The sequence below is a fragment of the Panthera leo genome, chromosome D3 (genome assembly GCF_018350215.1).
Source record: "Panthera leo isolate Ple1 chromosome D3, P.leo_Ple1_pat1.1, whole genome shotgun sequence".
In the NCBI taxonomy this organism is placed as follows: domain Eukaryota; kingdom Metazoa; phylum Chordata; class Mammalia; order Carnivora; family Felidae; genus Panthera; species Panthera leo.
Genome location: NC_056690.1, coordinates 418462 through 556845, shown reverse-complemented (window position 1 = coordinate 556845; position 138384 = coordinate 418462). Strand labels below are relative to the sequence as shown.

The 138384-nt window shown below is 53.9% G+C and overlaps 6 protein-coding genes and 2 long non-coding RNA genes across 15 annotated transcripts; 3 read left to right on the top strand and 5 right to left on the bottom strand.

Annotated features, from left to right (window-relative positions):
• Nucleotides 1-26051: 26051 nt before the first annotated feature.
• LRCOL1 (leucine rich colipase like 1) lies at nt 26052-33082 on the bottom strand. The gene is made up of 8 exons (XM_042911155.1): nt 32923-33082; nt 32703-32837; nt 32437-32618; nt 29083-29184; nt 27874-28185; nt 27669-27791; nt 27461-27557; nt 26052-26866 (listed from the first exon to the last, which is right to left on the bottom strand). The coding sequence occupies exons 1-8, from the start codon at nt 33080-33082 to the stop codon at nt 26478-26480; spliced, it is 1500 nt and encodes a 499-aa protein (XP_042767089.1). The 3' UTR covers nt 26052-26477.
• Nucleotides 33083-38351: 5269 nt separating this feature from the next.
• On the top strand, nt 38352-41529 carry P2RX2 (purinergic receptor P2X 2). Of its 5 annotated transcripts, XM_042910228.1 has the most exons (12): nt 38352-38536; nt 38664-38799; nt 38900-38971; nt 39079-39154; nt 39225-39321; nt 39480-39560; nt 39685-39823; nt 40196-40326; nt 40479-40569; nt 40686-40751; nt 40832-40909; nt 41069-41529. In XM_042910228.1, exons 1-12 carry the CDS (start codon nt 38361-38363, stop codon nt 41171-41173), a joined length of 1248 nt encoding a protein of 415 aa, XP_042766162.1. In that variant the 5' UTR covers nt 38352-38360; the 3' UTR covers nt 41174-41529. The 5 variants fall into 5 exon arrangements, with proteins under 5 accessions (XP_042766162.1, XP_042766164.1, XP_042766161.1 ...); XM_042910230.1 differs by lacking the exon at nt 40832-40909; XM_042910227.1 differs by having other exon boundaries at nt 40832-41529.
• On the bottom strand, nt 39817-41903 carry LOC122203424. The gene is made up of 3 exons (XR_006195177.1): nt 41509-41903; nt 40739-40858; nt 39817-39941 (listed from the first exon to the last, which is right to left on the bottom strand). It is a non-coding gene; the product is annotated as an uncharacterized LOC122203424 (long non-coding RNA).
• Nucleotides 41904-43602: 1699 nt separating this feature from the next.
• On the bottom strand, nt 43603-89109 carry POLE (DNA polymerase epsilon, catalytic subunit). 3 transcript variants are annotated; one of them, XM_042910288.1, is made up of 49 exons: nt 89048-89109; nt 87042-87183; nt 86540-86620; nt 85888-85932; nt 85649-85741; nt 85179-85333; nt 82840-82981; nt 82645-82725; nt 81795-81902; nt 81393-81503; nt 81023-81108; nt 80670-80789; nt 79294-79426; nt 79087-79200; nt 78746-78958; nt 78386-78493; nt 73355-73483; nt 73167-73269; nt 72929-73075; nt 72386-72531; nt 70204-70352; nt 69187-69279; nt 68849-68993; nt 65763-65920; nt 65202-65397; nt 63905-64119; nt 61014-61116; nt 60515-60595; nt 60272-60394; nt 59321-59533; nt 58860-59069; nt 58512-58655; nt 57155-57295; nt 56837-56990; nt 56654-56760; nt 56318-56494; nt 56012-56235; nt 55697-55917; nt 55200-55404; nt 54601-54774; nt 53527-53652; nt 52327-52459; nt 50761-50956; nt 49760-49891; nt 49426-49619; nt 45975-46175; nt 45634-45759; nt 44634-44723; nt 43603-44500 (listed from the first exon to the last, which is right to left on the bottom strand). In XM_042910288.1, exons 1-49 carry the CDS (start codon nt 89107-89109, stop codon nt 44387-44389), a joined length of 6864 nt encoding a protein of 2287 aa, XP_042766222.1. In that variant the 3' UTR covers nt 43603-44386. The 3 variants fall into 3 exon arrangements, with proteins under 3 accessions (XP_042766222.1, XP_042766223.1, XP_042766224.1); XM_042910289.1 differs by having other exon boundaries at nt 72434-72531; XM_042910290.1 differs by lacking the exon at nt 89048-89109 and adding an exon at nt 88866-88945.
• Nucleotides 89110-89248: 139 nt separating this feature from the next.
• PXMP2 (peroxisomal membrane protein 2) lies at nt 89249-99355 on the top strand. Its single transcript, XM_042911056.1, has 5 exons — nt 89249-89561; nt 91351-91464; nt 92976-93138; nt 96353-96472; nt 99014-99355. Exons 1-5 carry the CDS (start codon nt 89440-89442, stop codon nt 99080-99082), a joined length of 588 nt encoding a protein of 195 aa, XP_042766990.1. The 5' UTR covers nt 89249-89439; the 3' UTR covers nt 99083-99355.
• Nucleotides 91838-93062, bottom strand: LOC122203886. The gene is made up of 4 exons (XR_006195384.1): nt 92957-93062; nt 92660-92776; nt 92477-92570; nt 91838-92041 (listed from the first exon to the last, which is right to left on the bottom strand). It is a non-coding gene; the product is annotated as an uncharacterized LOC122203886 (long non-coding RNA).
• Nucleotides 99356-102452: 3097 nt separating the features above from the next.
• Nucleotides 102453-110047, top strand: PGAM5 (PGAM family member 5, mitochondrial serine/threonine protein phosphatase). Of its 2 annotated transcripts, none has more exons than XM_042909899.1 (6): nt 102453-102663; nt 105619-105797; nt 106738-106863; nt 106968-107056; nt 107178-107308; nt 109006-110047. In XM_042909899.1, the coding sequence occupies exons 1-6, from the start codon at nt 102473-102475 to the stop codon at nt 109154-109156; spliced, it is 867 nt and encodes a 288-aa protein (XP_042765833.1). In that variant the 5' UTR covers nt 102453-102472; the 3' UTR covers nt 109157-110047. The 2 variants fall into 2 exon arrangements, with proteins under 2 accessions (XP_042765833.1, XP_042765832.1); XM_042909898.1 differs by having other exon boundaries at nt 107175-107308.
• A 3164-nt stretch (nt 110048-113211) lies between these two features.
• ANKLE2 (ankyrin repeat and LEM domain containing 2) lies at nt 113212-137420 on the bottom strand. The gene is made up of 13 exons (XM_042909897.1): nt 137211-137420; nt 130031-130504; nt 127399-127605; nt 126080-126273; nt 125811-125999; nt 123191-123313; nt 120291-120357; nt 119476-119648; nt 117673-117779; nt 116638-116822; nt 115596-116241; nt 113988-114119; nt 113212-113625 (listed from the first exon to the last, which is right to left on the bottom strand). The coding sequence occupies exons 1-13, from the start codon at nt 137395-137397 to the stop codon at nt 113421-113423; spliced, it is 2889 nt and encodes a 962-aa protein (XP_042765831.1). The 5' UTR covers nt 137398-137420; the 3' UTR covers nt 113212-113420.
• Between the last annotated feature and the right edge of the window lie 964 nt (nt 137421-138384).

The following is a 138384-nucleotide window of genomic DNA, read 5'->3' as shown; positions in this document are numbered from 1 at the left end:
CGCTGTGTTGGCTGCCGTGGAAACACTCATCTCGTTGTTCGTCGTCAGAGCTCATGGGTGACCCGGTGAGGGGTCAATGAGCAGTAACAGTTTGAATCTTTTTTTTCTGAGCGGTAGTCCCAACCGTGGGCTTAAAACATTCAGTCACGTTGTAAAGACACGGGCTGCCATCCAGGCTTTGTCGTTCCACTGACAGAGCACAGGCAGAGGGCAGGGGGCATAATTCTCCAGGGCCCCAAGTTTTTCAGGATGGCCATTGAGCACTGGCTGCCCCGTGAAGTCACTAGCTGCATCAGCCCCTAACAAGAGAGTCAGCCCGTGCCTAGAAGCTTTGAGGCCGGGCACTGACTTCTCTCTGGCCACGAAAGTCCTAAATGGCCTCTTCTTCCAACAGAAGGCTGTGCATTTACACTGAAAATCTGTTCAGTGGGGCCACCTCCAGTCACCTCAGCTACATCTTCTGACACCTGCTGCGTCACCTGCACTTGATGTTATGGAGATGCCTTCTTTCCTCAGACCTCATGACCCAACCTCGGCTGGCTTCAGACTTGTCAGCTTCCTCGCCTCCCTCGGCCTTTGCGGAACTGAAGAGAGCCAAGGCCTCGCTCTGGGTGAGGCTTGGGCTTAAGGGAAGGTTTGTGGCTGGTCTGACCTTTCCATCCCGACCGCTCAAACTTTCTCCACATCGGATGTAAATCTGCTTCGCCTTCATCTGCTCACTGGAGTAGCCCTTTTCAGTTCCTTCTAGAACATTACTCTCTATTCACAGCTGGTCTGCTTGGCACAAGAGACCTAGCTTTTGCCCTCTCTCGGTGTTCAACACGCCTTCCTCACGGAGCTTAACCATTTCTACCTTTTGATTTGCAGTGAGAGACGTGTGACTCTCTCACTTGTACCCTAGAGACCATCGTAGGGTTATTAGTTGCCCTGGTTTTAATACTGTTTTGTCTCCAGGACAAGGGACACGGCACAGTGGGTCCACGAAGCAGGCACAGCTTCGTATGCACGTGCGTATTGATGAAGTTCGCCATCGTACGTCCTGGTTTCCCAGTTACAACGGTAACATCAAGGGTCCCCACGACAACGAGAGAAACAATGGAAACATCTGGAGTATTTCGAGCGGGACACACAAACGTGAAGTGAGCAGATGCTGTAGGAAAATGGCGCCTGTAGCCTTGGCACCACAAACCTTCACTGTGTAGAAAACACAGTATCTGCAAAGCACAACGCAGTGAGGTATGCCTGCCATTTTGTGTTTTGTATTGAGGTCTATGTTGCAGTTTGAATTAATTCTGTAACGGGTGTAAGGTCTCTGTCTCCATGGGTCGTTTCCTGCACATGGATGTCCTGTTGTCCCGGCACGATTTACAGGAGACCCTCTCTGTTCTATTGTCTTTACTCCTTTGTCAGCATCAGTGGATTGTGTTGATGTGGGCCACCTTCCAGACTCTCTATTCTGTCCTGTTGATCTGCTCTTTCAGCAGGACCACCCTGTCCCCATCACCGTGGCTCCCCAGTGAGTCGTGACATTGGGTAGCATCATAGGGTCAGCTCTCCAACCTCATTCTTCAGAATTGAGCTGGCTAGTCTGGATCTCTTGCCTCTTCATATACACTTTAGAATACATTTGTTGATATCTGCACAATAACTGGCTGAGAATGTGGAATTTTTTTCATCTGGTTGGATTAGCTAGGGCTTTCTCTCTAGTTGTCATCACCTACCCCCTTTCCCTCTCCTGAAATGTCATTGTCTCTCATTATGATGTTGAAAAGCAGTGGTGAGGGGACCTCTTTGCCTTGTTCCTGATCGTAGGGAGAAAATGTTGAGCTTCTCACCATTAAGTATGTTAGCTGCATGTTTCTGGTAGATGTTCTTTATTAAGTTGAGGGAACTCCCCTCATTCCTAGATTGCTGAGGAATCTACAAGTTAGTTAACATAGAGTATAATACAACTTAATACAAGTTAGTTAACATAGAGTGTAATAGTGATTTCAGGAATAGAATTTAGTGATTCATCACTTACATAGAACACCCAGTGCTCATCCCATGTGTCTTCCTTGATGCCCTTCGCCCATCTAGCCCATCCCCCCACCCAACACCCCTACAGCAACCCTCAGTTTGTTCTGTACTTAAGAGTCTCTTATGGTTGGTCTCCCTCTATGTTTTGTATTATTTTTGCTTCCCTTCCCTTATGTTCATCTGTTTTGTACCTTAAATTCCACACGAGTGAAGTCATGTGATACATGTCTTTCTCGGACTAATTTCGCTTAGCATAATACCCTCTAGTTCCATCCACGTAGTTGCGAGTGTCAAGATTTCATCCTTTTTGATCACTGAGTAATATTCCATTGGTTATATATATCACACCTTTATCCATTCATCCACCGATGGACATTTGGGCTCTTTCCATAACTTGGCTATTGCCAATAGCTATACACGTTTAGCTATAAACGTTGAGGTGCGTGTCCCTGTGCATCACCACACCTGTATCCTCTGGATGAATACCTAGTAGTGCAATTGTCGGGTCGTGGGGTAGTTCTATTTGTAACTTTTTGAGGAACCTCCACAGTTTTCCAGAGCGGCTGCACCAGTTTGCATTCCCACCAGCAGTGCATCCTTGCCAACATCTGTTGTTGCCTGAGTTGTTAACGTTAGCCATTCTGACAGGTATAAGGTGGTATTTCATGGTGGTTTTGATTTGTGTTTCCCTGAGGATGAGTGAAGTAGAGCATTTTTTCATGTGTCGGTTGGCCATCTGGAGGTCTTCTCTGGAGAAGTGTCTATTCGTGTCTTTTGCCCATTTCTTCACTAGATTATTTGGTTTTTGGGTGTTGAGTTTGATAAGTTCTTTGTAGAGATTTTGGATACTAACCCTTTAATATGTCACTTGCAAATATCTTCTCCCATTCTGTCGGTTGCCCTTTAGTTTTGCTGATTGTTTCCTTTGCTGTGCAGAAGCTTTTTATCTTGATGAGGTCCCAGTAGTTCATTTGAGCTTTTATTTCCCTTGCCTCTGGAGACGTGTTGAGTAAGAAGTTGCTGCAGCCGAGGTGAAAGAGGTTTTTGCCTGCTTTCTTCTCTAGGATTTTGATGGTTTCCTGTCTTACATTGAGGTCTTTCAACCATTTTGAGTTTATTTTTGTGTCTGGTGTAAGAAAGTGGTCCAGGTTCATTCTTGTGCATGTCGCTGTCCAGTTTTCCCAGCACCACTTGCTGAAGAGACTGTCTTTATTCCATCGGACGTTCTTTCCTGTTTTGTCAGAGATTAGTTGGCCATACGTTTGTGGGTCCATTTCTGGGTTCTCTACTCTGTTCCATTGATCTGAGCATCTCTTCTTGTGCCCGTACCTTACCGTCTTGATGATGACAGCTCTGTAATACAGCTTGAAGTCTGGGATTGTGATGCCTCCTGCTGTGGTTTTCTTTCTCAAGATTGCTTTGGCTATTCGGAGTCTTTTCTGGTTCCATACAAATTTTGGGATTGTCTGTTCTAGCTCTGTGAAGAATGCTGGTGTTCTTTTGATAGGGATTGCTATATTGCTTAGTTTTTATCATGAATTGGTGTTGAATTTTGTTGCACGTTTTATCTGTCTCTACTACCCTGGAACAGGGCCAGGGTCTGGCTGCTGGGGTTCCCCTCATGAAGAGACACCTGCAGCCTTAATGTGAAGCCCAAGACCTCATCGAACAGCGTCTCGAAAGGGTGACTGACCTTTCCTAGTTGAAAGCGAACAACCCAGAAAGATCTGAGGGGCCGTGTTCCCTCCGCCCTGGAGCCATGCAGGTAGGTGAGGACTAGTCTGAGCGGTGCATGTCGGCCTTGTCCCGGTCGCCTGAGACTGGCTGACTGGGTACGTTTTTCACTCACTTGCATCGATACTCCGGGTGGCCAGGGACCCTGCTGCAGAAGCCACCTGGCCTCGGGAGCAGACAGCTCACGGCACATGCCTACTCCTGGCCCTCAGCTACACAAATGTGCTTACTCCCTGTGAAGGCCAAGCTGAAGGCCCGGTTCTGCCAGGCTGGCCTCCAAAAACACACCTGGGGACCTTGTTCGCTGGAGAAGCTGGGACCCCATCAGGCAGCAGGTCCAAATGGGGAAGGCGCGTTGCCAGTTTAAAGCTGACATTTCAGAAAGATTTTCCAGGTGTTTCCCTCCACCTTTGGAGGCTGTGCAGTTGATGGGAATGGGCCTGAGCTCCACGGGCCTGGGGTGTACAGGCCCCCGGGGTTGAAGCTGGAGTGTGCCCGGCCCCAGTGCAGGCCTCTCCCGATTCACTTATCCCGGGCCCGAGAGAGGGCCCCTGCCAGGAGGGACTGGGAACGGAAGGGGAAATTGTGGGTCCGAGGAATCTGGAAAATTCCAAGCCCTAGCCTACACAAGTGCCTGTGAGGGGACAGGACACCCTAAAATGCGCCACGCTGGCAGGCTGATGACTTTGAAGTAAGCGGCCAGCACACGAGCCCTTCCCACGTCAGCGTCCGGGTCAAGTAGAGACAAGAGTGGGAGAACCCCTTCCCACAGCTGGAGAAAATACTTGCAGAACTCGTTCCTGGTAAGTGGTGCTAACCCTTCTGAGATTGTGTCTGTAGAAATCTATGTGAAATTTAGCATTGTGGAAGCCGTGCAAAACTCCTAAAGATCTGATCGGTCCTGGTGTGTTATCACCTGTAATTCTGTCATTTGAAGTGCCCTGAACCACAGAAGTCCCCAAATCTCCTTGTCAGCTGCGTGACAGGAACTAAGCAGGTATTTAAACAGGGCCCTTTTAAGTCCTTCCTCGTTTACAGCGGTTGTGGTCTGACTCCGATGCTTCTGCAAGGGTGCTTCCTTCTCACACAGACCCAGGTGCTAGAGTGAGCTGTTAATTTCAGACGGTACCACTGACCCAGGGTCAGAGTTACAGAACTCTGCAGGGGGACCCGACAGCCCCACGAAACCATAACAAAGATCGATGATTCGTTACGTGGAAGTGAATACTGGGAGGATATTTGTAACCGTCAGGACCTCGTTCACGATCATCTGTCGTGTTCCCGATAGAAGAACATCTACTTACAGCAGGTCCGTAAATGAGACCTTTGTAAACAGGATGGAGGCTTGTGCCCAACATGATGCCCCGAGATCAGCAACCTCTGTCACGTTCCCGTTTTCACATCCATCCTGGCGTACGCTCAGTGGGAAGCTGATCTCGGAACGGGGCGCGGTTGGGAACACTGCCGAGATTACCAAGGTTTGACCAGAACCGTATTTGAGAAAGACCTTGTTCACTCCAAACCGGCCAGCTCTTAGGAACGGAGGTTGACTTTATGGAGCCACTAACGCCCCTTGGAAATGTCCCCTTGATGCCTTGCTTACAGGGCCCCTGCAGCCTTCCCAGGGGATCAAAGGTCACTTCCTCACAGGAGCAAGAACTTCCGGAGATTTGGGGGCCTCGAGGAGAGAGGAAGTAACCCCAGCTACAGGCATTACAAAGACGGTGAGGTAGCAGGACCCTGATTCACCTCCTCCCTGGTCGGTAGCTCCTCCTGCAGCACTGAGGGAATGACTGGACGGACCACGCAGGGAAGGGCAGGAGAGTAACACTGTGACCTGCGGGGGGTGGAGGGACCAGGAACCGATTCATCCGGCCAGGATACACAGAGCCACGGTGTAAAAGGGGCAACTAGAATACAAAGGAAATAATGCTAGAGCACCTGCCAGAAGGTGGGGGTTCGGAGGTGCTGGCCAGACCGCGGCTTCCCTCCCCCCTTCACCTGGCCAGTGCAGATGAAGCCAGCGCGCCAAGGTGACCCCGGCGCAGGACCTAGTGCAGCTCCAGCCCTCCCCGCAGGGTGACACAGGCACAAAGCACCCTGGGACATGCCAGGCCTGCTCCTGTGTCAGCTCCACGTGACTGGCCAGGGAACCCCCAGTGTGGAGTACCCCAGAACCACCTGGTCCACATGCCCTTGGCTCGTGCCACCCAGCCCATCCTGGGGCCTCTGTCGAGTACCCTGGGTCCCCTGCTTCAGCGATCCCACCAGGTGTCCCCTGCATTGAATGCCCCGGGACCTCCTGGCCTGTACCAACCTTACCTCTGCCTGTTCCCGCAGGGCACCCTCTGCACGGAGTACCCTGGGGTCCCCGTGCCCACACCTGCTTCAGCTCTAGCTGTCCGATCAGGATGGCCCTGGGACCCCCACCTGCACCCACCATAGTGCCAGCCAAAGCCCCAGGCATATGCAGTCTGCACAGGGCATGTTCCTGAATAAGGCCTTTCCTCCAAGATTGGAGACCACTGTTCCACCTAACTCACAGAAACACACACAGAAAGTCAAAATGAGGAGACAGGAACATGCTCCAAATGAAAGAAGAAGACAAAGCTTCAGAAAAACAACCACGTGAAACAGAGATCAGCAATCTACCTGAGAAAGACTTCAAAGCAGAGGTCATAGCAGTGCTCGTGGACTCGAGGGAAGAGTGGACGGGCTCAGTGAGAACTTCCCCAGAGAGACAGCAAATATAAGAAAGAATCAGAGAATATGGTAACTGAAATGAACACACAGGAGGGAAGCAGCAGATTACAGGACGCAGAGGGACGGATCCGCAACCTGAAAGACAGGGTCATGGTCCACGCTGAGCCGCAGGGAAGGAAGACACGAATAAATAAAAAGGAGGCCAAGTTCAGAAAGCTCCGGAAAACACAAAGCCTGTGAGCGCTCACATTAGAGGGGTCCCAGAAGGAGGAGAGAGAGAAAGGGAAAGTCACTTAAATAATAACCGAAAACCTCCCTAACCTGAGGAACAGGAAGGAAGGAAACAGACATTCGGGACCAAGAAGCACAGACAACCCCACAGAAGATGAGGCCCGGGAGGTCCTCCCACAACAGATGATAATCCAGTGGTCAACGATTAGAGAGAGAATCTTAAAAACAACAGTAGAAAAGCAACCAGTTGCCCACAAGGGAAACCCCAAAGGGCAATCAGCCGACTTTTCAACAGAAACTTTGCAGGCCAGAGGGAGGGGCATGAGGCATGCAAAGTGCTGGACGGGAAGACACCTCCAAGTTCACTGCCCTGTTCAGAACTAAAGAAAAGGGAGAGTGTGTCCCACACAAGCAGAAGTTGAAGGCATTCGTCACCACTGAACTAGCCTTACAAGAAGGGTCTACAGAACTTCTTGAAGTAGCAAAGAAAAGACTCTAGTTGGAAGAAAACCGAAAGGAAAATTGTGAGCACAAACATACACTACTGGTAGTAGATCGACCGCTTTTAAAGGCAGTAAGAAGGTGAAGCGACAAACGTAGGCAAATCAGTCACAGTTAAGGGACGCCTAAAAGATGTGAGATGACGTCACAGGCGTGACACACAGAAGGGGGAGTGAGAACGTAGGGCTCCCAGAATGTGTTTGAACTTAAGTGACCATGAACTTCATACGGGCTGTGGTACAGTGAGGATGGAAGCCACAAACCCAAAACCCGTAATCAATACACCAAAAGAGAGAGAGGACCCAAGCGTAACACTAAAGAAAGTCATCAGTTATAAAGGAAGAGAAGGGACACAAGAAGAAAGGGACACAGAAGAACCACAAACCCGAGAGGAAATGTGACAAAATGGCAGTAAGCACATACATGTCGATAATTACCTTAAATGCAAATGGCCCAAACAGTCCAATCAAAAGACAGAGGGTGAATGAATGGATAAAACAAGCAAGGCCCACCTCATGTGCTGTTTGCAAGAGACTCACTTCAGACCTAAAGACACCTGCAGACCGATAGTAAAGGTATGGAAAAGAGATCTGTGCAAACAGAAGGAAAAAATTTCAGGGTAACAATCCTTCTATCAGAAAAAATAGAGTTAAAGTTTGTAACCAGAGACACAGAGAGGCATTACCTAGTAATAAAGGAACCAGGCCAACAAGAGGATAGGGCAGTTGTAAGTATCTGTGCACCCAGCATAGGAAGACCCAAATAGGTATGTCATTCACAGGTATTACCACACATAAAGGGAGAGGTCGACAGTGATACAATAGGAGAGGGACTGTGACATGTCACCTACCTCCGAGGATAGATCATCCTGACAGAAGATCAAGGCAGAAACATTGGCCTTGAACAACACAAGTCCAGATGGACTTAGCAGATACATACGGACCAATCTGTCCCAAACAGCGGACCACACGTGCATCTCAAGTACACGTGGAACATTCTCTGGAACGGATCCCATGTTGGGCCACAAACCAGGTCTCAGAAAACTGAAGAAGATCTAAACTTCATCATCTTTCTAAATCACAAGAAAAACATGGAAAAACCATTAACACATGGAGGCCAAACAACACACTACTCAACAAATGTGCCATCGAAGAAATCAAAGAGAAAAAATTTTTAAATACCCAGAGACAAATGAAAATGGAAACACAGCAGTGCAAAATCTTGGGGAAACAGCAAAGCTCTAAGAGGGAAGTTTACAGTGATACAAACCTACCTCTAGACACAAGAAAAGTCTCAATCTAACTTCACACCTCAAGGAACTACAAGAAGAAGAACAAATAAAGCCCAAAATTGGTGGAAGGAAGTAAATGGTAAAGATCAGAGTGGAAAGAAATCAGAAAAGCCCAATAAAACTAAGAGCTGGTTCTTTGAAAAAAAAAAAACAAAAACTAATAAACATTTAGCTAGACTCATTATGAAAACAAGATAATTCAAATAAATAGAAATGAGAAAACACTGACAAAGAAATACAAAGGATTATGAGAACATTATGAAAAATTATATGCCAACAAATTGGACAACCATAAGTAGATAAATTCCTAGAAACAATCTTCCAAAACTGAATCAGGAACAAATAGAAAATTAGTTTCATTGGGGCACCTGGGTGGCTCAGTCGGTTAAGCGTCCGACTTCGGCTCAGGTAATGGTCTCACGGTCCGTGAGTTTGAGCCCCGCGTCGGGCTCTGGGCTGACAGCTCAGAGCCTGGAGCCTGCTTCAGATTCTGTGTCTCCCTCTCTCTCTGACCCTCCCCCATTCATGCTCTGTCTCTCTCTGTCTCAAAAATAAATAAACATTAAAAAAAATTTTTTTTAATAAAAAAAAAAAATTAGTTTCATTATTGGTAATTGGTCTGTTCAGAATCAGCAATCTATAAGCTCCCAACAAAGTCAAGAACCAGATGGTTTCACAGGTAATTTCTATCAAACATTTAAATAGCAGTTAATAACTATTCTTCTCAAGCCAATTCAAAAATAAAAAGGAAGGAAAACTTCCAGATTCATTCTATGTGGCCGGCATTACCCTGACACCGCAACCAGAAAAAGACACCACAAAAAAGGAGAACTACAGGCCAATATCCCTGATGAACATGGATGCAAAAATACCCCTCAACGAACTATTCACAAACCAAGTTCAACAATACATTAAAAGGACCATATGCCAGAGTGAAGTGGGGTTTATTCCGGACATGAAAGCGTGGTTCAATACCGAAATCAATCACAGTGACACGTCACATTAATGACACGAAGGATAAAAACCATATGGCCGTCTCAACAGATGCAGAAAAAGCATTTGACAACATCCATTCATGATAAAACTCCCAACGGAGTGGCATTAGAGGAAATCTATCGCAAATGATAAAGGCCACGTGTGGCAAAGGCCGAGCATACATCAAAGTCGACGGTGATAAACCGAGAGCTTTTCCTCCAAGACAAGGATGCCCCCTGTTGCCACCTTTGTTCAACATGGTACTGGAAGACCAAACCCCAGCAACCGGACAGGAAAGAGAGAGAAAAGGCATCCCAATTGCTAAGGAAGAAGTTAAACTGTCACTATTTGCAGATGGCGGGATACTACATCTAGAACAGCCCCAAGACTCCACCAAGATTCTATTGCAACTAATAGACGCATTCAGTAGAGTTGTAGGATACCACGTCAATACACAGAAACGTGTTGCATTTCTACACACTGATATCAGAGCAGCATAAAGAGAAGTTAAGGAAACAGTTCGGTTTACAACTGCACCAGAAGGAGTAAAATACCTGGGAAGAAATTTAACCAGGGAAGTGAAACACCTGGACTCTGAAAACTATAAAATATGATGAAGCAACTGAAGATGCCACCAACGAGCGGAAACGTACGCTAAGCTCATGGAGCGGAAGAAGGGATGTTGCGAAAATAGCCTGCCTGCCCAGAGGAATCTCCACGTCAACGGGATCCCTATCAAAATACCAGTAGTGTTTTAACGGAGCAAGAACAAGAATCTTAAACTGTGTATTGAACCGCAGAGACCCCAAATAACCAAAGCAATCTTGAGAAGGGAGAATAGAGCTGGGGGTATCGCAGTCCCAGATATCGAGGCACACCACAGAGTTGCCGTAATCAGAGCGGTACGGGAATGGCCCAAGACAGAGGTCAACGGAGCAGGACAGACAGCCCGAAACAAATCTCCACTTTTCTGGTCAATTCATCTGAACAGAGGGGGCAAGAATATGAAACGAGGGAAGAGTCTCTTCAGTACACGGCGCTGGGAAAATGGGACAGCGTGTGGAAAAGACTGAAGTGGGATCCCATGCTTAGGCCACCCACGGAAATGAACTCACAAGGGATCAAAGACCTAAGTGCGAGACCCGAAACCGTAAGACTCCCAAGAGGAGACGGAAGCAAACCTTTGCACATCAGCCGTAGCAACTTTCTGCTCGTGTCTCACTTCAGGTAAAACAAACAAAATCAATAGTAGGCTGTTGGGACCACACCAAACTGGAAAGCTTTGCTCAGTGAAGGAAACCATCAACAAAACAAAAATTCAGTGAAAATGAATAGAAGACATTTGCTAATGATATATCCAGTAAGGTGTTAATATCCAAATATATAAGAACTCCAACAACACACACGCACACACACACACAGCAATCCCACCAAACAGTCTAATTTTTAAAAGGGCAGAGGCCCTGAGTAGACGTTTTTCCAAAGACGACACGGAGACGGCCAACGGCTACATGCGACGACACCCAACATCGCTAATCGTCAGGGAAACTCGAATCAAAACCACAATGAGGTATCACCTCACACCTGTCAGAATGGCTGATGCCAGACAAGAAATGACAAGTATTGGGGAGGATGTGGAGAAATAGGAACCCTCGTGCACTGTTGTCTGGGATGCAGACTGGTGCAGCCCCTGAGGAAGACAGTATGGCGGGGCCTCAGAAACTTAAAAACACCATACAATCCAGTAATCCTACCATGGGGTATTTGCCCAAAGAAAATTAAAGCACTGACTCAAAATGATATGTGCACCCCCCTATGTTGACTGCAGCACTATTTACAACAGGCAAGATATAGAAGTGACCTGCATGTCCCATGACAGATGGATAAAGACATAACAGACACACAATGAAATACTACTCAGTCATGAAGAAAGAAACCTTGCCGTTTGTAAGAATACAGACAGACCTACAGGGTCTTGTGCTGAAAGAAGTCGGAGACAGGTGGAAAAACCCAGATTTCCTTATATGTGGTGTCTAAAACAAACGAACAAAAACCCAAACCAGAAACAGACTCAGAGAACAAACTCGCTTGCAGAAGGAAGGGGGTGGGGGATGGGCCAAGCAGGCGAAGGGGCTGAAGAGTTAGAGTCCCCGTTTTGAAAGAAGTTGCAGGGAGGAAGACCGCGGGACGGAGAATACAGTCAGCAACGGCAAATGACAGAGGACACTTTGCACGGTATTGCATACTGTGTAGACTTGTCGCATCACTATATTGCACAAAAAGTATAAATTAATATTGTAATATTGTGTGTCAACCATGTTTCAAACGTAAAATTTTCAAAAACGTCAATCTGAGATTCCTTATGAAAAGCTGTAGCAAAGCATATTTAAAATAGCCCATATTGACCCATCGCTAATTCTAGTGTACTGAAACCATCTAATTGGCAAATTAGTCTTACGATGGTTACTGTTGATAGAAATGGGGGTAATTGTTGAGAGGAAAATTTCACTTCCATTGGAACTATAATGTATGCTTTTGGATATCAGATGCTAGTTCTGTTGTTTTGAGGTTCTGATCTCTATCTGTAAAAACTCTGGATCCCGAATTCTTCCAGATTCCCGTAATGTCAGACTACAACTCTCCAAACTGACATTCCAATTTCCTTCCATCTGTTTGACTCGAAACCTTGAACGCTGAAACTGCCCTTTTTCCCGAAGCCTTGCAAACTGAACTGAACGGCTCGAGGCGTACTTCAGAGAGACGGCCGCAGCAGCTCACACGCGGGCGCTAGGCCTGTGGCTGCGTGGGCCACTCCCAGAGGTCACCGGAGGCATTCCAACAGCAGACCAGGAATGCCTTTCTGATTGCTGCCATCTGCTTTCACTCCATCTAAAGTGCTTCGACCCTGACGTCTAGAAATCTTGACTGGCCACACTCAGAACTCAAAAATTGGTGTATAATTTGCTCCACTCCACTGTTTTTCTTTTGTTTCCATAGAAATGCCTCTTATTTAATACCAGATTACTCGATTGATTGTCCTGCAAATTCCTCACAGATGTATGCCTCTTTGTCTAAAATACACAAACGCTGCCTGCCTTGGTCATTCTGTCTGTCTCATCATTGGGCCTCCATGTGCACGTGATAAAACCTTGTTTCTTTCTCCTGTTAACCATGTCAGTTTTTTTAAATAATTTTTTAAATGTTTGTTTTTGAGAGAGCGTGCGTGTGTGTGCACGAGTTGGGGAGAGGCGGAGAGAGGTGAGATCATGACCTGAGCCGAGGTCAGACGCTTAACTGACAGAGCCACCCCTGTGCCCCATTCATGTCAACTTAATTCTTGAACCAGCTAGAAGAACCTCGAAAGACAGAGGAAAAGTTTTCCTTCCCAAAACCAGTAGTCAAGGATCCTAGGTTTCCCTGAATCAAGGTAACCCAGGAAGACACTGTAGGTGCCTCCAGCTTTGTGCTCAGGAGGAATAAGTGTACCTGTGCAGGAGAGGATGAGTCGGGGCAGATACCGTGGACCCCGAGACGTCACCCTGGGCACCTGGCCTCTCAGACACATGCCCAGGCGAGGGCGTTGGCTTCCTGACCTGCACGGCAAACACACGCACAGGACACAGCCCGTCAACTGCCCGTGAGCATCGGGGGCCTCCAGGACAGGAGGGCTCCAGTCAGTCCCCGTCAACCTGCAAAGCCTCCGCATGCAGGAAGCCCGCCCCGAATATCTTTCTGGGTGGCAGCTAACTAAACAACTACGAGGAAAACTGAGCCCAGGGACATGGGTCCTAGATCCATAACAATTGGTGACAGACCAGCCGTTAACACTAAGTACCTTAAATGTCCCCATTTGGAAAACATCCTTGGAATGGACATAATAGCACATACTCAGGGGAAAAAAATCCATAAACTCCTAAAAGAGCAAATTATCGTGTGGACTGTATCATATGACAGACCGATGCGGTAGGTTAAAAACAACACGAGTCCTGTAGATTTATAATAGGTAACGGGAATTTAAACTAATACTGCAAAAATGGAGGGAATACTCTCAGATACAAGTGTTACTATAAACCATATCACCACTGGATCTGAAACTTAATACACGCTGGTTGACGCAGCCTTGACTGGAGAAGCACAGTCAGGACCCGGAAGACCCTGGCGCCGGCTGAGGAGGACTCTGAGCGCACACCCGAGCCACGTCACTCCCAAGGGTTTGCGGCACGGTCGCCGGGGACCGAAACGCCGCAGGCCCCGGTTCCACCCGAGTGGGTTTTGGGCGAACGAGTCCCCGCGATCTGAGGACAGGGACCAGCGGCTGAAAGGCTCCCCTGGGCGCTCTCTGGGGCCCTACGGACGGCAGAGCCACTGACACAGACTAAAGCGACGGCGGGTCAACCGCAGCGTCCGTTCCGGAGCCGGCAAAGTGGACCCCGGCGAACAGAGGGCAGCGACCCCCACCACGGGTCCCGACCGGGAAGCGGACCGTCTCCCAGCAGGGCGCGCACGCGGGAGGCCGGGCCCCCGCACCAGCCGGGGCAGCCCCACCGTGGCCACGGCAGACCGGCCGCAACCTCCCCGCAGCGAGCGCTTCCGCCCCCGGGCCCCGAGCACAGCGCGCGCTCTCCAGACAGATCGGCCTCCGCGACGCCGGCCGCACCGGTGACCGGGCCGCTGCCCCGGGAAGAACCCGTCCGGGGGGACGACGAGGCCGTGGGTGCGCTCTCAGACTCGCGGGCGGGAGCCGATGGCGGAGCTCCCCGCACGGAACACGGCGCGGGCACCGGCGCGGGCTGCCGCCGTCTCCAGCTTCGTCGCACGCGTCCCCGCGCACGCGGACGACAACCCGGAACACGGCGCGGGCACGTCCGCCACAGCTCACGCAGACACGCAGGGCAGCAGAATGCGGCGAGGACGGGAACAGGTGCGGCCAGACCGAACGCCGCCACTCTCCACCCTCGGATAAAGACAGGGGAGAAGCAAAGGCAGGGGACTGAGCAAAAGGCACAGCCCATGCAATTAAAGCCATCGTGTGACGGGTCTATAAACACGTCAGGTAGGAGGGCCACCTCCGATGCCGAATATTCAGGCTCAGGTGATGCGGGGCGGTTGTGCCTGGGGCGGGACCCGCACCGACGGCCCCGAGGAGTCCGGCGTCCCTCGAGGGGCGAGAACGAGAAGGGCGGAACATTCACAGGACGCGGTCCTCACGACCACGGGCAGGACGGCTTCGCATCTCCAGCCTCCACCGAGACCCCGAAGCGGGCGGGTGCAGACGCGGCCGCGGCCCGCACGTCCGTCCCTGCTCACTGTGGGACGCTGTCTGCGACAGCCTCTGCCCGCTCCGCGGTCGGTTGCCATCCCGGACCCCTTGTCGCCCCGAGGACGCACCAGCGGCCCCACCGTCCCCGGCGTGGTGAGCCCACCCCCTCCGCCCTCCGCTGTCGGCCCCGCCTGCTCGCCGGGAGGTGCAGGGAGGCTGATCCCGAGTGGAAACCCCAGGTCTCTCGGCACGAGGGTCGGGGGGCTGCTGAGGGACACCACGTACGTCCTGCTCACGGACTCGGGTGATGGATTCTGGTCTGAGCTCCTCACTGGATCTTGGCAGGATAACCCAGCAAATACACCGGGACAGCCGCGTCCTCACCTCTGTGCTGCTCCCGTAGCTTCCGACAAGGGCAGTCTGGACACAGCAGAAATTTGTAAAAATAACCAGTTTAATCTCAGACTTACATTGATGATTTTCTAGATTCCCCATCACACTGTTTAACGCAAAGTCACCATGGAGGACGCTGTCCACGCGGCGTGACGACTGCTTCACCGTGAGCTGGACCCGGTGATCACGGGCCCCTCCCGCCCACTCCCTTCCCCCACTGCGGGGTCTGCTCGCCTCCCTGCTCCCAGATGCTGTGCCCAGGCCACGGCCGACAGACACTGACGTGCTGAACCCACCTGAGGCGTCTGTCCAACCTTCCAGATGTGGCAGCCAGACACGCGCTCATCTTCCTGCTGCCCCAGACCTGGTAGGTGGGGTCCCTTGCTGACGACCCCCCCCCCCCCGCCATTCTGGGCTGGCCTGCACCTGTCTTCAGTCCCTGCCCGTTCTTGGCACAGGGACGGGCCTCACATGAGCCCTAGAAGCTCTCGGGCCGCTGGACACTTGACACCCGGGAAGCCACGGATGGGACGGGAGGGACAGGCCTGGGGAGGAGCCCCGTGGCGGACAGTTGGCCCACACGTCAGGTAGGCGGCGTCCACCGCGTGAGCACGGGGACAGCGGAGGTCGGCAGGCAGCCCCGGCGCTCGCTGGAGGCAAGCGGTTCAGATTCGCCCCATCAGCCCTGCCATCCCGGGTGCCTCACCTCCTCCAGAAATGGCCTCAGGGACACCGTCCTCCACAGGCTGGGGGCCTCCCTTTCCGGGTGCGGGACGCCGGCCCAGGTTGCCGCCAGGTGAGGGCCACGGGGGGCCGGCAGAGGCCTCACAGTGGGCTCGCTGCTCGTCAGTCCTCCGGAGATGCTCACGGGGGCCGTCGGTGGGTCCGGCAGCCGGATGGACCGGAACACAGGGTCGCCCCCACAGAGCTCCGAGGGTCACGGGGCACAAGCAGTTATGGTCGGAGGGGGGGGGGGGGGGCCCTGACACGGACGCCGTGGGCTCCCCCGACCCTGAGGACCCACCGTGTTTCTGTCCGGATTCCACCTCCGGGTGGCGTCCTCGAAGCCGTGCAGGGGGGACGTGGGAACCGGGAACTGGGAGGCCTGCGTTCCCTGAAGGCCCGTCACCCTCAAACGGCAGAAGCTGCTCGGGGCCACGAGGGGACCGGGGAAGCCGCCCTGAAACTGACCGCGGGGCCGCCGCACACGTCCCCGCGGTGGTTTCAACAGCCCGGCGTGGCCGCTAGAGCCTGACCGCTGGTGGGGGTGACGGTGGGCGGGGAGCGAGCGCCCCATCCACGAGGCCACGCCCAACAGTGACACCGTGGTAGCCGCTCTGCCGCGGCCCCAGGACCGTGCTCGGCCGGATCTGCAGTGCCGTTCCCAGGACACCTCCGGCCCCGGGTCACGCGGTCAAGGTGACGACTCGGGCGCATCCCCCAGTTGTGGCCAGCTGCGCCGCATGTCAGGGCTGGGGTGAGCGTACGTCCCCTCGACTCGCCTCTGCTGGGGCTGAAACCCCCGTGGGATGAAGGGTCACGCCCAGCGCTGGGGAGGGGCACTCTGCCCCCCAGCCCGCGGCCTCTAGAACGGTGGGCACGAGGAGACCCTCCGGATATCCCGGCCCCTCTGCCTGGGGCATCCCTGGGTCCGCGGACCGGGAGTGGGGAGCTGCCAGCTGACTCCTGGCGCACAGTGGGTCTCGTCGGTGCAGTGTACGACCCGGACAGCGGTCCCCACGCGGCCAACGGGGACTCCGTCTGGTTAGAAGCAGGAACACCCGCGGCAGCCGGGCAGCCGGCGCCGGACTCGGAGCTGGGCCGTGGTCACCGCACCAGCCGTGGGCTGTTCCGGAGGGGGGAGCCCTCGTGGGTCGGGAACGGGGGAGGACCGGCCCGTCCGCGAGAGCCTGGCGTGGCCGTCCCTGGTTGCTGCCCCGGCTCGCAAAGGCCTGGCAGTCGGGCCGCAGACGCCCCGGCGAGCGACCCCCCAGGAGATCCGGCCGCTCGGCGCCCGGGGGTGGGGGGGCCGTTGCCACACATGCCGACCGCGCTGGGCGCCAGTGGTTGCATCAATGCCACGCCACCACGTCCTGTGTGTTCTCAGCGGGACCCAAGGCAGCTGCCACATGGTTCCAGGACCATCCGTGGAGTCCCCACCCGGGGCGGGACTGGTCACACCGGCCCCTCCAGGTGAGGGTCCTAAATATGCCTGGTTTGCGTGGACACCGCGCCCGGCCTAACCCAAGCCTTCCCTGCCACCCTGCAAAGCAGGCTGCCACCGCTAGGGTCAGAGAGAGGCTGAGTGGCACGTGCGGGGGCCTCACGGAACAGTGATCGGCGGGGGTGGGGGGGGCCACACTTCGAAGATCACAATGTGCAGGACTGGGGGGCGCGCGGCAGTGAGCGGGGGTCCACCTTGCCCAGAGCCACAGAGCGGGGCTGGTAGAAAGGAGCAACGAACAGGAAAGCAGCAGGTTGAGTTACAGGGAACGGGACCTTGGCCGGGTACTAACACCGTCCAGGCTCTAACGCTTCCGCAGGGTCAGCCTGTATGGCCGGTCGTCCATACCGAGACAGAACCCCACCGGGGCCCCAGCGTCATAACCACGGAAGCCGTAGGACATAGCCGACGCCTGGCCTCCACCGAGGATCGGCGAGCTCGGCTGCCCCGTCACACCTGGGAGGGGAGGGACGGGCTGGAATTCACACCGAGAAGTTCCCAGACAGAGGAGTCACTTCACACCCCGGGTGGCGGGAAACGACTCCGTCTCTGCTGGGGCCCCGCTGTCCCACCGCAGTCAGACCTACTGAAACGCACCACACCTGGCATGACACACAGCATCGGGGGGGGGGGGGGGGGGCGGGGGTCCCGGTCTGCCACGTCCCGCCCACGCCCCACCTCCCTGGGCCAAAGTGGTGGGTATCGCCCCTCCGGGGGAGAAGTCGGGAGGCCTCGAGGGCGAGCGAGGACCAGCACTCTCATCCGGCACCACCCGGAGCACATCCGGAGCACTGGGCACGGGTATTGCTTTTCCGTCCAACAAACTATAAATGCAGCCCATCACACTGCTCCCTGGAAGGCTCTAGAACCACCATCACGGTCACGGGTGGCTATGCTCAGAATTGGAGTGCGTTGATGTGGCCGACTCCGGATTAAGGACATTTTGGTGTCCTGTCACCCCTGTTGGAAACAGAACAATCACCCTCAACAAAATCAACCCAACCGTATTAGGAACACGGAATGGATACCACTGGGGCCACGGCCGTCCTGTCACATGAAGGGCAGAGACCGGTCCCCCCACTGGGTGTTTACTGGGTGCCTCTAATGGGCCTCCGTCGTTCCCTGGCACACGTTTGGCCGTGGCCTTCCCCTGGGTCTGCCCCGGGAGAACCGCCCCGGGGAACTACGGGGCACAGGCTCCGTCTCCGGAGGCCGGATGGGCGCCCTCTGTCTTGGATGGGCTGCCCTTCGCTCCCTGGGCTTCCTGTAGCCCGGGCTGCAGTCCCTCAGCGAGCCCTGAGGGACGGCCGGGAAGTCTGTCGTCACTGAACACCCAAGCGTCTCCGATGAGAACAGCCGTCCTGCAAACCACGATGGCCGCAGACATCTGCGCTTCCTCCAAGGAGGCACCCGTGCCCCGCTCCGAACAGAGCGCTGCGTGTTCGGACCTGACGAGGCTCACGAGGACACCGTGAGCGCCCTGGGCGATCTGAGCCCAGCCTTGGGGATCTCACAAGCCAGCGGCTCGGATCGCGGGCCTCTTGGGAGAACTTGTGGCTCATTTTGGGAATCACCGTCCCCGTCACACGTGGCCGCGTCACTGCTGTGGCTTCTGCGTCCGCCGCAGCCACACAGCTGCCCCAGGAGGCGCGTCCGTGCCGGTGCCGCCCCCTCCCGGCCGCTCGGGCCACCGCAGAACAGAGGCCCACGAGCACCGGGCACGCGGCCGGGGTGTCGGAGAAGGTCGGCGAGAGGCCGTGACCACCACTGGCTGAGACCCGGCCCCGGGCGGTGGGGGGCCCTCACCCTCCCCGCCCTCGGAACGTGGGCCTCCCCTGCCTTCCCCACTCCCAGGGGCTGCTCCAGGCATGTGGCCTGGAGACAGCCATGTGGCGTTCAGACCACCCGGATGGTATCTGTGACTCAACTCAGTCACGGCCTCTGTACGAACCTCTGAGAGGAGGCAGGCGGGTGTGGAGATCCACTCCTTTTGCTGCCGCCCCAGACAAGCCACGCTCCTTAAACCTGCCACCTCCCCACCCAGAGTGGGCCGCCCCCACCCTTGGTCTCTCCCTGCCCTCAGAACAGCGGCCGGGTTCAGATGAGATGCGGGAAGCCCCCAAGGAGCTTAGAAAACAATAGTCCCCGATTAGGTCGTTAGCCACCCATCCATGGACACTACGTCCAGACTTTGACAGAAAGCAGACACCCTAGACTCCACCGAAAATCTCCAGAACTGATACAAATGAATTCAGTCGCAGGATGGGGGGGGCGCCTGGGTGGCTCAGTCGGTTCAGCGGCCGACTTCGGCTCAGGTCACGATCTCGCGGTCTGTGAGTTCGAGCCCCGCGTCGGGCTCTGTGCTGACCGCTCAGAGCCTGGAGCCTGCTTCAGATTCTGTGTCTCCCTCTTTCTCTGTCCCTCCCCCCACCCAAATAAACATTGCAAAATTTAAAAAAGTCACAGGATAAAAATCAATATGCAGACACGCGTTCGTTTCCTATATGAAGCAGAAATAATGAAAGCTAATAATGAAGCAGAAAATGAAATTAATTAAACGATATCATTTGCAATTGCACCAAAAACAATAAATGATCTAGGAATAAATTTAACCAAAGTAGTGAAGGATCTGTACTCTGAAAACTGTGAAACACCGATGAAAGAATTCAATATGATGGAAACACAAGGAAAGACATTCCATGCTTGTGAGTTGCAGGAAAAAAATATTGTTAAAATGTCACTACTCCCCAAGGCCATCTACACATTTAATGCAATCCCCATCAAAATACCACCAGCATTCTTCACAGAGCTAGAACAAACAATCTTAAAATTTGCATGGAACCAGAAAAGAGCCTGAATAGCCAAAGCAATCCTGAAAAAGAAAACCGAAGGAGGAGGCATCACAATCCCGGACTTCAAGCTATACTACAAAGCTGTCATCATCAAGACAGTATGGGACTGGCACAAGAAGAGACACTCCAATCAATGGGACAGAATAGAGAACCCAGAAATGGACCCACAAACGTATGACCAACTCATCTTTGACAAAGCAGGAAAGAATATCCAATGGAATAAAGACGGTCTCTTCAGCAAGTGGTGCCTTGAAAACTGGACAGCGACAGGCAGAAAAATGAGCCTGGACCACTTTCTTACACCAGACACAAAAATAAACTCTGAAAGACTTAAACGTAAGACCTGAAACCATAAAAATCCTACAGGAGAACAGAGGCAGGAACTTCTGTAACATGGGCTGCAGCAACTTCTTACTCAACACGTCTCCAGAGGCAAGGGAAACAAAAAAAGCAAAAATAGACTAGGACTATATCAAAATAAAAACTTTCTGCACAGCAAAGAAACAATCAACAAATGTAAAAGGCAGCATAGGAATTGGAGAAGATATTTGCAAATGACATTGGATAAAGGGTTAGTATCCAAAATCTATAAAGAACTTCTCAAGCCCAACACCCCAAAAATGAATGACATTTTAAAAAACGGGCAGAAGACATGAATAGACACGTCTCCAAAGAAGACACACAGATGGCCAACAGACACGTGAGATGCTCGATATCACTCATCGGGGACACACAGATGAAAACCACGACGAGATACCGCCTCACACCTGCCAGAACGGCTAACGGTAACAACACGAGAAACACAGGTGCTGGCGAGGATGCGGAGAAAGGGGACCCTCGTGCACTGTTGCTGGGAATGCAAACAGGTGCGGCCACTCTGGAAAAGAGAGTGGAGCTTCCTGCAAAAGTTAAAAATAGAAGTCCCCTATAATTCAGTAACCGCACTACTGGGTATTTACCCCCAAAATACAAAAACACTAATTCAAGGGGATACGTGCGCCCTTTATAGGCGCATTACCTACAACAGCCGAAATACGGCAACAGCCCAAGTGTCCATCAGCTGATGAACGGAGAGGAAGACGGATATAGGCAACGGAATATTACTCGGCAATCAAAAACGAAGTCTGGCCACTTGCAAGGACATGGGTGGAGCTAGAGTGTATTATGCTAAGCAAGACAAGTCAGAGACAGACAGATACCATACGATTTCACTCCCATGTGGAATTTAAGAAACAACCTAAAGGAAAAAAAAGAGAAACCAAGAAACAGACTCAACCGTGGAGAACACTCCTGGTTGCGGGCGGGAGGTGGGTGGGGGATGAGTGAACTGGGTGAATGGAACTGACAGTACTTACGATGAGCAGCGGGTGATGGATGAACAGGTGAATCTCCGCATTGCACACCGGAAACTAATACAACACTACGTTAACTACGCTGGATTAAAAAAAATTTAAAAAAAAATTTTTGATGTTTATTTTTGAAGGCGAGAGGGAGACAGAGCATGAGGGGAGAGGGCCAGAGAGAGAGGGAGACTCCGAAGCAGGCTCCAGGCTTGAGCTGTCAGCACAGAGCCCCACGCGGGGCTCGAACTCACAGACGGTGAGATCATGACCTGAGCCGAAGTGGGAGGCTTAACCGACTGAGACACCCAGGCGCCCTTGGAATTTAAAAATATTTTAAATGTATCAAACAACAGCAACAACAAAAAGACACTGGTGGCGAAGACAATCAGTCTCAGCAGTGTTTGTCCCCAAACCCACCAGACTTCAGGGGGCACGTGACACTGGTGCAGGTCAGGGCTTGGCTTTAGGTAGATTCGGGTCCACACAAGCCCGCTACCGTGTCCCGACCTCGCCCCACGCGGCCCTGCTCCAGGCCCTGCCCTCTCCCCCCCCACCGCCACCCGTGAGGCTCACACACGCACGGTACTCACCCCGTCCGTCCGCCGCCTTGGGAGCCAGGGCCCACCTCCCCCCACCTCTGCATTGCGTCAATTGCGTCAAACACGGAGGGAGCCCGCCCACCTCTGAAATCGCTTTGCAGGCGGCCCGGAAGTGGTGAGAGGCAGTTCCCAGGTGAGCTCGCTGTTCGGAAGTCCCGGGTCTCCGCGGCAAACAAGGCTCCCAGGTGCCTGTCGTGGAGGGGTACCACGGTGCGCGTGCTGGGCTCGGTGCTTGCGAGGCTTCCAGATCCCTCCGCTCTGCCCTCCGGCAGAAGGGATCCACGCCTTCGTGCGGACTGGCGCTTGCAAATAGGCAGGTGCCACGTCCCCCACCGGGCCACGCCTGCGAACCGGCCTCTCCAGACCCTCTCCAGACCCTCGCCTGTGCGGCTGGAGCCTGCTCAGTAGGCGCCCCGTCGGCCCGCGGAGGGCAGCTGGGGGTATCAGCCTGTGGAGCGTCGGGGGGGGGGGGGGGGGGTCTGGGGCCACATGCACCGCCTGCAGGCTGGAGGGGCCACCACCCACACCTCTCTCTTGGATGCCCCTCTCGAGCGGCCAAGCGCAGTCCCAGCTTGGAACGGCCGCCTGAGGCTCCGGGCTTACCCTCCTCAAGGCTCCCAGGTGTCTCTTATCACGGGACAGCACCGTCCGGGGGCTCAGGGCCACCCGGGCCAGACAGTCCCAGTTCCTCCAGCTCCGGCTGAAAGGGTAGCACCCCCAGCTAGGCAGGTTGCACCCACCTGGGGCGCAAGTACGTAGGGCACGTGCACCCCCTACAGCCGAGCCTCGCCGCGCCCGCTGTCCTGGGCTCCCCTGACCCGGCAGCTCGTACAAGCGGGATACACACCCCGGCAGCCAGCGGAGCCCTGGACCCCGGTGGAAATCCGGAAGAGCCGGAATCACCCAGCAGCCTCCACGATGAAAACAGGCACCCCCTCCACCCAAACACTTTCTCAGGTGACGAAACGCTGCAGTCCGTGCCCCCTGCGCCTGGCTGCCTGCCTGAGGGGTCCCGGGGTTACCAGGAATCGAGGCTTCCGGGCGTCTCTGGCTGGAAACCAGCCACCCCGGCCCCTCCGACCGAGGCAGCGCGCTCCCCCCCCCCCCCGCCTTTACCTTTGGGGTGAAATAGGCACAACTGTGGAGCGGAGGGCGGGGAATCAGGCAGAGGCCTGGGACAGCCGGGCGCCCGCTCCCCTCCCCAGACCTCTCCGCACATTCGCTCCATTCTAGGCACCCGCGGGCGCGCACGTGCGCACCAGGCCCCCCTCCCCCCCGTGTGTGGAGCCGGGGCCCTCTGCCTGTGGAGCTCCGTCCACACCAGAACAGCCTTCCTGGAGGAGAGATCCCAGCCCGAGAATCTCTCTGAGCCAGCAGCTTGAATGCAGCAGCAGTCAGTCCTCTGCGGCCTGTCTGTGCGATGGGGTCCCCCGCCTCTCCAGCCATCAAGGCTCCCCTCCCCGGGTCTTTGGGGGAAGATTCACTAGGATTCACCAGCCCGCCGGCCCCGCCCAGAGCTAGAAAGGTAGTACATTTGCCTCTAGATCGGCCTTCGGGGGGGCACATGTGCCCGAGGGTGAACTAAGACTCTGAACGAGGCCGACCCAGGCGCCAAGCAGCCTCCTCCTGTGACCTGGCCCCTTCCTACAGCCGCCCCGTTCCGGGCCCCAGGCTGTGCCACCTGCGTGGCCTGCACATGTGCCGTCCGCCCCTTGGGCCTCGGGGACACCCCAGCCCCTTGGAGATCCCGACCCACCCCAGGATGCCCACACCATGACCGTCTTTCTGATGCAGCACATTGTACCTGGCACCAGTCAGTCCCCAGGTGGTCCACTTGCCCGGTGGGTGCCCCGGCCGGTCCAGCAAGGGAGGCTTCTGACCCTCCCTCTGGAGGGCAACCCGACCGTCCCCCTCGACCCCCGCCCAGGCACGCAACCTGCTCTGGATTCGGGGCGAAATGTGCCGTTGTGGGGGATCCTGCTTGGATCGAACAGATGCCGAGTGGCTCTGGGAGCAGCTCCCGGGCCCAGGTTCTGCAGTCGGCCGCACTTTTGAGGTCAAGACCTCCCCCGGCCTGCACCGCCTGCACACGCGCCCTTGGCCTGCACCGCCTGCACATGCGCCCTTGGCCGGCACCGCCTGCACATGCGCCCTTGGCCTGCGGCGCCTGCACTGCGCTCGGGCCTCCACCGTCTGCACGTGCGCCGTTGGCTCACTGTCTGTGGGCCTCCAGCCGTACGCGCACCCAAGTGGCCGCCAGATCCCCTTGCCTGTGGTCCCTGGGGGGATGCTGTTCAGAGGCCCGGCTCTACCTACGCTTTCCTGTTTCAGGTCCAGGCTTCCCTCGGCCGAGCGGCTTACTCGTTCTCAGCCAGGCGCTGGGGACACCTGTGCCGTCAAATGGAACTTGGATGTTACCTATCTTTTCACACACGGGCCTCCAAATGCAAGCCTTCCTCTGGTGCTCAGTTAGAGACATCTCTTCCAAACCTTCAAGAAAAGGGAACTTGGCTTTTGGATGATACAATTTAGGAGCTGTGTTCAGCTGCTAGAAATACAGGCGTGGAAAACAGTGACTTTGGTCACGAACTTTGGTCACAGGGGTCTCCTTGTGAATCTGGCACAAGCAGTGGGGACAGTCAGGACTGTCACTCCGGCGTCTGTCCTGACGTGCGTTTCCCTGACGCCCAACACGTTGTATGCCCTTTTCTGCCCCCTGTGGATCTCTTTGGCGAAATGTCTGCGCAAGTCTTTGGTCTACTTTTTAATTGGGTTGTTTAGTAAGTGTTAAGTCCCAAGAGTTTTTTTTTTTAATATACCCTGGATATAAGCCCTTTGTTAGGTTAACAGTTTCCCTTAACGGTTTCTGTCCTAGGGGCACCTGCCGGCTCAGGTGGAGGGGCACGAAACTCTTGATCTCAGGGTCTTGAGTTCCAGCCCCATGTTGGGTATAGAGATTACAATAAAATGAAATAATGAAATGCAATTAAATATAAAGTAAAATATAAAATAATAAGATAAAAAAAATAGCGGTGCCTGGGTGACTGTTGGTTAAGCGTCCGACTCTTGATTTCGGCTCAGGTCATGATTTTGTGGCATGTGAGTCTGAGCCGCACATCGGGCTCTGCACTGACAGTGCTGACCCTGCTTGGGATTCTCTCTCCCTCTCTGCCTCTTTCTCTCTCTCAAAAATAAATAAACATTTTTTAAAAGCATGTGGTTTCTGCAAGTTTTAATAAAACCTATAAAATGGTATGTATCATAGAATGAAAGTTCTTAATTTTAGGGGTTTATCTACCTTTTCTCTTATGAGTGACATTTGGTCATATCTAAGAACTCTTTGTTGAATCCGAAATCAAGAAAGTATCCTATTTTTCTTCTAAATGCTTTGTACGTTATGTTTTACACTTACATCTGTTCTTTCCTTTTTTTTTTTTTTTTTTTTTTTTAGCTATACTTTATGGCTTACCTCACCTGCTCTCATTATTAGGATAGAAGCAATGGCTTCTCCTAACTTTCTCTGCAACAATCATCTTAGCTCAGGCTAAGGAGGAGGGAGGAGAGGAGAGGAAGGAAGGATGGAGAGGAAAGGGAAAAGAAGAGAAGAAGGGGGAGAAGGAGGAGGAGGTGGGAAAGAAGAGATAGAAAGGGGAAGAAGGGAAGAGGGAGAGGAAGGGGGAGGGGAGGAAGGGAAGAGGGAGAGGAAGGGGAGGAGGAGGGGGAAAAGGAGGGGAGGAGGAAGGGAGGAGGGAGAGGAAGGGGGAGGGGAGGAGTGGAAGAAGGAGGAGGAGAGGCAGAAGGGAGGAGGGAGAGGAAGGGGGAGGGGAGGAAAGGAAGAGGGAGAGGAAGGGGAGGAGGAGGGGGAGAACGAGGGGAGGAAGGGAAGAGGGAGAGGAAGGGGGAGGGGAGGAGGAGTGGAAGAAGGAGGGGGGGAAGAGGGGGAGGAGGAGGAGGGGCAGAAGGGACGAGGTGGGGAGGGAGGAGGCGAAATATTTTTAAGGCGCTCAGAGAAGCAGCCCGGTGTCAGCATGGGCGACGGGAGCCCCAGAAGGCAGTTGTCCGGGTGCTTCGCCCGAGGCCCTGCGCTCTGGGAACGCCAAGAAGGCCCTGGTGGGAACGGGCTCGGAGTTAGCCAGCACGTCTGCTCCCAGGGAAGCGGCAGGACCTGGGGCCCCTCCAGGGAGTCCTGGCTCCGCTCTGCTCCCGTGCTTGTGTTTGCTTGTGTTTCCTGTCGGGCAGCAACGCTCAGGGGAGGCTTTTCAGTTTGGGACAGTGGGCGGATGATTTCTACCTGCCAGGACAAGACGCCCCGTGGGGAGGGCACGCCCCTGCTCTGCCCCTCTCCCTCCAGGTCAGGCTCGTCTCTGCTGGACGCACATTCCTAGGCAGGCAACCCGAGCAGGCTCCACCTCTCCACGGTCTCCACGTCTTCTACAGATCTGTATTATCTTTATTGTCTGAAAACAATACAAGTGACGCAGTGCCTTGACTCGGTCAGCGGGGCTCACTGATGTGAGGCCGTCAAGCTGCAGGTTCCCCGGAGCTACGGTTCGTCCTCCGGAGCTCGCTGGTACGACAGGACAGGACAGGACGGGCGCGTCTGACACCTGCAGGTTTTCACAGCCCAGAACGAGCGGCGGGAACCGCAAGCTGAGCTCCCAGCTAAACGCAGGCACGAGATCCAGGCTGAGCTTCTCCCGGGTCGGGACTGGTTCTTCCACGAGGATGAGTTTCCCCGTCACTAACGGGGCAAAGTTAGAAAAGGCACAGGGAGATACGGGGCCCGTCAGGCACCCAACACCGCCCCCACCCTCACCCTCACTGGCGGAACCAGCTCGTCTGGGGCAAGGACCACACAGGGAATCCAGCATTTACACACTGCGGTGAACACCTGCTGTGCCCAGTGCTCCCCTGGGACCTCCAAAGAGGTCGTATGTGCTCAAAAATGTGCTCCTTAACCCGGGGAGCAGAGACCCCTTCATAATCGGAAAGAAGTTATGGATTCCGGCATCAGACCACGTACTTAAACACCCACACATCACTGCACCCGTGCGTTCTCTCAGCAACCCCCCAAGGCCCATCTCCAGCTGCTGTGGCCCCCTCCCCGTCTCCGACCCTCCCCACCTCTGTCCACCCCCTCCCCATCTCTCACCCCCTCATCTCCAAAGTCCCTTCTTCCACCCCCTCCCTCTGTCCCCAACCCCCACCCCCCGCCTTCAGCCCCACGTTGGGAATCCTGGCACCTGGTGAGGTGGGTTCACCACCCAGCCACGCATCAGATGGCCCTTTCCCAGGCGGGGGCACCTGTTCCCTGCCGAGACCCCGAGGGACCTGCCTGTGACCTGTTTCCTTTTCGGAGGCCTCGCCCGGGCCTTCCTGCTCAAGGAAGCGGACGCAGAGGCCAGTGTCCAGACGGCAGAGGACAGCCTCTCCTGGAAGGGGACGCTCCGTGGGTTCGGAGAATCCCGTTCGCTCGGCGCAGGCCCTAGGGCCAGTCCAGGGCTCCGGGCAGCCCCTCCCCCCGGGCATCGGGGGCCACTCACCAAGAGCAGGCACTGAACCAGGATCCCTCTCTGGGGGACGCAGCGGCGGTGGCTGACCTCGGTCGGAGCGAGGCAACACCTGCTCTGGCACTCGTCGTCCTTGGTGCAGTGGCTCCCGTTGGGCTGGGGACACAGAGCCGGAGCCTGGCGCCCGCCTCCCGCCCTGGCCCCGGCCCTCCCTGCCGCGGCCCGGCCGCCGGCTCGCCTTGCGCCAAGGCTGACACTGCAGGAAGATGGTCATGGATCTGCAGGTCAGCTCGGAGCTGGAGACGCTGAGCACACAGCAGCGGCTCCGGCATTCGGAGTGCTTGGAGCAGGCGTGGCCGTTCGGCCGCCGGCCGCCGGAGGGGAGACCCCGTTCTCTCCGCCGGCCCCCTGCCCCCTGGGCGGCCGGCTCTGGGCGGCGGGACCCTCCTCCTCCTCCTGGTGCCGGCCAGCCCGCTCGGACGCCTTCTGCCGGGCCCGGCCCTGGAGGGAGCCGGTCTGGGTGGTGCAGAGCGTCTGTGACTCCAGGCTGCTGGGGACACAGCAGTGGCTCGGGCCCTCCAGGCGCTCCTCAGGGGCCTGGCATCCCCTGCGGACCCAGCGCCCAGTAGGGCTTCTTGATTTAGGAGCACCCTCCCCTCCTTTCTGCTTCCTTCCAAGTTCCCGAATGTCCCAGACCTGGTGGGGCTCTTGGCGGGGGGAGCCAGCGGAAAGGGAGGGGAAGAGGACTAACGTGGTCTGTGTGGTGAGCCGCGCGGACGGGAGGTAAACCGAGGCACAGAGGACGAGAGGAGGAGCGGCGGAGCGGGGAGGGGAAGAGCTGCCACGGACTCTCACAGCTTCTACGGGCCCAGGAGGGCAGCGCGGGGTCACGGGCGGGCAGGAGCCGCGGCTGGCCGTCACCCCGGTCCTGGCCCGGCCGCTGCAGGCCCCCTGCTCCCGAGGCCTTTGATGGAAGTCCTCAAGCTTCGGGTCGCAACAGCCCTTTGCAAACTCAGCAAACTGCTGAGGCCCCAGAGCTGTTGTTGGCGTGGGTCCCTCGTAACGACTTTTCCCGCGGCGGGTACTCAGAGTTTTACGTACTTGTGTGTAAACTTAGTTAAAAACAGGAACTCCAGCCCGTGTTCACCTACAGAACAGCTTCTTATGAAACACAAGTCTACGTGCTGAGCACGGAGTGGCCCCACCGGGCACCCGGCACAGCGCTACCTGCCTGGCTCCCCGGCCTGTGACCGTCATCGTCGGGGACCCTGCGGCCTGGGGGAGCCAGCGTCAGCTGTCCTGGGGGCCCAAACGCCCGGGGGCCTTCTTTTCCAGAGAGCCCAGACAGGATTCGTGGGGGCAGGCACCTGCGGAGAGGAGCCGGGAACGCCCGGGAGCCCGAGTGGGGGCCACCTCCGCTGCGGGGGTGGGGGGGGGGTGTGCTTACCTTATGCAAATGGAACACGGTCTTGGGCCTCCAGGCCAAGGACACAGGCAGCAGGCAGAGCAGCAGCAGCGGACGCCTGGCGCACGCCATGGGGCTCCCGGCCTGTCAATGCCCCAGATGGCTCTCCCTGTCCCCCACGGCACCTGCGTGGGCACCCGCTTCCTTCCCCCCTTCCCCGTCTTTCTCTCGCAAAACAGGTTTTTTACAGTAACAGACATTTTCTGGAGCAGTTTTAGGGCTACAGAAATTGCGCAGAAAGTACAAGGAGTTCCCATACAGCCCCCTCCCCCGTTTCCCTAGTATTGCGTCAGCGGATGCCGGGACATCGGCTACAGTTGGTCAGGTGACACAGATACATTATTACGAGCTCCCGGGTTCACTGCCGGTGCGGGACGTTCTGCCGGTTGGACGAAGGCCACCACGTTAACACACAGTATTTTCACTGCCCTAAACCCTCTGTGCTCTGCCTGCTCAGCCTTGCCCATGAAACCCCGGCAACCGTGGATCTTTTGGGGGTTCTTTTTTGGTCTCGTAGTTGTGCCTCGTGCCTTTTCCCCACTATCCTAGAGCTGGAACCGTACAAGATGCAGCCTTTCCAGACTGGCTTCCTTCACCCACTTGATAGCAAATCCCTTTTTATCGCTGACTGGAAAATGAATTTTCAACACCCCTTTCTCCTGGGAAGGATCGTGCCCTGAGTTGAACAGGAGCCTCTCTGCTTGATGTCACAGAGCACCCACGGGCTGTGCGACCCTCCTGTGAGTCCGGCTCCTGTGCCCTCCCCCCCCCCCCCCCACCACCCCGCTGAGGCGGGCAGGCTGAGCCGTGAGCCCACGCCCTGCAGTTGGGGGAGCAGGCGTGGCAGCCCCCAGGCACGGGTGAGTCTCCCGCCCCGCATGGGGGAGGATGGCCAGGAGCCCCGAGTCAGCCTCAGATCCAAGCCTCAGCCGCCCCTGCCCACGCGCAGGGTATTTGGCCGATTGTCTGGCTATTCATAAAGCTGATGGTTTGGCCTCCAACTTTGCCCCCGGTTCTCTTTTTTTTTTTTCTCAATATTTATTTATTTTGAGAGGTGGGGGAAGCGGCAAAGAGGGAGAGAGAGAGAGAATCCCAAACAGCTTCCGCATCATCAGCACAGAGCCTGATGCAGGGCCTGAATCCACGAACTGCAAGATCATAACCTGAGCCGAAATCAAGGGGCTCAACTGACAGACCCCCCCGCCCCCCGCAAGATGCCTCCCTTTTATCTTTTAAATTAAGTGATGGAGTACCTGGGAGGTTCAGTCCTTTGAGCATCCAACTCTTTTCTCTTTTTTTTTTTTTCTTTTTTTTTTTTGAGAGAGAGAGCGGGTAGAGAGAGAGGGAGAGAGAGAATCCCAAGGAGGCTCCACGCCACCAGTGCAGAGCCTGATGTGAGCCTTGGACTCACAAACTGCGAGGTCATGACCTGAGCCGAAATCAAGAGTTGGATGCCTGAAAGATGAGCCACCCAGGCGCCCCCAAGCATCCAACTCTTGATTTCGGCTCAGGTCATGACCCCGGGGGTTATGGGATTGAGCCCCGAGTCGGGCTCTGTGCTGGGCATGGAACCTGCTTCCGATCGCCTCTCTCCCTCTGCCCCTCTCTTCTGCCTGTGCTCTCTCTCTCCCTCAAAGTAAATAAATAAATAAACAGACAAATAAAACAAAACTGAAGTGATATTCACAGAACATAAAGTTAACCATTTTTAAATTTTTATAAATTAAAAAAGAATTTTCAAATGTTTATTTTTGGGAGAGAGATAGAGACAGAGAGACAGAGCACGAGCGGGGGAGGGGTAGAGAGAGAGGGAGACACAGAATGCGAAGCAGGCTCCAGGCTCTGAGCCGTCCGCACAGAGCCTGACGCGGGGCTCGAACCCATGAACAGTGAGATCATGACCTCAGCTGAGGTCCGAGGCTTAACCGATTGAGTCACCCAGGAGCCTCCATAACTTTTTGTAAAGTAAACAATTCAGGGGCCTTTAGTGCATTCCTAGCAGTGTGCAAGCACCACCTCTATCTGGTTCTAGAACATTCCATCATCCCACAGTACAAGCTAGACTCCTGTTCTAGAACCCTCCTCAAGTCTGTCTTCCCGCCCCATGGCCGTGCTCCCCTCCAGGACCACCAGCTCCCAGCCCAGGGCCCACGAGCCCCAGACTCAGTCCTGCCTTTGGTTTCCGTCCCAGATGCTGCAGGCCCTTTGGGGGTGGGGTGGGGGGGGGACGGCTGAGCCTTTCCGGGACCTTGCTGCCCATCTATGAGGTCAGTGGTGGCCTCTTGCTGTCCCATGTCGTGTCCCCTGAACCTCTGGTTTCCAGATGATTCCAGTGAAGATGTGCTCATCTTGCCCCTTTGTTCTTTACTGGGGTCACTTGCCCCGCAAAGCACAGTGGAAACCTGTTTGTTGTCTCCTGGTCTGTTCAGGCCCCCAGGCCAGGAGCACCTCTGACCACAAGACAAGTCCTCCCGGGGCTGGAACTGAGAAACGCAGAAGGTCCCCAGGGAGAAAGGCAGACACACCGTGTCCTCGCGCTTGGGGTGACGCAGACGGACGAGGAGAGCCCAGGAGCTGGACAAAACAGTGGAGCCGCAGGGGACGGCCCAGGGACAGCCATTTCTGGGTAGGCTCCCGTGGGGAAGCTTGTGAGGAGGCGGGAGCCAGAGCCCATGGCAGGGTTGGGGTCAGGGAGCCAGCACGGGGGGCCCCCGAGGACTCTGTGTACCTCCCGCTCAAGTCACATCAACAGGAGCGCTAGCAGAACCGGTGAGGCTGGTATTTTCCAGAGCGCCTCCACACTTACAGTCATTTGGCCTCCACAAAAATCTCCGGAAACGACCCGCTGCCCATGCGACATGTGAATCCCCGTGAAGACACGTTCAGCAACACAGGACATCTCAGGCCAAAGGAGGCTATCATCGTCTATCGGGTTTTTTGTTTTGTTTTTGGAAAAAATAGCAAATCACAGCACACATCAGCTGAGTTTCGGGCTTTCTGTAATCTTATACTTAAATTTATCTGCAATCCGTTTAAGATAGTTCAGAAGTCACAAAAGCACTGCTAGACCAGTCTGTTCCCAAGTTTTGCTAATTGGTTTCAAAAGAGGTACAACACCATGAACGCAGAGCCCTATTCTGATCGGCAGCCACCAAAGAATGACAAAGACACGGGAGAGGAGAGCAGAGGGAGGCTGCTGGGCGCAGCACGAGCAGCGCCAAAGCTCTTTCACTTCTTACCTTCGGAAAAGCACTTCGAAGTCTATTTCAGCGTTCACGTGCTACCGGTGTTTAAACGTTTTCCCCTCAAGAGCAGCAGCTGGCAGTCAGGACATACCTGTGCCGCGTGTGGCCCCAGATGCCGGCAGGCGTGATGCGTGAGCTTGTGGGTTCCCTGCACGGCCCGCACGGCGGATGGGGAGTGCGAGCGAAGCCTTCCGGGGTGGCCTCCGTGCGTTCCAGGGGCCGCTGAGGCCGCCCACCAGGCAGCTCCTGCCAGCAGCTCCCAGACCGCAGGCCCTGGAGGCCACTGAACTTACGGAACATTCAGAAACAGCTCTTATGAGGTCGCCAAGTATCTCCCTGATGCAACCCAAGACCCACCTTTTAGTCCCGGAAGACCAAACACACAGACGGACAATGGCCGGACCGTCTCTGAAAGTGGGACTCGGCCCCCGGGCCGCAGCAGCCAACCCGGAAGCCAACTTCCATCTCTCAGCTGGCCCTCGGGGACCAGCACTGGGCCAGCGGCTGCAGCGTCCTCAAGTCAGGACCGGCCCGCGAGGCCAACGATGCCCCCTGAGCAGCCATGGGACACCCGTACCGGTCCGCGGCGGCTGCATAACAAACACCGTGAGCGGGGTGGGTTCAACCACCGTCTGTTCCTCACAGCCCTGGAGGCTGGAGGTCCAGATCCGGGTGTGGGTGGGGCCGTCCCTTCCGGGGCCCTTCTCCTGGGGCGTGGACACATCTCCCTGCGTCATGCTTACGCACCGGGCCGCGTTCCATTCTGCTGACCCCTGGGCCTCCGTTCTCCTGATCCGTAAGCTCCATGAGCCAGCGCTCGAGGGACAGTGGAAGGGCTGTGGGAACTCTTTTATTTTTTTATATATAAAGATTTTTGAGAGAGAGAGAGAGACAGTGCAAGCAGGGGAGGGGCAAGAGAGAGGGGGACAGAGGATCTGAAGTGGGCTCTGTGCTGACAGCAGTCTGACACGGGGCTCGAACTCGCGAGCCACAAGATCACGACCTGAGCTAAAGTCAACTGACTGACCCACCCAGGCGCCCCTGTGGGGACTCTTTCTGTCCCCTCACTGCAGGTCAAGGCTCCCAGATGCCCCTAAGCACATGTTCCAGAGAAATGACACTAGACAACGGAGTCGGATAAACATTCCCGAAAATAAATGGGCAAACCTGTAGCCACTGTATCAGTCTTGAAAGTCTTGCCTCCATATTACATCAAATATAAAGAATATGAGGAATACAACTGTATGAAGGCTGGATTTAAATCACAACTTGAATATTTAAGAATTTAAAACTTGCCATTTTTTTTGTACTTTGAACAGGGCAAAAAAACCCTTTATGGTCTCTGATTTCTCATGGGCCCTTGAAAAGTTCACAGGCCGTTTATAAAACTGGGCCTGATGTGCCTGGTCAAACAGCCATGCCGCACAGACACCCACTGTCCCCACGGAGCGGCTCCAGCCCATGCCGTCCACGGCAGCGACAAGGCCAGCGGCCAAGACGTGGGCGCAGCCCAGGTGTCCAGGATGAAGGATAAACAGAACGTAGTCCATCCATACAATGACATGTAAGTCACCTGAAAAAGGAGGGAAATCCTGACACGTGTCACAACCTGGCTGGGCGCTGAGGACATGATGCTGAGTGAAATAAGCCGGTCCCAGAAGGACAGACGCTGCAGGCTTCCACTCGTAGGAAGGCCTTAGAGCAGCCAGATTCGTAGAAGCAGCGGGTAGAAGGTGGGTACCGGGCGCTGGGCCGCCGTCAGCGTGGAGCGGGACAGAGCGTCAGCCTCGGAGGGCGAGACAGTGCTGGACGTGGACGGTGGCCCCGGCAGGGCGGTGCGGGGGTACCTGGTGCCCCTGAACTGTGCCCGTTACGGTGTTTACAATGGGAAAATTTTTGTGTGTATCTCACTGCCGTAAATCAAAGGCTACCGGCACTGCTCAGAGGCCCGGGAGGCCCTGAGGCGTAGCTGTTCCTGAACTTGGAAGAACAGGGCATTCGCAGCCCCTGCTTATTCTTAACTATTCTTTTATTAATGCAGTCTCTTTCCGTGGATATTTGTGTATAAATCTCTCAGAGCAGACATCTTTCCACAGTCTTTCCTTCCAAACCTCAACACCAAAATATGATTCCATAGTATCTCAATCTGGCAAATAAAAGCTTGGTGCCAGGGGTGCCCGGGGGGCTCCGTCAGTTGTGTCCGACTTCAGCTCAGGTCAAGATCTCACGGTTCGTGAGTTCGAGCCCCGCGTCAGGCTCTGTGCTGACAGCTCAGAGCCTGGAGCCTGCTTCGGATTCTGTGTCTCCCTTTCTCTCTCTGCCCCTCCCCCTCCCCCGCTGTGATCTCTCTCTCTCTCTCTCTCTCTCTCTCTGTCAAAAATAAACTTATTTTAAAAAAGCTTGATGCCAAATCTTGCCAGAAATCACAGACGCCAATAAATTATTCCCTGAACTGTGACTCCCATATTTCGAGCACGAACCCCTCACACTGGGGCCTTACCCGCCCTGCCTCCTTTGCCACCTCCAAGGAAAGGCAGTGTGGCCCGGACCGGGGCAGTCGGCCCAGGGCAGCAGCCTCTGCACGCTTGCACACAGGGAAGCAGACCACACGGGCAAATGCGTGAAGCTGGACAGTGCTCGCAGAAAATCTCTCCCTGGCCGCTGATAACTGCTCAAGCGTTCAGTGCTCCTACCTTTCTATCGTGGGCTCCACCTGCCCCTCTGTAAGGGAGACCGGCCAAGCCGTAACTCCAGAACAGACTCCAGCCCCCAAGGGAGAATCCACAGGACCAAGGCCAAGGGAGTCCTGGGCAAAGCGCCGCAGACTCACCAGGGCAAGGCCCACCTTCCTCTCCTACCTCCTTCCTGGCCCCACCTTCCAGCTGACCAGAGTCTCCCCCCTCTGCAGGAAGGACCGGATGGAAGCAGAGGAGGCCGGGCCACACAGGAGCCCGGGAAGCTTGACCACAGCTGCTGCAGGCCAACCGGCCAGACAGCCAGCACTGGGTCAGTGGCTGTGGCTTCCCCAGTCTTTCCCCTCTTCCGACTCAGGACCAAATATGCCCTTAACCGATCTAGTGGGATGCTCGCCCCCCCCCCCCAAGTCCCCTGGGGGCACCTGCACCAGCCTCGCACCACCAGCATCCCCACACACCTGCCTGTGGGTGGCTGGATGCCAAGCAGGGGTTTGTTCTCATCGGGGGTGCTCTTCGTTTCTCTCTGCGGAGGTCGTTCATTCAGTAAACATGTATTTACTCACTGTTGACTACATGCGAGGCTCTGCCCAGGGAAAGATTGCGTGTGCCCGCCCCTCCTTGCCCCCAAGAGTGCTTGGTCTAGTTTGGGAAGTGGTCGTGTCAACAAAGAGATGAGGCAGAAGGAGGTGGGTGGATTTAGAGCCAGGAGGGGGTGCCGGGAGCTGGGACGGTTAGCGGTTAGCGAGCGGCCCCTGGCGGCGGGTGGGCGGCCGCGTCTGGACCTGCAGCCGGCGGGAAGCGCTTCAGGACGCGGGGCGGGGGCGGGGCTGGCGCAGGAAGGAGGGGCAGGCGGGAGCGGGGGGCTGGGCGAGAACCCAGAGCGACCCCGGCCCGTCGCGACCGGGGTGTCGGGGATCCGCGTTCGCGCAGCGTTAACAACGCGCGCCAGAGTTCGGTGGCCTGAAAGGGCAGTTGGTCACATCATCTCTCGGCGCGTGTGGGTTGGCCGGGCGCACGGCAGGGGCCCTGCGGAGTCCGAGCGGCTCTGCGACCCGGGCCGGGAATCGGGCCACGAGCAGGAGGGAGCCCCGGAGGCAGCGGGCGGAGACGCAGGCGTGGCCGGGGGTCCTCCGGGGGCAGCTGCGGGGTCGAGGGGAGCAGAGTGGGGGCTGGTAATGGGTCTGGGGTTTCCTTTAGAAGCGGTGTTCTAAAATTAGATTGTGATGTTTGTACCACCGTGTGAATATACTAGAAACAATGAATTCCGTACTCCAAATGGGTAAATTGTATGGCGTGTGAATTTTATCTCAATGAAGCTGTTTAGAAAAGGAAATCTAGGGGCGCCTGGGTGGCTCAGTCGGTTAAGCGGCCGACTTCGGCTCAGGTCATGATCTCGCGGTCCGTGGGTTCGAGTCCCGCATCGGCCTCTGTGCTGACAGCTCAGAGCCTGGAGCCTGTTTCAGATTCTGTGTCTCCCTCTCTCTGACCCTCCCCCGTTCATGCTCTGTCTCTCCCTGTCTCAAAAATAAATAAAAAACGTTAAAAAAAAATTAAAAAAAAGGAAATCTAATTTTATTTTTATTTGGGACTTTTACTTATAACTAGGCTGTTTTTACATTGTTATTTACAGATATGTTTATTCTATTCTTGCCGTAGAGTAATATTTCCGGTTAACCAAACGTTTTAAAATTCAGTTGAATAACTTTATTTTTTCACTTGTAAAAGGCATTTTTAAGTAAAAACAACAACAACAAAAACTATTATGAGACTCACTCCTCCTAAGACTAATTTCTTTAACGTCTTTGAAAGTTTCGTGCAAATTATAAATTTAAAAAATATTTTTTAATTTTTAATGTTTATTTTTGAGAGAGAGAGACAGAGACAGAACAGGAGTGGGGGAGGAGCAGAGAGGGAGACAGAATCTGAAGCAGGCTCCAGACTCTGAGCTGTCAGCACAGACCCCGATGCGGGGCTCGAAGTCGTGAACCACAAGATCGTGACCTGAGCCGAAGTCCGAGGCTTAATCAAGTGAGCCACCCAGATGCCCCTCAATTTTAAATTTTAATTTATACAAATTCCGTGGTTAGGGTCTACACTGGTTTTCTCCCAGCCTGGAGAGTTTGCCTGGTGTTTTCATTTGACTTTTTTTAATGTTTATTTTTGAGAGGGAGAGAGAGAGGGCAAGCTTGTGAGGGGCAGAGAGAATCCCAAGTAGGCTCCACACTGTCGGTGCAGAGCCTGATGTGGGGGCTCGAACCCACAAGCCGCGAGATCATGACCTGAACTGAAATCAAGAGTCCCACGCTTGGGGCACCTGGGTGGCTCAGTCCGCTATGGGTGCAAGTTCACCTCTGGCCATGATCTTGGGGTTTGCGGGTTTGAGCCCCGCATCCGGCTCTCAGCTGTCAGCGCAGAGCCTGCTTCCGATCCTCTGTCTGCGCCCCCGCCCACTCTTCCTCTCCCCCGCTTGTTCTCTCTCAAAATAAATAAATAAACTGAAAAAAAAAAAAAAGGTTAATTAGATGCTAAATGAATTGCACCTAAATAAAGCTGCAAGAAACGTGTCATTTTGTGAAATACCAAAATAACGAAGTGGGGTGAGGCTATGAAAGGGCTCAAAAACACCCACAACCGCTTCGGTTTGCAAAGAAAGCGGAAACGGACCGAAGCGGATAAAAGCAGTTAGGGGCCTCAGCCCAAGTCCAGGACAGACGCCGGGGCTGGGCGGCTGCGTGGAGGAGGGGCGAGAACTGACGGCTCAGAGCGCGCCCGTGGCTCGAGCAAAGGGGCCGTCTGGGCAAAGGAAAGGGCCCAGGTGTGTGCGAGCCTGGCGGGGGCGGGCGGCCGGGGGTCTCTGCCGAGCTGCGGGGAATCCAGGACTGCCCTTCGGAAATGCCCTCCTGAGACACCTAACCCCCCACGGTGTTCCAAGTCCGGGCACGGGACACAGGGACAGCCCCTCGGGGTCAGGGCGCGCCGCCGTCAGACGCCGCCGGAGACGCCAGGAGGCCTGCGGAGCCTCGCCGGGTCTTCCTCCCGCGTCTCAACAATGTCCCCGCGGCTCCGCGTCCCACCGCAGGGACGTGCGGGCCCCCGGGGCGGGCGGGGCGAAGGCCGCCGCCCGCGCCGTGCCCGCGCCGGGCCCACCTGGAGACACCTGCCAGGTGCGCCCCCGCGCGCCCCAGGGCCGCGCGGCCCGGCGGGGGTGAGGGGCGGGGCGCGCGAGGCCACGCCCCGGGGCGGCGCCGCGGGGCTCCCCTGCCCGCGCCCCGAGCCCGCAGGGTGCGCCCGCGTCGCGCCCCGGGCGGAGCTCCGGGCCATGGCGGCCGCCGAGCCCAAGCCCCCCGCGGGGGCGGCCGCGGCCGGGCGCCTGGCCCGAGGCTGCTGGTCCGCGTTCTGGGACTACGAGACGCCCAAGGTGATCGTGGTGAAGAACCGGCGCCTGGGCGTCGTGTACCGCGCGGTGCAGCTCCTCATCCTGCTCTACTTCGTGTGGTGGGTGCGGCGCGGCCGGGGGGGCGGGGGGGGGGGGGCGGGCGCGGGGCCTCGGGGCCCCGGGAGGCGGCGGCCGGCGGGGGGAGGGTCCCGGGTCGCCTCCAGCGCGGCCCTGCCCGTCCCGCAGGTACGTGTTCATCGTGCAGAAGAGCTACCAGGACAGCGAGACGGGCCCCGAGAGCTCCGTCATTACCAAGGTCAAGGGCATCACCTTCTCCGAGCGCAAAGTGTGGGACGTGGAGGAGTACGTGAAGCCCCCCGAGGTGCGCCTGCCCGCCCCGCCCGCGGCCGCGCACCCCGGGACGGGACCGACCATCCCCTCTCCCTGAGCCTCGGCCGACCATCCCCTCTTTCTGAGCCCAGGGAGGCAGCGTGTTCAGCATCATCACCAGGATCGAGGTCACACCCTCGCAGACCCTCGGAACCTGCCCGGAGGTGAGGCCTGGTGGAGGGCAGAGCTGGGGCAGAGGGAGGGGCCCTGCCTGCCTGGTCAGCTCGCCGCAGAAGGCTCGGGGCCCCTGACCCAGGCGGCTCCTCCCTAGAGCGTGAGGGTTAGCAACGCCTCCTGTGACACAGACGAGGACTGCGTGGCGGAACGGCTGGACATGCTGGGAAGCGGTCAGTGCGCGCCGGCTGGGGGTGGGGCGGGGCGGCGCCCCTCGCCCCCTGAGCGTCCATCTGCCCGCAGGCCTGCGGACCGGGCGCTGCGTACCCTACTACCAAGGGTCGGCCAAGACCTGCGAGGTGTGGGGCTGGTGCCCGGTGGAAGACGGGGCGTCGGTCAGGTGCGCACGCCCGGTGACCCCACCTAGCTGGGACGCAGCTGACACCCCAGCGCGACTCTGTTTTGCTCCCTTCTCTCCTCACTGGCCAGGACTGGGGATGTACCGGGGAGGGGTTCGGGGCGGGGGAGACTAAACACACCCAGTCTGTGCCTCCTCAGCCAGTTTCTCGGCAAGATGGCTCCGAATTTCACCATCCTCATCAAGAACAGCATCCACTACCCTAAATTCCAGTTCTCCAAGTAAGGGCCACCAGGCTGTGGTGACCACGGGTCGGGATGGGAGCTACGTCCCGGGAACGGGGCGTTTGCGGGTTACAGAGCTTCTGCCCCCTTCCCACCTGACGTGGCTGGGCCCCGTCCTCAGAGGCAACATCGAGCACCGGAAGGACGGCTACCTGAAACGCTGCACGTTCGATGAGGTCTCCGACCCCTACTGTCCCATTTTCAAGCTGGGCTTCATTGTGGAACAGGCAGGGGAAAACTTCACGGAGCTCGCACACACGGTGAGGCGGGCAGCCGAGGGAGTGGGCGGGCCAGCTCTCCTCCAGGTGCCGGCTCCTAGCCGCAAACGGAGGGCCTCCATTACAGCCGCCCCCTTTGCGGTCTTGGCCAACCCCGGCCCTGTTCGGGCAAAGGAAAGAGAAACACAATCGGCCGACCGGTCTGGGCACGCATGGCTGCTGCTGAATTATTGACTCCCGTTCACACGGCTGGCCACCAGCGTACCCCCGTGCTTCGGAAGCAGGGCGCTCGCCAGGCACTCCTGGCTCTCGGCCCTGAGCGGCCCGGGCACAGTCCCAGGGCAGGACCCACGGCTCCTGGGGGTCCTCTGTGCGGCCTCCCTGACACCCGTCCCTGTGCCCACTTCTGGGCAGGGTGGTGTCATCGGGGTCATTATCAACTGGGACTGTGACCTGGACCTGTCAGCGTCAAAGTGCAACCCCAAGTACTCTTTCCGGAGGCTCGACCCCAAGCACGTCCCAGCCTCGTCTGGCTACAACTTCAGGTACCTTGGCCTTGGGACGCCTGGGTCCTCATCTGCCCTGGCTGTGGTGGCTCTAAAAGAACAGGGCAGGTGCTCCAAGGTCCAGGGGAGCTTCCCATCTTGGGTGATGGGTGGGCACCCGCCACCGTGCTCCTCAGGGTCATCTGTCCCAGGTTTGCCAAGTATTACAAGGTAAACGGCAGCGCCACCCGCACGCTCATCAAGGCCTATGGGATCCGCATCGACGTCATTGTGCACGGACAGGTAGGCCAGCCTGCTTCGCCCAGGGCCCAGCTGGCATGGCCTCATCTCCCCCACCCTCCCTTGAGCCCCACCTGCCCCGGACCCAACAACCATCTAAGGCAGCCTCCTCTGCCCAGGCAGGGAAGTTCAGCCTGATTCCCACCATCATTAATCTGGCCACAGCACTGACCTCCATCGGGGTGGTAAGGAAATGCATGCTGGGCACGGGGGGCTTGGGTGGGGGGGTCTCCTGGGCCCTCACGTGTCGGTCTTGCTGGCCCAGGGCTCCTTCCTGTGTGACTGGATCTTGCTGACGTTCATGAACAAAAACAAGGTGTACAGCCATAAGAAATTCGACAAGGTGTGCACACCCAGGCGCTCCTCTGGTAGCTGGCCTGTGACTCTGGCTCTTGTTTTGGGCCAGGCTCCTCCCCCACCCTGTCCCTGCTCTGCAGACCCAGGCCAGTCCCTGGCCGCCCCGCCCCCATGGCCTTGCCCTGCCTCTGCCCCTTCTGAGCAGATGGCCGACACCCCTGAGCAGACTGTGGGACCAGAGTTGTGTGCCTCCGAGCCTTCCCGGCAGGACTCCACACTCACGGACCCCCGAGGTTTGGCCCAGCTCTGAGCCCACCACATGCCTTCCATCGTGCTGTGTCCAAGGCGGGCCTGATGGGGGCCTGAAGTCTGGTCCCGAGACCAAGCCGCCAGCTCCCCTGGGCCCTGCCCATGCACCTCAACACGCTCTGAGAAGCTGGGAACGAAAAGACCCCCCGCGCAACCGGGCAGTGGGCGGGCACGAAGTGGGTGGCACCGGATCCTGGCTGGCCCCCCAACGTCCCCGGGGCCTGGAGGAAGGGGTGAACTCCTGCCGCCTCCTCCTCCCTAGCTGACCTCCTCACAAACTTCTCACCCCTCCCCACCCAGACCCTTTGCTTGCTTCATAGCCAAGAAGTCACATACCCAGAGTCCAATAAACCTGTGTCCAGAACCTCTGGCCTCATTTTTTGGGAGAAGCATCTTGAGGTCCTGAAGACCTAGGCAGTAGAGGGTCCTCGCGCATGGGAGCTGTGGGTGCCTCTGGTCTGTCCTCTAATCAGCCTGGGTGCAGACTGCATGTTGTATCCAAGCAGGGGGACAGGCAGAGACTGGGTGCATGAGGAACCCAGCACCTGCCCTTCAGTCAGCTTGCTTACCAACCTCCTGGGGTGGGGAGGGGGGTGATCCCAGACCCACCCTCAAAACATGTGAAAGGATGGGGACTCTGGAGGAAGGAAGACAAGGGGTAGGTGAGGGAACTTGAAACAAGGACCCAGGCGGGGCAAGAAGTTGGTGCTGAGGGAGGGGGATGGTCATGGGTGAGGTTGAGGGGGAGCACAAGCCAGCAGATAACTAGTTACCACACCCTCAGATGCCACAATGGTCATTATATTCATCGGCGCTGCCTGGTGCCTGTCTGGCCAGGCCCCCCTCCCCCAGGGGCCGCCAGAACTTGGCCGGGTGGCGGTTCCCCTAGCAACACGGATGGTGAGCACACAGGTCTACGGCAGCACATGCTGTGCTTTGCACAGACTCCCTCAGCCGGGATCCCTCTTCCGAGGTTGAGCGATAGCTCGGGGGGTCCCCATGTCCAAATCATGCTGGCAGGTAGCCAGAGCTGGCCATCTCACCTGCCCACACCCAACAGGGGGGCCAGCAACAGCACACACCTAAGCCCCCCGGCCACCTTGACGTGAGGATTCCTCAGTCACCCAAATGCCTGCAATACCGTGTCTGGCTCCCTGATGTCCAGTTTTGGAGAAACTGGCTTTTCCAGTTGGGCCTGGGCTGCAGCTCAAGAACCACGGCCAGGGGTTCAGGTTTCCCATTCCCAAGCACGAGAGTGACCCCAGGACCCTTTGCTGTCCCAAACGCTCCAATCCCTAAACTGGCCTCTGAGGGACCCACCCGGCACTCTCTGGCCCTGCTATAAGGACAGGGAGTGGTATGCAGGCCCCCAGCCCCTCCCCTCCCCTCTCCGGGGACATCTCTGCTCTCTGCTGCACTTCCAGGAAGCCTAGTTAGCTCCCCTCCCCATCCCAGCCCTAATTTGATTTGCTCTCCATCTGGGGGCTGATGCAGGCTCTGTCCACCTTCCAGCCAGTGTCAAGTTTCTCGTGGCCACGGGGCCTGGGCACACGCGGAGCACAGGACCCAGGAGCCAATGCACCCAGTTGCAACAGAGGTCTTTTTTCTGTCCTCGCACAAACACATGTAAAAATTTTCAGGAATGCAAAATCCAAAGAGTAAAACTGAAGTTAAAGCGTAAAATACTAGGAGATACTTGGAGAAGTCAGGCAGCGATGATGAACTCGAGCTGGGCCCGAGCGGACGCTGGCCCACGGCTTCCGTACGGCCTCCCTGGAGGCCGCCCATTTGGGGTCTGAGTTTATGATTCAGTTAGCCTGTGTGTTGCCTTGCCAACCTGGCCATTCTTCTTTTTCCACTTCCAGTCTCATTTAGTTAAAAATGAAGTGTGAGGCGCCTGGTGGCTTGACTCTTGATTTTGGCTCAGGTCATGATTCCAGGGTTGTGGGGTCGAGTTCCGTCAGCGGGGAGCATGGAGCCTGCTTAAAATTCTTTCATCCTCTGCCCCTCCCCCACCCCGCTCATGCTTCCTCTCTAAAATAAAAAAATAGAACCTAACTACTAAAATGAAGTGTGGAGTTGGGTCTTTTGTGCTGGGGCAGGTGACGACAGAGGGACCGGCTCAGCAAAGTCTTCCTGAGGTCACTGGGACGCAGACTCCCCTGTCTGGGCCTCCCCCCTTTTCCAGCCCCACCACAGGGTCAGCAAAGAGTGAGGTCCCACATCTCCGCGCTGCACCTGCTCTCTGAAGAAACTGGTGGCAAGTGTCCAGGTTTAAAGGGGCCATGGTCCCGACTGACCCTCTCTGCAGGTGAGGGCCGCTGACCCTGGGCGTGCATGCCCCGAGTGGCCCCTGGAGGACGGGCAGGCCCGCAAGGGTCGGAGGTCTTGGACTCTGAAGCTAAAAAGCCAGAGCAGAACCGCTAGAAGCCCAACAAAACTGCTGCTGCCGTTTTATTCCCGTCTCTTCCCCCGACCAGATCCCTCAAACCGGAAGGAAAAAACCGACTGTCTTGCATGTGAAGGATTTCCCTATAAACCCAAGTGCTAACAGATGACGTTGAAGCCTGTGACAAACACGTGCATCCTCCCACCCATGCGCGGCAGTCTGAGCCCGGTGCTCGTGTCTGTCCCCACCCCCACCTGCAGGTTCAGAGGGCAAGGGTGCCACACCCGATTCCAGATCTCGCTGCTGCAGGCAAGGTGACTGCCATGATGCGGGCCCCACCCCTGCAGACCCTACACTGACCAGGAAGTCTCCAGACAAGAAGCCTAAGTCCTGGGAACTCATTGTGGGAAAGATGTCCAGGTCCCCTCAGGGTTTGGCTCCGGATTCCCTGGAACAGGCCCACATCCTGCTGGCATCCAGCTATGAGACCGTCTCCGTGGTCACAAGTGATGAGAAACAAGGGCTGCAAACCCCACTAGTCATCACCAGACAGAAGACCCCCTCAACAGCAGAGGAGAGAGTGACAGAGCGGGACCGCAGGGAGGGCTGTCCACTCAGCAGGAACCGCCCTGGAGACCCCTCTCAGGCCAACAGTGGGCTGCCCTGACCACAGCTGGCGGCCTAGGCAGCCCCAGGTGGAGCCACCTCCTGCTCTGGCTGGCTCGTGCTTCTCTATGTGACCTGCTCCTTTTCCTCGGTGCTCCGTCCTAGCCAGGGTCACAAATCTGGAAGTCAGGGCAGGGAATGGGGTCGCCGCTCGACTCGCTAATGGCCCAGCTGAAGGTTCTTCTGCAGCAGCCACTCCAGGGTCTCCATGAGGTACGACATGCCATAGTGCTGGGCGATGTTCTGGAAGATTCTAATCTGGTCCATGAAGACCTGCAGAAATGACCAGAGGAGGCACAGGGATGTAAGGCATAGGCTCGGGTGTGTAGGGAGAGAGGCAGATGGCAGAGACCAGAAAGGGCAAACGGGAGAGGGGGGGCAGCCAGGCCAGCCGTGGGACCCCCACCTTGGTGCGGACGGTGAGGGCGAAGTCCCCGGCACAGCTGCAGTACACAGGCATGTTGGTCTCCTTCACACCCCGGCACTTGAGGCAGATCTGCAATGAGGAGCAGCCCTGGTCACCAGTGTCCCCTTCTGGGCCTGTGGTGGCCAGTGGTAACCAAGAGCTCAGCATGCCCACCCACCCGCCCGCACCCCCTCCACCCCATGGCCTTCAGCTCAACCAGGAAAGACCAATACTTTGTAACGGGATTTATCCAAACATGCCAGCTGCTTCCTAACACCCTCCCAGGGGGGCGGGCGGCACTGCACCCTTGCCTCTGAGTCCCAGGGACCTCACCCCTGTGCCTTCCTTGGGTCTCCCTATTCCATCAGAGCAGATGTGGGCTGTTCCCTGCCCGGGCCCTGACACCCCTTCACATCCTCTCATCAAGAACACCCCTCTATCGGGGCGCCTGGGTGGCGCAGTCGGTTGAGCGTCCGACTTCAGCCAGGTCACCATCTCGCGGTCTGTGAGTTCGAGCCCCGCGTCAGGCTCTGGGCTGATGGCTCGGAGCCTGGAGCCTGTTTCCGATTCTGTGTCTCCCTCTCTCTGACCCTCCCCCGTTCATGCTCTGTCTCTCTCTGTCCCAAAAAAAAAAAAAAAAAAAAAAAAGAACACCCCTCTATCTAATGCTGACAACGTCCCTGTTTCTCTCTCCCTTCCCTGTTTGTTGTCTTTACACTTGCCATGACTCTCACACTCCATTCTGCTCACCAGCTACCCTCTTCCATTACAACAAAAGGTGCATGGAGCCAGCACCCGCCCCTGCAGGGGCCCCAGAGATGCGTGACAAGGAGTCAAGAGGAGCCCTGATCCAAGGGCCGGCCACCTCAGAGCACTGAGTCGGGACTTGAGAACTGTGCACACCTGTGGCTTCTCGGGGTGCAAATCGCTCATCAGGAAGCCCTCTGCCCACTGGAGAGGGGGCTGGGGTGGAGTCCCCCACGCCAGGCCTGCCACTCACCAGGTCCTGCAGAGTGAAGGCCATCAGTTTCTTCTGCACGGCTTCCACCAGGGCCATCTCAATGACTGATGAGTCATAGGCAACCAGGCAGTTGGAGCAGAGCCACTGAGGCAGCACAGCCCCGTCCTAGGCAGGGGAGGAGGGGGCCGGGTCAGCGGTCCGCCCAGCCTTCCTCGGCAGCCAGGGCTTCCCAGGGGCTGGGCAGGGACCGTGTGGAGCCAGCTGGGGAGCCGGGGGGAGGGGGCTGCCGGCCCGCACGCACCACCGTCACCGCCACCGTCTATCAGGACACCGCACCGGCACACAGGAAAGGTGTCTGAGAGCCTCCCGGCCCCGCCCACCTGAGAGAAGGAGGGCTCTTTGCACAGGTCCAGGTCCCGGCAGAAGTTACAGCTGCGGCAGATGACCTCAGGGAGCACGTAGGAACGGCAGGGGTCTCGGAACTGGGCCTCCTCTGAGAACTCGCCAACGTCCACCAGGCGCAGCAGGTCCCGGTTCAGCTTGTTCACCTGGTTCGTGATGTTCGTGTCCAGAGACAGAACCTTCAAAGAACAGAGCGTCAGTGACGGCCTCGTGGGCCGGTCTCCATCGGGAGCGGAAAAGCCTGCAGCGGACTCTTCAGGCTGCAGCTTCTCAGCCCCGCGCCCTCCTTCTCCCGCTGGAAGTGAGGGGGGCTTCCTCAGTGCGGCCCTGCGAGCAGGTTTCCGTCAGCTCGGGGGGACGGGGGCACTACGTGCTCCTCCTGCCGTCCTTCCTGGCTCCCTCCTCCTCAAGGACAGGAAGTCCTAAATCTGCGGGGCCGCACGGTCTCATCGGCAGAGTGCGTGCTCTCAGCCCCGACGGTGGGGGTTCCCGTGCCAGCCCGGAGCCCGCTGGGAAGCCTGGCTCTCGTGGTGGTGCCTGCAGAACCACAGGTGAGGTGTCTCCTCCTTTTGTCCATAATGGAGAGGACAGGACAGGACGGACCTCTTTAGAGGTCCCTCCCACCCCTAAAACTCTACTGTCCCAGCTCAACACCAAGAACACCACAGAACCAAAGCCCTCTTAGAAGACATTTTTGGGAGAACTATTTATGGTCAGATTCGAAGCCCGCCACCCCATCCAGTGAGACAAGTAGATTTCGGCAAGCAGGTAAATTTGCAAGTATGTATAACGAGGAGCGACAGCCTGTTAGTATGAAGCTAGTATGTTTGCTTAAAACATACAGTTTATATATCTCCATTATAAAAAAAAAACTGGATTGAATTAAAGAGGAAAACAAAGAAAAAAGATTTCACTGGTAAATTTACCAAAAATTAAGCAAAAAATAGTATTCTACACAGTATTCCAGGAAACACAAAAGGGAAAACACTTCTAGCTCGTTTATGAGGCTATCATCATCCTGATACCAAAGACAGCACAAGAAAACAGCAGGCCAACCACCATCACGTGCACTCAAAAATCCTCAACAATACCAGCAAATTGAACCCACCAATGTATAAAAAGGATGATACGTCACAACCAAGTGCGATTTACTCCAAGAATACAAGCGAGGCTGGATTAATATTTAAAAATCAGTGTCATGTCCAGATGGCCATCAGACATATGAAAAGATGCTCAACATCACTCATCATTAGGGAAATACAAACCAAAATCACAATGACGTATCACCTCACAGCTGCCAGAATGGGCAAAATAAAAAAACACAAGACATAACAAATGTTGGTGAGGATGTGAAGAAAAGGGACTCTCTTACGCTATCACTGGGAATGCAAACTGGTGTAGCCACTCTGGAGAATAGTATGGAAGTTCCTCAAAAAGTTAAAAATAAAATTACGCTATGATCCAACAATTCCGCTACTGAGTATTTACTCAAAGAATAAGCAAACACTAATTCAAACAGATATATGCACCCCTGTGTTTACTGCAGCATTTTTTACAATAGCCAACTTATGGAAGCAACCCAAATGTCCACTGATAAACGAATGGACAAAAAAGATGTGACACAAGATACAAATATCCATGTATCTCTATATATTAGCAGTGAACAACCGGAAACTGAAGTTTTAAAAAGTCAGTGCTATTACGATGGCACCAAACAGCCTGAAAACCTTAGGTGCAAATGTGTGTCATATTTATATGCTGAAAACCCCAAACACTGATGAAGAAAATCAGAGGCGACCTAAATAAATGGAAAGAGATAGTGGTTCATGAATCAGGAGTCTCAACACTAAGATGTTGTGGGTGCCCAGATGGCTCAGTCAGTTAAGCGTTCATCGGACTCCTGATTTCAGCTCAGGTCATGATCGCATGTTCGTGAGTTTGAGTCCCACGTCGGGCTCTGCACTGACAGTGCAGAGCCTGCTTGGGATTCTCTCTCATCTGCCCCTCCCCTCCTTGTGCTTCTGCGCTCTCTCTCAAAATAAATAAATAAACATTAAAAAAACCCAAGATGTTAATTCTCCCGAAGTTAATCTATAGATTAAAATGATTCTAGGGATACCTAGGTGGTTCAGTTGGTTGAGTGTCCAACTTCAGCACAAGTCATGATATCATGGTTTGTGGGTTCCGATCCACACAGAGCCCGCTTTATTTCTTCTGTGCCCCTCCTCTCCCTCTGTCCCCCTCTCCCTCTCTGCACCTCCCCAACTCGCGACCGCGTGGAGGACCGCATGTACACTCTGTGTGTGTCGTGAAAGGAGCCAGACCTAACCGGCCACATAATCCACAACGTGGGATTCTGGAAGAGGTGGCCGTGCAAGGGCAGATCAGTGGTTCGGGGGGAGTTAGCTCAGGTGGAGACCGTTTGAACCTGCCCGCAGCACAGCCCCATCGCTCTGTGAAAGCTTGAACAACTCACTGCACAGACTGAATGTGACTGGGTCGACTTTAGAGAGTGCACGGACATCGGACAGACAGATCAGCGCATGGCAGGGGTGGGTGCGATGTTTGCGGGACGGTGAAATGCCCTGCATCCTGCCTCTGCCACCACTCACAGAACACACACCCACAATGGTGAAATCTCACCGTACGTAAGCTATACCTGAGTAAAAATAAATTTTAAAAACCCTGGAGTCTAACAGAAGAATAAAATGGCAAACTAAACTATTTCTGCACCACAACCAGAAGTCACCTGATCCTGGAGCATCCTGTAACTGAATGCCCAGGAAAGTGCTCTCTGAGGGGTGACACCGGCACAGTCGCTATCTGGTAATATTATCCCATCGCTGACTCCGCCCGCCTTTCCCAGAAAGCATTTAGCATCCGAGCAAGCTCTCCTCTGTGATTTCACCACAGCCTGCTCATTGTGGGAGACTGTTCCTGGTCCCGGCCCTTGGCCCCACCAGATCCACAAGCACCGCCATTTCACAGCTCGCCCACTCAGCAGGTGCCTCTCACCAGCACCCCCAGACCATCCTACCCCAGGGCCTTTGCACCCTCAGGTTCTTCTTCAGGTCCGCACGCGGCTGGACCCTCCTGCTCAGTGTGGTCTCGGGCCCCAACTTCCTCATCTACCCTGCCCTTCTGAGGCCACCTCAGCCCGCCTCCCCTCTCTGGGCTCACCTGTCCCTGACTGACTTGTCCTCGCCCTCACTGGACCACAGGCTCCGTGAGGACAGGGGGGGCTCTGGTCTCCTCCCACTTCTAGCCCCAAATGCCTCACACAGCAGATGCAAGGAATGAGCAGTGAGAGTTCGTGGAATCAACAAGATTGTACTCCTGGCACCCTCGCTTCCCACACACACCGACACTCTTGTGAGTGCTCGCGTTAGCGTTAAGCATCTCTGCCCTGCACACGTGTCGCGGCCTCACCTTGCACACGTATTTGATGAACTCCAGCGCAGGGTTATTGAGCAGCAAGTGAGAACCAGGGAGGACAGGGAACATTTTTGAGAGCTCAGTGGCGTTCCGGGAACCCGTGACTTTCTTCTGAATCTTCTGAGTGATGGTGAAGAAGTTCTGAGTGAGTTCATTTGCCACGTAATCTTGAGAGAAGGTGATCACTCCTGGGAAGGAAAGGGATGCGGCACATGCTCCCCATTTTGCAGTGATAAGGACACTAAGGGAAGGACACGGGGACCCCCAGAGCAGAGGGCTCAGGTTCCAGGGACAGAGGGGTGGCCTCACGCAGCAAGGGGGTGCTCACCAGGAAGGGCTCCGGCCACCGCCTGGGCCTCTTGGGAGAGCTGGCTGGGCCCCCTCCTCCGCAGGGGGGTGCTCCCCGGGACACTGCGCCTCAGCTCCTCCTTCATGCTGTGGTACACGGCCACAATGTATGCTGCAGAGACAGGCCACAGGCCTTGAGAGTCAGGACCCAGGGGGCCCTGTGGCCGGTCGGACCTCCAGCCAGCCTGGGCTGAAATATCATTACTAGTCGTGACTCTTGGCTGCATTTGGATGAGCCAAAATCAATTGGAAAAATGGAAATAAGCAGGGCACTTACTGAGGCCCAGGTCCAAGTGCACCTTAGTAGGGAGAGTGCCGTGTAAGCCACACTCACCAACCTTCCTGCCGCACAGTGACACAGTGACAAAACATGGCTCATAACAAACACAAGTCTAGGCTCCTGGTGTCGGCACGCCTTCTGAGGTAGCCCCCCAGGAGTTTCAAAAGAGAAGTAGAGAGAGACTCAAGGGCGAGCACACATGCAGTTATAAACGAAACCACCGCTGTGGCTGCACATCGCTAGGTCTGAGTGGTGTTCCCGGCCCTCGCCACCTGCTCTCCCCTAATGACGAGCTCTGTGTGACAGAGTGTAATGTATACACTTGGTGTGCACGTGATCTCAGACACCCTGGTTTGTAAACACCGAACCTTTATTAACACTGCACCTCTAGACCCAAGTCAGATACAGAAGATTCTGACACAGAAGGTGAGCCTCAAAGACCAGCCAGTGGGCAACTGATTCAGGAAGTTTCCAATCTTCTGTACTTGGTGTTTACTTTTACTTGCTCTGTGTGCACACGCAAGTCCTGGGACTTGCGGACACGCCCCAGGGCAGAGGACAGGGGTCCAGCCCCGCAAGGCCGGCGCAGCCAGTGCACGCCCACCAGACTTGACTTCCCCTTTACCTCCTTGCATGCAAACACGCCAGAGCCACGTTACTCCCACCGCCAGACTCCGACGCAAGCCAGCGGGCCGGCTCACCCGAAACGATCATGAGGAAGTAGCTCTGGCAGGAGGCTGCCTGTGGCAGGAACTGCACGATGTTCCAGTTGTTTTCCAGCATGTCCTCCACGTCGGGCTCCTGGGCACCTTCCTCCTCCTCCTCTTCCTCCCCACCTTCCTCCTCCTCCTCCTCTTCCTCCTCCTCCTCCTCTCTGCCTTCTTTTCGGGAGTCTTGCTGTAACACAGACGCAACACACTTGAGTCATTCTACACCTGGGTCTACTGACCCCTTGTGCCTCGTGAGATGCTCATCGAGTCGTTCCACATCCCTGAGCCTGAGTCAAAGTCCCGCAGGACGGCTCTAAGGACGAGGCCACTTAGGTGATGAAGCTGCTTAGGTAACGCACCCGGTGTGTACTCAGCAAATGCTGATCGTGATTCTCACTTTGTTCTTCCAGGGAATTCACTTTAGAATTCTTTAACTCCCACCTCCCAGGTAGGGAAGATTCACGAGTGGGTGACCTTGGGTGACTAGATCTCTTGTCTGAATCCCACACGTCCTGGGACGGTGACAATCCTACCCAAGGGGCCCTACTGCAGATATCTCCCGCATGACCAACTTCCCCTCTCAGTGGCGCCTTCCACGTCAACGTGTGAACTCCGGCATCCCCCACACCCTTCAAGCAGCATCCACTGCCTTCTCCTGATTCAGCTACGATACCTGCACTTCCCTCCCATCGAGGTCTCCACAGACCTCCTGCCCCAGCACTGAGGACGGCCGGACCTTGTGCACACGCCACACACCCTGGCCAGGCTTGGCTCCTCTCACCCCACACGTGCTCTCCTGCCCCATCCATCTTATCATAGACGCGTGGCTCCACACCCCTGGGTGCACCCACACCCCCAGGTGTCACCTCCATCCATTCCATTGGCTTGTACACTCCACCTTCAAAACCCACCCGAGTCCTTCTCCCAGACTCCACCCTGCCCCCCACCCTCCCCTGGGCTGATGCTAACTGGGCTCCTACTGAAGCCTTGATCTCCTACGCTGTTGTCGACAACACGGGGCCCTAGTGGAGGCCCTGACGTGCTCCTGCTCAGAGTCTCTTTGTCACTAAAAGCCAAGACTCCAACTCGGCCTTTGGGCCCAAGGAGGCTGCCTGTGGCAGGAACAGTACGATGTTCCAGTTGTTTTCCTGGCTGCTCTGTGCTACCCGTGACCCCCGCCCAGCCCTGCTCTGTTGTCATGGCTACGCTGACACTGTACCCCCGGCCCAGTTCTTCATTCCCTGCTTGCCTGTCCCCTCTTTAGAGGCCTCTGTGACGGTCCCACCTAAGTCAGCCCCCTGCCCCACAGCCTGCTCTCTGCCCTCCCTCAGCCCCTACCGTTGCCAGTGCTGCACGTTCCCCATCTGCCCATTTGCTCACCTCTTCCCTCACAGATCCCCCGGGGGCAGCACGCTCTTGCGGGAACGGCTGCAGGATGGCGCCCAGAACTGGACCAGGCGCTGGACCCATGAGCACCAAACATGTGCAATGAGACAAAGACGGGCCCCAAAGCTGTCTCAGACCCCAGCCTGGGCTCTCCAGACTGTGACATCTTACCTGTCCACAGTGAATACTAGATGGGACGTTTCCTTTGATTCCACCATAGTTAGAGGGATCCATCCAGAGAAGAAACTCCCAGCACCGAGAGAAAGAAATCGTCAAGGAATGGAAGATCTCTTTAGAATGGACGCTGAAAAGAAGCCAAATAGAAACTGCTTACATGAAATCATTTTTTCTCCACTCTCCTCCTTTTATTTTCGTACCTGCTTACCCTTCACTTCTTAACAAAAACTTACGGTGGATTCAAACTAGATCAGCCCTCCAACTTTCCAGAGGACGTGATAAACCCGACGCTAAGGCGACTTCTGCACCAAGCAAGAGGGAGCGGCAGGGACTCGTGCTGAGGGACCAGAGAAGTAAGAGCCTCTCTGCGTGCAAGGAGACTACACAGAGCAGGGACAAGGACCGCTGAGTGCCCGCTCCCACCGCTGTCCGAGAGCCTCAGGACTCACAAGGTGCCCAGGGCTGCACTCACAGCAATCTTGCTTCACCAGTGAACAACAGTGAGCTCTAGACTAAACACGGCTCTGGCCCAGCCTACCTATAAATCACAAGAAATGCTCAAAAGGCCAATGTGTTTCCAAGTAAGAAAGCTCTAGAACATCTACAGAAGAATAAAATGCCAAGGTATCCATGAGACAAGGCATTCACATGTGTTCACAACTGCCGACATCCATTGAGGTATCACCAGGCTCCCAGGCAATGCGGAATCGGGAGAAAAACCTACCACTGAATACAAATCAGAACTGACACAACACTGAAATGGTTATTGACCCTGGATTCTAGTCATAAAGCTAGAGGAAAGACAGAGCAGGCTCAGCACACTCTAGGAATACTAAGACCCAGCTGGCTTACAGACACGTGAGAGGAAAACCACCCTGGACGGGATGAACGGCAGACTAAACACTGCACAAAAGGATTAGCAACTTTAAGGACACAACAAAGGAAATTACCCAAAAAGAAACACAGAGAGAAATAAAACTTTCAAAACAGATCTGCCTATATATAATTCTATACCAGCAACGAGATCTCCCAAAAATAAAGGTAAAATAAAGGCATCTTTGGACATCCAGTGGCAGAAAGAATTCATTACGAACAGATCCATGCTACGAGTGATTTACAGGAAGTCCCTCAGCAGAAGGGAAAGGACACCAGATCAGAACACAAAGGAAGGCAGAATTCTAGAAATGTAAACACCTGTTGGTGATGTACTCCACGTAGGCAATGGCATCTGCGACCCGCCGCTTCTTCGTGCAGAGGATGATGCGGTTGAAGTTGGCATAGACGACAGAGGACCCCAAGCGCTTGAACTCAGCGATGAGCCTGTAGACCAAGGTCACAATCACCGGTCGCGATGCCACAGAGGACACCACAAGACATCATGGGAAAACAAGCTAAGGATCCTAAACAAAAAAGCTATTCTAAATATGCCTGAAATCCAGACGCAACAGAGTGAAGATTTCTCGGGGCAAAACAAATACTTGTTTCTTTCATAAACAAAGCCAAAGAGAATCAAAAACAGGAGAAAACATGCTTTCACATCACACAAAAATGGCTAATTTTTACGTAGAAACAACTCATATAAATCAATGAGGAAAAAAACCAACAAAACTACAGAAAAATGGACAAAGGATATAAAAAGAAAGTTCAAGTTCACTTATTATGAGTACTGCAGAGCAAGAGTACACCGGGTTAGCACTTCACCACACGAGGCTGGCCCCAGTGTCTGCCGTGCTGGTGGGGCTGCGGACACACATTCTCAGTCTCTGTCGGACACACAAACAACTGTACAACTTCCACGGAGAGTGCTTTGTCGCTAAGAATCAAATTAGCGTCTTCCTATCCAGTCAAGAGATCTATCAAACCTGCACCAGTGCTTTTGCTAGAGATTATTCCAGAGATGTATTCCCGTGACCTTGGGCACGAGGCCATTCTTGCTTGGTGATCTGTAACAGCCTGAGTTCTGGAAGCAGCCCGAGTGCCCATTAGGATGATACATCCACACATGGGTCTCCAATATCTGCTCTCAACTACAGGTGCAGAACACACACACAAGGCATGAGGACTTGTGCCGACAGGACGCAGAAAGACCCCAGCACACGGCACACCTGTGCAGGATGCTGAGCAGGCTGGGACAGCAGCTAAGCACTCCCTGGGACCTTTACCGCCATGGACCACTAGCCCGGGGCGTCGGCCGGCCATTCCTGTGGATTTGGGGACTGGGGGGGCTGGGGTCAGCAGGGCCTGGAGCAAGCCGCTGGCAGCACTCACTGCAGGAAGAGCTTCTTCATCATGTTGTGGAGCGTGCGGTGCAGGGCGGGGTCGTGCAGCAGCGAGGATGGGGACCGGAGCCAGCGGTAAAAGTGCATCACCTGGTTGTCAGCGTAGATATTGCGGTACTGTGTGATCTCCTTCACCCAGCCCACCACCATGCTCTTCAGGATCCTGGAAGAAAGGCACGGAGGGTGGCCCTTCGTCCCTGATGCCAGCTTCCCCCTGTTGTGCTGTCGCCTCTGCCCCCTCTCCTCACTGTCCAAACCCTATCGCTGGGCCCTCATGTGCGCCCTCAGGCCTCACTCTGCACTCAACGCCTACAACACACCAATGGCCACAGGAAGGGGCCAGAATGTTGCCCGGAGGGCAGCAAAGCCCAGCGACTGGAGGAAAGAGCTTGGCCCCATATGGGGTGCTGGTTCTGCCGCCCTGGGGGAGAGAAGCCCCAGTGACAATGTCTTAGCTCTTAGTTTTCCAAAACAAGGGCAGAGGATAAATAGGTTTCTAATGTTCCTTCTAAATCCCAAGCCCAGCCATCCTGCCTAGGGAGAGGACTGGGCACACGAACAGAAGGCCAGGCTGTGCTCTCAGGGCACCTGAACGTGCTGGAGCAGAGGGCTGTCTCATCGTAGCTGGCCGGGGTGCCGGCGGCCTGATTGCCGGTGATCATGTCCTCCAGGGAGGCCTGCTGGATCACGTCGAAGCTGATGCCCACGCTGTCAGCCCCCTCCATGTCATTGATGTGGTGGGACTGCAAGATGGTGTTGACGGCCAGGTTCTGGATGTCCAGCTCCACGCACACTGCGCACAGAGACAGACACCCCTGTGGTGCCCGTGGGCCGACTGCAGCAAGTGCTACCTCAGGAAACACACCGCTCCCGGGGCAGCCGGGCTGGCTGACAAGCCTGTCACTGAGCGACTAAAGAGCCCAGCCCCGCTCGTCCCACACCCACGGATGCTGCTGCAGGCTCAGTGCCCACACCGTCACGGCCGAGCGCGGAGCATCCGCCACTGGGCGTTCCCGCCACCACAGAATGGCAATGCGTGGCGGAAACGCCAGCAGCCGGGGACCCCCGGTGCCTCGAGCACCTACGCGTGGAGTAGCAGCCCGGACAGTTGATCTCCACGCTGGCCTGGTCGTCGAACTCCATGACGAGGCGATTGTCGTCGGCCTCCTTGCCGCCCAGGTCAGGGCGCGCCGTGGGGGACAGCCAGAGCAGGTGGTTGTGGCGCTGCAGGTGGCGGGCAAAGAAGAGGTCGGAGCCGAAGGTGGAGATGTCTTCGGGCAGGTTCCCAATGGGGATGTGGAAGTACCTGCAGAGGGCACGGGGTCAGCCCCAGGGAAGGGACGGACGAACCGGGAACAGCCAGAGCCCAGAAACGGAGAAATGCCCTCCACTCCCCTCACCTGCTCATCTCGAAGGCCTGGGACAGGCAGGTGTCCAGGTTGAGGTAGTGGCGGATCATGCGCCGGGCACCGAGGCGCTGCCAGTCCAGGACTCCATAGCTGACCCTATCAGCCACGCGGACCGGCACCAGCGGGAAGTCCTCCAGGACCGGCACCTCGCCGGCCAGCCTCTTCAGCTCCCAGTTGGACTGAACAGCGATGAGTGTGGGCCCACGGCGCTCCTCCTGGACGTAAGGGAAGCAAGCGGCTGGGGGGGAGGGGGCGCTGGGGCGAGGGGCTCACACACAGAAGCCCCACCCCACTCACCTTGTAGGCCAGCAGGAAGCGCTGGATGGCTCTGCAGATGGTTTTCAAGTCGGTTTCAGCCCGAACTTCAAAAGTGTGTTTGGGGGGAGGCAGGAGCTCGGGGCCCACCTTCTCCATCAGGAGGCTGTGCTCGGCGGCGTACAGGGCGCTGAGGCTGGGCATCTGGTTGCTTCGCACCTGGACAGTGGGGGCCGGGTCAGCCCTCTCCCCACGCAGGTGCTGCCGCAGGGACCCCTTTGTGGCTCCACTTCAAAAGCCATCACCACAGGCACCGGGGGCAGAGGCCCGTCCCGCCCAGGGGCCTGTCCCTCCCCGAGCCCCTCGCCAGGAACTCACGGTGTCCAGCACGAACACAGACGCCCTGCGCTGGGAGGGCACAAACAGGCCAAAGAGCGCCTTGTGGCCTTGCGCGTGGTGGTACAGGTAGAGGTGGCGGATGCTCCCTGCGGGGCAACACGGCCGTCACCCCGACGTGCGTGGGAGGCCGGGCCGGGCAAAGGCAGCGGGCACACGTCCTACCTGGTTCCAAGTAGCTGAACTGGGCCAGAGAGCGCATCTCCAGGTGCTCGAGAGCAAAGGTCTCTGCTTCTCGGCCTGAAAGGTGTCTCACCAGCTGTTTATTGACCACACACACACAGCCCAGCTGCACCAGGGCCCGGAACAATAGCGGAACCTGGGAGAGGGGTGGACAGGGCAGGGTGAGGCCGCTGCCCGCGTGTCCTCAGCAGACACGCTGCTGGAGTTCACCGGGAAGGCGGCCCAGAGCTGGGCTGCTAGCCCGTCCACGCCACACGCAATTTTGCTTCCTCCATTCCATCCAGCTGGGAAGATGATCACCTGTGTCTCGTACACGCCCTCGATGTCTGGGGCCGACAATTCAGTATTGATCTCGTTGACATGTTCCTGATACATGTCCTCGGGCACCGAGTACTCGTAGAGGTTGTAGACCACGTTGGAGCGAGGAAGCACTCGACTGACCTGGTGAAACAGGGCGCCAGCCCGGTCACAAGGCTCACCGGTGACGTCTGCTGAACTCGCATACTCCGTGCATCCCTTAAATAGTCCTAGGGCTTGTGCAGCCGCAGCCACGTGAGCCCCTCAGAGCCCGTCTCTCCTCACAGGTAAAACGAAAACTGGAAGCTGTGGCTGTAGGTTCAAAAAGCAGCCTGGGGCTCATGAAAAGCAGAGGAGCTTTGGGGCAGTGAGGGGAGCAGGTGTCCCCAGGTTATTTTCCTGTTGTCTGCCAGTCAGAGGACGGGTGTGGGGGAGCCAGAGAGCAGAGCAGAGCAGGGCACCCAAAGGGAAAACCTCCCCACGGAAAAGGTGTCCTCCGAGGTTACAATGCAGCATCGCATCCAGGAAAGCGACAGATGGAATCCCAGACCATCTGTTCCCCGCCTTCACGCGCCCCGCCCTTTCCAGGGCCGCACGCCCCTGAATCCTGGTGGGGGCAGAGTCCCACCTTCTCCAGAAAGCCTCTGGAGTCAAGTCTCAGTTACAAACTCCCACGTCTCGTCGCAACTAGACGGCAGCGCATTCCGCGCGTCCCAGCACCCACTGCGAAATGCGCACGACAGCCTCAGTAAACGAGCTTCGGGCAGAACTAAACTAGCTGGACCCCACGACAGGCTAACCTACGGGCAGAACCCGGGTGCCAAGGGAACGGTGGGGAGCCAGGGCTGGGGGAGGGGACGATCTGCAAAGGGTCCCAGTTTGTTCTGAGGGAGATAAAACGCTCGGGGACTGGCTGTGGCAGAGGCTGCAGGACGGGACGCACGGAAAGCCACTGAACCGCACGCTTTCACCAAGGGAACCCTGAGGCATGTGACGTCTGTCCAGGGAGGCTGCTAACAGGAGAAGCGCCTATGGAAACAGACTCCAGCCACTGACACACGTCCCCCTCGTCCCTCCCCTGCTCCACAGACATCGGACGTAAGAGGACGGCGCCCCCAGGACACCGGCAACTCCAGTCCCTGAGCATTCGCTCTGTGCCCGGTGCTCCACAGACACCGTTTCACTCCTCACAGCACCCCGAGAAGGTGCTCCAGCACACCCGGCTCAGCGTCACAGCTCACCAGGCTTTTGTGTCCACAAAGCCCCATCCTTTATGTGGCTCCCTCATCGCCGGGGACACCACCTCAGAGGCGGGGCAGACAGCTGACCGCAGCGACCAGCAGCATGTGCTGCCCCCTACCTTGCGGTATGAAGGCCCCTCCTCGGCTTTAGCCACCCGCTGGTTAACATAGAACTGGCGGGGGATGTTCAGCCTGATGCAGTACAAGTCACTGCTGATGACGGCCCACAGCCTGAACAAGCCGGCCTGGCTGGTCTCACTGATCTGGAACGGAGAGAGCAGACCACGTGTCACCTCGACACAAACCGTGCTCACACTCCTGAGCGCTCTCCGGCACCAGCCCCAATCACAGGGCACAAAGGTAACGGAGGGTCCCCAGGATCGTGAGCTGGCCAGACACCCCTTCCCATCAGCTGTGATGCTGCCCTTGGGGGGCATCCCACCCCCCAAACCGATGGCAGTCCGCACCTGCACAATCTGCCACGGAAGGTCCAAAATGCTGCGGGCGGCTCTTCGCAAGAAGCCCCCCAGCCCGGTGGCAGGCCTGTCGCGGACAGCCCCGGGCCGAGGGTCGCCCTCTGCCACCTCCAGACGCCGCCTCTTCTTGCGACCCAGGCGCTGCCGGGCCTGCAGCTGCCACTTCTTCTTGTGGAATCGGAGCCAGACCAGCCACTCTTCCTAGGGCAGACGGTGAAGCAAGTCAGGAAGAGGGGGCAGTCAACACAACCCAGGAGCACGCGGTAAAGCAGGAACAGCCTTGCACAGCAACTGCACCGCACAGCTTCCCAGCGCAGGTGTCTCTGGTGAGGACGCCTCTCACCCATGCAGGGCCCCGGAGCTACGTAGCAGACTCCACGGGAGACCTCAAGCTACAGCTCGGGCCAGGCTGCTGCCCCCGCCCCCACCCACCGGCCACGTCGACGTGTCACCTGCGTGGTCCCGAGGGCCGGAGGCGGCCCCAAGATCTCCTGCCAGGGCACCGTCAGCTCCAGGTCCTGCGACTCCCCCTGGCTCTCCCAGAGGACGCGCTTTCTCCTGGTGGCAACAGGAACCACTGAGCGCGGTGGCTTTGCCAGGCCGAGGTCCTCCATGTCCGGAGCACCAAGGCTCTGTGTGCCTTCTGGAGCCTGGGCCACGCCCACCTGCAAAGACCCAGGAGACTGAAAACACCACGATCTCTCAGGAAACTCCGCCTCTAGAAATACACATGTGGGATCAAATGAATAGGCTAAGATACTTGTACACAAAGATGTGCATCTACTGACTGATCTGGTTCCAATTTCTAAGAGCGAAAAGGTCAAATAGAAAACATCAGTCGAGTACGACTATTTTTCCCTTGTTTGCTCTGGGATTCGCTCCTTTTCGTAAGACAGAATAAAATACTGCAAAGAACAGGTCCTCTCTTTTCCTTCCCAGCCCCCAGTGCTCTAGTTTACAGTGTGCTTTTGGGGGGTGGGGAAAAAAAATAGTAAAAATAAAGTTCACTTTGCATTCCAGCAGCTGAGAATTTTCTTTTGGCTCTCCTGATTTCAGCTAAGCCCTTCATTACACTGTCTTTAGTACTGTCTAGTGTCTCTACAGGTTTTTACTTCACAGTTTAGAAAACGGGAGTCCCAAGGCACACTGATGCACTGAGTCCCTGAGCCCAGTTACTGCTCTATTCACACAGAAAACAGTCCTTATCCCTGACAGAAGGCCCAAGGCTTCCTATGCCAGAAGACCCCCCCAGGTGGAAAGAGTTGTCTGTCAGGTACACAGTTTTAGAAAGAAAGAAAAGAAAAGAAACACTCTAGACACTTGAATGGGAGCATCCAAGCCTGGGTAGCATGGGGCCCCCACGAGGCCTGACGGGCACGGCTCGGCGGCCCTGGGCCCCCTACCTGTCTCCTGCCTTCGAGGACAAAAAGCTCACTGATCTTCTTCTGCTTGCAGATGTCATTCTTCTCCAGAAGTTTCTTGTGCAGCCAGTCAGGGTGCTTGACGCGTGGCACCGGGTTCTTCACCTACAAGAAGGTGACACCAATCACTTACCGATCACTTGTCTGACTGCTAGTAGGGGCCAGGCCCAGGTTTCCATGGCTTCTGAGCCACATCAGGCCCTGTCTGCATGGGCGGGGCCTCACCTGCTGCAGGGCCGCAGGGATTGTGATGATCTTCTGTATGGCACTCCCTAGCCGCTCAGTGTAGTAGTCCCAGTCCAGGATCTGGGTGCGCACAAGGAGAAGCGTTAAGAGGAAAGCAGCAGCAGCCCCGTGCTCCACTCTGTACCGCGCACCACACTGAATGTTCCCTGTGTCATACTTATCCCACCTAGAAATTCTAGGGCAAGAGGTACCCATTTCACAGAGAAGGAAACTGAGGCAGAACACTTAAAGAAAGGACTCCCAGGATGACAGTTAGTAGCTGGCTGAGCCAACACAAGAGCCCTGCACCAGAATCTAAGCGCTGCCCGGCACTAGTTTTTCTGGTTTTGTCCTTAAGTGGAACTACTTCCTCACCCCCTGTGTGCAGAGAGGAGGACATCGAGAGTGGAGACTCAGACAGAATGATGACCCGAGTCAGGGATACTGTGCTATCGACTCCTCCTCCCAAACTTCTCAGAGTACAGAAGTCAGCACTCACTGTCCGAATATCGAAGTCTTGGAGGGAAGAACTCTTAAGCCATTTCCGGAGAAAATGCTTCCTCACCATGGGCTCTGCCTGGAAAATGGCGAGTGGGATGGCCCTGGGTGAAAAGAGGCACAAAACTCACAAACACGGAAATCTCTCTAACTCTGTACAGCGTTGACCGCGTACATGTATTTCACACGGAAATAAGGACTTAGAACCTAGATTGTAACCTCTTTTATTTAATGACATTGTTTTGTATAAACCACAGCTAATATCTAATGTTTATCATATTCAATAACCAAATAATCCTTCACTGTATTAAAATACCACGGATTAATGCACGATCCCCCCACTGGTGGCCGTTTGGTCTGTGTTGTTTGACCACTGTTAACAGAGCTATTGCCAAAGTCCTCCCCTAAATTACATATCCGTGTGCGTGCATGTAATTAGACATTTCTAAAATGTTACTCATTGAGTAAGATACAGAAGAGTCTATCTGCTTTCCTGAAAGAATGCGCCAGTTTTCATGGCACTAGCAGGGCTACAGGGCAACTGTCAATACCTTTCCTTTCACTGGAGGAAACAGTTGTTCCTGTGAATTTTATAAACACAAAGAAACTTAGAACACAACAAACCCCTGTGCACCTATCACCTAGTCCTATCAAACTTCATGCCTTGCCATTTTACTTCACATTTGAGAAAACAGATACAAGGATGAGGCTCTGTGCAGCGATCCTGACTGTCCTCACAGAGATAAACACAGTCCCTGTCTTGGCGTTTACCAATCCCACGCCTGCTCCCATACTACTATTGTCCGTACGTATGGGTAAACAAACGAGAGTGTTGTCCACGTCTGTAAATTTTATACAGATGGAAGTAGACTGCCTGTGCCAGCCCGCGCATTTACCACGCAGCTGCGATTCAATCGTTCCAACGCCCGCATAGCATTTCACTGCATCAAAAACACATCTGCCCATTTTCTGATTGAGGGACACTACGGCATTCCCAACGTTTGCTATTAAACACAATGTAAACCACAGGGGCAATCATCCAGGACACATCCCCAGACGTGCTCAGTTGTGAGGGGAATCAGGCACCATCTAATGCATCATGCACTGCTGGCTTCTCCAAAGTGACTGTCACCACCCTGTGTACATGTGGGACAACTGGTATTAACACACTTGTTTCCCAATTACAGTGAATTTGCACATCTTTACATGCACTGACCATCAACTTCTTCACTTGCAAATTGCCTGTTCATAGAAGTTGCCTACTTTCTGTGTTGCCATTTTCTTAATGATACACAGCAATTCTGCATTTTACTCTCCATGTAATCTGTTTTAGCCTTACACCAAATTCCTTCTTTTGTTAGAACTCTGGGAATTTCTTTTTTTTTTTTAATTTTTTTTAACGTTTTATTTATTTTTGAGACAGAGAGAGACAGAGCATGAACGGGGGAGGAGCAGAGAGAGAGGGAGACACAGAATCGGAAGCAGGCTCCAGGCTCTGAGCCGTCAGCCCAGAGCCCGACGCGGGGCTCGAACTCACGGACCGCGAGATCGTGACCTGAGCTGAAGTCGGCCGCTTAACCGACTGAGCCACCCAGGCGCCCCGAGGGAATTTCTTTTTAAGGAAATATTTGCTGTGTTTCATTCATTTGCTCCCCACCCCCTCCACTCCGGACCTTCCTAGCGTAGGTGAAAACGCGCATTACTGACGTGTCTAGCTTTATCAGTTACCTACTGCTATACTACAAACCACCTCAAATTCCATGGATCGAAACAGTAACTGTTTTGGCTTATGAGCCTATGATTGAGGTGGTTCTGCCCGGGGTCACTTGTGTGGCCGCTGTGGCCTCCCCTGCAGGTGTGGCAGCTGCTGCAGGTACCTGGTCCTGCCTCTGCAAGGGACCCCCGGCCCCTAGCAGGCTGACCAGGCAGCCAAAGGGCAAGAGCAGAAGCATGAGGCCTCCCGCAACCAAGGTTCACTTCTGCCACGTTGCATAGGCCGCAGCAAGTCACCGGACTGCCCAGACTCTGTGCAAGGGAAGGAGTGTCATGGGAGGAACGAGGCCCTGTCACAAACGGTCACGGAAGCACTGCTGTGGCCATCTTTGAAACGTTTGCTCTTCTTGGTGCTTAGCACTTCCCCCATCTGCCCGCTGTTCTCAAGGCTTGTCCGCGGAACCACTTCTAGTCCCTGAGCTCTTGGTGGGAAATTCTGCCACGGTTATACAATGATTCGCAGGAAGAAAACCTATTGTTCTAGAAATCCATGCCCTCAACACAGTTTTCTCCTGTTCCATTCACACGGTCCCTGCACGGTTCAAGCAGCCTGATGAGCGACAGGGTGACAGGAGAACCACTGCTGACCCCAAAGATTCCGTAGTCGGGAGTGGAAGATGCCGTCTGACAGAACCCTTTGCTGTCACGCTGAACGTGTTTCAGAAGCTGGAAGACATTTCTGTCTGTCGGTAAAGAGAGCTGAGGCCACAGCATTGGCAGTGCCACGGAGCCTCGGATGCTAGAGCATTCTGTGCAGCTCGCCAGAAAGACCTCTCCAGCCAGGGTGACAATGGTCTCCTCACGGGTGTGAGTGATCCAGGGCCTGCCCTAGACCTCAGCTGAACTCTGTGATGGCTCCCATCATAGCAACCCCCGCTCCAATACACTCTCACATCTCTGTGCCTGCTGACTGACAGGGTACCCTCAGTCTAGGCCCCCACAACCCAGGTTCCGCAGGGGACCAGAGCCCAGTCCCTGTCTTCCACACCTGACCATCCTGCTCTTTACAAGGAAGCTGACATCGCTACCAAGGGACAGAGGTCCCATAACAGACTCAAGCTTCCAACCCGAACATCCAAGACCGTACGGAATCCCTTCCTTAACCCCAGAAACCCTTACCTCTCTGTGACCGGAGAGCCCTCGGGCTTCCGGGAGATGATGTAGCGGCAGCTCAGCCCCGCGTCCTTCACCATCTGATCCCCCAGGAACTCAGCCAGGCGCTTGGCTGTGCTGATAGACGTGGACTTCTGCTCCCCATAATCTTCCAGCTTCCGAGACATGGAGCGGTTCTCAGAGATCAGCTCAAACAGCTCAGAATCAGGCATGTTCGCGGCCTGGAGAGGCAACGAGCAGATCACACAGGAGGAACAGAGCGCTATCCCAAGCTCACTGGGACATCTCCCCCGAGTAGCGAGCTTCTCCAGCCTGATGGGCTGAAGGCAGCGGTACAACACGGTTGTCTCATGCCAGTGAGTAGCAACGCTACAAATCCACACACAAAACCTTAAATTCCATTTTGTCGAACTATGTAGAAAACATTAAAAGACGTTTACTGAGCTAATGACACCAAAGTTAACAGAAAAAGAGGAAAGACAGAATTAGTGATATTTTTCTCCTAAAACAAAAAGAAAACTAGGGAAAGGAGGAGCCAGGAAAAAGGAAAGAGAGACACTAGCCCCCCGGAGAGCCATGGGACTAAGAAGGGAGGAGTCGGAGCAGTCTGAGGACAAATAGCTGTATCTGCTCCTGTGCACATGCACCCCTGACCCCCCGGCCCTGCTGTCCCATGTGCACACATCCCTGACCCCCCAGCCCTGACATCCTGGAAGATTTGTTTGGATCCTGTTTCGTGTGTTTTTCTCTCTCGGTGCTTACTCTCATGTATGGGCCAACTCTACAGAACAAGACAATATGCCTCAAGCTGCAGCAGCCCACAAAGCAAAGGAAGCCAGAAAAGTTCTAGAATATCCATCCCAGTATTCCTTTCGCTTAGAAAACATTAAAATAGTGAAAAAAGCCTACATGATACCCAACATTTACAGATTAAATTAAGTAGTGCAAACTTGACAAATACAGACTAAAGAGTAACAAATAATGATAGATCCCATGAGAAGGTATGTTTCAAGGTAAGCCAACACTGTCATTTAAATTGTAGAAATTGCATATTCATTAACAGGGCCTACAAAGTAAAAAAAAATCAAAGAAGCTGATGGGATCACTGGTAAATTTTTCTCTTACAAATCCTTTCACTATGCTAGGTGCCTCCTTCCTGGAATTCTGTCACTGGGCACAGGGTCCGGCTTCGAGGGACTGAGAGGCACCGACTAGGAAGTCCCGTTTCATCAGAATCAGCCCTGACTCGCCCTGTTCGCCAGGAGCCTGCAGGACCCTCACGGCCAGGTGGAGGGCGGCTCACCTTACTGTACAGCACGTCCAGCCAGTAGTCAGCCACCTTGGCGACGGAGCCATACACTTCTTCTAGGGTGCTGCCCTTGAGGAAGGCCTCAAACACTGAGGACTGGAAGATTTTAATCAGCTGCAGCTCCCCCCGGCGTTTGATCTCGAAGCCCTTTAGCTCAGCCAGGGAACCGTCCTCGTTGAAGACAGCATATCTGGAATCATAGGCGAGCCCAGCGGTGAATGGGGGCCTGGGATGCTGGCTGTTAGTCACTGGCTCTCCACCTTCCCCTTCTCCGTCCAGCCCTCCCCTCCAGCATCTACTAGGCAGCAAACATCTCCCCACCCTGAGGTTCATATTTCTGACATAAAAACAACATAAGAGGCTGCAGCCTGTAAACGAGAATCTAGCAGGTGGAGAGCAGAGATGGCGGGATCTGTGTCGGCAACAGCTTTCCATACTGAAACAAAAAGGTCAAGAAACAGAAGTAGTCCCATCTGGCCTCCTGGTCCACTTCCCGGATGGGTTGTTAAATCTCATTCATTTTCTCCCCAAGCACAAAGGCTGTGGGATTCCTACCTCTTCTTCAGTTTCTTGCCCTCTTCCTTGGAGGCTGGAAGGATCATGGCAAGGTAGGGTCCATCAACCTCAAAAAAGATGCTGTTCTCTGAGCGGGTGACATAGGTGAGTGAGGCTGGCTCAGTCAGCTCCTGGTACTGATCATTGGTGAAGCCTTCCTGCAAAACAAGAGGAAGTGGAGGCAGCTTCACTCCTGACCATCCAAACCTCGAAGTGACCAGTTGCCTGTGACGACTGACCAGACCAACAAACTGGGGTTCTTCCATACAGTGGACACCACTCAGCCAGAGAAAGAGGCCAAGTTGTGACACATGTCAGAAGTGGATGAACCCAAACACATTCTGCCAAGCCCAGGAGCTTATACACCTTGTTTCCATTCACAGGACATTCTGGAAAAGGCAGAATTAGCATTGCAAAGGAACACACTAGGTAGCCAGGGTCTAGGGGAAGAGAGGGAGAAAGGCTGATCATAGAGGCAGCACTCGGGAACTTCTGAGGGGTGGAACTTTTCCATGTTCTCTGCGGTGGTGGAAACAGGACCCTGTGTGGCTCAAAACCCACAGAACTGCACTCTACGAAGAGTGAATTTTACTGTAAGCAAATTAAAAAGCACCCAACCAGGATGTCGGGCAACCCCAAGGGAAACTGCAGACTGGAACAAATAATCCCACTGAAGGGCCGGCTTCAGTCACTTTGGCAAACCTGGTTGTGACGAGGTAATACAGACTAAAGACAGTAGCAACTATACACACACACTGTGCTGCAGTCGGTTAAGTTTACGGCACACGGTGGCACGATCCTGAAGCCATTTTACAATTGTACACACACACTAGTGAACAAATAAACATATTGAGAAAATGAGGGACAGGCTTCTCACTGCAAGAGAAAGAAGTGACTAACGGAAAGGGGACTAGATTGGGGCTGGACATATAGATGTGGATTCGTGTCCTTTACGTACATACGTATGTTTTTTAAATGTTTTGAGAGAGAGAGCGCGCGCGCACGTGCGTGTGACAGAGAGTGTGAGTGGGGAAAAGGGGTGGAGAGGGAGAGGGAGAGAGAATCCTAAGTAGGCTCCATGCCCAGTGCATAGCCCAATGTGGAGTGTGATCCCACAATCCCGGGACCATGACTTGAGTCGAAACCAAGAGTCGGCCACTCAACTGACTGAGCCATCCAGGCTCCACTTGCATTTCGTACTTTAAATTTTTTTTTTTTTAATGTTTATTTATTTTTGAGACAGAGAGAGACAGAGCATGAATGGGGGAGGGGCAGAGAGAGAGGGAGACACAGAATCGGAAGCAGGCTCCAGGCTCTGAGCCATCAGCCCAGAGCCTGACGTGGGGCTCGAACTCACAAACCGTGAGATCGTGACCTGAGCCGAAGTCGGACGCTCAACCGACTGAGCCACCCAGGCGTCCCGCATTTCGTACTTTAAAGTGCACACGCAGGGGCGCCTGGGTGGCTCAGTCGGTTGAGTGTCCGACTTCGGCTCAGGTCATGACTTCACGGCTTGCAGGTTCGAGCCCCGTGTCTGGCTCTGTGCTGACAGCTCGGAGCCTGGAGCCTGCTTCCGATTCTGGGTCTCCCTCTCTCTCTCTCTCTGCCCTCTCCTGCTCATGCTGTCTCTGTCTCTCAAAAATAAACATTAAAAAAAAAAATTAAAGTGCACACGCAGAGAAATAAACCTAGATGCGTGCGCGGACAGGGCGATCAGGCATATACATATCTCCTAGCTCAATCTGAGAACAGCTAGAAGCAGTTACACCCAGCAGCAATGAGCATCTGCACTTGACCTTGGTTTCCAATACCCTCTCCAATAAAAGGAACCTGGTTCCTCAGAGAAATGGCGGATTCCAGGGTGAGGACTAGGATAACCAAGATGAGGCTAGAGTGCCTTCAGGACCAAGAAGTAAGAAAGTGCTAAAGAAACAAATTAATTAAATTAAAAATGCCCCAAACCCAAACCACAGACCAGGGACACGTGTCAGGAACACGTAGGCAAATGTGAAGGAGGCCCTAGCAGCCCAGGAGGAATGAGCTGAGTCACAAAACACCAGGGCAGGCCTGGGTTGTAGCCCTGTCTAACCAATATCGACGACGAAGAGAACTGCTGAGTGGAAAGAGGGGTGATACGCTTCCTTACAGAGGGATTCCAATAAATGTACCAGGACTGTGGGAAAGCGGGAGCCACCGTTGGGGAATGTCATCGCAGAACCACTGTCACTCAAACCAGTGAAAATTAGGGAGACACAGGACATCTGCACGGTCTCAAGTATCTCCTCTAGGGTTCTTCAAGGCTCTGGTGGCTTTAACACATGGCCAGACTCTCCGACACCCCTGCCCGCCGGCGTAGGCTCGATGCCTCGCTCCAGCAGCAGTAGAGGGCGGGGAGACAGCAGCTGTGCCTGGTGACCAGAAGCGCAGACCCTGACACCATGCAGCCAAAGAATGAAACACGGGTCATTATCGCTAGCGTGCCTTAAAAAATGCAAATAATCTCATTTGATAAGATACAACCAACATGATAAGAAACAACAAACCCAAATGAGGGGCAGCCAACAAGACACCTGAGCAGGGCTTACTGAAGACAGGGAGCTGCCAGCCTGGGGGGACTAAGAAGACAGGAGCCCTGGAGAAACCGGGAAATCCAAACAAAGACTGTGGCTTGGTTATGGGGCTGCGCCAACGTGAACTTCTTAGTTCTGATAAGCGTGCCACGGTTTATATATGTGAACTGATGTTAGAGGAAAGAGGCTGAAGCATATATACAAATTGCGTTCTACTTTTAAAACTTTTCTGTAGATCTGAAGTTACTTCAAAATACAAACTTAAAAGCGAAATAGTCTGCTGCTGTCCTACAGGGAACACAGACTCACTTGAGTGTGAGCACAGCATTTTCTGTATAGATCCTCAGGCTACAGAAGAATCTGAACGGCGTCAAGCAGGGTGACGTGACGTTAGGAAGGGGAACGCGCCAGTGTGACAGCCGATGCAGTCCCCCCCCCCCCCAATCCCCATCAGAGTAGAGACGTTAAGAACCTAGGCCCAGAGATAGCAGGCCCTCCCTGGAGACCCAGGCTCACCTTGACCATGATGTTTAACATGGCCCCAGGGTAGGAGATGGTCACCTTGGGTTTTTTTACACTGGTCGTCTTGATGACAAAGTTTTCAGGGAAGCTGTTGGGCAGGACGCACCATATTCCGTCTGTGTCCAGCTCTAAGGGCCTCCTTTAGAAAGAGAGAAACGAGGCCACGTGGATGCTGGACCATGGCCTCCATGCAGGAAGTACCCAGTGTGAAGGCCCTTCCAGGCCATGGACCCAAAAACACAATGCCCACATGCTCACTCCCCGTCTGTGCCCCCCAGCCTTCCCCCCCTAGGCTGTCCACTCCCGGCAGCTGACCAGAGCACAGCGCTCACCCGATCTGTTCGATCAGTTCCCGCGCCTGGGTGATGATGTTGGCTCCCGTGAAGCAGACAATGCCTGCCATCTCCATGGAGTACCAGCGAGCCCTGAGGAAGACAGTCACAGCCTGGGGGTGGGGTGGGTAGGGCTCCCCGCAAAGGGTCCTTAGAGGAGGTCAGGAGGACACCGCGGAGGGGACGTCTGAAGTGGGGCAGGAACCGCGGCAGCACGGGGCCGTGCTGAGGACACTCCTCCGCCCCGCTTCAGGGTGTGGGGCTGGAGGCGGCATGCTCTCTCGGTACCAGCCCAGATGGTCCCGTGCCCCGCCCCCCCCCCCCCCACGAGCCCTCTCCCCCTGTCCCCAGCTCCGTCTCGTGCCTTCTCCATCTCCCAGACCCGACGCTCATCCTCCGACTTCTCAGGGAAAGCACAGGCCCACAAACACCCTCAACTCCCCGCCAGACACCCGCCTCGTTGCCCCCAAACCGGGTCTCACCCACAAGGTCGGGCGCCCAGAGGCCGGCCCCTCCCGGCCCCACTTTCCTCCCCCTCACCCAAACCCAACAAACCCCAGCACCCCATCGTCCTCCTCCAGAGCCTCCACGCTGCTGCTCCTCATGACCCTGCCCACGGCGGCCAGGCCTCTACAGCCTGCTCTCCCCAAGGCCCTCACCCACCTGGCTGTACATCTCCATCAGAAAGAGCATCCATCTCGGCTTTCAGACCCCCCCACTCCTGGCCATCCTGACTCCTCAGACAGCTTTACACCCCCCATGGCTCACGTGGTGCTTTTTCAGGACGGCCTAGACCCTCTACAGCCCCCCGGTTATGCCATTCACCAAGTCACATAAATACACCGGAAACTGCCAAATCACCGTCTCCAGCCCAAGACATTCCGGCAACACGTCCGTGGTACCGGTCCCCGGCAGTCCAGACGCCCTGGGTCGGCGCAGCCGGACGCCCCCACCCTCGCGCCCGCCCCGGCTCTCCCCCCGCGCTCCACGGAGTGAGGCCCTCGGCCGGGAGCCCACCCTTTGCGCATGACGTAGCCGTAGAAGGAGTTCAGGATGCACTTGTGCGCCAGCTGCAGGGAGTCGTACAGGACCTCCATGTTCTTGCAGCGCTTCACTTCGGCGGCGTCGCCCACCTCCACGGCCGCAGACAGCTTCTTCTTCCACACCTGGAACCACACGCGCACCGATCACCAACTCGGTCCCTCCAGCTCAGTCTACGGTCCACGGCCCGGCATTCTCATATTGGGAAAATGTCAAATCTATAGAAACCTTCAAAATCCAATACAAGCGAAGACTATAGACACATCGGGAAAAACAACCGTTGATGCTCTGCCACGTTTCCTTATCCCGTTCTCTCTAGTGGCACAGCCAGATGAACAGGGCAGACATCGTGACCGACCCCCTAGAGACTCCAGCACATGGTTTCTTTCTTTTTTTTTTTAATGTTTATTTTTGAGAGAGCGACAGCGCGTGCACAAGCGCACAAGCTGGGGAGGGGCAGAGCGAGAGGAAGACACAGAATCCGATGGAGGCTCCAGGCTCCGAGCTGTCAGCACAGAGCCCGACACGGGGCTCGAACCCACAAACCATGAGACCCCGACCTGAGCCGAAGTCAGACGCTTAACTGGCTGGGCCACCCGGGCGCCCCAAGTGTCCAACTCTTGATTTCAGCTCAGGTCATGATGCCAGGGTTGTGGGACAGAGCCTGTGTTGGGCTCCTCACTGAGTACGGAGGCTGCTTAAGATTCTCTCTCTCTGCCCCTCTCCTGCGTGTGCTCTCTCTCTACAAAAAAGTAATAAAGTAATATAAAGAAAGAAACAATTCAGGTATCTGTTGAATGCCTACTATGTGCCAGGTATTGTGTAGACTCTGAAGAACAAGACAGACGCTTTTAGTGCTTGTCTGAAGAGAGAGAGAGAGAATAAGTAACTTAATAGTTAATTAACATGAAACGGTATGGCAGTTCCTCAAAAGGTTAAAAACGGAATTAGCACAGGACCCAGCAATCCCGTCGGGGTTCACACTCAAAAGAATGACATCAGGGACTTCAAGAGATTTGCACACCCACGTTTACAGCAGCATTCTTCACGGTGGCCAAACCGCGGAAGCAACCCAGTGTCCGTGGACGGGGGGCGGATGCACACGATGTGGTGCGTACACACAACGGAGTATCATTCAGCCCCGAAAGGAGATTCTGACACCCGCGACTACACGAACGAACCCGAGGACACGACACGAAGGGAAAGAGCCGTCATAAGAGACAAACACCGCGTGACTCCCCTTCCGTGAGGGCCTAGAGGAGCTGGACTCAGAGACCGAAAGTGAGATGGGGGGCTTGTGGTTAAATGGTGCCGAGTTTTAGTTCTGCGAGATGAAGAGTTCTGGCAAGGCCCGGGGGTGGCGGCTGCATAACAGTGTGAACGCACCCAACGCCACAGAACCGTGCACTTAAAAACGTTAGGTTTTATGTCGCGTATCTTTTACAGTGACAAAGTCTATCAGAGTAAGGACCTTACCGAGTCCAACAATGAAGGAAGGTCTTTCAGGAAAAACAACCCCATTTGCTTAAGTATAAAGCTACGATTTGTCATGACAACTGAGGTGGTATGTGTCTTCCCTGATCCTCCTGGATGAGCCAGGCCAGTAAATCACCCGAATTCGTCCCCATCGGAGGCTGGCAAACTACGGCCATATGGCCAATACCGTGCTCATGCAGCCTCCGCTTCTGCTCCGCTGCTCACCTCCCTGCTGCAGCGGACACGGCTCCGTTCCTATCAAATTTTATTTATAAAAAGTCTGCCCACCCATAGTCAGCTGATCCCTGCTCTAAATAAATATTTCAAAAGCAATCATTCAAAATAGTTTCAAGGCCTCAGGCCCTTAAATCCTCAAAACTAAAAATAACCGAGGGGCGCCTGGGTGGCTCAGTTGGTTATGTGTCTGACTCTTGAGCTCATCCTAGGTCTTGGTCTCCAGGTCATGAGTTCAGGCCCCTCGCCCGGCTCCACATCGGGCATGAAGCCTACTTAAAAACAAGAAACAAACAAACTCAAAACCGTGCATTCAATTACTTTCCAAACGCGTGAGGCTGGGAGCCACACATCCTAACTGGGGAAGTCAAGACTGTCCAGACAGCACCAAGCAAGGACTCTCATCTCAGAAACTAGACTGTTCTGACTTCACAAAGGTCAGACTCGCCTTGTGGAGACCCTTGAACTCATAGCGCCTGTCCCGGAAGGCGCGCACCGTGTCCACATAGAAGGAGTTCTCCCGCTGGCAGATGGTGGTGAGGCGCTCCTCCACTCTGGTCACGTGGATCTTCTTGTAGGCCTTCCGGCAGTAATCTGCGGCACAATCGAGAGCAGGGGAGCATGTGAGACCCCAAACAGGACATAGCCGGGCCACCTGTACGTAGCCAAAGGAAGTCAGGATAAGGCCGACACCAACAAATGAAGCTTCCCAGGTCAGTACGGAGGAGCACGAAACTCAGAGAGACAGTGCTGGTTTATCCTATCAAAGGACAGCCCAGCGTGAACGGGCCAAATTCGGCAAGAGCCCGGGAAGCAGAATTCATCATCCGAACATTCACTGAGGGAGAAATAAGGAAAAGGAGGCTAGGAAGAGATAGTTCACAGTGATCTCATCTCTTATCTAGTGCAACATCTAGTTTAGATGACATCAAGCTGTGACATACCAGAAAGGCCCAAGTCAGAGGAACCACAGTGTTTGGAAACTGCTCACCTGACAGCCTCCGCTTCTCATATTTAGCCTGCTCCTCGCGGGACAGCTCGTGAAAGGCCCGGGCTGGGCCCTCTGCAGTCAAGGGAGGGAACTTCTCTGACTCCAGCTGGTGCTGGATCCGATGGTACTCGCTGCGACTGGCTGGCACTAGGAGGGCGACAGAGGAGAGTCTGTGACAGAGACCTATGCACCCGCTGCCTGCTGAGCCACCCGGCCCCTGCCCCTGGGTCGCACTCACTGAACTCGCCCCTCCACTGCCAGGCCATCTTCCTCTGGCAGTCTGCTCCAGGCTTGTTGAAGTCACAGGCAGCACAGGTGGCCTCGTCCACCACGGCAGAGGGCTGGGGGTGGGGTTGGGTGGGGGGAGTGCAGCAGTTAGTATTTGGGCAGAAAAGAGCTCGATTCTGACAGGGGAATCCGTCTCACCTGCAGGCGGTTCGTCAGGATGATGTTGGGGTACATGGCCCCCACATCCAGGTGGTAGATAAGGGGACACTCGATTCTGTTTGGGACATCTTTCAGGGAGGTGAGCTTGGTCTTAATCTGATCACACACCTACGGAGAAAGGAGAAAGACTGTATAGACATCAACAAAGCAAGCACGTGGGTCCCAGAAGGACAGCAGACGCTGGCCACCAATGCTAGGTCCGGGAGGTACAGGAACCTCACAAGGAAAGAACCCTAAGGAGCACAGCATCTCAGGAAGCAGCAGCCTCCACCCCAGAGGACCTTTTGGGACTGGGAGAAAACTGAAAGACTGTGGACTCAGATGGCAGGGCCCACCCGCCAGCAAGGTGTAAGACCCAGCTCGAGTATCAACAGCACCCTTCCTGGGTGCCCTGTGTGCATGCACAGTGTGGGTATGTGATATCCCTGTCTCAGCAGCCCCTCACCTGACACATGAGAGGCTCAAGAGCTTAGCAGGGGCTCAAGCACAGGCGCCCTTAGCCCAAACGCCACACTCTGAACCTCGGTGCTAGATGGTCCCCAGCATTACTTTACAAACCGATGAATCAGATTTGTTTCCAGCCAGAGGTTAAACTGTTATGTAAAAAAACCCTCCTGGTACCTAACACCTAGATATCCTGCATGAAATATGAGGACTATCCCTGTAAATGCAGAACTGAGTTTCTAAGTTACCCCAGAGGGCAAGAGCGAAGAGGAGACTCAAAACCAGAGCAGAGAGCTACATCAGCGGTGGCCTGGCAGAGGCCAGGCTCTGGGTCGGGGTCTCTAGGACCACTCCCAGGTGCAGTGACTCACAGTGCAAGGACACAGAACTCAATCAGCAAAGGGGAAAGGCACTGGGGCAAGGTCAGGAGGAGGTCAGGCTCAAGCTGGGATGAGCTTAATTCTCCCGGCATCAAACCGGGACATGTGCCTGATGCCATCTTGCTCATGGACCCAGTGCCCAGAGTGTTCACTGGGCACTGGGCACCTGGGCACCTTGGCCCGCACACACCCAAACCACAGGCTCCCAGGAGGGCGGTGTTCCGTGTGAACAAGTGTCTGCACGAGTGAGCGAGGTTCAGGAGGGACTCCTGTCCGAGAAAGGAGAGAAACCTCCCTCCTGAGACCCGAGCTCCCGGCCTCACGAGCAGGCCTTTCTGAGGTCGGCTGCCTTGGCCCAGGGTGTGTGCACTCCCGCACGGTTCTCGTGCCTCCTCAGGGACAGGAAGCCTGCACACAACAGGGGGACGAAACAGAACCCCCCCAAAAAGGCAGGACCAACAAAGGCCACCTCTGTGAAAGAATAAACTACAAGCCTGCTCACCAAAATCACATCTCCTCTGGGCTGCACATCTGGCACCGCAGGCTAGTCCCTCTAATAAGTGTGGGGTTTACGTTACACTCCACTGGATCTGGGAACCCTCCGGCCCAGGAACCAGGTGACAAGGGACCCCGGCCACAAACAACCGTCAAAGTAACTGATGGCCCCCGATGGGCTGCAGGAGACTCCCTGCTGAATACAAATTCACATCCCAAAATCACAGAGCATGGGAAGAAACACCCCCATGACCAACAGCAGACACAGGGGGAGGCCACTGAGAACCCGCGAGAATAAGCCTCCCAGAGTAAACGTGGGGAAACTAGCACAATTAAAAATACTAAAGACCAAGCCCTAAATAAAACAGGGAGAGAAAGAGTCCACTTCTTTTTTTTTTTTTAATGTTTATTTTTGAGAGAGAGACACAGAGTGCGAGTGGAGGAGGGTCAGAAAGAGAGGGAGACAGAACACGAGTGGGTGAGGGGCAGAGAGAGAGGGAGACACAGAAGCAGAAGCAGGCTCCATGCTCCGAGCTGTCAGCACAGAGCCCGATGTGGGGCTAAAACTCACAAACGATGAGATCAGACCTGAGCCGAAGTCGGATGCTTAACCAACTGAGCCACCCTGGTGCCCCTAAAACTAACTGTCTTCTAATGGTGATATATTCACTCTCCCAAAACTAATACCTGATTGCATCATAACATTAATATGTACTTATCTGGTAAGTTCATTCTGCACAAAACGTACACATCGGAACTGGAGAATTAGTGTATTTAGCAGTTAATCTAATGACTCAGGAAACCTCTGGATGGGACCAGATAATAAATATCTTAATTTAGGTTTTGTGGCCACACAATCTGTCACAATCTTTTTTTTATAACATCTTTAAAATGTAAAAGCTATTCTTAGCTTGCTGGTTACATAGGCCTCATGGGCTATAGTTTGCCAACGTCTGTTATAGACATTTAAGAATAGAGAAAACCAGGGGCGCCTGGGTGGCTCACTCGGTTAAGCGTCCGACTTCAGCTCAGGTCATGATCTCACGGTTTGTGGGTTCAAGCCCCACGTCGGGCTCTGTACTGACAGCTCAGAGCCTGGAGTCTGCTTTGGATTCTGTATCTACCCCTCTCTCTGCGCCTCCCCCGCTCGCTCTCTCCTCTCAAAGATAATGAACATTTAAAAAAAAAAGCTTAAAAAAGAATAGAGAAAACTAAAAAACATATGAATAAATACGAAGACTAACCAGGAGAGTAGCCATCTTTTTTTTTTAATGAAATGTGTTAAATTTGGAAGTCATATTAGAAAAATCATTTGAATGAAAAAATTGCCTTTAGTATTAAACTCCTTAAGGGGCGCCTGGGTGGCTCAGTTAAGCATCATTCGACTCTTCATTTCAGCTCAGGTCATGATCTCACGGTCGGGAGATCAAGCCCCGCGTCAGGCTCTAGACTCTGTGTGAAGCCTGATTGGGATTCTCTCTCTCTCTCTCTGCACCCCTACCCCTGCAAGCTCTCTCTCAAAAAACAAAACACAACAAGAGAACATTCCTTAAAACCCTCCAAAGTAGTCAAAATAAAAAAACACACCAAAAATTATACAGCAACAATGACTAAAAGGAAGAATGTTTATCATATACAACAGAAAATACCAGAAGTATTAATATTTGTTCCTAGTTGAATTTTAAGCAAATCAATCATTTGAATAATCACTCCATCCTTCTCCACCGAGGCAGGTCCTGAAATGCCAATGAGGAGGCCCATGGAGACAGTCCAGGTAAGAGGGGGGAGGGAGGCACAGTTCCCACGGAACACACCTGCGCTGCCGAGATCCCCGGCTGGCACCTCCCCTCAGCATCCTCGGGATGAGATGGCCCCTCGGGAACAAAGAGAGGAGTCCAGTGCCCTCTAGAACACACTTTAGAAACCGCGAAGGAGCCATACTCCGTCCTCTAGGAGCCTACTGCTGGATTCGCCAGGGTGTCTAGAGTCCCTCCGATCAGCATATCTTTGTTCTCACTCATTTCACTATTTCTTCAAGTTGAAAGTGTGTTCCTTCTAAGGTGTTAACTCACATTTGTTCTTTAGCCTAGCCACTCTTCTAGGTTGTTCTTAGTTCCCTTTTTTTTTTTTAAGTTTTTTTAACGTTATTTGTTTAAAAAAAAAATTTTTTTTTTAACGTTTATTTATTTTTGAGACAGAGAGAGACAGAGCATGAACGGGGGAGGGTCAGAGAGAGGGAGGCACAGAATCTGAAACAGGCTCCAGGCTCTGAGCTGTCAGCACAGAGCCCGATGCGGGGCTCGAACTCACGGACCGTGAGATCATGACCTGAGCCGAAGTCGGCCGCTTAACCGACTGAGCCACCCAGGCGCCCCTAATGTTATTTGTTTTTGAGACAGAGACAGAGTGTGAGCAGGGGAGGGGCAGAGAGAGAGGGAGACACAGAATCCGAAGCAGGCTCCAGGCTCCGAGCTGTCAGCACAGAGCCCAACGTGGGGCCTGAACTCAAGAGCCGTGAGATCATGACCTGAGCCGAAGTCAGATGCTTAAGCGGCTAAGCCACCCAGGTGCCCCCAGGTTGTTCTTAGTTCTTAAAGTGTATGGTAGCTGGAGCTGACAACAGCTGCGCAGCACTTTACAGTGTACGAACACAGCTTTCTCACGTGTGAGAGACCAGAGAGCACAAGCAGGGGAGGGGCAGAGGGAGAGGCGGAATCTTAAGCAGGCTCCACACCCGGCACAGAGCCCAGCGTGTGGCTCGATCTCAGGACCATGAGATCGTGACCCGAACTGATATCAAGAATCTATTAAGAGTTGGATACTTAACTGACTGAGCCACCCAGGCGCCCCTGTAACCACATTCTTATTCAAATTCTGCCTAGTGAGTCTGTTCTGAGACATTTCTTAGAGAGAGACAGACAGAGAGGAGAGATGGGGAGGACGAGGAGAGAATCTCTGCCCTGAGCGTGGGGCCTGATGCGGGTCTCCATCTCACAACCTCAAGATCATGACCTGAGCTAAAATCAAGAGTCACACGCTTAACTGACAGACCCACTCATCTGCCCCTGTTATGACATATTTCTTGAAATCAATCCTAAAACTCGTAAAAGCTCCAAACCACTAGTGACTCAATATGCTGTAGTGTTGAGCAGTGCCCGACAGACACACCTGAGAAGTGCCATGTTCAAATAAGACAAGCAAGGCGGGAGGTACCTGGGGTCTCCAGGCACGTAGCACTTGTAAATGGTGCTTTCTAACCATTATTGGACAGTTTTTACAGTCACTATATTCTACTCTGTCACCTGTAGGAATTGACTATCATCACTTTTAAAGTCTCCTTAACAACAAAAATTAAAACCAGTGGCTCCTCACTGCCTACAAAATAAAGTCCAAATGAACTGGGCATAAGGCCTATCCCTCGCCTTTGTCCTGCGTCCACCCACCACTATGTTCTAAGCAATAGCCAGCTCAAGACCCCACGGCCAACTTGTGAATCTCTACCATCTCCCAAAGCCCAGTCATTCACCGTAACCACAACACTGTCCTGTGCCCCCCAAGCAGACCAGAACAGACTCTGTATCACCTGGCTCGGAGCCCAAGTATCAGCACACAGTAGGTGCATGCTGCTGAAAGCAGCCAGTCTACAAGCAGGGCGTGTGAAGACGGTCTCTCCTGGCCCCCGGAGCGTTACCTCTTGGAAGTTGGTGACCTGCTCCATGGGCACCTTCTCCTCTTCCTCGATGGCATGACGCATGGTCTTCTCCACCCGCTGCAGCAGGAAGTCAAAGGCGGCAGGATTCTAGTACAGATGACCAAGAGAGAACGCAAGTGAGAAGGGAAAACGCCCTCACACGTACCCAACTACCTCGGGCAGGACACTGCCGGGACCGGCCCGGAGAAGCCAAGGGCTTGTCCCGCAGCACCTCAGTCAAGGACAGGCCAGACAAGGGAGGGCTGGTGAGGGACCCACAGGGCAAGAAAGGGGTGAGGGCTGTACTGCAGCCCTGGAGGCTTCTGGGTCTCAGCCCTCGGGAGAGCGGGGAGGGCTCACCATCCTGAACCGGCAGGGGATGTCACTGCGGAACACGCCCGACTCCAGGGCCTCCACGTGGCCACCCACATAGGTCTCGGCGTCCAGCACGTGGCCATCATCGGTCAGCTTGTTAAACTCCTGCTCCTGCTTGTTGGGGAAGATGATGTTGGCATGGAAGGCCTGCACCATCAACAAGGCCTCACACAGCGTCCCGGAGCCCTTCCGCAGCACCTGCGGGGGAAAAGCCAGACTTCAAACCAAACGCCAAAATCACACAGCTGCATCCACGGCAGCCGCCGGGGACAAGCTCCGAGGGCGGCGGGCTGACACCGGCACACGGGGCCGGGAGACGCACTGACCTCGTCAGGCTCCATGGGGATAATGGTGCAGAGGGCGAATATGAAGGGGTGGACGTACTTCATGTACAGGTAGTACGTGGCCACCGCGTCTGACACCGAGTATGTGGCCAGAGTCTGAGGAGAGAACACAGGGCGGTAAGAGCGACCAGGAGCCGGGCAGGCACCGTGTGGGAGCTACAGGTAAAGGCCGTGAGGAGAGGCGCGTGCCTGGGGCTGCTCGGTGGCCATCCGGCACATGTCTTCAGGGTCCAGCTCCACAGGGTCGTAGCCCAACTTGGCTTTGGCAGCCGCCTTGAGGTTGTGACTGCCCACAGGAAGGTAACTGTCCCTCTTCACCCACCTCGGAACAAGAACACGTGCAAAGGTCAGAGATGGCTCTGAGACACAGCCCACGCACTGCGAGAGGCAGCCCCGCTGGACACGACACAGAAAGACGGCTCGTCCCAACAGATACGCCCAGGATTGCCACCGAGACCCCGCACGCCACAGGCGCCTCGCGAAGCCTCTATCCCAGATCCAGGTAATCTCACAGATACGCCCACAAACACAAGGAAACGCCAGTCTCCCGAGTCCCATGGCCTCCCTCTGTCCCTTGTGGAGAGAGAACGCTGAGCAGGAGGGAGCCCTCAGCCCCTCCAGCTTGTCCCATGGGACTGCCAGTCTGCCCTGCTCTCCCTGCTCAGGCGCTCTTCTTAACCTCCTCTCTGCTTACACAGTCCCTTCGGCACGGAAACCGGGGGCTACCCTGCGCCCCTCACCCTCACACCTGTCTGCAAATCCTCCCTGTGAGGCAGCTCCGCGACGGATGTGGTCGTGTCCCTGGCGGCCACAGCTCTCTCTTGACTGCATCAAGTCTCCCCTCCCTCAGCCTCCGGACCCTTGGCCGTCCTCACTCCTAGAAGTGCCCCTGGGATCTCCCAATGTCGCCGCCTCCTCTGAAGCCCCCTCCCGTCCTTTTTCTTCTCTTCTGGAATCCGTTGATCACCACGCCCCCTGCAAGTGGCGTTCCCAGGCCTGCTTCTACCTAGAACCCACCCTCCTGGTCCAGAGCCCACCCCAAACCCTGAGAACCAACATTCCCTGTGTCCCAGGTACCCCTGCCCCCCGCCCAGGTCTGTGGATGCCCAAGTCCACCCCTCTCCTCACTCCCATCTGCCCCCTCCGGCCCCCACCATAATGCCAGGCCCCCCCAAGGTAAAATCTGCCTCCCCACAGGGTACAGGAGGCCCACAAAACCTCCTTTCTCTCCAGCCTGGACACCCCTGGCTGCAGCAGCCTCACCTCCGTGGGGAGCTCTCGCAGCACCGGGGCCTGACTCAACCCGGCCTCTTTCTGTTCTGGCTTCCCCAGCCCGAGGCCTGACACTGATGTGTTTGCTGGTGGAAGGAGTAATGAACACACAAGGGAAGACAACACGTCCCCAGACCCAGCCACAGCCGCTGTCCTTGAAGGTGATGGAGCTGCAACACTGGCCACCATCCTCCCTCAAAGGGACGCAGACAGGGCAAGGGTGTGCAAGAAGGGAGCCTTGGACCCGCACACAGAAAGCCCCCTAAGACAGCGCCAGGAGCCGCCGGGCCTACCTGAGACAGTCCATGTGGATGCACTGGGATGCCTTATACTCCCCCTGGCTGTCCTTCTGGAACCCTATCTCCTGGTACGTGCTCAGCCCGTGGACCGCCGCTCTGGCCTCCACAAACGGCCTGGGGATGAGGGCAGATAAAGGAGCGCACGGCAGGTATTCTTCAGCTCCCTCACATACAGAAAGACTGCCCCACAAGACTCCCGAGCAAACCCAGGAACCCCCCCCCACCTCTCCTCTACATCTTAACCACTTCTAAGTATACAGCTCGTTAGCGTGAGCACGTGCACAGCGCCACACAACATCCCCTCCCCGACACACTCCAGTTACTCGCAAACTAGACGTCAGACTCACCAGTCAAAAAAGTCCCCATTGTAGGTGACCATGATGGTGGGTTTGGCCTCTTGGACGTGTTCAAACCACCTCTGGATTAGATGGACCTGAATTCAATGATTCATAGCAGTCAGCGGATTTGTGAGTCTCTTCTTCCAGCTACTTCCAACCACCCCTCCCAAAATTTCGGAAAAGCAGGCTGTATCTCATGCTGTATCTCATTTCCACACCCACCCTGTGCCCCCAGTGTGAACGAGGACCATACCGCCAGGAACCCGGACCAGCAAGCTGCCATTGTGGTTAAATGAGCACTGAGGCCTCAAGAGTCAGGGGGCTCTTCTTCCGGTATCACCCCAAACACCAGGGAGTTTCCCACATGACACCTCTTTACCTCGTCGGGTTCATTGAAGACACAGAAGGGTCCCTCATACTCTGGCTTGGGGGTGAACTCGAAATCTCCAACATCCTCTGACACTATCTCCCTGTTGGTGATGAGGTAGCCCTGGGAAGCGTGTGCGCAGTCGGTGTGAGTTAGGACACAAAAAGCCAAACACACCTCCCCACACTCGGCACAGAAGCTCCTGCGACAAGAGTCTGCAGCAACGGGAGGCCCCTCGCCCACCAGGAGCTGCAGCCCCTAGACCCCAAACGTGTCAGACTCAGATTGGAAGGCAGGGGCACGGCTTGTTTCTTCACTTTCCTCGACTCAACTCACTTATTTTCACCGAAAAAACACCAGCCACAGGCTGCATGCTGCTCCCAGGAAGCGTACACCCCAAGAGGCACCACTTACCTGACCGTCAATCATATAGGAAATCATCATAATCTGGTCAGTCTCAGCGTCTGGAAACTTGAGGGGCAGTTTGGTTGTCTCGATGTCAAATGCCAAAACCACAGGGTCCTGCAGGGACATCTCATTAAGTTGGACGTAAACCAAGCTGAGCTCTGGAGACGCCAACGGTCTTCCCGACACCCACCACCTCCACCTCCAGCTGCTAAAACAAGAGCCAAGCAGCCACAGAGAGAGGTTCCAAAAGAAGCGAGACAGGCATTTTGGGTCGACTAACCTATGTCAAGAACACCACGATTCACGGAGGGTATGAAATCTTAAACACCTATGAGAGGCTAAAGCATGATGGAAAAAACCTAGAATTACAGAGCACTTGAGTCACAAAGTACTTTAAAATCATGACCTCCTTTTGACCTTTACGATAACCCACACGGGAGACTGTGCTAGAGTCAACATCTCCACTTTGGAAATGAGAAAACAGAGTACAGACTTGCCCAAGATCACAAATGTGTTCCTGAACCAAAGCCTTCCACATACGAATCTGCTTTTCACCCCATCACGTCGCTACCAACCATCCAAAATGGAAGTCGGAGCTCTCCTTTGAAGTTCAGATCCAGCCTAGCTCAAACAAGGACATCACATGGTGACATACAAGCACTAAGTGAAATCACACCTCATCAGAAACCGACAAAAAAGAAAAAGGAAAAAGATTTCTCTACAACTTTTTTAAGAAAGTATTTGGGGAAAAAGAAGAAAGCAAATCTCTGAATTGTATTCATTCTTCAGCACCGAATTAGATCTCTCTAGAAACAAGTGGAAAAGCCAGGATGGAGGAAACGCAAGCAGTACTTACGGGTCGTTCAACAAGGTCATCTCGGCGGGTGATTTCCACAGGGAAGGCATTTCCTCGGTACCTGACGTTGTACCAGTGAGCCTGCGGGACGTGCAGCGTGTTTATCAAGAGTCTGCGTCTGTCCCAGGAGGGGTGTTTCTCTTCAGTGTCACCTCCTGACCGCCAGGGGCTGCCCGAAAGCGACGGCCCACTCACCACGTGGATCTTCAGGTCAATGGAGAGGCGGATGTGATAGGGCACATCATACTCTCGCATGTCCACGATGTTGTCCAACTGGTCAGTGACCTTCTTAGAGGCTTCCTCTTCGTCAACAACCACACTGCCCCCTTGCAGAACACTGTGAAACAGAGAGAGGATACTCCTAACTACAGTCTGCTGGGGGACGGCGCAGGGGGGACCAGAGTCCATGTGGAGTAAACACAAAAGGTAGAAGGTGGCTAAGATGACCAGGACAGGCTCTTCTTAAAGAATTAGTGGGGCGGGGCGGGGGGGGGGGGGGGGGACGGTTGGCAGGGATGCTGGGGTGCTCAGTCGGTTAAGTATCTGACTCCTGATTTTGGCTCAGGTCATGATCTCTCGGTTCATTAGTCTGAGCCCCGTGTCAGGCTCTGCCCGGACAGCGTGGAGTCTGCTTGGGATCTCTCTCTCCCTCTCTGTGCCCCTACCCTGCTCATGTTCTTTCCCTCTCTCTCAAAAACAAACAAATAAAAAAAAAAAAAAATCCTTTAAACAAAAAGGACGACGTTGGATGACAGCCTCCCACAAGCAGCAGGCTACGGGCAGGAAATTCAGTGAGAGCTCCGAACACGTACTTTATGGGATGTACATTACATCCCAATTAGAAACAAAGAAAGGAAAATGCTCTGTTACTTGGGAGGCACATGTACAGATGTGAACCACCCTGGCTGACCTTGTTTCCCCATCAAGAATGAGAGTCATGGGGTGCCTAGGTGGCTCAGTTGATTAAGAGTCTGACTTCAGCTCAGGTCATGATCTCACGGTCCATGAGTTCGAGCCCCGCGTTGGGCTCTGTGCTGACAGCTCAGAGCCTGGAGCCTGCTTTGGATTCCGTGTCTCCCTCTCTCTCTGACCCTTCCCCGTTCATGCTCTGTCTCTCTCTGTCTCAAAAATAAACATTAAAAAAAATTTTTTTTTTTTTTAAAAGAACAAGGGTCACAGGAACACGTCCACCCTGCAGGAGTGTCGTGAGGTAACACTCATAGAGCTCTCTGCGTGGCACAGCAGCTGGTAAGTAGCAATTTTCAGTACCATAATTACCTTATCATTGGAAAGCAGGAAATCACAGTCACTAGAATATTAACTCTAATATCAGCCCAGTAAGCTTCAGAACACTAAATGGACTATTAAAGGGGAAAAAAAAGACGAGTTTTAGAGAAAAGGCTTAGGCCTCTGGGTACACCTTGCAATACTATAAAAGGTAATTATACTGGGGGCAGGGGGCAGGTGCAGTGCAGAAATGTTCAGGGTCCCAAATTGATCTTTTTTCAGAGAATATGATTAGCTCTCTTGAAGTCTTCATAAGTTTTAATTAGCCAAGATTTCCTCGCCTTTTCTTTATTTATTTTGAGAGAGAGACAGAGAGTGAGCTAGGGACGGGGGGAGACAAAATCCCAAGCAGGCTCCATACTCAGTGTGGAGCCCAACGAGAGGCTCAATCTCATGACCTGAGCCAAAACCAAGAGTCGGACACTTAACTGACTGAGCCACCCAGGCACCCCAAGATTTCCTCTTCTTAATCTCTTATCCTGTTTCCTATTATTGTTGATATCTAAACACTTGATGAACAGAGTTGGGCGTCCTATATTTACATTTTTCTGTATAACACCCAAAGTTTTCTAGAGAAGATGTGCTATGTAACTCCAGGCATGCAGTAAACTCTGAAGGCAGCTTGACACTTGTCATAAGCCATGAAAACAGACTGAAGCGAAGTGGTGTGCCTAGGAATCCAAAATGTCTCTGTTACAGCAACTCAATTTTAGAGCCACAAACCCACCGCTATGTAAGAAAAGAGGAAGAGCTCAAATGTAAGCCAAGAAACCACCATTTCTTTAACAAAAATGTAGCACATAAGAAATTCTATCTAGGGGCACCTGGGCGGCTCAGTTGGTTAAGCGTCTGACTTTGGCTCAGGTCATGATCTCACGGCTCATGAGTTTAAGCCCCGCGTTGGGCTCTGTGTTGACAGCTCAGAGCCTGGAGCCTGCTGCAGATTCTATGTCTCTCTCTCTCTCTCTCTCTCTCTCTCTGGCCCTCCCCCTGCTTGTGCGTTCATGCTCTCTCTCCCTCTCAAATATTAATAAGAAAGAAAGAAAGAAAGAAAGAAAGAAAGAAAGAAAGAAAGAAAGAAATTAATTCTATCTAATTGCTTGAAAGTGCTTCCACACTGGACAAGCCAATCCTTATGGTAACTTCACCACTGGGTTTTCCTACCTCCCATCCATCTTGCCCCTCGGGACACACTCCAGGAACCCGTCCGTGTGGACTCACTGGCTGCTTACAACAGGTAAGCTCACCTGGACAGCATAGCTGTGTAGGCATCACTGGCGTGGCCCTGCTCCCGGCTCTTCCTCACGGCAGGGGAGATGTCCTTCCTCACTCTGACAAGGTCCTCCACCGTGTTGAAGGACAGCTTAATGTAATTTCGCTTCAAACCCACCAAGTGATTTGGCTAAAAAATGAAGAGATTGTGCTCATGAGCTCAAGAGAAAAAAGACTTTATTGGGGAAAGAAAATAAGGGGAGAACGACTCAAAGGTAAACCCACGAATGGAAGAGTCAGCAAGTCCAAAGCACCTTGTCCAACTCTGCGTGTGGCACCAACTATGCCACTGGGCTTCTCCAGGACATACGGACAGTCACCGAAGCCCCGCCACCCGTACCACCCCACAGGTGCTAAACTTGGCCTCCTCCCATCTCACCCATCTCACCCCGTGTGCAGGGCAGACCCAGCCTCATTTATCCTGGAAGGGCCAAGTGGTACTCACCAAGTCCAGATCCTCTTTGGGGACAGTCTCTACTTTAGCAATTTTACCCTGAAACTTCTTGGAGAGAAAAGATGAAACTTCTCGCTCACAACCCTAAATTGAGATCAGAGTGAAAGGACTTTCTACAGTGAAATCTGTCTTCCTGGCCCGTTTCCCTAGAGGCCCCTTTACGTTCAGTTCCGAAGCTCCCCATATTTGAGGCTCAGGTCATGTGACCTGACTCTACTAACCACACTTACCTTTCTGGTTGCAACGTAGAAATATGGCTTGTAGGGCAAGGCCACCTGCAAAAGCCACCGACCATTCAGAGGCAGCAAGAAAGAAAAAAGGGAGACGAGTGAAGACACGCTGTTTGCTATTATACTCGTGAGCAGCCTGGATCCGATGCACCCTTGCCCTTGACACCTCTTAAAAGATGCTGAAGGGGCACCTGGGTGGCTCAGTCAGTCGAGCTTCCGACTTCGGCTCAGGTCATGATCTCAGGGTCGGTGAGTTTGAGCCCCGCGTCGGGCTCTGTGCTGACAGCTCAGAGCCTGGAGCCTGCTTCAGATTCTGTGTCTCCCTCTCTCTCTGACCCTCCCCCATTCATGCTCTGTCTCTGTCTCAAAAATAAATAAACATTAAAAAAATTAAAAAAAAAAAAAAAAGGTGCTGCAGCAGGAAATTAAGAGCTGCACATATGGCAGGGGCAAAAGTCTGAGACAGACGACACTGCTCTTCCAGTCTGTCCAAGCTGGCTCCTCTTATGACATCCTAAATGGTGACCCATGTGGCTCCAAGGGACCCGTGTCCCTGACAGCTCCCAACCCCTCTCCTCACAGCTACCACTTTGGACCCAGCTACACCTCATCACTTGAGTGGGTTTTAGCTTCTTGGGGTTCAGGGGCTTACCTTAAATCTGCTCCCGTCATCTTGAATAAAGTAGTAATCCACCGCACTGACCAGGCGTTTATCTTCATCTAGAATCTCGGTCTACGAGAGAACCAGCCAGCACAGGCACCTTACCCGCCGCACAGTCCAAGACCCCTCTTGCTTTTCACTCTCTGGGAAACTGAGCACAAAAACAAACCCTTTCTCCCTGCCCCGCCCCCGTGTAAACATCCCGCAGCCCCATTCACAAGAACCGCATCGCAACACCTTTCAAATGAGGGTTTCTCTCAATCCCCCCCTCATCCCTGAAAACTTCATTCTTGTGGGTTAACAGGGACACCCTTCACCCTGGTCTTCCCCGTAGCCCCTACACGACCCAGCGGTGTGAAAGAGGGAAGTCGGAGAGCTACAAACAGTGCCGTCTCCGCCGGTATCCCCCACGCTGCCAAGGCCAAGGCTGCTCCGAGGGCCGCAGCTGCCCTCCTGAGCGGGACGAGGCCCGAGAAAAAGCCCAGGTGCTTACGGGGTGCATGTTGATGAGCCAGCCCGTCTTCTCACCAGGCTCCTTGAGTCTCTCAAAACCAAAGCGCAAATCCATCTTATCTGTCCACTGACTGCGCTCCAGGCGCTTAAGTGCTGAGACAGAGGAAGAGGGGCCATCGTCCCTGCACGAAAGGAGGGAAATTCGTCTTCACCAATCACGACGCCATCTATTCCCACAACCCTCCGTCCACCCAGCGTGACCATTTTGGATGTGACACAGGAGATGCGTCCCCCAAAACACCTCACGTGTGGCAGAACAATTCATTAAGACAACATATGTCACGGGAAACGCGACAGGCAGGATCCGCAAAACACGCTGGGCTCTGTAACCAGAGCACTAATAAAAACAATCGTGGGGCGCCTGAGGGGGCTCAGTGGTTGAGCGTCCAACTTTGTCTCAAGTCGTGACCTCGTGGTTTGTGAGTGTGAGCCCCGCATCGGGTTCTCTGCTGGCAGCACAGAGCCTGCTTCAGATCCTCTCTACCCCTCGCTCGCTCTGTCTCTTTAAAAAAATAAACTAAAAAAGAAAAACTTAAAAAAAAACAATCCTGACTGGACACTGCTGCCTTATGGGATACTAAAAATGCACCAAGTCCAGCATTGCGCTCCTGGGCACTTACCCCGGAGAAAAGAAACCCACGTTCACACACACACTTGCGCGTGACTGTGCCTAGCAGCTCACTCATGATAACCCAAAGTGGAAACCACCCAGGGACTCCTTAACAGGTGAGTCATCAACCTAGGCTGTATCCTTCCCATGCAATACTATTGGTCAAGAAGAAGGAACAAACTTACCCATCAAGGGTATTATTCAGAGTGAAAAAAGCCAACCCTCTAAAATCACACACTTCACAATTCCACGGAGACAGCATCCTTGGAGTAAAACCAGAGTGGACAAGAGTAGTGGCTGGCATGGATGAGGAAGAGGGAGGAGCGGAGGCGGCTGTGGCCACAAAAGGGCAGCAGGAGCGATCCGTGGGCTAGAACTGTTCTGCGCCTTGATTGTGGTGGTGGTCACATACGATGTGCACACACGCGAGTAAACACACACACACACACACACACACACACACACACGAGTGTCCATGCACTGCATGCACGTCAATTTCCTGGTTGCAACCTTGTGCTTTAGCAACTAAGATGTTACCCCCAGGGTGAACCTTATGGCTTAGGGGTGCACGCGATCTGTGTGTCATTTCTTACAACTGCTTGCGAATCTACAATTAACTCAAAAAGCTGTTTCTTTGTATTTTTATTTTTAAAATGACCGTTCTGAAATTTATTAGTCTGTAAAGTGAAATCAACGTTATCCACCACAACAATGAGCCCGCAAAGCCCGGCAGCGCAGTACACAAGCGAGAGTCCTGATGACCGATCTGGCCTGGATTCTAGTTCTGCCAAAATCGAGCGTGACAATTAAGTCAGATGATGCACGTGATGTATACAGTGGGTGCTCAATAAACAGCACTTGGGATACTCATCAAAGGTCAACACAAATACAAGGGAGTATGTCTCTCGTCTGTAAGGGAAGATCCTACGCTAGCGGCGCTCGCTGAAAGCCAACACTCGAACGACCCACTCCGTCCACGCGGAGAGCCGGGGAAGCGCTCCGGGAACTCGGCCCGCGCCCCGCGCCCGCTCAGCCTCCGCGCTCCGCCCCCCCCCCCCAACCTCCGCACCCCCCGCGCCCGCAAGGCCCCCGTCTGCACCAGGCGGGAGCGGAGCGAGGGGCGCGCGCACGCCGCGGTCTGCACGAAGCCGTCCCCCACCGGCCCGCGTTACAAACCCAGGGAGGCGGCCCCACCTGGTGCGCCGCCACGTCGCCAACCACAGACGTTCCCACACCGACCTCGGAGCGAAGCGCACGGAAACCCAGTGCGAGCCCGGGACCGACGCGCCGCACCGAGGCGTCCTGAGCGGGGCCGCCGCGGCCGCGCGCCCCAAACGCCCGCCGCCCACCCGCCCGGACGGCCCGGCGCCCCTCACCGGCTGGCCTCGCCGTCCGCGCCGGGTTCCGCGCGCCGCCGCCCGCTGTTCCTCAGAACCATCGCGCCGCGCTCGCACCGCCCCGGCTCTCCCGGAGAAATTTGGCGCGCTCCCCCCAACTCTCGCGAGAGACCGGAAGCGCCCGCCGCTCCCTCTGGAGGCTCGCCCCGCCCCGCCCCGCCCCGCCCCGCCCCACCGAGCTCCAATGGCCACGGCCGCCCGAGGGGTGGCGGCGGGATAGGGACTCAGGGAAAAGTGTGCGGAGGCGGTCGCCGCGCAAGGCGGGGTCTGTCCCCGGCCGCGCTGCGTGCCGCGGCGGGGCGGGAAATGTCAGGCCGTCCCCGCCTGGTGCGGGGTCGTGGGGCCCCGGAGGGCGCGGAGCGCGGTAGGCGATGGTGTCGGCGGCGTCGAAGCTGCGGGCGGAGGCCGGGCTCGGGGCGCTCCCGCAGCGGGCGCTCGCCCAGTACCTGCGCCTTCTGCGGCTCTACCCTGTGCTCACCAAGGCGGCCACCAGGTCGGCGCGCAAGGGCCGCGGAGGGAACGGGACCGGGCGGGGGGCGGCCCGGAGCTCGGGGACCCAGCCACGTAGATGCATCCTGTGCAGGGATTTGAGTGCGAAAGGCAAAATGTCCGGGTGTCAGAATGACCTCCCAAAGGCCTTCGGTTAGCCCGAGAGCTCAGCAGAGGCGGCTTGGTGCATTCGGTCCTCACAAGTAGTTACCAGGGGCCAGACCGAAGGAAGGCACAAAGCGAAGGGCTCCAGGCAGACCTCCTGCCCTGGACGTGACCTCCTGCCCTGGAGGTGACCTCCGGCCCAGCTTCTCCGCGGGCGGTCGAAGCCTGACCTGCGCTTGTTCTGAGGTTAGAGTGGCTCAGGAGCGACGTGTTAAGATTTGGTTTTTTTAGTCAGCTTTGCATTCGGCAGAAAGGTGACAATCCCCCTCCGCCCTCCGCACTCCCCCCTCCCCCGTCTGCTGGTCAGTTGCACCCTTTTATAAGTTTGTCCGCTTTTGTTAAAGCCAGCTTTTCATAAGTAGGTACAGCACGCTTCCTGCGTGTCAGGCATCAGCAGCAATCAAGAGGGTAGGGACCCTCAAAGGCGTTTCTGTTCTAGTGAAAGAGTAGACGAGAAACAGATAAATACATAGCAGAGATGAAGTGGTCGGGGAAGGTGACATTTGAACAGGAGGCCTGGATGAAGGGAGGGAACGAGGGGAGCCAAACCTCCCTGGGCAGAGGGTACTTCAGGTGCAAAGATCCCGAGGGAGGAGCAAGCTAATAATGGAGGGGCGGAAAGAAGACTGTGTTGCTGGAGAAATGAAAAGCCGAGAAAGGAAGCAGATGAGAAAGAGGTAGCCAAGGATCAGCTCAAGAAGGTGCTTATCACCCATGCAAAGAATTTTGACATTTTTAGCCCACAGAGCTTATCAGAAGGTACCTGCAGACCAAGCCTTGGAGCAACCGGGCCTGTCTCCACCTCTCTACTGACATTTCTGTTGTGATCACTGTAGTTTACATGCGGGTGTAAGAAAGAATACAGGGAGGTCCCTCGCACACTTTGCCCAGTTTCCCCCATGGGTAACATTTTGTAAAAGTGTAGCACAATATCACAGCCAGGCACTGGCACAGACACAGTCCACAGGTCAGATTTTCCTGGCTTTCGTTCTGCTATCCCCACCTTTTGACATAGGGACCTTACACTGGGGCTGCCTTAAAAACCTGCTTTAGGGGCGCCTGGGTGGCTCAGTCGAGCGTCAGATTCTTGATTTCAGCTCGGGTCATGATCCCAAGGGTCGTGAGCCCTGCGCCAGGCTCCGTGCAGAGTGTGGAGCCTGCTTGGGATTCTCTCTCTCTCCCTTTGCCCCTCTCCACCACTTGCGCTCTCTCTAAAAAAATAAAAAATTAAAACTAAAAACCTTCTTTAAAAAGGACTCCTCTCGGGGCGCCTGGGTGGCGCAGTCGGTTAAGCGTCCGACTTCAGCCGGGTCACAATCTCACAGTCTGTGAGTTCGAGCCCCGCGTCGGGCTCTGGGCTGATGGCTCGGAGCCTGGAGCCTGTTTCCGATTCTGTGTCTCCCTCTCTCTCTGCCCCTCCCCCGTTCATGCTCTGTCTCTCTCTGTCCCAAAAATAAATTTAAAAAAACGTTGAAAAAAAAATTTTTTTTTAAATTAAAAAAAAAAAAAAAAAAAGGACTCCTCTCTACCCACCCCACCATGATCTCAGAACAGCCACGCTAAGTACATGCAGGAATGGCCCCCCTCTTGCTGGTTGCCCCGTTTTCTGACGACATCTCTGTCCACAGTGGCATTTTGTCAGCACTTGGGAACTTCCTGGCCCAGGTGATGGCGAAGCAGCGGAAAAAAGAAAACTCCCAAAAGCTAGATGTCAGTGGGCCTCTCAGATACGCCATTTATGGGTGAGTTTCACAAAGGGGCTGAACTAACCAGCAGCAGACTAACCATGACAAAGCTAGGGTATCAAGACCAAGTCTCTGAAATAACCTAATTTTGAGAAATAATTTTTAAAAAGCGTTGAAGTAATCATGGGGAAAAAGCCAGAATGATGGGTAACATTAACTTGTTTTATGGTTTTCATTTTGAATCGCATGAGTGGGGGCGGCTGTCCTCATTGGGCCGAGAGATCTGAGGGCAGATAATTCACCTGAACCTAAATTAGACTTTCAGACACAAAGACCGTGAAAGAGGAAAACTACTCAAATATTGCCAGTTGTTTCTGTTATTTTCATAGCTTAAACAACCAGAAAATAAATACTTAGGAATCCTGAAAAATGTCCAGTTTCGGAATCACTTTTGGAACTGCAAAGAACACAGAGATTCAGGAGTTTTACCCAATTAAATCCACGTCACGTTCTCCGGCCAACAATAGTGTTTGTATAGATGGATTATTTTGAAGTCGTGTTTTGTTTTTGATCTAAAACTCACAAATATCCCTTCGTCTTCGGAAGCCCTCTGGTTGCAGCCACCACAGCTGTCCTGTAATGTAGATAAAGAGAAGCCATAATCCTCCTGGAGGGAAGGAGGGAGTCAGGATCACCTGAGAGGCCTCACCCACTCAGGGTTTATGGCGTTGACTTCCGTTCCCTCTCACTGAGGACCCTGCTCCCGGCCACATAACCTGTGGCAGGACAGGAAGCCACAGCTGAGAACCACTTGTTTAAGGACGTTAGTGTCAAAAATGGGAAGACCCTTAGGTCCCTACCCCCCATTTTATTGCTGAATCTTACGGAACTGTGGATGTGTTTTACCAGCAGATGGCGTGGCTGGGTTCAGTTCTGTCCCAAGCGTTCTACACTTGGGAATGCACAGTAGCAGGACAGACTAGCCAGTGCCCAGCACCAGGCTTCACTCTTGCTAACTACCCAACAGGGTTTGCTGAGAAGCTCTAATACCAGGGGTGCCCCCACTTACTTACTACTGAGCACCTCCTCTGAGCCAGGCCACGTTCTAGGCGCTGTGGACACAGCAGCGATGAGACAGACACAATCCGTCTCGTGACGCGTACCTGTAGCAGGGCGAAGAGGGCACCACGTGACTAAACAAATGAGATGAGGACATGTAGTGATAAATGCTATGAAGGCAGTGAAACAGGACCTGGAATTGAGAGTGGCTGAGACAGCAGCTGGTGCGTTGTCCCGAACAATGAGGAGGTCTCCAAGCTGACAGTGTTGAGAAGGAGCTGGCCGCGTGAAGATCGATGGGGGATCTGGTCTATCAGGGACAAAAGACAATGCTTGAAGCAGATTCAAAGAAAGCCTGCTTTCTAGAAGGACCACACATACCTGTGTGGTCAGGGATGGGGGGCCCAGGGAGCAAGGCTTAGGACCTGGGGTTGGGGGGGTGAAGCTGGACCCAAGAAGGACACATCCAGGAAATGGCAGTCCTGCTCACCCCCGCTGCGGGGCCTCAGGTTCTTCTTCACAGGGCCACTGAGTCACTTCTTCTACCTCTTCATGGAGCACTGGATCCCTTCTGAGGTCCCCTGGGCTGGGGTCAAGAGGCTCCTCCTGGACCGCCTCCTCTTTGCACCGGCCTTCCTGTTGTTGTTTCTCCTCGTCATGAACTTCCTGGAGGTTGGTCGCTGCCTTAGTACTTGCGATAGCTCTTTGCGGGGCACAGCGATTCTTGACCTGGCACCCGTGGGTGGAATTCAGAGGGTCTGTGAACTTTCCGGCACACCAAAATTGAAACTCCTCTCTCTTGTTTTTATGAATGTCAGACACAAACCCCAGTCATATTGGCGGTACCTGTCGGTCCGCAGTAAGAAATCACGGAGGTCTTGATATCACACATCCCAAAATATCTTTTATGTTTCTGGACCCCCTGCACCTGGTTTCAAGTCTCGTCACTGAATGTGTTAAGGAAGCACATACACCGGTCTATCATAAGATTCTTTTTTTAAAACAAATTTTTTTTTAACGTTTATTTATTTTTGAGACAGAGACAGAGGACGAACGGGGGAGGGTCAGAGAGAGCGAGACACAGAATCTGAAACAGGCTCCAGGCTCTGAGCTGTCAGCACAGAGCCCAACGCGGGGCTCGAACTCGCAGACTGCGAAATCGTGACCCGAGCCAAAGTCGGCTGCTTAACCGACTGAGCCACCCAGGCGCCCCAATAAGATTCTTTTCTGAATATTTTGGTAGCTGTATTCAGTATAGTTCCCTGGTAATCTTATATATGTTATATAAACAGGATTCTGAGAAGGGGGTCTGTGGGACTCACGACACAGAAGTTTCAGGCCCCTAATGGTATCGCAGAAGCCTGTGCTAATTCAGTGCCTGAACATCATAAGTGCTCTGAAGAGGTTAAAAAGAAGCCGTTAGAAAACCTGAGGTAGGAAGCAAAGGATACCCACATTAGAAGTGAAGGTACAGGAGTGTCTCTTTTTTTCCTTCTAGCTACGAAAGGAATATATTTTTCATTAATAGACAAAACCCCTAAATCCGCGTATCGTATGTTACCAAGGTGTGTAAAGCGCCCAACATAAATGCCTTGTGTTGGACCACGTTATACCACACACACGATAGATGCTTCTGCATCTGCATTAAAAAATTTTTTTTTTAATTTGAATATAGGTGACCCACAATGTTATGTTAGTTTCAGGTGTGCAGCACAGTGACTCAACTTCTCAATACATTACACTATGCTCACCGCAAGTGTCAGCATACGACTCTGTTAAAATATCGCTTTCTCTCTTCCCTGCGCTGTGCCGACATCTAGCATTTCTTGATCATAGACATCATGTTTGGACCACACAGTGTTTGCTAGTCCACCGTATGTCCGTCCCTTTTCCAAAAAGGCTGTCCTCAACGTGTCCTCCCTGCGGTGGTACAGAGTAATACAAACGGCGGACATTTATGAGCGCTTGTTCCAAGCCCCGCGTTGAGCCCTTCGTGTCATTTGAGCCACAAGGCAACCCCATTTTACAGATGAGAAAGCTGAGGCCCATGGCTTAAGTTCTCATAACTTACGAGCCCTTGAATCGAGTCAGACCCAGGCTTTGTGACCCCAGAGCTTCTTTCTCCTCCACGTGAGGTTTGTTTCCCCACATTCTTGACAATCATGGTTATATTTTTCTTTTAGATAGTTTGCAGGTTGATATGTAAAAACAACATATACATCTTTATAAGGTTCAATATCTTTTTATACGCCTCCTATATTCTATGAACTTTGCTTATTTTCTTTTTTTTTTTTTTTTTTTTAATTTTTTTTTTTTTAACGTTTATTTATTTTTGAGACAGAGAGAGACAGAGCATGAACAGGGGAGGGTCAGAGAGAGAGGGAGACACAGAATCTGAAACAGGCTCCAGGCTCTGAGCGGTCAGCACAGAGCCCGACGCGGGGCTTGAACTCACGGACTGTGAGATCATGACCTGAGCCGAAGTCGGACGCTTTAACCGACTGAGCCACCCAGGCGCCCCGAACTTTGCTTATTTTCTATCAGTGTTGGCTTTTTCTCACTGATTGTGTGTTTGTATATATTAAGGAGATCAATCCTTTGCCGCATACAAATTGCAGATATTTTCCCCATTTTTTAGGTGTTTGTCTTTTTTTTTTTTAAATGTTTATTTTTGAGAGAGAGACAGACAGACAGCATGAGCAGGGGAGGAGCAAAGGGAGAGGGAGACACTGAATCCGAAGCAGGTTCCAGGCTCTGAGCTGTCAGCACAGAGCCCAACGTGGGGCTCGAATTCATGAGCCATGAGATCATGACCTGAGCTGAAGTCAGATGCTTAACCGACTGAGCCACCCAGGCGCTCCTAGGTGTTTGTCTTTTAACTTCATATAAAGTTAAACATTTGAAGTTACAAAAATAGTTTATTTATAGTGTGTTTCTCCATGCAGGAGTTTAAAAAATTCATGTATTCAAATATGTGATTCTTTTTCGTTGTGGGTTTCTTTACAGGAAGATACTGGAAATATTCTCTTAAACTTTGTTCTTTTACTCCTATGATATTATGTGCATTTTGACAAATGCAAACATAATAGGAATATTCTATATTTTCCTCCAGTATTCTTATTTTTTTAATTATATGTGGGAGATACACTTGTCTTGTTTCTTCCACTTCAATTGCAAATTATCTCATTGCCATTTATCAAACAATCCCGTGCCTTGAAGTGTCAACTTTATCATATACTGTCATTCTCATATGTACAGGCCATTATCTGGACTCTTCGATCTTTTGCTGGATCCTGTTTCCATCGTATGTCTTTTATTTTTTAGCTTTTAATTACCGTAATTATTAGTATTAATTACCATAGAGTATTTTTTAAATCTTCAGTAATTTAGGCCTCCCCTGTTATTATTTTTCAAGATAGTTATTTTTTATGCACTTATCCTTTCAGATGACATTCAGAATCAACTTATTGGGGCTCATTTTTTAAAAACTCCTGACAAGTTTTGCTTGAAAAACGCATCAATTTTGGAGGCCATTTTGGGAAACACGAACAGCCAGGCCATAAATAGCAGCTCTGGTGCCCGCTGCCAGCAGTACGGGTCACACCACTTAATCAGCTCTGCGAGGAGCGATGAGGGCCTGTGCGGGCAGTGGGCACAGGATGAGCCGCGGGGAGTCTCACCGTCAGCTTTCTGACCAGGTGACTGGCTCCTGATCCCTGCGGTGCTAATGAGACACACAGATGTGCTGTCTCTATACAAATGGAACAAAATCCACAGTTTTCAAAACCATCGTGTTAGGGTTTGGGGCCCTCCAGACCGTGGCACCCCCGCTTCAGTTCTGAGGGCAGTGGTGATCACTTACTGTCCACACTCCCCTCCTTTCCAGGGGAGAGACGCAGCTGCTCTCTCTGTCCAGATAAGAAGAAGCTTCTGGCCGGCGCTGCGCATGAACTGGCGAGTCTGGACCCCAGTGCAGTTCATCAACATCAACTACGTCCCTCTGCAGGTGAGGGCCAGCTGGCACCATGCGGAGCCCGAGGGGGCCTCATCCTCCACCAGCCTTGTTCCTTCTTGGAACGATTGGTGGTTTTCTCTCCGCGCAGAATCATTAGCAGCTTTGGATGTGGACGGGCGAAGCGTGTGTCCACACCTCATCCCTTGGTCCCGGAAACATTTCTGAAAAGCCTCCAGTCCAGGACAGCTCGAGTTTTCCAGGGGCGCAGCGTTGCCAGTGCCTGGCCCCGTGGGTCACAGCTGGGCTTGCGTGCGGGAGTCGAGCGGTGGCCGTGCCCAGCAGGGTGTGGGGCAGAGGCGCGGCCGGCCTTCCCCGCCCCGTGCGCCAGAGAGGCAAGCGGCAGGCAGGACCCTGGGGGCAGGGATGCTGTCGGGGCGCCGCGCACCAGGTTCAGCCCTTCTGGGCACCGGGGGTCGCGGCCCGAGGCAGGCTGCTGAAACTGGGCCTCCACTCTGAGCACGGTGGGAGCCTGGAGGGGCTCTAAGCTGCAGGAAGAGCTCACCAGGGCAAGGCTGAGGGGCCCGCCGCCCTGCGCCGTCTTTACACACCAAGGACAGCCCACCTGTGTCCAGCCCCAAGACCACGCCCAGGGCTAGCGATCTGGAGGCGGGGCTTGGGCAGCGTCTGCCCACGGCCGTGGGTGTATTACAGCCTCAGAGCAAGGATTTCCAACTGCATCTTAGGAGTACACTGCAGCCTTCCTACGCTCCCTCCCTCCCGTGAGGGTCACGCAGGGCAAGCTCTCACCCACCAACAAAACGCAGCAACGCTCAGGCCATGTTTCTGTCCGGGGAAGCCCTGTAAAGACCCAGTGCCTGGGGTTTGGGGGAGAGCTAGTCACATAGGCACCCTCTGCCTGGTGCTTACCAGAATTCCAGACTCCCAGAAGGAGAGTCAGTGCTCAGCAGAACTGCTTTGTTTTAGCGAGCAGTCCAAGCACAGAGGCCATTCTTATCCGTTGGGGAAAGGTAGGAACCCACAGGAACTCTAAGTTCCCAGAGCCCAGGCAAGGGCTAGCCTCTCCGACGGGCCTTTCCAAGGAGAGCAGCCTCAAGCTTTTTTTGCACACCATTTAAGTAACCTACTTGGTTTCCCCCAGTTCTGAGGCAGAACTCCCTGGAGCAGAGCTCCATTGCAAGGATGGGAAGAGGGAGAGAGGTGCAGGCTGGGTGGTCACACACACACACACACACACACACCAAGGAGTAGCAGAAAACCAGAAGGTGGCAGTGACACAACCACAGTCACTGCAGGGAGTTAAAGGAAAATGAAAATCAGTTTCATTGACTTTAACAACAATCCTCATCAGTGACCTTCCCAGGAGCAATTTCAGTGGCTCCATGAGGGCTGAAGCCAGACTGCTGTGAATTGAGCAGTGGGTGGGGAAGTAGAAAAGAAATCGTTAAGTCTGCGAAGTTCTCTCAAGAAGTGTGTGACGAGGTGGGGAGAAGTGATGGGAGAGGGTCTCTGAAGCTTGGAGAGGCCATATTCTACCCTAAAGAGGGTGCACGGGGTTTGGACACAGGCAGAGGGATGCTTTGGACAGAGGCTCTTCTTTACTAAGACAAGAGAGTGGTGCCTGTTCACTGGTGACCTCCCATCCATACCTCTTTCCCTGGGGAAGGCAGAGGCCAGGGCGGGGCCACACTGAGGCAAAAGGAGGTAGGATGGGTACTTCGAGGAGAGAGGAGGGGCAAACCTGTAGAGGACGGCAGAGGGAGCCGACTGGAGACCCTCGTGTGCGTGGACCTAGGGCCCCAGCGTGGCAGGGGAGCAGGGAGAATGGAGCTTTGCCAAGGAGTATAACCAAGGAACAGGAAGGGAAGGCAATGAGGGCTTTGGGCCTTGTATTCTAATGTATGTAGCAAAGGAAATAGACACAGAAAGGCAGAAGGGCTGAGGATGTGAAGGGGTCTGTGGATGGGAGAGTAGGAGAGCCTGGAAAATGGAACCCTTCTGGGCACCCTGGGGACAGAGCGCCAGGAGGCTGTGGTCACGGTTTCCATTTGAGGTGGTCGCAGGCAAGTGCCTAAGGGGCAGTGAAGCTTATTAAGCAAATACTGAGCACCTACTATATGCCCCACTGTTCTAAACTCTAGGGGTACAGTGATTAACAAGACAGATCAGACTGCTACTTTCATGGAGCTTATATGCCAGGGAGACTCCCTGACTAAAGGCATTTCAGGTGGGAGTACATCCATGAGAGCATCAAAGCAGGGTAATGGCTTGGGGTGGGGGGGCTGGCGGCCACCAGTGGGCTGGGTGAGGCCACCACTTGACCAGTCCTGGGCTGGGAAGCTAAGCCAGGAGCTAGTGCTCAGCGAAGGAGGATGTGGGACAGTTCTCGTCAGTTTCCCCTCCTGGCCTGTAACATGGCTAGGCAGAGTCCTGCTCACCCCTCCAGCACGGTGCTCAGTACAAAGTAAGGCTCAGTGAATACAGTAGTAGGCGGATGGGCTCAGTCCCGGGGGATGGGTGCCTGGGAAGCGCAGTCAGGACTTCGCTCACTGTGGCCTGTGTTCGCTTTGGCAGTTCCGGGTGCTTGTCGCCAACCTGGTGTCTCTGTTCTGGTACATCTACCTGGCCTCTCTGGGGAAGTGAAGATGGCCTGGAGTGAACGCAGACCACTACCCAGCTGTGTAGGGACACCTGCCTAGGGTGAGAGAGCAGAAACCACCTGGTCAAGACTGTAGCTGACTCCAGATCACGGGGTTCAAGATGGCGAAACAATCTGTTAATGTAAGAATCTCGTGTTTTAAAAAGGTAGAAACCGTCTTCGGGTGATGCTGCCTCAGAGTCGTAAAATGCAGTAGCAATGATTGCACTTGTCACCCTGAATTGAGTTAGGACAACAATAAACTATAACGTAGCCTTTTCCGTGATGATTTTAATTTCTCAGAATAATTGCTGTCACTTTGGAAGAAGAAATGGGTGGCTAGAGGGCTCAGATTTTTTTTTTTTTACTTTAAAAAAAGTTGTGGTTAAATCTGTTCTACAACTGCTTACCTCCGTGGAGCCGTTGGAAAAGGGCCCTTCTAGAGCAGGATTTCGCCCTTCAAGAACCATACGCCACCTTTCAGTGGATTTTCTGCTCTGTTATCACTCATTTGTTAACCTTCCTTCTCACCTTTTCTCATTCTCAATATCCCATTCTTGTTTCATAGCTACAATACCCTTGGATCTTAATTTTATATTAAAAAATCTCTCTTCTGTTGCATACGCTGTTTCTATTTTCTCAGGGTTCACATTTTTTTTTCCTCTTTCCTGTTTTGCTCTTTCTCCCAATCAGGATTTCCCCCAAAGTCTGCTAATCATACATCAGTGTTTAAGAGTCAGAGCCACTCAGGTGGTACCCTCAGTGTGGGCTGACCAATTTGGCTGGAGATGACCCATTTTCAGTAACTGAGGCCTTTTCTCTTAGACTGGTCAGTTTTCCCAGAGAGAAATTCTTTAATTTCTTGCCCAGGAGAAGGGTCGCGGTTGTAGCAGAGCATGGTATAAGCGTAGTGGCCAACATTCTTGTGGCTGACTAGAGGAAAAGAGTTAGAGGTCCTATTAGTATGTGAACTCCCTAATCTCAGCTGTACTGCTGTATCTTCGTCTCCGTGGTCTGGTGTCCTCAGGTCCACGGTCCTTCTGGTTTAAATCCTCCGGAATGAAAGTCTTCTGCCATGACGGCGGTGAGGTATTCACCTGAGGGTACAGGTCACGGAGGGTGTGCAGACGACAGTCTCTTAAAGGCTCCTCAACCAGTCCTCCTTTGTCCAACCCTATCCCCTTCCTAAGAGGTGGGGCTACGGCCTGTAACTCCCAGATTCTTCCAGACTCACTGGACTAACTGAGCTTGTTCTTGGTTTCCCCACAATACTGGCAACTGATGCTCCATTTCTCAGGTCAAAGGTGATCTGATTTCCAGCTCCCAAAATTTTGTCAGCTGATCTTTTTGCTTTGTTTCTTCCTGTGGAGTAATTTTTTTCCTTTCAAAATCTTTTTACTATCATTTTAGTAAGCAGCCTTCTGGAAGAAAGAGGCATGAATGTATAGTTTCAAGACACCATGTTTGTTTGTTTGTTAGTTTATTTAAAATAATGTTTGAGAGAGAGAGAGAGAGAGCACGAATGGGGGACAGACAGAGAGAGGAGACAGAATCTGAAGCAGGCTCCAGGCTCCCAGCTGTCAGCACAGAGCCCGATGTGGGGCTTGAACCCATGAGCTGTGAGATCATGAGCTGAGCCAAAGTCGGACGCTCAGTCGACTGAGCCACCCAGGCGCCCCCAAGGCACCATGTTTAAACAGAGATCTGGGTATTTCTGTGGAACAGATGCATTCTCCAAAACCCAGAGTGATTTTTTCCAACTCTTGATTTTGGCTCAGGTCGTGACCTTGAGGTCATGAGATTGAGCCCCGCATTGGGCTCTGCACTAGGTGTGAAGCTAGCTTGGGATTCAATCTCTCAATCTCTCTCTCTCGGCCCCTCCCCATGACACACACACACACACACACACACACACACACTCTCTCCCTCTCTCTCTCTCTCTCTCTTAAAGAAACATTTAAAAAAGTATGTCAGATCATGTCAATTTCCTACTTAAAAATCTGCAAAGATGACCCAGAAATTCCTTTTCTGGGTACATACCCCCTCCCAAACTGAAAGGGACTTGAAGAGATATTTGCACACTTAAGTTCATAGCATTATTCACAGCAGCCAAATGGTGGAAGCAACCCAGTGTCCAGTGATGGGTGATGGATAAACAAAATGTGATATATGCATCAAGTGGAATATCATTCAGCCTTAAAAAGGAACTTTGACACACGCTGCAACGCGGATGAACCTTGAGAACACTATGCTGAGTGAAACAAGCCGTTCCCAAAGGACGAATACTGTGTGACTCTACTCACACGAAGTCCCTAGGATTGTCAAGTTCCTCCAGACAGAAAAGGGAAAGGTGGGGCCTGGGGGCTGGGGGGAGGCATAGGGAGTCTGCGTTTAATGCAGACAGCGCCACTTTGGGTGGTGCAGTGGCTGCCCTATAATGTGAGTGTACCTGACGCCTGGCTTAGATGGTGGGGCACCTGGCTGGCTCAGTCAGTAGAACATGGGTCTTTTCATCTCAGGGCTGTAAGTTCAAGGCCCACGTTGGGTGTAGAGATTACTTACAAAAACAACAACAAAAACCCCACCTTTTAACAAACCCCCAAACTGGTTAACAGTCAATTTTGGTACCTGCATTTTACCGCAGTAAAACCAAACAAACTCGCTGGTTTCCTACTTATACTAGGTTCTCTCTGCAAGGCTCCCTCATCTCTCCTAGCTCCTCGTGGCCTCGAGGCTGGGACTCCCAGAGGCGGGGCCCCCCAAGGAGTAGACCCCCCCCCCCCGCCCCCTGCGGGGTCACACACCCCTGTGACCACACCCCTTCCCCTCCCCCCCCCCCGCCCTGTCACACACATCCGCGGCCCCATCACACACACACACACACACACACACGCACGCACGCACCGCCGTCTCACACACGTGGCTCTCTCTCACACACACAAACACCCTGCAGCCCCGTTGCACACACCCTCGCCCCCCCCGACCCGCAGCTCCCTCCCCCTCTCTCACACATACACCCGCGGTCCCCCCTTCTGTCTCTCACACACACACACCCCCGCGGCCCCGCCGCTGGCTCTGGCGCTCCCGTCGGGAAGGAGGCTCCACGCGGGCAGCGCAGGGCAAACGGGAGGCGCCGCGTGAACGCTCGCCGTTTGAAGGCAGGAATGACTAGCACGCCGGCCTTCCGCACCGGATCCGGGGAAAAGGTCTCCGCCCCGTCGCGCACCACACCCCTTCCACTTTGTTTCCGGAAGTTGATTTTGCCTGGCCGGGGCGGGACTTCCGTCCCGGCGCTGTCAGCCGGCCGGAAGCGGGCGCCGGAGGACTCGTGTCCCCCGCGGCGCGCCGTCCTCCCGCGAGCGCCTGCGCGGAGCCGGCGCGGGACGGGCGCGGGCATGGCGTTCCGACAGGCGCTGCAGCTGGCGGCCTGCGGCCTGGCCGGAGGCTCGGCCGCCGTGCTCTTCTCGGCCGTGGCGGTGGGAAAGCCCCGCGCGGGCGGGGACGCGGAGTCGCGCGTGGTCGAGGCGCCGGCGTGGGCGGGGTCCGCGCGCCCCGGGCCGGGCGTCTGGGACTCCAACTGGGACAGGTGCGGGGCCCGCGGGTGGCGTCGGGCGCGTCGACGGCCGGGCGGCGGGGACCCTGCGGGCCGCCTGCCGTCCCGTTGGGTCTGAGACGGCTGGTTCCGCCGAGGCGCGGGCGAGACCGGCTCGCGTGCGGGCTTGTGTTCCGGATCTGGCCGCGAGGCCGGCTGTGGGGGCGGGCGGAGGCGCCCGCGGCCCCCGGAGCCTCGGCTGTGCCGCACGACCCCGCCGCCGAGCCCGGGCCGCCGAGGCTGCCTCCTCGGGGTCGTGTTGAGAGAGCACTGCGCTGCCTGCGCACCGGGGAGCCCGGGGCGGCGATGGTGGGCGGTGGACGGAGGGCTTAGATCTCCCTGTCTTCGTTTCCCTCCCTCGACTTCTGAACGCGCGGATTGGAGGATCCTTGCCTCCCAGCTGAGCGGAATGGGGACGAGGGGCCCAAAGGATGCTAGCCTGGCCCCTCAAGGGACCTGTGTGCAGGGAAGATGTGCGTCTTGGAGACGCGCGTGAGCCTTCGGCCACACGTGCTTATCGAGCGCTTGAGATGTGGCACCTGTGATCAGGAAACTTTTTTTAGTGTTATTTGATGTTAGTGAATTTAAATTTAAAAATCAAAGCAGTGCAGGTTTTTAAATATAGTTTATGTGTCGCAGTGGTGGTATTGACACGTTGGATTAAATAAAGTAAACTTTTGAAATTTCACCTGTCCCTTTCTACTTTTTAAAGGTGGCTTTTTGGAAACTTACATTTGTTGCTGGTGTTCTGTTTCTATTGGACAGCACTGGTCTGGAGTCTGGGAGTGGCCACTGTGGGATGGTTTAGCAATCCCAGCTCCTCCTCTGTCGTTTATCTGAATGAGTGCACAGAACTGGTATTGACTAGCAGCCTAGTTGTATCAAGAACTTCACGGGTGTTTTCTTTAGAACCTTTAATTAAAATAAAGACTTAGAATACGTTTACAGGAAAATTGGAAAGATAATAAGCGTTCCTGTATACTGCACACCTGATTTCCTCTTTTACTAACATCTTACTTTAGTATGGTTTATGTGTCATAATAAGTGAACCAATATTTGTGTTATTAACTTTTTTTTTCTTTTTGCGGTTGTACTTTTTTGCGGTTTCTTCAGTTTTCAGTTATTGTTGTCTCTTCCAGGATCCCACGTGACAATTAGTCATGTCTCCTCAGGCTTCTCTTGACTGTGGCAGTTTCTCAGACTTTCCTTGTTCTGATGACTTTGACCATTTTGAGGATGGTTATCGGGAATTTTTAAAAAAATTTTTTTTTTTTTTTAATGTTTAGTTTTGAGACAGAGAGAGACAGAGCATGAACGGGGGAGGGTCAGAGAGAGAGGGAGACACAGAATCGGAAGCAGGCTCCAGGCTCCGAGCCATCAGCCCAGAGCCCGACGCGGGGCTCGAACTCACGGACCGCGAGATCGTGACCTGAGCTGAAGTCGGACGCTTAACCGACTGAGCCACCCAGGTGCCCCTGAGGATGGTTATCGGGAATTTTATAGAACGCCCCTCAAATGGGATTTGTCTGTTTTTCTCATGATTGGACCAGGGTCATATCCTTTTTTTTTTTTTAAACATCAGTACAACTTCTGAATTTCTTAGGGCTTTTTAAGGAAACAAGGTGGACTTTGATTCTGTTTGAAGCAGCACTGGACTCACTTTATTGGTTGAGGCTGACACACTGTATTTGTTCACCAAGTCTAGATTTATGAAGGGGGATGCTGTCTGTGCTGGAGAGTTCCAGGACCTCATCCAGTGAATTCTCCAGCCTCTTCCTGAAGAACCTCATCCAGTCTGGGCTTTCTGTGTCTGTGCCTGCCATGCCCAGGGGTCTTCTCTGGCTCAGCCCTAGGTTCCCATGTGGCATCTCAGCCTATCTGTATTAGGGCACCCCAGGTTTGCCCTGAAGAACCCTTGAGTCGCCACCCCTCCCCCAGACCTTACGCTTTCACCACTGTCTCAGCTGAGTATGTTCTTTCCCTAGCTCTGCCCATGACATAGACCTTTAGCTCTTACTAATTTCAGTTCTGGGAGCCACCAGACATGCTTGTCTTCATGACATTTGGTCATTTCTCAGCATCTTTCCTGCTGCTGTCCCCCCACTTTCCCATCAGCTCTTTCTCACCTTTCCAAGAGTGCCACCCAATCGACTTCGTGATGCTGGGAACGTCTTCCTCCTCACTGTCCACCATGATCGCCACTATCCCATGTGCTGCTGAGCATTTCAAGTGTGCCTAGCGTGACTGGGGAAATGGGAGTTTTATTTTAACTTTCATCATCTTGATTGTAAGTAGCCACATGGCCAGGGGCTGTCATTCCTCTGTGTCAGCAAGTTCATACTGGCCTTCTTGTGGGCACTCCCCCAGCCCTCCCTCCGCTGCCCCTTCCTGTTACCTGGTTTCATTTTCTCCACGTCACTGACCACCTGGCTGTTACCAGTCTTCGCTAGAACGTAGGTAGCACGAGGGCTTCGCTTGTCTGCTTCATTCGCTGATCACCCCAAACAGGCCTGGTGCTTGGGTCTGTGCAGTAAATGAGATGTGCTCTGGGAGGAGGGACTCTCAGGGGCCAGTGGTGGAAGGCAGAGGACAACTGGCTTGTCCCTGTGCTTTCCTAAGACAGAAAGACTGGCTTGCCGGAAATCTCCAGACTGAGTTGTGAACAGGGGTCACAAAGATGACACCTCTCCTGTTTCTTTTTTTTTTTTTTTAATTTTTTTATGTTTATTTTTGACAGAGAAAGAGAGAGAGAGAGAGAGAGCGAGCATGAGTGGGGGAGGGGCAGAGAGAGGGAGACCCAGAATCTGAAACAGGCTCCAGGCTCTGAGCCGTCAGCACAGAGCCTGACGCGGGGCTCGAACTCACAGACAGTGAGATCATGACCTGAGCTGAAGTCGGACGCTCAACCGACTGAGCCACCCAGGCACCCCTCTCCTGTTTCAACATTAGGCGAGAACCGCTGTCCTTGGTGAACCTGCGGAAGAGGAACCTGGAATCTGGAGAAGAAGAACTGGCCTCCAGGCTGGACCACTACAAAGCCAAGGCCACGCGACACATCTTCCTCATCAGGCACTCCCAGTACCATGTGGATGCTTCCCAGGAAAAGGACCGCACGCTGACGCCCCTGGGTACGTGCTGGTCGCACCGGGCTCCTTTGTACCTGTGTCAGGGGCCTGACCAAGATTCAAGCACGGTCATTAACAGTGATCGTCAGCCCGACTGACACAAGACAGTCGTTGAAAACACCCTCGGCTTTAAAAAATAGATGGTGAGGCTTGCAAGCGATCAGATCTGAGGCATAGCAGAGGTGTTCTGTACCCCCGACGCCCTGTGGGTGCCTACTGCGCACCCTGTGTGCTTGACTCAGCCTGCTGCTGAAGACCCTGTGTCTGCACACGCAGGTCTGTTTAGAGTCGGCTTTGTGATAAACCGACGAGACCGGGTGACAGCCGCTCTGACTGGCCAGAAGTGCCGCGTGTTGCATTTTCTGGCCGTCGTGAGCGGCACTGCCGGGCATGCCTGTCCGCCGTGTGCTGCATGCAAGCATGTCTGTAGAAGAAACTCCAGGAGGAGAAGTGCACAGTGGTCTGCGCTGCACTTACCCATTTATGCGCATATTAAAAAATTCAGATGGCATAGAGGGTTCGGCAGTCTGTTTTCCAGCCTCCTGTGCTGGTCACTCTGAGGCCGTCGGGTCTTTATGTGTTGACATCTGTGATGATTGCACAGCTGGTGGATCGGTGGCACGTTGCGACTCCATCTTTGGGCAAAACTGAATAAAAGTGGCATGAGGGACCCAGAAATAGTAAACAGGACCCTACCTAGACTTCAGCGAGCCTCAACCTTGGTCATTGTTTTCAACATTTCTTCTGGATGGGGCTGAAGGTAACTGGATTATCTCATTGGTCTAACCTGCTGAGTGCCTCGCCCCCAGTTAGGCCCAGGCCCCAGGAGGGCCTGCCCGTCTTGTCCCCCAACCTTCATGGTACTTGGGTGAGGACTGGGGTATTTGTAAACAGAAGAGGGGCTGCAGCAACATGGAATTCTCTGGTGTGTTTCACCTTCAAGGTCGTGAACAGGCTGAACTGACGGGGCTCCGACTTGCAAGCTTGGGCTTGAAGTTTAATAAAATTGTCCATTCGTCCATGACCCGTGCCATCGAAACCACTGATATCATCAGCAAACACCTGCCAGGTGAGTGCCCTGCCGCCCCAGGCCCCTTGGCAGCAGGACTGAGATGGGAGGGCTCTGGGCAGCCTCTCCCGAAGGGGTAACCTGAGTCCCTGCTTTTCCTGCAGGCGTCTCCAAAGTCAGCACAGACCTGCTGAGGGAAGGCGCCCCCATTGAGCCCGACCCACCCGTGTCCCACTGGAAGCCGGAGGCTGTGGTAAAACCCCCACTCCCCCGGGGAGCACCCCCTGCTCCAGCCCCTCACTCTCTCCACACCCCTCGACCTGTGGCCTGCGTGCTGCCCCTATGCTTAAGATTCTCTACTCTGCCCCCAGCAGTATTACGAAGATGGGGCCCGGATCGAGGCCGCCTTCCGGAACTATATCCACCGGGCAGATGCCAAGCAGCAGGAGGACAGTTACGAGATCTTCATCTGCCATGCCAATGTCATCCGCTACATCGTGTGCCGGTGAGGAAACAGTACAGACGCAGCCGCTTGGCCTAGTGTAGGGCGGGCCGCCTGGCCAGTGGTGTTTCCTGGGTGAAACCCACATGGCCACCTGCTTAGGGCTCTGTGTGCCCTGGACTCCTCGCACCGTACAGTCTATTTCCCCCCATCTTGGGAGACAGTGCAAACATTCTCTTTCCAGTTTATACTGTTTGTATCTAGTACCCGCCAGTGGGTCCTGCCACAGCGGATCCTGTGGTGGCATTTGCCTGACGGTGCTTTCGTGTTTCCCTCATTCTGCATTTCTTCATTCAGATTCTTTTGTAAGAGCTCACTCTCACTCTGCGTTGGTTTGCTTGTAGGATTATGGACTCACAGATCTTTAGTTGGCGCCGTGGGTCGTAACGCATCAGCACGTCGCTGCTCTGGCTGCCCCAGCATTGGCTGCTGGGCCTCACTTCCTGGCACTATAGTAGGTTCCGGAGCCCCCATGAGTGACGCCTGCCCTGAGGCGCAGCTGTGTGTCAGAGGGCTCTGGAGGTGGTTAGGCTGGCTGGCACTTACGTATCTGACCAAAGCTCACTTAGTGCAGAATGTGAAATAGCCGTAAGCCCAGCCAGCCCCCAGACCCACCAGAAAATGTGTGTCAGGCATTTGAGTAGCTGTGGGATTTCCCCTTCTCGTGAAATGACAAGTATGGCAGCAGCAGGACAGGACACAGCCCTGCCGGCTGGCCTGTGGTGCCGTCCAAACCTACGCCTAGGGTCTCTGCTGACCCTGCTTGACCCTCGGGCCTGTCGCCAGAGCTGGGGGGGTGGGCGCGCGTACGGCCTCTGGTGAGAAGCTCAGAGCATCCGGGGCAGGGTGCACAGGGACGCCAGGCCACATGGAGGGCGACTTGAGACGGGGCTCCACACCCTCCAGCTAAAGTGCCCCCAGAAGGCGTAGTCTGGGAACTCCTGTGTACAACACACACCGTTTCCTCCGCGCCCTCCTGTCTGCTGCTCTTGGCATGCGTGGATCAGCCGTGTGTGAGCACCATGTTCTAACACGGCCTGGGGTAGGCTGACGTAGGCGGCCATTAGGAAGTGACCCCGATGCTGAAAACATACGCAAAACCCAGAAGTAATCGTGGGTTTGGCGTAAAGGTGGCCCGTGTGACAAAGGGCTAGAAGGAACCAGAGCATCCCCGTCACGGTATGTGAGGGCCCTGCAGAGCCTGGGGGAGACGTGAAGAAGACTCAAAAGCAGCACTAAGGTAGCTCTCCCCGAGGCTGTCGGCCGCAGGGTGAGCCGCCGGGATGGCGCTCGTCCACTGGGACATTCGGGGCTCAAAGGACGTCTGACGACTCAAAGGGAAGCCATTATGACACTGGGCTTTTCAGCAACTATCGCGCCTAAAAAGCATTTCTAAGAACAAGAAGACACTGTTCTAAGGATTATGCGTTACACCACCCTGTTCCCGGCAGTGAGCGGGTCAGGAGTGGGTCTTCTGCACCGTCTGGCGCCCCCTGCCCCCTTCTGATTACACTGGAAAGAGATCAGCCACACTCACCTGTAGAAACTGTGTTTCTGACTCACCTGCACCTCTTGAGCTGGGTTGGTCCCCTGACTTGATGGGTTGGTGTCTGCCCAGCCCTTCCCTTTGCGGGTCCTGGCCCCGGGAAGGTCTGAGGGGTGACTGAGCTCCCTGTTCCAGCACGTTCTTTCTCTTCCAGGGCGCTGCAGTTCCCCCCAGAAGGCTGGCTCCGCCTCTCTCTCAACAATGGCAGCATCACCCACCTGGTGGTTCGGCCTGATGGCCGAGTGGCGCTCAGGGCCCTCGGGGACACGGGGTTCATGCCTCCGGACAAGATCTCCCGCTCCTGAGGGCTGCCCAGAGGACCTGCTCTCCAGGTCCCCAGCCTGGTTCGCACAGGTGCCGCCACGGACACAGCTCCTTCCCCATCTTCCTTCCACAGGCTTTGCTGTGGTGATGCTGTTTCTCGGGGAGGAAGGTGAAAAAGCACGAATGTCTTTAGTATCTAAAATGTGGCGTTTCAGTCTGTACTTCGGCCCAGGATGGAAAAGGGAATCGTCCTGAGCAGATCAGCCTGATTTCTCTCTTGGGGTTCTCTGCCCTGTCTGCCAGGACGGGGCCTCACTGACGCTGTCTGCGGGGACTACGGCCAGTTTTCCCAGGCGTCTTTGGTTGTGACCGCTGTTGGCCACGTGAGCCCCTCGAGGCTGTCGGCAAAGTCCACTAGGCACGAGGGGCTCCACGGAGGAGGGCCGCCAGTGCTTCCATTCAGAACTTGTCATACATTCTTCTCATTTCTTAAAACTCCATCACTTAAATATTTGTCAATTAAAGATTCTATTCATCTGGGTTCTTGCTTTGGTAACCACTCAGTCTGGAGTCCTGCACCCATGACACCGCTGGGTCTGAACTCCCCTGTGTTGTTAGGCCTTTCCCGGCACCTCAGAGCAGCATGACGGGTGAGGGAGGGGACCGGAGAGCGACAGTGCAGCCAGGGTCCTGTTTCAGTAAAATACCAGATACTTTAGTCTGCCTCTGGCTGTTAATCCTTTACACTTACGGATGAAACTGTTTAGACGTGATGTGTCCATTCCAAGTATTCTGTTAACTTAGGAGAAACTTCCTGTGAGGTGGTTATGAACATTTTCTGCAATCTGTGCAACTAATTGGGACATCTGATCCACTTCTCTGTAACTTTGGAAATAACTGCAAAATAAAATTTTATTTTACTGGTTTTTCAAGGTGCTATTGTGAATGTTTTAAAGAAAACAGGAGCCCAGACTTGCCAGAATGCTGCAGCAGCGGTGGCAAGTGTTTTCCACGGTGATGTGTTTCCTGGGGTTGACGGCCTTGCTGGGCGTGTACCCACCAGGGGCCAAGGCCCAGACCCAAGATGCACCAGCCCCACGGCACTTTCTAGAAAGTTGCGACATGCCAGGGGCTGTACCGGCTTCTCAGAGGATACAAGTGACAGGCAATACATCTGACCTCCGGTGTGCATGACGCATGGGAACCCGAGTCCGAGCCCTGGACCCTCAGACCAGCCAGGACCTGAGGTGGAGGTAGCAGGCCCTTCCCCTCCTTCCTCAGGGAAGTTGGTGCTGCCGCCTCTCTCATCTTCAGACCTGCCTTTCCGGCAGCATTTCACTTGACCTTTGAGATGCAGGGCAGCATTTTGGAAACCAAAAACAAGCCCACATCGCGGGGAGGCAGGTGAGGAGCAGGAGGTCGGTGCTAACATGGGGTCGGGGCTCACTGATGTCTGAGGGGACAGGGACTCCAGACTTCTGGGATGTCAGCAGCACTGTCCCAAGTTTGGCCCAAATGAGAGCTGTATCAGGAACCCACATCTGGGAACAAACAGCACTTGGTTCCTATGGTGGCCTGCTGCTTATTCCAAAATACTGTCTTCTGAGACCATCAAGAAAGGAACGGAGTGCATCTGTAAGCAAAGACAGTACTGGCGGGTTTTGTGCGCAGCTGCAACATGCGGGTGTAAGACAAGGAAAGTGCAGGCCCGGTGAGCACACCCAGCTGAGGACGAAAGGGCAGTGAGTGAGCGATGGCCTCCGAAGCCACACCCCGTCACAGCAGTAATCCCACAACCCACCGTTTCCTCTCGAAGCTGTGAATGTTTCTGGGAGTATCTCCAATTATTCACGAGGATCCGTCTGTGGTCCTTGTTGGGGAAGGTCTTCAAAAAGACGTGACTGCCAGTCGACCTGTGAGCTGGCCCCACACACCCGGAGGCTCCTCACCCTCTCCCCTCCTTGGATATGGACTCCGCTCACCTTCCCTGCCCACGGAGCCTTGAGATGGTGACGTGGGACCGAGAACGTGTGTACAGCATGCGTGAGTGAACCGCTGAGGCTTCCACAGAAACTTCTGGAGGATGGGTGCAGGGGTCTGTTTCATCTTCCCACCCGAGACAGGCCTCCTGTAGAAGTTCTTTGGCTTGTTACACCTGGAGCGGCCGGCCTCTTTCTTGGTTTCTCTCTGCCCCCCGTACAGGGACCAGTTACACATTTCTCCCGGAAACTCCCAAGAGGGTTGCAAACCAACACCTGCCACGTGTGGTGGGCACTCATTCTAGAACAGCCTGGCTCTGGTTTTCCCCCAGGCGACGATGGTGGGGGCTTTCCTGTGTCCCTCGTGTGTCAGCCGGTGCCACAGCACCACTGAGTGGTCCCCATCACCTCTTCTGAAAAACTTACACTCCATTTGTTAACATCACGAGACCGGTTTCATTTCCAAGGGCGATTATGAAATCTGTGCTAGCTTAACTCGAAGTTTTTCACAACCATGTTAGGAACAAAAAGGGCCAAAAAACAGCAAATTCACCACCATCAGATTAATGTACTGTTTCATCACAACACTGCTTAAGATTTTACTAAAAACGGTACTTGCCCAGACACCAGTGAGAGCAGTCTTTCTGAAAGCTTAGAATTATTACCACATGGTTTTAATAATAATTTCATTAAGTAGCTTAAAAAACAATGCAAAATCACCTTAAGACACACGATAATGCATTCATTGAGGCCAGGGCCACCTTCTATAAACAAATGAGGAAATAGTCAAAGATGACCTAAAACCTCAGAAAACAAGAACCACAGTCTGCAAAATTAGGACAGAAACACTTTTAATTTCCATCTGGATATTTACAACAACATACAGGACAGTACGGTAAGGTTTTATAGAAAACAGATTGCCACTGTGAATATGCTATCTGTATTCTAATTTCTTTTGAGAACAAAGATGCCTTTTATAAACGCCATTGGCTTTTAGAATAGAATGTATTTTTCTGTGTTTTATCTAGATTGTCACACCAGTGTTACACACTCTATGCAACAACCTTTAAAATTTTTAAATCTAAATCTAGATTCCAATATTCCTGACCTCTTATTAACACATGAAAGAAATAAACTTTTTTTAAACACAAGTTCCCAGAGTTTTCATAGAAAAAAAAAAAAAAAAAACCTCATGCCTACTGAGTATCTCTGTATATTCTCAAAAAAGCAAGTTTCAGGAAAATAAAAAATAATTTACAAAAGGCACTGAATTTAGCAAAAATTGGTAGAGCTTTGCATTTTGGATAACACTGGACATGCTCACAGAGCACCAGCAGCGTGTGAGCGGTCACGTACATCCGAGAAAGGTCGGCCCTCAACGTGGGGCCGTGGGTTGGGTGTCAGTCATGGCAGTGGTTCTAAGGTGGCCCCCACGCTCCAGGCAGACCCCCCAAGAGGTCACGGCCAAAGGGAAGCTGAAATAAATGCACTACGGTAACTGACCAGGACTCAGAGATAAACCTCTAGTTTCTGTACTAAAACACAACACTTTTACACAGGAAATCGGAAGGAAATGAATTCGAAAATATGCAATACATTTGAAAACCAGAGAACAACTTAAAGATCATTTTATTGGTATCACTCTGGCAACTAAACAAAGTAACTGCAGGTGCAGGTTTCTTAGGTCTGCTGCTGGCCTGTCCAGTGCTACGGACGGTTCCTAGGACTCCTACAGACTAGAGGATTTATTCCCAGAGAAAACCTAGTTTAATGTTTGTAATGACCCAAATTAGAAACATTGCTGCAAGTCTAAGACCTATTTAAGGTTCGTCTACTGCCGGACAGCCATCTTTATCAACTGGCCTAATCCACTGGGATCCACTGGCAAAACAAAGATTTTTCTATCATGAACTAGAAAGTCCGAGACTCCTTCCCAGAAAAAGAAGACGACACAAAATTCATCTGTTCTAAGAACGGAACTGAAGTGAATGAAGCTATTCCAGGGGCGCCACCGCCGATCTGGCCGCCCCAACTCTGGCACCCACAACCTGCCGTCCGCCTGGGACGGTGAGCTCGAGTCTGCGTCGGTACAAGTGACAGTTCTCAGAAAATCTGTATCCGAGTTTGCTTTCATCAAGTTCTCCCAAAACACCAGAGAACGAAATTTTATACAAAAAAATGCGCATTTTCTAAAATTCTTTTAACTCTCAAAATGAGAATAAATTAATCAGCATATATTCTTTTTGGTAGAATTTTAGCAATAAACACGTTACCCTTCTTTCTTTACAAACACAGAATAAAAGACGCCCAGCAGCTGGCACCAGCCCTACAAGGCCGTGAGCTGGGCCAGGCGCGCCATCCTGCGGAGGCGGCCCCCGCCTGCGGGGCTATAGCGCCCAGGGCTGCCCAGGCCCGGGGAGTGGGGTGTGGGGCCGGGCTTCCCGGGGCTTCTCCCTGGGCTGCAGCTGTGGGGGCCGCCAAGATCCGGCTGCCGACACTCCAGCCTCCCTTTCAGCGCGGGGCTCGGCCAACTGAGGAAACCAAGAAAGGTCTGTCAGCATGGATGGTGACGTGGGCCCCGCGCCCCAACCCTGCGAGGCCTGTGGATTCACAGCACACAAGCTCTTCCACACGAGTCCCGTGTGGCCCTGAACAAGAGCCCCGGCTGCTTCCATCCTCTGCCCCGACCTTGTTGGCAGCACCCGGTCCCCTTTCTCCCTAACTGCAGACCCCTTGTCTGTGCAGGCAGCCACACGTCAGCGTGGCCGACCCATCTGCCAGTGTCCCAGATAAGCCACTGCGTGCACACACGCGACTCAGAACCAGACCGTTCCGGAAGGCGGCCACCAACAGCCCCCATATAAGAGACCGGTGACCCTGCAGGCCCACTGACCTCTGTCTGTCTGAGGGGGAGAAGCATAGGACGGCGCTCTTCCACCTGTGGACAGCCGGGTACCGCTGTGGGTCCACATCCGTACCCTCCAGAGCGGCCAACACATCCCGATCCAGTTTGGACGGCTCCTCTCTGCCAGGCAGAAAAAAAGGAAAGAAAAAACAAAAATACCCATAGTTAGAAACACAGACTTCCAACACCGTGATGTTCTGAACTCGAGGGCTGGGCACAGGAACAGAGCAGCAGGACGGAAGCACGGGCAGCCGGTCCGTTGCTGCCACTGCAGGGCTCGGCTGTCAGAGCTGCGGTGAGGGCTGTGGAGGACAAAAGCCACAGTGGCAGAGAGGACACACCATCCCACCGAAAATGCAATTCTGAGCATTGCCACCTCCGAAGGTCACCAACCAGAAGGCCGAGACTCCCCGGGATGCAGCACCGAGCTCTCAGCGCAGCTTCCCCAGAAGTACAGCAAGACGGGAGGCTGAGCTGCAAAGGAAAACGCGTCTCCCGCCAACTTGGAGGGTCACAAAAAGCACCAAGAGCTACAAACTCATCAAAGACATAGGAGCCAGGAGCGCACGTCCAACCAGGTTGCGGGCAGAAAAAAGCTTCAGGAGAATTAGGATGGCGCCACGTGCTCCCACATCCACCCCACAGCCTCCCACGTCCACCCCCACCCCCATGACCTCCCACGTGCTCCCACGTCCACCCCTATCCCCACGTGCTCCCACGTGCTCCCACGTCCACCCCCGCAGCCTCCCACATGCTCCCACGTCTACCTCTCACGGCCTCCCACCATGTTCCCACGTCCACCCCATGGTCTCCCACGTCCACCCCCACCCCCATGGCCTCCCATGTGCTCCCAGGTCCACCCCTACCCCCACGTGCTCCCACGTCCACCCCCACGGCCTCCTACGTGCTCCCACGTCTACCCTCACGGCCTCCCACCATGTTCCCACATCCACCCCATGGCCTCCCACGTCCACCCCCACCCCCATGACCTCCCACATGCTCCCAGGTCCACCCCTACCCCCACGTGCTCCCACGTCCACCCCCCAGCTTCCCACGGCCTCCCACCCTGTTCCACATCCACCCCCACCCCCATGACCTCCCACAGGCTCCGTCCACCCCTGCAGCTTCCCTCGTGCTCCCACGTCTACCGTCACGGCCTCCCACCATGTTCCCACATCCACCCCATGGCCTCCGACGTCCACGCCACCCCCATGACCCCCCGTGTGCTCCAACGTCCACCCTCGCAGCCTCCCACGTGCTCCTACGTCTATCCCCACGGCCTCCTACCATGTTCCCACGTCCGCTCCCACGACTTCCCACGTCCACCCCGGCAGCCTCCCACGTGCTCCCACGTCTACCCTCATGGCCTCCCACCATGTTCCCACATCCACCCCACAGCCTCCCACGTCCACCCCCATCCCCATGAACTCCCACATGGTCCCACGTCTACCCTCACCGCCTCCCGCCATGTTCCCACATCCACCCCCACCCCCATGACCTCCCATGTGCTCCCACGTCTACCCCCACGGCCTCCTGCCATGTTCCGTTCCCAGGTCTACTCCCACAGCCTCCCACACGCACACGACCCACTCATACCCAAAAAGGAAGAGCCTCTGGATGGGTTCCTTCCTAGCTGGGACCCCTGAGGGCTCTGGGGATGGGGAACTGTAGCTCTGCTGTGCCTCGTGCCCAGGAGCGTCGGGACCCAGGAGTATCTTAGCAATTCTGGCGGATATTTCATTTTCTGTCCTCATTTGCTCATTTGTAAGAGCATCGGCAGCAGACGGCTCTAACAAGTCCCTCTCCACCGCATCCGTTCTTGTTGTCGGGCTCCGTCTGTCTGCAGTTTTCATATTTTTATTTGGGGTCTTAGAAAAGTTACTTCCTAGATCTTGCAAATTTAGTTTATCAAACTCAACAGTCAGGCCCGGCACCGGTGAGAGAAGGGCTTCCTCCCCACGCGGGGCTTCTGGCCGCCTCCTCCCCAGAGTCTGGCCTCCGCTTAGGGGGCTACAAAATCCATTCTTGCTGCTGTGGGCACTGGTCAGGGTGGAGGCTTCTATGAGTTCGGTCTCCTGCTCCAAGGGAAGGATGTCACACTCCAAGTCCCCAAAAGTGCCAAGTGTGGGCCGGGTGTTGTTCCGAGCTGTGTTCTGCCGATTTTTAATCTCCTCCAAGCTCAATTCGTCATCTTCGTCCAGAAACGCCCCCACGGAGATGGAATTGCTGCACTTCCGGCGGCCTGCAAGGGAGAGGAGCAGTTGTGCAGAGGCGCGGGCGACGCACTCTGCGACACATCAGGCAGCGCGGCTGCAAATCCCTGGGACCAGCCAGAAACCAGCCTCTTGCCGAGGCCGCCTCCTCAGCCCCTGACAGGTGTGAGTTCCCTGGGAAAAGCCAAACAGAAAGCACAGCCTCCAGGCCCAGCACCCTGCCCTCAAAGGCAGGAAAAGGAGAAGGAAGTCAAGGGTAGGCACATGCGGTCAGGACGGTGGCTGGCACCTCCCATGACTCGCCAGGACATAAGGGGCAGGCGGAGCAGCAGGCGTCTGCCCGTTCACGTGGACGTGCTTCCTGGTCCGCGGCCACTGGACAGGGTCCGCGTCCTGAGAACCTACATGTGCCTGCGCGTCCTTACCAGAGACAGAGGCGTCCTGATGGCTGGCTTCATTTTCTCCCGACTCTTGGGCGTCGTTGCGCACTTCCTGGGGAGCGAGATATTCTTCTAGTTTTTGCAGACCCTCCTGGGAAGACAAGTCAACAAAGCAGCCCAGAAAGTCCCAGTACTCGACCCAGGGATACCCCAGCTCATGAGCCAGCTCCCTGCAGGAAGAGATACCATCCATCAGTTAGAAAACCAGTCGGAAAAAACGCTCACAGAACCAACTATACAGAAAAGAGCCACTTTGTGCTAAAGTGTGCAAGTAATGCCTGTACTTCTGGTTATGATTTTTACTTTATCCTAAATATGGGGCTAAGATAGCAGTTTTTATTTTCTAAAGCAGGCCAGGACTGAGAGCGGTTTCACTCACGAACTGTTACACTGAATGCATTAAAGTCACGGCAAGGAGGCCTCGACCACCCCACTCACACCACAAACGACTCTGGTTTTGGCTGAGCACATAAATAAACGTTTGGAAGTTCTTTTGAGGTTCAAGTTGTCAACCTGAAACTAGGCACGTTATATATGTGTGTGTACGTACAGACACACACACACACACACACATGTACATACATATACATACAGGGAGGCGGGGGGGCACATATTTTGGGAAAAGGCTCTGAAACAACTCAGTGTAGCCTTGTTTGATGACGCTGTATTCAGCATCTTGATGGTGGGAAAAATGCTTTTCTGGGACTTTTTACTAGTAGTTTCAAGCCACACCTCCTTCTTGTGTTTTATTTCCTCCTTTACTGCCAAGAGGGCACCCTCCGTATGACACGTCACACAAAACACTGTGAACCCAGGCACGCTACCCATCAATCCTGCCGGGAGAGTGGCTGCCACGGCGGGATCACACCTCAGTAAAGAGGCTTTACGTCCCCCCGTGAACGCTTCCCGGGAATGACATTTTGAAGGCGGCTGTTAACTGGTTTCAACACAGACACACGCAGCGGACGGAAGGACACTGCTACTCAGCTCCGTGTCGCTTCATGCTGCGCTGGCAAGTACCTTCCCACTCTCTCGACGCCTCTTTCTGGGTCCATCTTCCTGACACTGTGAAAGAAGCCCGCTTTCTCTCGAGGTGGGGTCTTCCAGAGCCTGCGGAAGTCTTCTGCCTGAGGAGAAACCGGATGGGGCGGTGCTCACCCAAGTCGCAGGTGAACGAACAGAACAGCGAGCACCTCCCAGCGCCCCTCCTCCCTCCCCCTCTGGTCCGGCAGCCGGACGGCCTCAGGGCCTCAGGGCCTCAGGGCCTCAGGGCCTCAGGGCGGCGCTCACACAGAGGCAAGGCTCCGTGGGGGCGTGGTCCTGCTTCCTTCCAGGGGCCCAGGCTGGGCTGGGAGGGTCGGAGCTTCCCGCGGGGACCCCGAGGCCAACACCGGAGAGCTGCCACCCTCAAGCCACTTTCCCATCACATAAGAGTAAATGCATGTTTATGTTTTCAGGTCACTCTTGACTAGAGTCTTCTTTTACACAAATGAATCTAATCTTAACTAATAACGCCTGTTTTTGGAGACACTTCTATAACTGCACATAACTATTTAAAATTATTATTATTTTTGGAGCGCCTGGGTGGCTCAGTTAAGCATCCAACTCTTGGTTTTGGCTCAGCTCATGATCTCATGGCTCCTGGGTTTGGGCCCCACGTCGGGCTCTGCACTGACAGTGTGGAGCCTGCTTGGGATTGTCTCTCCCTCTCTCTCTATTCCTCCCCTGCTCACGTGCACTTTCTCCCTCAAAAGAAATAGACTTTAAAAAATAAATGAAATGATTTATCTTTACATTTCGTTCAGATGGTAGGTCTCATGTCAAGTGATTTTTGTTTTTTTTTCAGATTTGATTTTTAAGTAGGGGCATGTGGGTGGTTCAGTCTATTAACCTGACTTCAGCTCAGGTCACAATCTCGCGTTTCATGGGTTCAAGCCCTGCACTGGGCTTTGTGCTGACAGCTTAGAGTCTGGAGCCTGCTTCGGATTCTGTGTCTCCCTCTCTCTCAAAAATAAACATTAAAAAAAAAAAAAGATTTTATTTTTAAGTAATCTCCACACTCAACATTGCCAATGTTGGGCTTGAACTCATAACCCTGAGATCAAGAGTCTCACGCTCCACCCATCAAGACAGCCAGGTGCCTCTTTTTAAAAAAAAAAAAAAAAAAAAAATTAAATTTATTTATTTTGAGCGAGAACAAGCAAGGGAGGAACAGAGAGAGAGGAAGAGAGACAGAATCCCAAGCAGGCTCTGCACTCCCGGCAAGGAGCCCAATGTGGGGCCTGAATTCACAACTCTGAGATCAAGACCTAAGCTGAGATCAAGAAGAGGTGGACGCTTAACCGACTAAGCCAGCCAGGCGCCCCTTTAAAATTATTTTTAACGAGAGGAAAATGACACACAGTGTATGAAATACCTCGGCCCAGAAGGTGAACTGCACAGTTTGCAAATGCAAGTTTCCTAGTGACAATACAAATCCAGGAATATGGGAATAGACAGCCAGGCTAGACCAGCATGTACTGTGAGAAGGGCCACTGACACAGACCGGAGCACCGGGTGATGACAGCATGGAGGGTCAGCCCAGGTAAACTTCGCTTCTCTCACGTATGGGCTCACCACCGCATCCGCTCTGGCTAGCGAGTGAGGAACAGGGTTAAGACACGTTCTGGTTTCTCCAGCAGATGTTCTCAAGCCTTGTCACCAACTGACTACGATTCCGTAAGTCCTGGTCTCAACACCAAACACAAAGCAAGAGCTGGAACACCCGGCACTTCTGGTGGGGATGGCCAGGAGCTGGTTCCAGAAGCTTCCACAGCAGCTCACCTTGGATGGGCTGAGGGGCCCTGCAAAGGCTCGCAGGGTCAGAACAGGGTCTCTGGGGCCGCCTCCACCATGGCTGACGTGAGAGGTCTCGGTCATCTGGTCTGAAGACCACAACTCCCCGATCACCGGAGACGACGTGTCCTCAGCTCTCAGGAGTGGCACGTAGTAGTGGCCTGGGAGGAGGAGACGCCGGCTAAAAGCATCTGCTTGGGCAGGTCCTCACCTCAATGCCGTGTCAGGCAGCCTCAGAAACACCAGGGTTTTGCAAGCTGTTCAGTGATAAAAAGGCTGCAAAAACTCTCAAAGGTGCAAAAGCTCTGGAGCCAAAAGACCTGGGGAAGCGGCCAGTTTTTGCCAGACTCAATCAGCCACACATTATTCCTCTGCCAGGAAAATAAGGGGAAGGAAGGAAGGGCAGCAGCAGACTTCCTCACCCCCAGGTACTAAAAGGACTGGGCCTGTGTGAACAACATTAGCATAATGGGAATCTGAGAATTGTTAAAAAGAGAAAGTTCGATTTTAACTCTCTTTTTTAATAATTTTTTTTTAAGTTTATTTATTTTTGAGAGAGAAACATGCAAGTGGGGGAGAGGGTCCTGCTGCACGAGACACGGGCAGGGATGACGGGGTGAAGCCACGAGCAATAGTCAAAGGACAGACAACCCACGTCTCTCGGAAAAGCTCAGGCTTCAAAGGAGGGATGACAGGACAACAAGATGGCATTGAGCTGGGGGTTCAGGAAGCAGAAGACGACCCTCAGGCTGTCACCTGAGAGAGGATCCACTCCCACGACGCCAGGCCAGGGTCCCCCTTACCCTTTAAGTACTCTCTGATCCGCTCCTTCAGCTCCACAGACTTATTTTTGCTTCTTTCACAAATGACCTATTTTAAAAAGACACAGTATGTGAACACTTTAAATCTTAATTTGTCACATTTTATCATTAAAATAATTTTATAGGGGCGCCTGGGTGGCGCAGTCGGTTAAGCGTCCGACTTCAGCCAGGTCACGATCTCGCGGTCCGTGAGTTCGAGCCCCGCGTCAGGCTCTGGGCTGATGGCTCGGAGCCTGGAGCCTGTTTCCGATTCTGTGTCTCCCTCTCTCTCTGCCCCTCCCCCGTTCATGCTCTGTCTCTCTCTGTCTCAAAAATAAATAAAAGATGTTGAAAAAAAAAAAAAATTAAAAAAAAAAAAAAATAATTTTATAAAAGCAAGTTTTAAGGTTAACAAAAAAAGGATAGTGTCCTAATGGTAAATATTTCATCAAACTCACAACCAAAAAACCCATGTTGAACGGTACAATTTTCTCCCAAAACGTTCTATAAAAGCTAAAGGGGTCAGGACAAGAAAAACAAACCCTGGGAGTGAACTGATTTTCTTTCTTCGTGTTACCCTACACTTTCTAGTTTTCCTCAAGGAAAGGCATGTTCAGTTAGGCAAATGCAGGCAGAGACACTTGTAATTTTTAGTTCTATGAGCTCCAATGCCTGGGGGCCTGTTTGTTGCTCTTGTTTGGATGGGTTAAAACAGAGTTCCTATTTAACGAGAATACGGTGTTTTATTCTTGCTACTCTAAAATCAACTTTCTTCCTTAAAGAATTGCAGGATGTTTCAAGAACATTTTTACTAGAAATAATAAAAAACCACAATAACCTTAAAATAAGGAAGGAACTACAAAATTACCATCTCCTGCCAGCTTGTGAAAAAAACAAACTCTACTCTGTAAGTAGTGCAACTATTTTTTCAAATGTGTAACTGATTGTGAGGAAAGGCAAATGCTTTTTTTTTTTTTTTTTTTTTTTTTTACTGTTTATTTTTTATTCTTGAGACAGAGCATGAACAGGGGAGGGGCAGAGAGAGCGGGAGACACAGAATCCAAAGCAGGCTCCAGGCTCCGAGCTGTCAGCACAGAGCCCGACGCGGGACTCGAACCCACGAACTGTGAGATCATGACCTGAGCCGAGGTCGGATGCTCAACCAACTGAGCCACCCAGGCGCCCCGAAAGGCAAATGCTTTAAAGAATACCAGTTACCGGGGCACCTGAGTGGCTCAGTCCATGAAGTGTCCAACTTCGGGTCAGGTCACGATCTCACGGTTCGTGGGTTCAAGTCCCGCATCGGGCTCTGTGCTGACAGCTCAGAGCCTGGAGCCTGCTTGATATTCTGTGTCTCCCTCTCTCTCTGCCCCTCCCACACTCATGTTCTGTCTCTGTCTTTCTCTTTCTCAAAAATAAACAAGCATTGGGGCGCCTGGGTGGCGCAGTCGGTTAAGCGTCCGACTTCAGCCAGGTCACGATCTCGCGGTCCGTGAGTTCGAGCCCCGCGTCGGGCTCTGGGCTGACGGCTCGGAGCCTGGAGCCTGTTTCCGATTCTGTGTCTCCCTCTCTCTCTGCCCCTCCCCCGTTCATGCTCTGTCTCTCTCTGTCCCAAAAATAAATTAAAAAAAAATAAAAAAATAAACAAGCATTAAAAAAATTTTTTTAATTTAAAAAGAATAGCAGTTACCAAAGACCATCTTATATTGAATAAATATACATACCTATGCACACAAACAGTTGAGTCAGACATACATGTGAAAAATAATAGTAATTTTCTGAGTTACAGAATGAAAAATTTTTTCTTTACGTGTATTGTAGTTTCTATAGAAAATGGGCACTATCTTCGTAACCATAGCAACTACACAGGTGGCATCTGCTACCAGATTGAGATCCTTGCAGATTCCATCTCAAGGGCTGGCTGACCCAGGTCAGCTTGCCAACAGCTCCAATGCACAGTGCAAACCACCCTTCTTTCAGTTTCCGTCAGGTCCACCTCCCTCCCCACCTCACTTCTGCCCTCTCTAAGGCACATTTTGCTCAACGGCCAGCATCAATCCTAACAAGGCTTGTATAGGTCAGGTGAGAATGTCTGGGAGGGGCTTAGGACAGCGGCTGGTACATCATGAGCTAAACACGTCAGCTTTCAGTACCATCGTCCTCATCACTGCCATCACCCACCTCACCACCATCATCACTGTCATCACCATTGCCAGCACCACTAGCACCATCATCCCCGGCCTTATCGTCATCGCCGCCACCACCATCACCACCATCATCATCATCACTGTCATCCCCATCTCCGTTATCACCGTCACCACCAGCACCAACATCACCATCATCCCCACCATCCCCACCATTTCCCTCATTATCACCACCTCTCCACTGTCACCCTCACCACCTTCTCATTACCATCAGCAACATCATCATCACCCAAACGACCAACACCGTCACCTCCTCTGTTCTCCAGTTCCCTGGTCAACTGAGGTACGCACAGAGGAAACTTGATTAAAGCCAGGAGCTAGGCCCGTTACCCAGTAATCATGGTTCTAAGATGTGCCTGTGACGCAAACATGTTCAAACAGTTACTGTGACTTCACAGTGACTCTAACTTTGTGTATTTTCATATCTAGTACTATGTAGTAACAGCAATTTAGTAGATACTTACAGACGCATCTGAATGGTTCAGTTGGTTAAGTGTCCGACTCTTGCTTTCGGCTCGGGTCACGATCTCACAGTTTGTGAGATGGAACCCCACATCGGGCTCTGGGCAGACAGTGCGGAACCTGCTTGGGATTCCCTCACTCTCTGACCCTCCCCCACTCATGTGCATGTGCACACACATGCAGATGCTCTCTCAAAAACGTAAACAAATAAACTTAAAACCAAAAATAAATACTTACATCTTCAGGAGTTTTATCATATTTATTCCTTGGGTTTTTTACAATCAAAGGGTGTGAAGAAAGCACATTGACCACGTCTGCATTCCCAAACTTACAAGCAAAATGCAATGGTGTGTCATAGCCCTGTGAGAGGTGCAGAGGAAGAATACTTATTTATGTTTGTCTCATAAAGTTGCTTTAAGATAAAAATAGGTATTTAGCAGAACAAAAAACGCTCAAAAACAAAAGACCCTAGAAAGACATTGTTTTTATAACTGAGACATAATTGGCGTGTTAACACTTACCCTCACTTGAAGCCAGAGCTTGAGGCCAGCCCAGCACCCCACTTAACAGGTGCCCAGGCCCAGACGGAGCTGACAAGTGAGCTGGGGCATAACTACCGCTCAGTAAACTGCATCTTTAACAATTCAGGGCCCAGTACAAAGTCCTATGATCAATGCTCAAAAGGTGAGGTACACAGATGGATGCAATACCCAGAATAAAACAAAGTCTGTGAACCTGGTCTGCCCTCAACCCTCTCTCGCGGCCAACACCACAGTAAATGAGACTCTCTGCTCCTGACCTCAGGACGCTTCCCAACGCTCCCCGGATACTTTCCACTGAGGCCTACAGATCAGCGGGCCTTCGACTAACAGCGTCCCTGAGCCCAAGAGCTGTGGAGCCCGCCTCAACCGGGCACCCTCACTTGCAACGGCCACAGGCTCAAACGCAGCACATCCGAAACAGAACCCACTCCCGTCGACCAGGGCCAGGAACTCAATGCCACGGTCCACCTGTGACTACCAAGGATGGCACGTGCCAGCTCGCAAGTCCCCCACGTGCCGGCCTCCCCTTAGCCTCTTGCACAGGCTTCCGAGACTCCTCGTGGGCCTTGCCGCTTGCACTCGCACTCACACCGCCACCCTGTGCATCCCCCAGAGGTGATCCGAGTGATCCCGTGGGAACAAATATCCTCCAGGAGGCACCCGCTCCCTGTTCCACACCCTCCAGGACCACCTCACCATCCCACACGACTTCCCACACGAACCCGGAGAGGTCTGGGTGTCTGCCCGTAGCAGTGCTGACCGCACCCTGCCCGCTCGTCCAGGTTGGCAAGCTGCCTCAGCCAAGGGCAGCCACGCTGCTCTATGCGTGTCTGAGGCCACGATGACACAGAAAGAACGAGCAGACTCGTGTTCCAGTATAGCTTCGTTTACCAAAACAGGCCGGCCTTTCCTAGATCTGCTCTGGTGCATTCTCTGTATTAGCACTTTCTCAATTCATGCTGTCCTGGGGACACTCCTGCTCTGGGCCCGAGATCCACTCATAGCCTGACCTCCCGTGCCAGGCCCGCAGAGGCGGGGGGACACCGATCGCGGCACAGCAGGGGTGAGTGTTTCCACTCAGCACCTAACAGCCCGCGTCCTTCTGGCCACCCCGCTCCCTGGCACCACAGAACATCCGTCTCTAACCTGTTCCGAGCTCTGCAAACGTGACTCCCGCCTCTGCCCGCATTCCTGCCGGGAACCGCTTCTCCTGCCCAGACAGCAGGCTCTGGGTGCTTCTCACTGACACTGGGCTCTGCCAAGCCAGGTACTTGTGTCTAATACTTTGATTCCTACTCTTAGTGAGTTCTGCTCAAAGACAGCCTATAACATCTAATTTCAAGAATTTATTAAGTGTTCCTTCTGGAGGTACATATGCATATCTTCTGTAAATACGGTATTTTCTGTAGGGCACACGCTTCTCTGTTTTACCTTCCAAGTCACACTTCCTGATTGTAATAACCAAGTCAGGAATCCTTCCTGATTGAGTCTAAAGCACAGAACTCTGTGCTCCTTCTGTCTTCTTTTACAATTAGTAATGCTTCCATACGTATAATCATCGCTTTCTCCCATACCTCCTTCTAGAATTGTGCCAGACTGGCCAAATGTGTCTTCACTCCCTCTTTTCTCTCTTGTTAATTTAAAGGTTACCCTTGCTCTGCGACCGTGGAGTTTGATGTGTCCCATTCAGTATGTGTCATGAAATAGTGAGTCATGACACCTTCAGCACGCTTGTCATTCCCTCTCCTGCCAACCACAACTTTCCCAACTCCTGGGCTTGCTCAGGGCTCACAAGTCTTGGCTGTAAGCTATCACTGGGTTCTGCTTTACAGAACTATGTAAAATTCTTCTGTTTTAACAATTCTTACATAAGCCTTATGCACCATTAAAAACCAAACCTTTGAGATTTTTACCTCCACAGGAAAGATTCCTCATATTAGGTGGGGGGGAAAAAAAAACCACACAGAACCCTCGAATAAAAGGCACCACAACCTCTTACTTTCTTTTCTCTCTAGGTTTTGGCGTTGGCTCAGCCTCTCATCAAAGCCCAGCTCAGGTCTCCCCGGACAAAGGCCAGGAGGGACGTGTTCCTGCAGCAACTCTGGCCACAGGTGAGACCCACGTACACCCCGCCTGGGGCGGCAGATCTCCTATGTGTGAACAGATCCCGTCCCCACCCCTAACTCGAAGGCAGCTGAGCGCAATGAACGCGCGTCTCCTGTCCCACCCTCCATGTGCATGGCGATGCGGGGAAATGCACACGGGGACACCAAGCTTGCTGCCAGGCTGACGTGACCCCTCCTAGGAGCACTCACCACTTTGTCAGGCGTGTTTAGGTACAGGTCGACGATGTAATAGATGCGCTGCTGCAGCATGTTCTGGTCATCATCCGGGTACATGAGTCGCATAAACTCGGGGTTTTCCAGAGTCTCTAGGGTCAGCTGGCAGATAGAAGCCTGATTCTCTTTGGCAGCAACATGCATAACATTGTACCGACATCCTTCCTGAAAGAAGACTGTAGGTGTGAGCTTCATTTCTGCCAAGCACAGTCTTCCGAGGCTAACGGTGCTAGAAGCAGGCTTACCTGCACAATGGTGGGATTGTCCCCCGAACCAATCAGATACCGGGGGTTACTCCAGGTGAGATCGGAAAAGGTGTCGTCTTCTCCCTTCTCCACAGCCTTTCGAAGTTTGGCAGTGAGATCCTGAGTACGGGGGGTTTTGTAACTGTTGGCTCGCTCTTTGTTTACAGTTTCAGACTCAGGTGGGTACAAACCATCTGTCATCAAGAGAAAGGATTTAAGAATGTTTAACTTCACCAACATTTTCTCATCACCCACCGTGTGCTACGCTGAGGCCGCAGAAATCGCCCCCACACAAGCTCATCACCACCTAGTTGGGAGTGCGCTAGCCAACAGCGGGGCACAAACGTGCCACCACAGCAGGAGTCCAAGTGCAAAAGGGCCTGAGCGGCCTGCAGCTAGAAAAGGCTGCGAGGAGGGTGAGGGCACACCACCGCACGCACACAGGAACCTCCACGCGCACGGAGCACGCCCACGAACGCACAGTGAGCCAAGACTATTTGTCGTTTTAATTACAACACCCGAGAATGTCTGAAAACAATCTGAGCACTTTCACCGACTGCAAAGAGGGAAACCTCTAAGTATTAGAAATCACTGTGGCTTCGTCTACGAAGCACCTGTGTGAGCAGAGGAAGGAAGCAGAGGAAAACAGGCTGGCGGAGCTTTCGACTGAAGGCCGTATGTCCATAAGGAGAGGGTGCGTTCCCCGGGAGCCCCAGCCAGCCTGGGAAGCAGGACAGCTGCGGGCTCCAGGAGGGGGCAAGGCGGAGCGTGGGCCACGGTCAGAGGCTGCTGGGGTTCTGCACAAGGCCTACCGAAAAGGCCTCTCACGAGACCCCTGTTCAGAGCTGGAGCAGGTGTGGTGGGATTCCGGGCTGCAGGGCTCCCCCCGCAGGCCAGCTCCAGGTCCGCAGGACTATGTGTGCCAAAGCAGGCACCACCGTCCTAGAAGTAGGTGTGGCTGCAGGCGGGAAGGAGACAGGTCCCAGCATCTAAAAAAGCCCCAAGATCCCATGGCAGCAGGCAGAGAGGGAGACAGAGGCAGCAGAAGGGAAGGGCCAACAGTGGCCTTGTCAGGTTCAGGGCCCACTCAGTGCCCCGCTGCCTCTACCCTCGGGGTCCCTAGTCCTTCCCAGACCAGGTGACCGACCCACTCTCCTTCGGCTACTCCGTGGCCTAGGCCTCAGCTCTCTACTTCCTGGCAAACTGGACTTCTCTCAAAGGAGGAGAAAACCAGTCACAACACATCAGGAAAGAGGGCCCAGAAACCACCAGGGGTAACCCTGACAGCAGTACCAGAAGCTGACTGCCATATAACTCACCTTTCAGCCCACCACTGCTCATGAGTGGTGCTGTTTTCACAGGAGAAAGTGCTGAAGAGGCTTTGCTGGGAGAAGGGAAATAATCACAAAGTCCTCTAGCAAATTTCTCAGCATCTTCTCTACTTGAAAAAGCTTTAAATCGAGATCCTTTGATCATTCTGACAGCTTGCAGTGCTTCCTTTTTATCTTCATAAACATGAATCCTTTCTGTGTAGGAAAAGTAACAGGGAAATCACAGAGAAGTAACTGGCTCACACCCGAAGGCCCCGAGTTTCATAATAACCATTACCAGCTGTCTGATTTCTTTCACATTAGTATTTCAGATTTGTTTCTTAAAGGTTTTATTTTTAAGTAATCTCTACACCTAATGTGGGGCCTGAACTCACGACCCCAAGATCAAGAGTTGCACACTCCTCCAACTGAGCCAGCCAGGTGCCCCAGTATTTCAGGTTTTTAATCTTAAAGCCATTTTTAAAAAATGTTGACTTCTTTTTGAGAGACACAGAGACGCATACATGCACAGGGGAGGGGCAGAGAGAGAGACAGGATCTGAAGGGGGTCCTGTGCTGACAGCTGTCAGCACAGAGCCCGATGTGGGGCTTGAGCTCACAAACCGTGAAATCATGACCTGAGCCAAGTCATTCTTGAGAAAAAGGGCCTTAGCTAGTCAAAACAACACAGTTAATAAGACTGATCATATGCATGGACGTGAATGTAAATAATGTGTATGCTATACACGTGTAACTTTACTGTATCTAAGGATACGATTTCATACTGAAAAATAAAACTCCTGGGTTAATGTTATAAATAAAAATAACAAAAAAAGCAAGTTAAAAATTATGACTATTGCAAGAGAATTTTAAACATAATTTTGGGTGGGGAATGCCTTTCTAAGTGTACCAAGAAACCCAGAATACATAAAGGAAAAGTTCCTATTACATAAGAATATTAAAGTTCTGTAGGCGAACTATCACAATCAAGCTTGCTTGAAACTCTCAAAAATACATAAAATACAAATGGGAAGAAAAAAAATTTTTTTAATGGGGAGAAAAAAATTTTAACCAATATAAGAGAAGAATAGTAATGTCTATTGCCCAGTAAAAACGGTCAGTAGATATGACCAACAGATTCATACAATTAATAATAAATTAAAACCATATAAAAAGTAACTGACCTACAAGACAGAGATTTCCCTTATTCAAAAGATAAAAAAGAAAGTTCAATAACATGGAGTTTGGCTGACAGAACGGAAACAAGACTTCCCTTTTTACAGATATAAAACCTTGCGTTCGATACTGTAGACAGACTGGAAAAGTTACTCTCTCAAACACAGTGAGTACTAACAGCTTCTGGGGGGCAGTGGCTTTCAAAGGAAAATGCACACCTTTTGGGGTGTCTGGGTGGCTCAGTTAGTTGGTCGAGCATCCGACTCTTGACTCTGGCTCAGGTCATGATCTCATGGTTCCTAGGTGGCTCAGTCAGTCAAGCGTCTGACTTTGGCTCAGGTCATGAACTCAAGGTTCGTGAGTTGGCCCACAGTGGCCTGTCGGCCGTCAGCAGAGCCCACTTCACATCCTCTCTCCCCCCGCTCTCTGCCCCTCCCCTGCTCGCGCGTGCTCTCTCAAAATAAACATTCAGTTCTACTCATGGTACATAATGTGTCTAATCTCCTATTTTGGGGTGCCACCACAAATGATATCACAATAGTGATAGTCTGGATTTCTGACATTCTAATCAATATCAGGCTTTCATTAATTCTTTCCAATGCTACCTACTCTAGTCTTGTTTAAAATTGCAATTCTTGGGGCGCCTGGGTGGCTCAGTCGGTTCAGCGTCCGACTTCAGCTCAGGTCATGATCTCGCGGTCTGTGAGTTCAAGCCCCGTGTCAGGCTCTGTGCTGACAGCTCAGAGCCTGGAGCCTGTTTCAGATTCTATGTCTCCCTCTCTCTCTGACCCTCCCCTGTTCATGCTCTGTCTCTGTCAAAAATAAATAAACGTTAAAAAAAAAAATTAAGGGGCGCCTGGGTGGCTCGGTCAGTTAAGCGTCCGACTTCGGCTCAGGTCATGATCTCACGGTCCGTGGGTTCGAGCCCCGCGTCAGGCTCTATGCTGACAGCTCAGAGCCTGGAGCCTGTTTCAGATTCTGTGTCTCCCTCTCTCTGTGACCCTCCCCCGTTCATGCTCTGTCTCTCTCTGTCTCAAAAATAAATAAACGTTAAAAAAAAAATTTTTTTTTTTTAATTAAAAAAAAATTAAATAAAATTGCAATTCTTTCATGTTGAAAATTACTTATAGCTGCATTAGCCATTTACATTAACATAAAAGGGGTTCAGCTTATATTGAATAAAAAAAAAGGAGGGAGAAGATTAATCAAGAAATGGTAGCCAGCCAAAAACTACTTGCAAGTGAAGCATGTCTCACAGAATCCAACTTTCTTTATAAAAATTCACATGTCACATGTAGATTTACAAATAATTCAGCAGAATTCTATACAAAAATGCTGACGATGGTTCATTTGGGGCAATGCCATTATGGGGCCTAATTCTTCTCTGTAGTTTGTGATTTTCAAAATCACCTTCCCCTGCTGTCCATCCACCCCATGTGAGAAACACCAGGTGCCTGTCACATTACCATTTCTTGCAGGGATGTCCTCGTACGCCGGGCATACCCCATAGTACAGAGGCGGCCCTGCAGAGGCCGTCACCATGGCTTTGTGACCGTTGACCCCAGTGGCAGCACCGAAGGACAGAGAGCAGGTCTTAGACATCACGACATCTTCCTCTGGAGGATTCAAGCCCACGCTGTAACCAAAATCTCTGTCCTCAGACAAGCCAACCTGCTCAGGTTGGCTCCCTACAGCCGACTTCCAATTTCTCTGTGCGTCCTGGCTTATGGTTGTGGCTCCTGACATGTCGTGGCCAGGAGGCTGTGAAGGCAGTGTTCTTCCATGCTCCAGTAGAGCCTGAGCCAATTTTTTCTCAAAAATGAACCTTGTGGTTGATGTAATGGGTCCACATTTCAATCCAGCTTTCACAATTTCTTCTCTAAGGTCATCTGGATTCAGGAGTTTCAATCGAGCCAAGATAGCGTCCATTGTCATCTCACCTAGGCCAAGACAAGAATTAATCTGATGGTGAGAAGTACATTGTTTTCTTTTCTTTTTTTTTTTTTTTACATTTATTTATTTTTGAGACAGAGAGAGACAGAGCATGAACAGGGGAGGGTCAGAGAGAGAAGGAGACACAGAATCTGAAACAGGCTCCAGGATCTGAGCTGTCAGCACAGAGCCCGACGCGGGGCTCGAACTCACGGACCGTGAGCCAAAGTCAGACGCTTAACCGACTGAGCCACCCAGGCGCCCCTGGGTGTCGGACGCTTTGACCTGAGCCAAAGTCGGACGCTTAACCGACTGAGCCACCCAGGCACCCCTACATTGTTTTCTTATGAGCAACAAAACAAAAAACACAAGTGGCAAAAATGCTGGCTTCAGTTTCATTTCAAGCCAGTGTTTGTCCATATTTTTGGTAGTCTATGAGCCTCCTATGAGAGCTTTCTGAAAGTGTTTCCCAATTGATCATAATCTAACCAAATTTAGATAAGCAATTTCTGGTTTATTTGGATAAGAATCTTAGAACCTGATACTATTACGTGACACAATCACACTAACTTTCTAAGTAGGTACTCACACTGGGGGAACAGGCACATCATTTGGTGCTACTTAGAGTGTAATCTAGAACAAACCCAAGGAGGGCATGTGAACAATATCCGTCAAAAATACAACTCTAGAGATGCATCCTACAGATACATGTGCACTTCATTCCATAAGTAAAGGAAATTATACAAAGATTTAACCAGAGGAGCCACAGAGATGGCTCTGGCAGTCACTTTGCTAATATTAAGTAGTTAATGTTTAAGGTTTTGGGGGGGGCTTTCCATGTGCCTGGCTCCGGTGTAAGCGCACTACACAAAGTATTTAACCAGCATGATTTCTCTGTGTGGCAGGTCTCACCACTGTTCACCCCACTTTACAGATGAAGAACCTGGATCACAGAGACGCTCAGTCACTTGTTCGAGTGACACAGCCACTCAGCGAGTGCATCTGAATTGGAGCAGGAGCTCTAATCCACACCTTCAGAGAAAGAGCAGGTCGCAGGTTTAAGTGTGGTCAGCAAGCATCGGGGAGAAAGAAGAAATATTGGGGTACAGACTAGCGTCGTAATGGGGCTGGAAACAAGCACTTAGGTGAGAAAAACTGGAGGCGTGAAGGACAGATGGATCAGAGGCCATGGGGAGGGGTGTGTGGGCCTGCAGGCAGCCTAGGATGACACTCAGATTTCTGGTCCAGGTGCCTATGAGTGACCTGACCCAAGGCCGAGAATACTAGAACTAGAAGAGGTGGAGACTTACGCACTGAGCATCAAAAACATCTTAATGCCTACCGATCAGGTGTTTCGATTTAGAAGAAGTTCAGAGTGGGAAAAATTGGTTGTGGGAGTCACAAGCACATAGATGCTGGCTCTAATGCCAATAATAAACCAGGAATAACAAGGAACAAACACAAAGACAGTGAGCCTAAAGTGGAACCTGACAGTAAAAAGAGAGAGAAACCCCTAGAGGAGATGAAGAGAAATGCACACACTGATACAAAATGAAACCAAGGAGTAGAGGGTTTTAGGAGGTGTTTACAAATGAAGTGATGGGACATCCAGGATTGACTTGAAAACACTCTAGCAGGGGGACCCATGGCGGGGCACCGTCGGCTAAGCATCCAATCTTGACCTTGGCTCAGGTCATGATCTCACAGTTTGTAAGTTCAGGCCCTGCATCAAGCTCTGATGGTGTGGAGCCTGCTTGGGATTCTGTCTCACCCTCTCTCTGCCCCTTCCCTGCTTGTGCACCTGCTCTCTCTCTCTCTCTCTCTCAGAATAAATCAATAAAAAATACATAAAAATTAAAAAATAAATTATTCTAGCAGGAGAGCAAAGGAGGGAGGCAGTGAGAGATAAAAAAGATTCACAAAATATTAATACCCGTTGTAGCTGGATGATAGCTATAAGCAAAGAGTTCTTATATTACCCCATCTTTTCTGTGAATTTCTTTTTTAAAAAACTTTTAATGCCGGGGCACCTGGGTGGCTCAGCTGGTTGAGCATCTGACTTCAGCTCAGGTCATGACCTCACAACTCGTGGGTTCAAACCCCGTGTCAGGCTCTGTGCTGACAGCTTGGAGCATGCTTCGGATGCTCTCTCTCTCAAAAATAAATAAACGTTAGATTGTTTTGGTTTTTTTTTAACTTTTAATACCATCTCTCCCCACCCAACTCCAAGATTTCAAAACTGGCTATTACTTATTGGCAAAGGGGATACTGGCTTTTTAAACAATGAGTGTACCGCACAGAACCCCAAACCTGCCACAGAACTTCAAGGGGAGGGCCTACTGACCACTCCACCTAGGGGAGTACCCAGGTGATTCCCTACAAACCTCGATATAAGAGCAACAGAGGTGGCTCAATGATGGGAAACTGATGTGAACGTCACAAAGTAGGTCAAAGTCACATGCAAGGGGTTGGGATAACTGGGGCAGATGCTCCAAATAAACAGAGAGGCCACACCCATTCCTAGAAAAGTCCAGTCTTCATGCCATTCCTGTGTCTCTGCTCTAAAGCCACCCTTCTGATCTGGGCTAGTTTGTCCTTGCAACCAAGCAAGCCCTAAACAGAACAATTCCATCACATCACGGCACTAACTGTGTGACCTTGGACAAGTTATGTAAACTCTAAGCCTCAGTTTCCTCATCTATAAAATGGATATAATGACAGTTCTACCCCTCAGGCTACAGTAAGAGTGAGGTAAAAAATACATGTAAAGTCCGTGCTGCTAGGTTTGACACTGACAAATTATCCACAACTATCAGTTTTAGTTATTAGGTTACACAGGCTTATTATTTTGTAGCACATATGTTAGAAAGTCAATCTGAATATAAACAAAACCACTGCTTTAATACACTGTTTAATACACACTGTAATACAGTATACGAATACCTGCTCACCTGTACCAAATAAAGAATAAAGCAGAAACTCCAGTAGGAGTGGAGTATGGAAACTGGACAGGAAGAATGGACAGAGGGCCAGCACAGGGGAGAAAAACATCTCTGAACGTCACTCTTATGTTCTGACTTTTGGAAACATGTTTTTGGGGGGTGCCTGGGGAGGCTCAGTAGGTTGAGTGTCCGACTTGGGCTCAGGTCATGATCTCACAGTTCATGAGTTTGAGCCCCGTGTCGGGCTCTGTGTTGATGCTCAGAGCCTGGAGCCTGCTTTGGATTCTGTGTCTCCCTCTGTCTCTGCCCCTCCCCTGCTTGTGCTCTGTCTCTGTCTTTCAAAAATGAATAAATGTTAAAAAAAAAAAAAAAAAAAAAAAGAATAAAAGAAACACATTTGTGATTCACATACTAAAAAATAAGTAAATAAGCGAAAAGATGGAGAAAGACCTTCCAAGTGGACAACAGAAGCGCAAGGAGTGGTGGTGAACGAACCCAGTGACTGTACATTCGACAGGTCCACGATCCTGAAGCTGCTTTACACCAGCCTGAGGGGTCAGCAAGCACCTGGATACACCATGGCTAAGGAGAGTCCAGTTCCTCACTGACAGAAGGGAGTCACAAGCAAGGAGGCTAGAAATGGGGTCAGCAAACATCCATAAAGGGCCACAGACTAAGAGTGAGACTTGTGAGCGAGAAGGTCTCTCGAACACTCAAGAACAGCTACAGATCCAGCAAGACTGAAAAACCAGGTGGGGGCTGGATTTGGCTGGCAAGATGCGGTCTGCCGACCCTCGGGCTGGAATCCAAAGTATCGGCCAAACCCTGACTGACAGAGAGACAGAGATGACGGTACGGGAAACCCAGTCAGGTCTGCGAGCTGAGTGAACACTCCCAGGCTGTCCTACTCCTAGTGATTATGTAAGCTACTAACATCAGGGAATCTAAACGAATGGCATAGATTTAACTTTTTATTTTGAAAAAAACTATAAACACAAACAATAGTATGGGAAGTTCCTGGGGACCCATCGCTGGTGACAGTGCCGCACCCAAATCAGGGAAGTGACACCGGCTAAGCCTCACCAGTGTCGGCCCGACTCTGCTCTTCTTTGTACGTGCTTCCAGCACCACCCATCACGTGGATAAAGTCATGATCACAGAACTGTCCCCCCCCCAACCTCCTCCGCTGTCCCCAGACCCTGGCAACCACTAATTTGTTCTCTTCCACCGTAATCTTTCAAGAACATTCTGATAAATGGAATCACACCCTCTAAACCTCCTTGGCTTTTTTCAATCAGCACGATACTCCTGAGACACACCACCACCTCCTTCCTTCTCACTGCTGAGCAGCATTTCGTGGTGTGAACATGCCAGTCTTATTACCCTTTTGTCCCTTGAGAAACATTTGGGCTTTTCCCAGTTCTTGGAAACTACAAGTAGTTATAAGCATTCGCACACGGGTTTTTGTGTAAAAATGTTTTCATGTCTCTAGGATAAATGCCCAAAAATACAGTGCACAGTTACGTTTTTGAGAAACTGCCAAATTGATTTCAGAGTGGCTGCCCCTGTAACATTTCCACCAGCAGTAAATGAGAGACCCAGTTTCTCAGCATTTCCACCAGCAGCTTGCGGTACTGGCTACTTTCATTTTAGTCATTTTAACAGGTGCAGTATCTCGTTGGAGGTTTAATCTGTGTCTCACCACTGGCTGGCGACGTTGAGCATCTTTTCGCACATACGTTTGCTTCATACTAGTTTTGTAATTTTTTATAAGTCTAAAAAATGACTTCAGGGACACCTGGGTGGCTCAGTCGGCTGAGCGTCCAACTGTTGATTTTGGCTCAGGTCATGATCTAACGGGTTGCTGGGATCCAGCCCCGTGTCGGGCTCTGCATGGACAGTATGGAGCCTGCTTGGGATTCTCTCTCCCCCTCTCTCTGCCCTTCCCCTGCTCGTGAGAGAATACAAGTACCTCTCTCTCTCTCAAAAACAAATAAATAATCTTAAAAAAAAGGGGGGGGGCGCTCCCAACCCTGACCTCGTGGCCCCACACATCATTTAGCTTCAGCACGCAGGCGGTGTGCAGTCTCGGCGTCGTGCGGCTACTTGGCAGAGGGCTGGCGGTGTGACCGGACAAATCAGCGTGCTGTTTTCTCAACATACCGGCTAAAACTCTCTCCAGGAGGCGAGGAAAGGGAAGCAACCCAAGGACGGAGGGGAAGCGGACCGGGTGTCAGCAGGCCTACAATCCCAGCCGGCCCCAGCCTCCCAGCCGCGTGCTCTCAACCACCGGCGGGCCTTCCTGGGGCCTGTCTGCTCAGCTGCAGGGCCAGGACACCAGAAGTAAGCCATCCGTACGGACCCTGACGGTTAGCCCCGAGATCCGGAGACGCGGTCACTGACTTTACTTTCTGCTAATGAAACGCCATCCTCCTATCAGAGTACTTAAGGAACGACCGCTGATTCTCCAAAAAGAAACCCGACTTTCTGGCGAGAGGGTGAACTCAGTATGAAGAAGCAGGGTCCCTAACGCCTGCAGGCGCACACGGTCTGGGAAGCCCACCACTGTGGCACAGGCAGAGCGAGGCCGCGAGGGAGAGGACCACAGCCCGCAGGGCCTGGAGAAGAACTCGGCCAAACGAAGGAGCCAAGCGGATGAAGACTGCCCGGAGACAGGGGCGCCACTCCCGCGGCTCCCCGCTTCCCTATCGCATGCGCGTGAAGCCTCCGGGACTTACTCCGGGCCTTCGCCCAAAACACCAGACTCGGGCCCGCCAGGGGAGGGGGCAGAGTCCTGCCCCAGGACAGAGTTGAGGCCCTGGGAGGGGTGGGGACCCAGGCCGGGGGAATGAAAGGGACCCGGGCCGGGCAGAGGGAGAGGACCCAGGCCTGGGAGTGGAGGGGACCCAGGCCGGGCGAGGGGAGGGGACACAGGCCACCAAGCTGAGGGGACCCGGGCTGGGCGAGGGGAGGGGACACAGGCCACCAAGCTGAGGGGACCCAGGCCGGGCAAGGGGAGGGGACCCAGGCCTGAGGAGAGAAGGGGACCCAGGCCACCAAGCTTAGGGGACTCAGGCCAGGTGAGGGGACCCAGGCCACCAAGCTGAGGGAACACAGGGCACCAAGCTGAGGGGACCCAGGCCGGGCAAGGGGAGGGGACCCAGGCCAGGGGAGGGGGGGGGGACCCAGGCCTGAGGAGTGAAAGGGACCCAGGCCGGGCGAGGGGAGGGGACCCAGGCCACCAAGCTGAGGGGACCCGGGCCGGGCAAGGGGAGGGGACCCAGGCCTGAGGAGAGAAGGGGACCCAGGCCACCAAGCTTAGGGGACTCAGGCCAGGTGAGGGGACCCAGGCCACCAAGCTGAGGGGACCCAGGCCGGGCGAGGGGAGGGGACCCAGGCCACCAAGCTGAGGGGACACAGGGCACCAAGCTGAGGGGACCCAGGCCGGGCGAGGGGAGGGGACCCAGGCCACCAAGCTGAGGGGACCCGGGCTGGGCGAGGGGAGGGGACCCAGGCCACCAAGCTGAGGGGACTCAGGCCAGATGAGGGGACCCAGGCCACCAAGCTGAGGGGACACAGGGCACCAAGCTGAGGGGACCCAGGCCGGGCGAGGGGAGGGGACCCAGGCCACCAAGCTGAGGGGACCCGGGCCGGGCGAGGGGAGGGGACCCAGGCCACCAAGCTGAGGGGACCCGGGCCGGGCGAGGGGAGGGGACCCAGGCCAGCGAGCGGGGCGCGGGGAGGGGGGGCGGCGCTCGGGCCCAGGCCTCACCTGGGTCTAGGGCCGAGCTCGTGGCCGCGCCGGGCGGCGGGGCTGGACGCCCGCTCCGGCCCAGGCCCTGCGGCCGCTTATCCAGCCGCCGCACCAGCCAGCGCACCGCGATCAGCAGCACGGACGCCCCCAGCAGCTCCCAGACCAGCGCCGCCCACTCAGCCGCCGCCAGCCGCGTCCACAGCATCGCCGCCGCCCGGCCGCCGCCGCCGCTGCCCGGTCGCCGCCGCCCGGTCGCCGCCGCCGCCGAGGAGGCCGCCCGCCTCAGGACCCCGCGACCCGAGCTGCCCGCGCTACTGCCTGACGGCGCCGCACGCAGGGGGTGGTCGGTGCGGAGCCGGGACTGCACGCGGGGGCCGGGGCGCTCGCCCGCCGCGCCCCGTGGCCCGGCAAGGGAGCGAGGCCGCGGCCCCAGTCCCGGGGGGGGGGGGGGGGGGGGGGCCAGGGGCCGTCGAGCGCGCCGTCAGGCGGTAGCGGAGGCAGCTCGGGTCGCGAGGTCCTGAGGCGAACGGCGTCCTCGGCGGCGGCGCTCGGCCAAAGGGGGAAGCCCGGGACGGGCTGGGGAGGGCGGGGGCTCGCGGGCCGGGCCGGGCCGGGCCGGGGGGCGGGGGGGCCGAGGGCGGCCCGGAAGGCGGGCCGAGGGGGCGGTGGCATCTGGACGCCGGGGGCCGGGGGGCGGCCCGAGGTCCGGCGCGCGAGCCAGGGCGGGGGCGAGCCGGGGCCTGGGCGTTGGCCGGCGGCGCCCCCGCGAGCGCGCTAGCTCCGCGCGGCCCCAGTGGGAGCGGGGCTGCTCGCGGGATCGGAGCGACCCGGCCTCTCCGGGCCGGAGTCGGCGTTTTGTTCTCCTGGACCCGCTGTGAGGCGGCATTCGTGACCGCCTGGGCTTTTGGAGAACCAAGTTCTCCCGCGCCAGACAAAGCGGGCGACCGGGCAGCTGCCGCGTGTGCGCGGGAGAGCTGCTCCCTGCCGCCCGTGAAGCTGGCCTTACCTGGCCGGCCGGCGTTGCATCGCCGTGGCCCGAGTGAAGCTGTTTCCTCCCGGCCCTGGCCCTGGGGCGCGGAGGGCTTCCCCGCGGAGCGGGTGCCCGCCGCTGTAGTCTAGTCAGGCTCCAGGCTGCGCGATCCCGTCCCTTCCACGTTGGCGCAGAGGGGCCTGGAGCCGAGCAGGGGTGGCT

What these genes read in the sequence shown, in the direction of transcription:
- LRCOL1 (XM_042911155.1), bottom strand. Translation starts at nt 33,082, where the DNA reads ATGACGCAGGGAGATGTGTCCACGCCCCAGGAGAAGGGCCCCGGAAGG. An exon ending in TGGTTCAGTGCCTGCTCTTG is followed by an intron (nt 27,558 to 27,668) that starts GTGAGTGGCCCC and finishes GTCCCCTTCCAG; the next exon opens with GAGAGGCTGTCCTCTGCCGT. An exon ending in GAAAAGGAAACAGGTCACAG is followed by an intron (nt 26,867 to 27,460) that starts GCAGGTCCCTCG and finishes TTGCCCCGTTAG; the next exon opens with TGACGGGGAAACTCATCCTC.
- P2RX2 (XM_042910227.1), top strand. Translation starts at nt 38,361, where the DNA reads ATGGCGGCCGCCGAGCCCAAGCCCCCCGCGGGGGCGGCCGCGGCCGGG. An exon ending in ATCCTGCTCTACTTCGTGTG is followed by an intron (nt 38,537 to 38,663) that starts GTGGGTGCGGCG and finishes CCCGTCCCGCAG; the next exon opens with GTACGTGTTCATCGTGCAGA. An exon ending in CACTGACCTCCATCGGGGTG is followed by an intron (nt 40,752 to 40,831) that starts GTAAGGAAATGC and finishes TTGCTGGCCCAG; the next exon opens with GGCTCCTTCCTGTGTGACTG.
- POLE (XM_042910288.1), bottom strand. Translation starts at nt 89,109, where the DNA reads ATGGTTCTGAGGAACAGCGGGCGGCGGCGCGCGGAACCCGGCGCGGAC. An exon ending in GGCTACGTCATGCGCAAAGG is followed by an intron (nt 69,280 to 70,203) that starts GTGGGCTCCCGG and finishes TGTCTTCCTCAG; the next exon opens with GGCTCGCTGGTACTCCATGG. An exon ending in TCCCTGCGGCCCTGCAGCAG is followed by an intron (nt 60,395 to 60,514) that starts GTGAGGCCCCGC and finishes ACCTTCTTGTAG; the next exon opens with GTGAAGAACCCGGTGCCACG.
- PXMP2 (XM_042911056.1), top strand. Translation starts at nt 89,440, where the DNA reads ATGGTGTCGGCGGCGTCGAAGCTGCGGGCGGAGGCCGGGCTCGGGGCG. An exon ending in CTCAGATACGCCATTTATGG is followed by an intron (nt 91,465 to 92,975) that starts GTGAGTTTCACA and finishes GCGGGGCCTCAG; the next exon opens with GTTCTTCTTCACAGGGCCAC. An exon ending in TCGTCATGAACTTCCTGGAG is followed by an intron (nt 93,139 to 96,352) that starts GTTGGTCGCTGC and finishes CCTCCTTTCCAG; the next exon opens with GGGAGAGACGCAGCTGCTCT.
- PGAM5 (XM_042909898.1), top strand. Translation starts at nt 102,473, where the DNA reads ATGGCGTTCCGACAGGCGCTGCAGCTGGCGGCCTGCGGCCTGGCCGGA. An exon ending in CATCAGCAAACACCTGCCAG is followed by an intron (nt 106,864 to 106,967) that starts GTGAGTGCCCTG and finishes CTTTTCCTGCAG; the next exon opens with GCGTCTCCAAAGTCAGCACA. An exon ending in ACTGGAAGCCGGAGGCTGTG is followed by an intron (nt 107,057 to 107,174) that starts GTAAAACCCCCA and finishes CTCTGCCCCCAG; the next exon opens with CAGTATTACGAAGATGGGGC.
- ANKLE2 (XM_042909897.1), bottom strand. Translation starts at nt 137,397, where the DNA reads ATGCTGTGGACGCGGCTGGCGGCGGCTGAGTGGGCGGCGCTGGTCTGG. An exon ending in TAAACACGCCTGACAAAGTG is followed by an intron (nt 123,314 to 125,810) that starts GTGAGTGCTCCT and finishes CACCTCTCACAG; the next exon opens with GGCTATGACACACCATTGCA. An exon ending in GATCAGAGAGTACTTAAAGG is followed by an intron (nt 119,649 to 120,290) that starts GTAAGGGGGACC and finishes TCCTCCTCCCAG; the next exon opens with GCCACTACTACGTGCCACTC.